Source organism: Rosa chinensis, chromosome 5, assembly GCF_002994745.2.
Source record: "Rosa chinensis cultivar Old Blush chromosome 5, RchiOBHm-V2, whole genome shotgun sequence".
Classification (NCBI taxonomy): domain Eukaryota; kingdom Viridiplantae; phylum Streptophyta; class Magnoliopsida; order Rosales; family Rosaceae; genus Rosa; species Rosa chinensis.
In genome coordinates, this window is record NC_037092.1 from 57,874,426 (window position 1) to 58,018,604 (window position 144,179).

Here is a 144,179-nt window from a genome sequence, read left to right on the forward strand (position 1 = left end):
ATTTGAGTGATATTTGAAAGATGTTTGAAACAAACTTTCAAGTATCAGTATTTTATTAATGTGTCTAAATACGAAATATCAAAATTTCTAGTGAAACCGAAATACCAAACTTTGATACTAATCACACAGATAAAAGTAAAGCAGTAGCCAGGTCTCACACAGTTGAATTCCCCGACCACAAACGGAATATTCCCACGAGGGCTCAGCCTCAAAGCTCCATCAAAATTCAAAACAGCCGTGGATCCAATATTTTAAACCTATTTTCCACCCAGACAAGAACCAGCATTTCATTTCAGATTAAAAAAAAAAAAAAAAATGTCCAAATGAGTAGAAAACGACGAGAACAAGCATTTACAATCTTATTCTATTTTGGCGGAAACCTCGATTTGGTCAGAAAAATACAACATTTTGGACAATGTCCTAGTCAACATTTAGGGGACGATAGCTCCCACCCCTCCAGTATAATACACCCACACCCAATCACCATACACCACAATTACCACCCGTCTGATCAACATTCCGACAATAACCGACGGTGGGGTCGCCTTCACACTTATAATAAAGGTGCGGGGCCTTCGTCGGTTCGCGTCTCCACGTTGATCCGCGTAAAATGAAGAAGTAGTCCCAATTTGACCAACGACCGTCCAACTCACGCCTTTTTTTTTTGAAGAAATTTTTTTTTTTTTCGGAAAGTAAAACAAAAAACAGATGGATAGAGATGGCGGACTCATTTTTTCTCTTATTTGTTTACTCCCTCCTTTTTTTTTTTGTTTTTTTTTTTCCTTCTACTTCGTCCTCAGTCTATATAAGGCTGAACCAAAGCTCCTCACACAAATATCTCTTCTCTCTTCTTCCTCTCTCTCTCTCACAATTTCTCATTCTTCACCAAAAGCGAAGTAAACAGTGTGAAGAAATTTGAGGACAGGAGGCACAAAAGTCAAATATAGGATCATCGTGATTGCGTTGAAGTTTTGGATCGTCAGAAATTTTGGAGTTTTGACTTTTAAGAGAGGTGTGATCGGGAGGAGGTAAAAATGGCGGCTGCAATGGCCGGAGAAGACCTGATGAGGCAGTCGAGTAGCCGGAGGAGCTGGCGGTCGACGAGCGTGCGGGAAATGTGGAACGCGCCGGACGTGTTTCAGAGGAGCGGGAGGCAGCAGGCGGTGGATGAGGAGGAGGAGCTCAAGTGGGCCGCCATAGAGCGGTTGCCGACTTACGATAGGATGAGGAGGGGGATGTTGACTCAGGTGATGAGCAATGGTAGGATTATGCATGACACGGTTGATGTGGCCAATCTTGGGGCTCAGGATAAGAAGCAGTTGATGGAGAGCATACTCAAGGTTGTTGAGGACGATAACGAGAAGTTCTTGCAGAGACTCAGAGCCAGAAACGATAGGTTTGCTTTGCTTCTCTTCTGTTTTGTTTGATTCATTCATTCATTTCTGGTGGTGGTTTCTACTATGGCATGACCGGTAGGAATGGAGGTTTTGAATCTGGAATTTTTTTTTTGTTACTTAATTGTTTTACTTACTTGGAAACAGGGTTGGTATTGAGGTTCCGAAAGTGGAGGTTCGATTCCAGAACTTAGAGATTGAGGGAGATGCATATGTCGGCACAAGAGCTCTTCCAACTCTACTCAACTCTACTTTGAACGCACTAGAGGTATTGTTTTCGAAGGTCTAATACGTTGACTAGAAAAGTTAATCTGTTTGAGTTCATAGTTTTCTAAAGTTTCTATACATGTGTGAATATAGGCATTAATTGGATTGGTTGGACTCTCACCGTCGAAGAAAAGAGTTGTTAAGATACTCCAAGATGTGAGCGGAATTGTGAAACCATCAAGGTATGCTTATGAATTCCCAGATCTATTTTCTTTGCTGGACTGGAATTAGTAGGAATATTCTTGCATGAATAAAACTCAACAGAATGGATTTGCCTGACATTAAAAGTGAACTAAACTCAGTATGCCTTCAAAAAGTAGATGAGAATATTGTATTGAAGTATAGTTTTGTCTCTGAACTTTGTTCCTGAGCTTGTTCTGTTGTTTGTCATCAGGGTTACACTTCTTCTTGGACCTCCTTCTTCAGGAAAAACAACACTGCTAAAAGCTCTTGCTGGCAAACTCGATAAAGATCTAAGGGTTTGTCATCTACTTTTTTTGCATACCTTTTTATCATGCAGTTCGTGTGTATTCTATTAGGAATGTTATAAACACTTAAATGGGAATTTTAGTGTACATGTTTAATTTTTCATACGTATTGACTAGTTGGGATTGTAAACAGGTAAATGGGAGTGTTACCTACTGTGGCCATGAATTTAAGGAGTTTGTACCTCAGAGAACTTCCGCTTACATTAGTCAGCATGATCTTCATTATGGTGAGATGACAGTTCGTGAAACCATGGATTTCTCCGGACGTTGCCTGGGAGTTGGAACCAGGTATGATATGCTGGTAGAGTTGTCTAGAAGGGAGAAAGATTCAGGTATCAAACCTGATCCTGAAATCGATGCATTCATGAAAGCCACATCTATGTCGGGCCAGGAAACCAGTTTGATCACAGATTATGTTCTCAAGGTGTGTTGATTGAGTCTTAAGGTTGTATTCTTGTTCTTTTATTGTTACCGTGCAAGCCTAACATGTTTAATTCTATTGACAGATACTTGGACTAGATATCTGTGCTGATATTATGGTGGGTGACGACATGAGAAGGGGTATCTCTGGAGGGCAAAAGAAGCGTGTAACTACTGGTATGTGACTATATGCCATATTAGTTATTACATAAAACAGCATTGGGTTTCATGATGTTATGCTTTCTATTTGCCCTTGAATGAGAGTAAGATACTGACCATGTTAATTTTGCATGTTTTACTTAAGAGTTTTACTATCAATTTAGGAATAATGTTAATGCGCAGACGTTTTCCCTAAATTTTATATGGTTGGTGTTTTTTTCTGAATGCAGGAGAAATGTTGGTTGGACCAGCAAAAGCATTTTTCATGGATGAAATATCAACAGGACTGGACAGTTCCACCACCTTTCAGATTGTCAAGTTTATGAGACAGATGGTTCATATCATGGATGTATCAATGGTCATCTCTCTCTTGCAGCCTGCACCTGAGACATATGAGCTTTTTGATGACATTATTCTTATTTCTGAGGGTCAAATTGTCTACCAAGGCCCACGTGAGAATGTTCTTGAGTTTTTTGAACATATGGGATTCAAATGCCCAGATAGAAAGGGTGTTGCTGACTTCTTGCAAGAAGTGACCTCAAAGAAGGATCAAGAACAGTACTGGTATAAGAAGAACCAACCTTACAGATATGTCTCTGTACCTGATTTCGTAAGGGCTTTCACCTCTTTCCATGTTGGTCAACGGCTTGTGGAGGAACTAAGAGTTCCTTATGATAAAAGAACTACACATCCTGCTGCTTTGGTGAAAGAAAGGTATGGAATATCCAACATGGAGCTCTTCAAGGCATGTATGTCAAGGGAATGGCTGCTGATGAAGCGTAACTCTTTTGTGTACATCTTCAAAACTACCCAGATCACAATCATGGCTACAATTGCTTTGACTGTATTCTTAAGAACGGAAATGAAAGCTGGGACAGTAGAAGATTCTGCCAAATTCTGGGGAGCTCTGTTTTTCAGTCTCATTAATGTCATGTTTAACGGAATGGCAGAGCTTGCAATGACAGGTTTCAGGCTTCCTGTCTACTTTAAACAAAGAGATGCCTTGTTCTACCCTGGCTGGGCTTTTGGCTTGCCAATTTGGCTAACCAGAATTCCAATTTCACTGTTGGAATCTGGCATATGGATCATTTTTACATACTACACCATCGGATTTGCTCCCGCAGCCAGTAGGTAAGTTTCAGTTTATCAGTGATATCTGTTCTTGGACACTTCAGATTGGTGATGGTAAAGAAATGATAAAACACAAAGCAACATAGTTATTTGGTGATCTAACACATGTCCAATATGTTTTTTAGGTTCTTTAAACAGTTCTTGGCTTTCTTCGGTATACATCAGATGGCACTCTCCCTCTTCCGTTTCATTGCTGCTCTTGGGAGATCAGAGGTTGTTTCAGGCACAATTGGTTCCTTTACTTTGCTAATGGTGTTTGTCCTAGGAGGTTTCATTGTTGCTAAAGGTTAGAAATCCTTCTGTTTTATGGTCAATATATGCTAATGCATATTAATAGTTTGATTAAGAACTGTATTGACTTTTAAGTTATTCAACTCATAGCCTGTTAGATGCCTTCATATGTATTAAAATATCCAAATATTCAATCTTTATGTGCAGATGACATTGAATCATGGATGATATGGGGCTACTATGTTTCACCTATGATGTACGGACAGAATGCAATTGCTATCAATGAATTTCTGGACAAAAGATGGAGTGCTGTAAGTTCTCCTAAATGTCAATTGAAACCTTGCTTTACATTAGTATTAATTTTTGAAGTCTTCTATATAGGTTGAGTTGTGTGACTAATGAATTTTTTGATCTCTTTGCTCAGCCTCTCGTCAACGCAAGTCAACCCACAGTAGGAAAGCTACTTCTCAAGCAAAGAGGCCTCTATACTGAAGAGTATTGGTATTGGATTTGTGTTGGAGCGCTCTTCGCATTTTCTCTTCTGTTTAACGTTCTTTTCATCGCATGCTTGACCTTCTTAGATCGTAAGTGGTTAATTTTCAGTTGCCATTAGTCATTGTTATGGTAAATGGATCAGATGCTGATCATTATTTTCTTTCTACATCAATTTCAGCTCTCGGTGAAACTAAAACTTTGATTGAGAATGATGACGCTGAAAGCAACAGGAAGCGACGATCCAATCCTGAAGGTAACATGGATTGTTCTGTTTTGTTATGTTGTTTCTGTGATCTTAACTTGGGTGTGTTCTGCTTCTGCAAGACGGCATGTTGCTAAAGATTTGGTGAAGTACAAATTCTACTGCACAGATGTTACATCTTGAAGTCTAACATATTGTGAACGATTACAGGTATTGACATGCAAGTGAGAAATGCACAAGGAGGTCAAGCCAAAAGAGGAATGGTCTTGCCTTTCCAGCCCCTTTCACTTGCTTTCAACCATGTGAATTACTATGTGGATATGCCTGCTGTAAGTAACTTGGCTTCTTTTAACATAGTTTTTAGTTAGAAAAGTATTTATGAGATAATGAGACGATATATGCCATCATTGTCTTTAAAGAAAAAAATATTCTCTTAAATGCATATTTTTTTCCTTTTTTTCTTAAAAGTTGTAGTTAAGAATTATCACCTCAATCATATGATGCCAAGGCAAACACATGTCGTGGTCTATGACAGTCTTCCTTGCTTCCTTAGTAACACCTTTTGTGTCCTTATCAGGAAATGAAAAGCCAAGGGATTGAAGAGACCCGACTGCAACTACTGAGAGATATTAGTGGTGCATTTAGGCCAGGTGTTTTGACTGCATTAGTTGGTGTTAGTGGTGCTGGAAAGACCACCTTGATGGATGTCTTGGCTGGAAGAAAGACAGGGGGGTACATTGAAGGAAGTATTACCATCTCGGGTTATCCAAAGAACCAAGAGACATTTGCTCGGGTCAGCGGTTACTGTGAGCAGAATGACATTCATTCTCCATTTATTACTGTTTATGAATCTCTCTTATACTCTGCATGGCTGCGTCTTGCTAAAGATGTCAAGACGGAGACACGAAAGGTATGACCACTTCAATCTTATAGCAATTGCAACATATAAACGCGGGTTGTAGGCAATGAAATCCATCTACAACTATCTTTTTACCTATAAAGGAGGTGGATACTGTGGTTGACTGATTTTTTGTTTGTGTTTGTGTTTTTTTTATTTTTATTGTTATTAGATGTTTGTTGATGAGGTTATGGACTTGGTCGAGCTTCATCCATTAAGGAATGCTTTAGTTGGACTTCCAGGAGTTGATGGACTTTCGACTGAGCAAAGGAAAAGGCTTACCATTGCTGTGGAATTGGTTGCAAATCCTTCTATCATCTTCATGGATGAGCCAACCTCAGGTCTTGATGCTAGAGCAGCTGCCATTGTTATGCGTACTGTAAGAAACACTGTGGATACAGGACGAACTGTTGTCTGCACAATTCATCAACCTAGCATTGACATTTTTGAAGCTTTTGATGAGGTATGATTTATTTCAAATCTGTTATCTGTAACAGAGATCACTATCTCAAGTGCCAAGTTTCATATTTCTTCATTTTTCCTTGCAGCTTTTCTTAATGAAAAGAGGAGGACAAGTGACTTATGCTGGACCTCTAGGTCGCCAATCTCACAAGCTTGTTGAATATTTTGAGGTAGGTTTAAACTGTACTTTAATATTCAATTTCCTTTCCAGTGAATTCCAAAAAACCATGTTCGAGGCAGAACTTCAATGAGAGAATTTATAGAAACATTAAAATAATATTGCAACATACATCTTTGTAGTTACAAGTTTGACCAATATCTAAAACATTTTGCAGGCTATACCAGGGGTTACCAAGATCAAAGACGGTTATAATCCTGCTACCTGGATGTTAGAGGTCAGCTCTTCAGCAATGGAAGCTCAACTTGACATTGACTTCGCAGAAGTATATGCGAACTCTGATCTCTATAGGTAAGCGGCATGTAACTATTTCCTTGTCTATTCTGTTATTTCCACCCATTTGTCTGTTTGTAACAAGTTTTCTCACCATTTTTGTTTTCACTCGCTCAGGAGAACTCAGGAACTGATCAAGGAGCTAAGCACACCGGAGCCTGGCTCTAAGGATCTTTACTTCCCCACCCAATACTCACAAAGCTATCTGACTCAATGCAAGGCTTGCTTCTGGAAACAACACTGGTCATACTGGAGAAACTCACGATACAATGCCATTAGGTTTTTCATGACGATTTGCATTGGTGGATTATTTGGTGTTATCTTCTGGAGCAAGGGAGACCAGATGTAAGTTTAGAACTTCATTATGAGCTAGAGTTATTTTATATATATATATTTTATCATTTTGAGTTTGTGCTCCAGCTGCATTCTTCCTCCAAACACTTACATTGTGAAACTGCATATTATCTTGTCAACAGCCACAAACAACAGGACTTGATTAATCTTTTGGGAGCTACCTATGCTGCTGTTCTTTTCCTTGGAGCTAGCAATGCTTCTGCTGTGCAATCCGTGGTTGCAGTTGAGAGAACAGTTTTCTACCGTGAAAGAGCAGCGGGAATGTATTCAGAGTTGCCTTACGCATTTGCTCAGGTAAGATATTTGAAGTTGCACTGGGTTACTTTTTGGTACAGTGTTAAAGTCTCATCTCCTTGTTTACTGATTCATGTTTTGGTGTTATAGGTGGCTATTGAGACAATTTATGTTGCAATCCAAACCTTTATATATTCCTGTATTCTGTATTCCATGATCGGGTACACTTGGAAGGTGGAGAAGTTTTTCTACTTCTACTACTTCATTTTCATGTGCTTTACCTACTTCTCAATGTATGGAATGATGGTGGTTGCCCTAACTCCTGGCCATCAAATTGCTGCAATTGTTATGTCTTTCTTCCTGAGTTTCTGGAACTTGTTCTCTGGTTTCCTCATCCCTAGACCGGTATGTCTTGCAGTTCAACTATTTTTATACATTATACTCATCCAATATTCTCTTACTTTATTAATTTGTCCAAGGAAATCATCTTTTTAACGCTTGATGCTCCATATTGCAGCTCATTCCCATCTGGTGGAGGTGGTACTACTGGGGTTCTCCAGTTGCTTGGACCATCTATGGTATCTTCGGATCTCAAGTTGGGGACATGACAGCTGAAATCGATATGCCGACTGGGGATAAAGTAGCAATTAACACATTCGTCAAGGCTTATTTAGGTTATGACTATGACTTCATGATCCCTGTTGTCATTGCTCATGTTGGTTGGGTCCTTCTCTTCTTCTTTGTCTTTGCCTATGGCATCAAGTTCCTCAACTTCCAAAGGAGATAAGCGCACTGTGCAGCAGTTTACCTTCAAAATGTGAAATAGATAGTTGAGTGTAAAACATTTTAGTTTAAGTTAGAGAGACAAAACTATGCCCTCTCTTTTTGTTTTTGATCTTTTTGTGTAGTTTTGATTGGTTTGGTTACCTTTTTCATTTTACTTCTGTATAGCTATTTTTATTCATGAAAAATTTAATAAATAAAGTTTGTCATCATTCCTCTTAAGATGAAATACTATAGTTATGCTCTCTTCAAGTTTGGCAGTGATGATACCACATTGAAGAACACCTAGAATAAACTAAAAAGGCAGTAAATTGTTGATTATGGTAGCTTATCAGTCATCATCTTCTTCCCTGTCCTTTATATTTCTTTGGGTCGTCCTTTCTTCCTTCCTTTATTCCCTCCCATCCACATATGTAGGTAGCAAAACTAAGCTATTTTGATATCCAAAACCAAGAACTAATCTCTATCAAAACGCCACACCTGAAAGACTTGCTAAAAAAATTATTCAAAAAGTAGTAGAACTGCAATGTTAGCACACACCTGTGACTCCACGCTAGTGCAACTTCAAAACAGATGAAACTAAATGAGAAATTTTATTCATACAATCTCTAAATACTTAATATACATCTCTTACTCAGCACACCCTTCATTTGATTTCTTATTTTATCATTTTATTAAATACACCACTCAAAGCTACCTAAACTATCCTCCAATCTCATAATACAAAATAATATCAAAATCACCGAGTTAAAATTTATTATAATCACGAAGTGCGTTTATATTACACACGGAGATCATAGTCGAATTATGTAACCTAACTCAATAGTTGAAATCGTTAAAATGATGTTACATAATAGTGAAAACTAGTAAAAGTATTCAAATTTTGAATTTGAAGATGTTCTCTCTAGAACGGGCCTCATAGTTAAAGAAACATATAGCATAAGATCAAATTTAGTTCAATCGATGCGTTATTAATATTCCAAATAATTATGTAATTTATGAGCGAGCATATTCCAAAGTACGACTCGTCATACACTTTTAGTGAAGGCACTTATTAAACTTACATAGTCAATTGATATAAAAAAAACAGAGGCACTTACTATCGTATATGTGTAGAAAGCTATAGCAACAATGTTCTTCCAAGAGATGGAAACAAAACCAAAGGAGCTGTTGGAGCTTGCATTGACAAGTCACGCCCTTGAAAAGCCCGAGTTATTTGAAGCTTGCATCGCTGACATTGAGGAGAAGATTATGGGAAAGGATAGAACAGCACGAGATGTTATGTACAACTTTTTGTTTCTCTGCTGTGTCTGAGGTACCTTTTAATTTCTTGCAAAACATTCCACAATCTATTGCCTACACGTTTTTTAATTTTTTATAATCCATAATTAATCCAGGATGAGCTGGAGCGTAAGAAAAATTACAACAGGTGATCAAAGACTCATGCGTATTATTAGAGTATTGGAGCAAGGTCGTAAAACACAGTTGCGAAAGAAATCAAAACATCAAGTAATAGTAAGTACCAAGCAGTCGTATAAACATGAATTGTTACTTTCTGCATGCTCACAATACAACTACGTACATACTTGATTAACACAATCACATTTGTTTCAGAAGATTGAGTGTCTCCCAATGAAGATGCAAGGAACATTGAGTCGCTGATCGATGAATGATATTGAAGGGGAGATGCAATCAAATTTAGGAAGCAGCAGCAAGCAAGGAGGGAAGAAAATCGTTCAGGCACAAAAGGCGTCGAAACAGAAGAAAAAGAAAAATAATGGAGGAAAACAGAAAGATCAAGATCCCAAACCTCTTCTTCATCAATCTTCTGGCAATGTATGTCTAGACTCTATACCATGCATCTACTTGGTCTATCTCACACATCCAACATAGTACAAAAAGTGTGCATTTGACTTTTTACTGTACATGTGTTTTTGCGCTCTTAATGTTTGTGCATTTATTATATATGTAGGGATCAAATGACTCCCTTCCACTCCCAGCAAGTAAGTTTGGAATGAGAGTGAGAACCCTGTTGATATATATAACCATATGGTTTTCATTAAGGACATATGTTGGTGGAGAAAATTGAGGTTTATTGTGGAGAATGACTGAGCATGGATTAGAGATGAGTTTTCCATACTTCATAAGATAATAATCAGGTTAGACTCAAAACCGATTTCCTGCAAACTAATCTCAAGAACTGTACTTAGTTTTCTAGTTGAGGACCTCTCATTTTTTAACTTGCATTTAATAGTGTATCTTTTCCTTTATAGGGATTTGATTAGCCAGATCTCCCGATTTGAGCGGGCAAACAAGAAGAATGGTCGCTTGACTCTGGATAATATAGAGATTGTTGACAACTGTACCAGGATTCTACCTCTTGAAGGCCTAGACATGCCAACTTATAGGATGCAAGTTCGAGATTTACTGCCCGCATTACTTGGATGTAGTCGAGATCAAGAATTGAATTTATCAACTTGCACTTATCTGGAGCTATGTCACTTTCGAGACATGTTTGACTATGACTTGCCCATATTCGAGTTTGAACAGCTGCGATACCATCCTTTTCTAATGCTCTCCTCTAAAGACAGAATGCGATTTATAGATAAAGCCATGTTGAGAGTGCAGTATGTTGGTTACGATAAGTGGGAGACCGACTACACAAACAACTGCAAAAACAGGTGTGGTACACTCAAAATGAGTGCTCAAAATTAACCATGCATCAGATAGTAGTATAGAATAAGTAAGGATATATCGTTCTAAGCCGGGGATTGGGGTATACTTCCTGTCAAAAACGTTAAACAAATTAGTATTATTCACAAAGTATAAAACAAAATATATATATATATATATATATATATATTTATGAAAATTACAAGATAAGGGGGAATTTATAAGAATTTGTATTCTAATCTAACTATTTAATCTAAATGATCAATCAAACCATGAATCAAGGTGTTATGAAATTGCCTTTAAATAGTTGTCCTGCTGGGACTAGGAAAAGTTAGTAATCAGTGTGTGCTGTGCACGTGAGTAGTTAATTATCGTTAAGTTAGGTTTATGCGTTAATCACATGCATTAGGGTTTAATAGTGCTGACCGCTACATGTTGGACACGTGTCCTTATCAGTTGGGATATATAAACCCATAAATGTAACCCTTATTCTCATCTTGAATATCAGAGTTGTTTAATTTCATTTTTCTTCTTTCGTTTCTCTTGTAATTTCTCGGTTACGGCTCCAACCCTAACGTAGAAGTAGGGGACGAAAAAGATGTAAGATGTAGTTATCAACCATTAACACGAAAACAGAATATCAAATCATAAATCACGAATCAAAATACGTAGATGAAAGATATCAATCAAAAACAGAGATGAACGCATACAAAGTCCTTATTACTTCCCTTAGTTAAATTTACTAGATGAATGCACCATAGTTAAGCCTATTAAGCATGCAATTACTAGTGGTAGCTAATCACTAACAAGAACACAATCAATCAGTGGCGGAACCAGGATTTGAAACTTGGGGGGGGGGGGGGGGGGGTCCAGACTTGAATATAAGTTTTTGACATGACAATTTTAACTTTTTATTTTTGATAAGATAGTATTATTATTTAGAAAATGGAGAAAGTATGTATCAAAAACAATATCTCCAGGCACAAATAATTAATTTTTTTTATTAACCTAGCTTACAAAAAGAAAGATATCAAATATATGTAACCGAAAGAAAGGAAAAAATCAATATATATCACTCACAAGATAATGAAGAAAGTAATTAACTCCTTGACTTCATTATTTCTAAAAAAAAAATAACAGTTTGCTGTTCTATTATGTTATTTATTTACTATAGCCAAGTTAAAGTTGTTTAATATGATTGGGTTGAGAATTGGGAGGGGGGGTCCAGCAGTTCATTTAAACACTTTCATATGTTAATTATACACTTTTTAGCTGCAAAACATGGCATCTACAACAATCAAAGGGGGGGGTCCGGACCCCTTCAAACCGTAACATCGGTCCGCCCCTGCAATCAATGCATTAAGCACATATGGAAGTTTGATCAATTTAAGCAAAGACAACAAGTTAGAACACTAATCTTATCATGCAAAGCTCATTGTTGATTTACCTAAGGAACTATAGATTTTACACTTAGCATTTAAGACCTAGAACGCTAGCATATCTTAATTTGGAATCAATTATATGCAAATCCTAATTGTTTCGAACCAACTAAGATAAACACATATAAGATGGGATTGAAGCACAAAATCAACAAACATATCATGAAATCGCAATTAACAATCTGAAAATCCTAAAACATTTTCATACTTCAAGGCTATTGAAAACTAAATATCAAAACATACTCTTTATTCTCATATATTTTTGAAACATCCATTTAAAATAAAAACTTAGAACGCTAGTGAATTTTTTTTTAATGTTACAAGGCAAAGAAACCAAAAACAAAATAGAAAATGACATGGTTACACTTTTGAAGAGCTTCAAGAACGCAAGAAAGACTTCAAGAGGATGGAAGACGTTGAAGATGACTACGGCAAGGATGTGGAGATGCTTTATGGCTTCAATGCTTGAACAATGGAGAGAGCCGAAATTTAGAGAATAAAGGGGAGGAATTACGAATTTGATTATGAGTTTTGATGATTTTTCAAAGTTTGTGGAATGGATGCAAGTATATGGAGGGAGAGAGATGGTATGAATAGGGTGAAGTAAGGTGTGTAGGACGTCCAGCATTGGTGAGTATATATAGAGGAAGCTTTAGATGTCAACCCTAGATCTCCTCCTTCAAATTTGATTCAATTTCCTTATCTGTGTTGATGTAGATTTCCTCTTGAATTTTCTCATCAATCCACGTCATCATGGCTGCAATATATCCTCAAAATCAAATCAAATATGGAGTGGAGACCTTCCAAAACTCATCCAAAAGATATTCACATCCAAAACTCTCCTTATTTGCGCAAAACAGATTCACTTGCAGATTGACCTTCGTGTTCTAAATCAGCCATAACTTCTTCTAGAAAATTGATATTGACGAACCATAAAATTTCTGGAAACTATACATCCGTAGCTTTCCAACCATATAAGGATCATCATCTGGTTCGTTCTGAGATGCTCTCAGGACTCTATCGAAGTTGACTGAATCTATTTAGGACTCTTATGTCGAAATATTCTTGAACCTTCCAGAATCTTCTCGAGTTCTCCTTGTTCAACAGGGACTCCTAGTCTTGTTAGGTTTCCTTTTCCTGCTACAACATTTATAGCAACGGCCTTTTTTCTCTCTGCCTTCTCTCTAGAAACTAGAGAGAGAAAGTAGATCGGCAAAACCTCCTCCCCCTTCTCTCTTGCCGAGATCTAGATCCAATCAGATCCTGATCTCCGGCTTGAGAGTCGGGGGAGCACACTCTTGTTCGGGCTTCTTGTCCCAGTTCCTTTGTTGTTTTTGTTAGCGGCTTGTTTTTCCCATCCCACCTCTTCTCAGGCTAGTGGCGGTCCGAGAGGGGATGGTGGCTCAGGCTAGTGGCGTGGCTCTAAGGCAGGGATGCGGTCCAGGGTTGGTGGATTCGTGCTCGATCTTAAACCGGGCAGATCGACCTCGATTTGCTCTTCTGGGATTGGGGGCGAGAGAATGGGGGAGGCCGCGTGGTCATATCCAGTGGCGGGTTCTGGCGTCTCTACTATTTCTGGGATCGGGGAGGTGGATGGGAGCTAGCTCTCATGGCAGAGTCGATCCGGGAAAGGATCTGTTCCCTTCTTCCGGGTTCCAGGGTGGTCGGCGATGTGGTGCGGGGGTGGTGCGGCGCTGGGCTACGGCACGGCGATGTGGGGCTATGGCACAGCGGCGTGGTGTCGGCGGCGTGCGCTGCCAACCGGTTTGGTGTGCCATAGTGCCTTGGAAAGAGTGGTGGTTAGGCCGTGCATCCTTTTCTAGGCCTTGCCGGTGGTTTGTTGTTCCTAGTTGCTTAGTATTTAGTAATTTCTTTGTGCTCGTTGTTTTATTGTTAACAAGTCTATATCCTTTTGGATGGAATTGGTCACTATGGATTCCAGATTTGCTTCGTTCTACACCACCCCTAAACGATCTAACGCCCGTTGGCGGTTTATTCGTTCCTCAAAAGCGTGTGGCTCGATTGCTCCGGCAAACACACACTGCTAAGTTACTCGGTGTTTCATGGGCGTTCTTGAGCCCTATGTATGTCCCAACCGGTGTCGAAGGAGGCAAGTTTGTGCTATGGTGGCTATTTCTCTTCCAGCAAGGATATGGAATCGGCGGCAGTAGGGTTCTGAGAAGGGAGATGTCTTCCTCTTGGGGTCTGATAGCTATTTCTGTAGGGTTTTCTTATTTCAATGTTTGCTGGGCCTGTGTGCCTCATTTGCTGGGCCTATGTGCCTCTTTATCTGGGCCTATGTGCCTCTTTAGCTGGGGTCTTATGTACCTCTTGTATTTTGCTTGATCCTTTGGATCTTCTAATACAATCATTGACCAAAAAAAAAAAAAAGTTTCCTTTTCCTGGCAGGATTAGGTTTCCTTATCCAATTGAGATTCTGTCATTTGTCATTTTTGTCATTTCCACAAGTTTGACTCCTAACTGACTAAGGATTCCTACTTCAACTGGGACTCCTTTTCCTAGTAGGATTGGGAAAATATCATTTCTCAAATTTTTTCCCATTCCTGCGTCATTTCCTCCTTAACTTCCTTTTTAGACTCAAAAGTACCTAAAACTAAGTTAGAAATGATAATGTTAAGAGAATAACTAAGTAAAATGTAGAGAGAATAACATTAAAAATGTCGCATATAATGCTCATATCAAGGTCCATTGACATGGAGCAGATTATCCAAAGAGGCATGGATGTAATAGCTCTTGATGACATTCAATAGGTCATACCCGGTGTTACTGAGTAGCAGATTCAGGACATGTGTGCTAGTTTTAAGAGGCTTTTTGATGACCAAGTCTTCCACGCTATTTCACCACCGTGGTCGGGGCACTTGATTTCTCCAGAAATGCATACAACCACATGGATCAACATATGCCTTGGGGAGTCAACGAATAAATGGTATGCACCTCTTTGCATTGTTGCCAACTATAAAAGCTTGTGTTTAATTATCTAATAGTAATTGATGATTACATTGAAACTATTGTAGACGCCGAAGCAATTGGATGGGATGCTCAGTTTCTTTTTCCCATGGAAATGGCTGGAGCTTTATGGTCTTCTAGTCGATCATGGAATCAACTTAAAATGAGGAGTTCTGTTTGTCAGGCCGGTTACGACCTCTTATCCATTATATTTTGTTGGCTTGTTTTGATATCTTATGTTAAAAGACATTGTGGGTAATGAATTTGTGAAAGTAGTAAAATATACTATACAACATGTATGCAAAAGGTGGATACTCGATGATAGTCTTACTTATGTGAAAAGATACTGTAGGCAAGTGAATTGGAGTAGTAAAATCGTCAATTAAAATACACGTATGAGAAAGGTACATGTACCAGTACCAGAACCTTTTTTTGATAAGCAACCACAAGTAGATCCGGAAAAATGGTTGGAGATAAGCACGGGTATACTGAACTAACAACAGCCTTACTCGAGCATGGTTGAAGCAACAGCCTTATCTGTAACTAGTGGAAAACTAAAAAAAATTGCTTCAACCATGCTTGAGCATTTTGCTTCAACACGTTAAGGTTACACTTCAACCTTATTTATAACTAGTGGAAAACTAAAAAAAAATTACTTCAACCATGCTTGAGCATTTTGCTTCAACACGTGAAGGTTACACTTCATGACTTCAACCTTATCTGTAACTAGTGGAAAACTAAAAAAAATTGCTTCAACCATGCTCGCATGATTGAAAATATCAATCACCACCTTGAACTATGTAAATTGTCACTACCTGAAAATTTTAGCTTAACACTTGGTTGGCTTGAGAGTTTTGCAAAGGGCAAAGGTAACAAATACTGAATTAAGGAAGCCAAGGTCTTTTGCAACTTGGCTAACTGAAGCAGCAATAACTTCCATGTTTACATAGTCTAGTTGTGGGAGCATAATTAAATATAAACATGATATGGAAAATGGACGGTAATCATAGCAACAATAGAGATAAACAACATTGTAATAATAGGTACCCAAAAGAATTATATACCATTCATTCCTTTATTTGACAATCAGGTGAATGTATTTTCTTGGGGAAAACAACCTGTGAACAGAAACTAATTAAGCAAGGAAACAATACTGCAAAGATATTTCATTCATACTGATTAATAATAGATAAGAACATAACAGATTTTGTAGATACATGGGATAAAGCAATTGAATTCTGGCACAAAATGGCATTGCGATCATAAAAATAATAGGGATTTTATCTGCAGGGATATGAACCTAATTTCCTTGTTAACATAACTTCAAGTTTCATTGTATGCTACTATCTAATCAAAAGATTGCTGGCATGTATGTAGTCAACCAGAGACTCTGATAACAGTTTAATGAACAGTAAGAAAAATAATGTTTACCAGAAAACAGAGATAGATATACAACAGCTTGCTTATATTATCTTACTGTGAATTACCTTTCTGACAATGTTACGAATTAGTTTAAACCGTTCAATAATCCTCCGAGGCTCCACAGTACCACAGGTAACACTTGGTAGTAAAGGGGTGAAGGCAAAGTAATTCCGAGGAGATACAACATGAACATCTTATGAGGAAATTTTCAGATTCCTTAAGAAAGTTGTTCCAGCCCACCTTCTTTCTTTCCACATCGGGTGCACTACTGATCAGGTTGGAGTCTGAGTTTGCTCGACCATAAGCCACATAGCCACCACCACTGCAACTCAAAGCAATAGACATAAGCCAAGAGATAATCATGACATGTATCACACATGAGTTATATTAAAATAAAAAGGGGTTTGCACTTTGCAGAAACTCTAGAATCTGAGCACGGTGACATGGCCACCATAAAAGTGGCAGATCATTGTAACTCTATATCGCACATAGATTTCTGTCTATGAATTCCAATTCCTTTCATTTAAAATTACGCATAAAATGTTCTATGAGCAACTGAGCATGAATTAAATCTGATAGAACAAACGCTTAAGATTGGATTCAAATATTCATTCATTTCAATTAAGAACTAATGTAAACATGAGCCAAGAATGCATGCAGCAACACTCTTGTATAAGAACAAAAGATGCAACCACTGAATATATTAGATATTCTTGTATTCCAATAGATTAGATATTCTTGCATTAATACATTAGATATCCATAGTTTGGGTAAGAAGGTTTTCCTTTGATGTATGTAATGCTCAAAGAACACAAAAAGGGGAAAAGAGGTAAGAAGTTCACTTTTTCTTCTTCTTTTTTCTACAAAAAATAGAATTGAAAAACACATGTTGCCATATCAGTTGGACGGGAGTATTCGGTTTTCTTCAAAGAGGATCCTCCAGGATTTAATTTAAAAGGGATGGCAATCCAGACTCACGTTCTTCCTGCAAAACAGATTAAATCCCAACAAACTATCAAATTCAATTTCAAACACCCAAAAAACAAAAGGGGTAACTTTCTTAGGGAAAAGATTAAAACTTGAGACTCTTTGTCAATTTAAACTTAAGTACTTATATATTTGTTAGTATTGCGTCATCAGGCAAGGGTGAATTTCCTCTAGGGTATAAAAAGCAGGCTTCTTTTCTCCTCCTTTGTTTTGCATCTGGTTCTGCACTTGAAACCCATTTACACTAATAAGCTCTGTACCTCCAAACTTTAACAAAACCCAGTTAGAGGAGTTGTAAATCACAAACGCAAACAAAAACAGAGCTTCGTACGTCAATTAATTTGTATTAATACTACGCTCTTCCTCCTTCAATTCCCAGAAGCTCTAGAGTTATCAGCAGGCACTCTCAAAATCAATAACACACTCAGAAAGGCCTTTATTTGATAACATTCATGGTTTTATTGAAGATGAAGAAAGAAGAAGGAAAACAAAGGAAAATAAACGCAGAGTCGAATGAACAACTAAATTGTGACTTTCTTATTAATCTCAACAGTACACCAATACCTATATATATGACTAGTAAGCTAATGACAAAAACACCCTTTCTAATATAATTACCAACACCCCCCCCCCCCCCCCCCCCCCCCCCCCCCCAAACGATATGCTTGGGTAATGGTGGGAACATATGATATAAGTCCCAAATGCACGCATGAAAATGTCACGCTGGTTTTGGTCCATATCACCATGGGTAGCAGAGATAGTATGGTCACGGCTTCGCATCTTATCTGTAAGCCAATCCATTCTGAGTGATTGCAAGGGTCTCATAGAGATCGCAAAGTGTCTCAAGCTTCCATTCTTCATTATCCACATTAACATAAAATTGATTGATTCCCTCATGGGTGAGCTCATCACACTTAACCAAAATCATAACATGTGTGTTCATAAACTTTCTGGTGATCTCAAGGGCTTCAGGTGCATAGTAGCAGAAAACACATCAACTTGAACTTTTAATGGCAGAAGCTGAAAAATGTCTTAATCTAATCTGATCCTTGAAACTCCTAGATAGCATTTCATCATCTTCATTCAATACAAACATCTTAATGTAATCTACATGAAGTGATTGCCTCCACAACATGTCAAACACATGTCCAGGAGTGCCAACCACCACATGCATACCAGCTTGAACAATTTGCTGATCCTTATGAACACTAGTCCCACCTTCATAAGCATGAACTTTCAAACCAAGATAGTCACCAAATGCACCAGAGCTGGTTTTTCTTCAATGATAATATCCCAAGCATCAATAATGAAAACCATCTCCCTCTGATATGGTATAGCAATAGTTGTAAACAACAATAGTAATGGATTAGATGACAACTATACCAAGTTAGGAAGAAAGATCTGTCGCAGAGCAGGTCATTGAAAGCAGCCTTGTTGAGTCAATTGTATAAGTAAACTGGAGCATCCATTGACAAATAAACTTCCATTTACATATTGGCTTTGTCACAATAGGATAGGTCATCCTAGTCATGATCAAGGTTCGAAAAATCGCTAGGCACTAGTCGGGCAGTGGGTTGGGGAGGAGCGCCCAGGCGGCTAGGCGGTTTTGTATTTTTTAATTTTAATTTTATTTTTATAGATTTTATTTATGTAATTAAAAATATATAAACTTATTAAGACTCAAAGAATAATAAAATTGTACCTAGAATATTCAAATTTTAAAAGAATCTTAAATTATGGGCCATTAAAAGAATCCTAACAGACCATTAACTAACACTAGCAGACCTATAATTATAGGCCTTTTAGCTGATGATCATTTTGTTTTTCTGTAGCCCAATAATCAAGTGGGCTTCATCAAAGCCTATAGAACCCAGCCCGCTTAAGGGCCAATTTGGTCTATTTAACTCAAAATTCCAAGTCAACCCTAATCTATGTAAATGACTACTTCTTCTCCATCAGTTCTCCTGCACGGCCGTACACACACCCCCTCCAGATTTATGTTTCTGCAGCAGCCAAACAACGAAATGGTCTCTCTCTCTCTCTCTCTCTCTCTCTCTCTCTCTCTCTCTCTCTCTCTCTCTCTCTCTCTCTCCCCCTTCCCTTTCCCTCTCTTTTTCTCTCTCTCTCAATTTCTAGCTTGATCATAAACACATATAAATTTGTAACTGTATTCTTGAAATCTGAATAGGGAAAAGGAACTGGTAGCTTTGGCAAGCACCGCAACAATACCCACACTTTCTGTGTCTGATGCCAACGCCGGAGCTTCCATCTCCAGAAGTCGATCTCGCTGATGTTGAGTTTAGGTTTCGGGAAAGAAAAAAAAACGCCTAGACTGCCTAGGCGGACGCCCAAGCCTCCTAAGCGGCCGCCTAAATCCTATCCGCCTAAGGCTTCCGATTTGCCATTAGTCGCCTCGGTCTCCTGCTGCTCAGCGCCTAGGCGGCCGTTTTTTAGAACACTGTCCTAGTAGCGTAGAGAGTTTCTGTGACAGTAATCAAGGTGCCATTTAGCAAGAGGAATTTGGGCCATTCCATGTCCTTGAACTAATCCTGATGGCCCAGCCATCGTAGTCATAGAGGAATGTGCTTAGAATTAAAATGGAGTCATAATGAAAAGAACTCGAAATGTTATTCATAAGCCAACGGTGTACATCATTGTTTCTTAACCAAAAAAAAAAATCTATTCTGAAACTAGCAATTGCAAAACAAAGATAGTCGTTTGACTTCTTTCGATAACTCCAAAATAAATATGACCAGGTAAGTAGAAAGATGTCAGTGGAGCAAAGCTCGCTTAAATACCACTTATCTCAAAACCTTCTTAGACATCATACTCACTTTGGATGAGCCTAGTTGAAGAAAAACTAAACCAATGACATTTAGTACAAAAGCATATGACAATTGCCTATTACATCTCTTGGAAAAATAAAGACTTATTCAAAAACGCTAGTCTCTTGATCTTGGCTTGATTTGAAGTCTTCAACCCTTAGTTCGAGATCTTCTTGATTTTCTTGTTCCACATATTGAGCTTCTCTTGCTTCACAATACACTTTGTAGGCGGTGACAATACTCTCACGAGCTCTACAAATGTGTTCCCAATGATCAGATGCTCTACATCGAGAACATACATCTATGTGCTCAGACTCCCTTGGCTCCCTTGATTGAGGTGCTTTGTCAACGTCATAAGGATGGCTCTTAGTGTTAGTGACGCCACCAACATGGCTAGAGGCGTTGCCTCCCTCTCTCTTTCCACGTTGACTATAATTAGACTCCGGAATAGGCTCTGTTCCCACAGGTCTCAAATTATAGTTCTTTACAAGGATGTTGTCATGCTTTTCAGCGATATTCATGGCTCCAATGAGCTCATGAAACCTTGTGATCCGTCCTGCAGTAACATCGATTCGATTGCTTTTAGAAACCATCAAAGCAGAGAAGGGGAATGTAGAGAGAGACCTCTCAATTGTCATCGCATCTGTGATATCTTTTCCACATAATTCTATTAAGGATTTAATGAGAAGTGCTTCCGAGTTGTAGTCAAGAATTGACCTGAAATCACAAAAGCAGAGATTATGTCATCTCACTTCTAAGTCAGGAAGCAGGGAGTCATGGACGTTGCCAAAGTGTTCTTCGAGTGAGACCCACAACCTTCTGGGGTCTTCTTCATTCAGATACTCGTACTGGAGCGAATCATCCATATGACGAGTCACTAGGATGACGGCTTTCACCTTATTTACCTCCGAGGCTGCTCTATTTGCTTCCAAAGCTTGAGCTTGCTCAACAGTTAGCACATCCTGGCTAGGCTCAAGAATCGTTTCCAGGACTCCTTGGGCCTTGAGATGCTGGCGGACATCACGAACCCACTTGTGATATCTAGAGCCAGTTGTTCCCAATGGAGCAAAGTCAGTTTGTTTAGGTTACTCATCCTAAAAGAGAACAAGAAAAAGTGTTAGTTTAAGAGCGAAAAAAGCTACCACGAAAACAATAGAAATTTCTAAGCGTAATCGCCCCCAATAAATTTAGTTCCAAGAAATCTTGGATTAGATCGAAACATTGATGTGTGTGATAGATCGTATATTCTCAACAAGCTCCAAGCTTGGAGATAGCACGAACCCCCACAATTCGTCTTAGGTCTCCCCACAAAAGAAGCAGTGGAGGGCAGAAGAAGGGAGGTTGAAAGTCCCTGAGAAAATAAAAGAATTAAAAGTACTTGAAAGTGGGAACTTTTAGTAAAAAATACCTCGAAATAGGGTCGCCAGAAAAGTCGTCGGAATCTGGCCGAAAAAAGTTGCTGGAGGTCTGCACTGGTTGGCCGAGGTTCCTGATGCGCACTAAGGCTACTTGCGTGTGTTGGATGTTGTGCGCCTTTGGGTGAGTGGGTGTTGTGCGCCTGCGCGTGCGTGCAGAAAATGCTAGCGAGGCTAGCGTGCAGGTAGAGAGCGAGGCTAATGCTCGCAGAAGGAAGTGAGGCCAATGGTGTGCTGGGCGAGGCTATCTGCTGCTGACAGGTGTGGACGAAGTGTTGGGGAGCTGAGGGGACAGAAGCTAGCGAGGCTAGCTAACGGCGCAGGGACGCGCAGGCTGTGTGAGGCTTAGAGCTGGGCAGAGGCAAGGCTAACTTGGCAGAAGAAAGGCTCTAGCATGGCTAACATGGGTGCAGGGGTGCACTGTGCTGGGCAGCAGAAAAGGCGAAACAAGGCTAACCAATCTAAAGCGAGGCTAATCCGGCCGGTTCGGTGATTTTCCGGCCGATTTTGGTGGTTCCGCCGCAGGTTTTGGACTCCTGGGATCAAGGACTTCAAGTTGTGTGGCAATGAAAGTTAGGGTTTGAAGGTTACGAAATTAGGGTTTCAAGGTTAGGGATAACGTGTTTTAGGAAATCAGAAATTGGGAGAGAATGTACTGTGCTTTCATTAATAATAGGGGTCTCTTTATATAAATGATTACAACCAAAGAATATGAGTCTTACATGGAAACTGAATCATACAATGAATATGATATCTTTGAGGATATCTATAAGACTAACCCTATTACAACTTGGACAAGTCAGTAGAGTTTGGGCCAGACACATAAATCAGATGTCCTTAAACAATTTCATAATTTTTGGTTGAGTTTAGGTATAGTTTTTAATTTTGTCTTTGTCTAGTGTCTATTTCAAGTTTTTAGAGTCTGTTTTGCAATTGTTGAGCCACAATCCTCTACGAGAGACACCCTCTTTCCTATACTACCATCGACAACCATTGAGATTGCAGGGATTTATTTATATGCCTATTTTAGGTGTATTAATCCCACCAATAAGCAGCAGTGTTCTTAAGCTTTCGAGACACCATCTTAACTTGCTTATTCGATATCTAGAACCTCCATAATTTCTAAGAACCTATCCACCTTAACCTCACAATCTAAAAATTCCTCCACGCTCACTTGACCGGAAAAGTAAGGAAGATGCCTTGATTCTGAAATCCTTGGAATCATAATCAACATCACCTCCACCACCATGTGGAGCCTTAGCACGTTGTCCTTCCCCGCCTTTGTTGATGTTGTTGTTGTTATTCCTTTCTTCCAACAACCCATGAAATTCTGCCATTTGAGCGTTCATGGCAGCGGTCAGCTGATCAATCATCTGAGTAGTAAGGGCATCCAAATCTGCTCTTGTAACTTGAGCACGTTCATCACCCATTGCTGCAAAGGTAAATAAAAGAGACAGGGAAGACCTGCTCTGATACACCCGATGCGGTCGGAAGTATCCTGGGTTTACAAGCAATAAACCCTAAAAATATAAATCTAGAGTCCACTAGAGAATTTGAGAAAAGCTCTCATTTTATTTAAATTTGATATGATAAAACTTATTCTAATACAAAGCATGATGATGCTTATATAGGCAACCAAAACCTAAAATCATAATCTAACAAGAAATCCTAAAGAATCCAAATTTAAAAGGAAACTAAGAACCTAAAAATAAAAGAATCCTAAAACAAATGTAAAACTAGCCTAAAAATATTAAATCCCGAATCGGGTAATTAAGACGACATATTTTGGCCTAAATCCGTTAAGGCTTACTAAAGTGAGTCTTGTAGATCTCGTTGTTTTCATTTCAGAAAGGTATCATGCGTCTCAAACGAACATTCTGGCAAAAAATTACTCCAATCTGATTCACAATCCAGAACTTGACTTTTCGCACGAGCAACTCGAAAAGTCCAAAACCAAATCTTCCTGAATATTCTAGCAGCTAGTAACCTCATTACATGTGAGTTATTTATTTTTCAGTCATTCTTCTTGATTCTACGCCGCTTCTTTACATTTATGATTTTTCGGCTAAACCAGGCCCATTCTCGTCTTACATCACAAAGCCTTTTAAAAAAAAAAAAATTATTTAATTTATTGAGGTGCGTCTTTAGATACACACACCCACTTCAATATATATACACACTTCCAATATTTTTGAAATTTTCCAACCCTGCTTAACTTATAAACTTGAGTTCCGAGCAGCTAGTTGACACAAGAAAGTAGCGTTGGCATTCTCATCATTGCAATAGAGACAAGGATGCTGCTCAATGCCTTGTTCTTTAAGAACTACTCTAGCCAGCGTCACGACCTCTCTATTGCTTAGCGGAGACTCGTGCTTCTTTAAAACCATTTCAATAGCATTGCTGAATGCTCCACATGCCTTTCCACCGGTAATAACCGGGGTCATCATGTCAGCCGATGTCTCATCGGCTTGACACCCACTCAGAAGAATTCCCTCATCATCCGGCTTCAACGACTCAAAGAAGTTGAGTTCGAGTAGAGGTAAGCGAAACTTGAGGCTGGCGTCGGCTGCAAACAACTCTAACAAGTGGGTTGCAATATCAGATGTGCTTATGCCAGTTAATGAGGTGAGGTGCTCCAATATGGACTCAAAAGGAATTGCCTTGGTCTTGCTATAGGAAACGGATAATGTGCCACTAATTTCAGTTGTGACATGAGAAGGTCCAATCTGCTCTTTCTCTCTGTCAATGAGACCTCCACTGTGGCATGAGTCCGACAGAATTGTAAAGCTTGCTCCCTTTGGTAAGCGGTTTACTAATTGTCTGAAATCCACATCTACACAAAGAAGTTACCAATTAAATTAAAAATGTTAACTTGGTAACAAGAATAAATTGATTAAACACACACCCACCAGTGATGAGATTGAAATCACAAGGCACAATTGCCTCATCCTGCCTGAAGGGTCTGCCTGGTTTCAATGATGGAATCCTTGTTCCATGCCCACTGTAGTGAAAGTAGAGCACATCCCCTGGTTCAGCCTGGTCAACCATTGCATCAAGTGCCTTCTTAATGTTTGCGCCTGTGGGCAACACTGATGCAGATCCATCATCAGTCAATAGCTCAATGCGGTTCGGATCGAACCCAAACCGATTCACCAGCGTGTCGCGCATGGTGAGTACATCATTTATGCAACCATGGAGCTCGTTTCGGGTGTTCGGGTAATTGCAGCCCACCAAAACAGCCAACCTCTTGTTTTCCTTCTCCATAATTTGCAAGCAATCTGAATGTGGAAAGGCCAAGTGTTTCAGAATTTTTTCAGTTTACAAGTATGAATGGATTGTGTCATTTGATCTCTGGCAAGTTGTGGTTTTATAGTTCCTTGAGTAGTGTCTGTTACATAACTTCGCTTGCAATTTGATTCAAGTTATGCTTTGAATTGTCTTTCAAGCGTGGGAATAATTGCATATACAACCAACCAAAACTATCGTACATTTCAATTGCTAAAGATTGCACGCAAAAGTATGTTATCTCATTTCATGTTGCTTTCCTTCAAGTTGTTTCTAGGCAGCAATACCTACTAAATGAGTAATCAAACACAACAAACTAGTTAGGCCTTTTCGTCCATCTCTATCGTCTTCACCGAGCACGCAGGTCGACCAGTGAGGTATATTTTATACCAAGCAATTAATGGCAGTCAGATTCCATGACATCGATCAACTCGGTTTCTGGATTGAAGAAATTGGATCAGTACTTTCTTTACTCGCAGTTACATCTCTGGGTATGTTCCGGCAATCAGGCTTCGAAGGATATGATCTCAGTGTGCATGCAGCTCTGTCCAAGCCTCCATCATCTGAATTTGTAAATGCATGCATCTTAGTGGTACAAATATTAGTCCCATTGCAGCTGATCTTCTTCGATTTCTGGAGAAGGCTGTGGTATCGAGCAATTACAGCACTTCCTGCAGGTCTGTGATTCAAATGCCTCTGCTGCTGAAGAAGTTCGAGGATAATGATGATGTGGATCGATCAATTTGATGAAGTGACCAAAGAGGAGAAGATTGTAGGCAGCTGAGAAAGTAATGACCAGTAAATTCTGGTGGGTGTGAAGCCATGGGATGATGAAACTGACATGAGAAAGCTTGAGGAAGAAGTAAGGAGTACTGGCCGGGGAGCATCCTAACTAGTACATTTGTATGGGATAAAGAAATTGACCTCGTCTTACATACGGTTGAACCTATGAATGAGTAACTGTTGGGAGCAGCCAAACTAGAACTTGTTACAGTACTGAACCGAACTATAAATGAGTATAGTCCAGAGCTGTAACATTGTGACATTCAAGTCTTCAACAACATATATTTGACGCACTGGAGAATATCTTGGAAATTTATTGACTGCTTTTTAATCTCAATTTTAAATGAATAAATCAGTCAGAGGTTTGGCTAAATAAAGAAAAATATTGTTTTAACAAAGACAGTGTGAATTGCAAACCCGTTGGCTGGTTTACTGAGTAATTATACACCAAAAAAAAAAAAAATTAGGTTTCAAAAGCTGTAAAGTGGTAACCTAATTCAATGGGATAGATGGGAGAAAATTTGGCTACCCTAGTTAGGACGGGGAACAAATTGGATTCTAAATTCAACAAGCATTTAGGCCCGTGTATATATTATGGGTCCAACATGGGTTTTACTTCTCAAAGTCCAACCATCTATCCTCTTTCTTTTCTCTTCTTCTTTTTTTAGGTAAAACACTAAAACCCCACCACTTGTCATTGTCATCCTAACGAGAAAGAGCTCTCATTGTAGTCACCCACTCCGGGATTTAACTTCAAGGATTATTTTAAGGATCTTTCTAAATATACCCGTAAAAATTTAAATGTATCCGGCTAATTATTTATATTCAATAATATCTAATTAAACACAGATAAAGTTTTCAAAATACCCTCATCTTACGAAACAATGCCACACAAAACAAACCCAGCAACTTCTTAGCCCCTTTCTCTTCTCATAAGTTAGAAACTGCATTCTAGGTTTTGAGATTCATGTTCCAATAGGAATGGGTAATTGGGAGCAAATCTAGAGTGGTAATTTAATATTATTAAAGGGAAGAGAAATTCTTCAAGAGTTGAGAAATGTGCGAATCATTTTCACAACTTTCCCTCTTTTTCAATAAGCAGAAGTCTCAATGGAATTGATTTGTTGTCTCCAACCCCAAAATCAAGAAATAATATTCATTGAATAATGGATTCCACTAGCGTATTGAGGCAAGAAGAAACTAATTAAGACTTACTCTCCCATAAATCATTCCTTTGTGATGTTGTTGCTAGGTATAGAATAGAAAATTCCAATATTTGTTGGGTGTTTAACGATGGAGACATAAATGGAAAAATTAATTGAGTTTATTATATATTTTTAGTTTAAATTAGTTTATGGGTATATTTAAATTTTTACTGGGTATATTTAGAAACACCCTATTTTAATCTTAATCTTTGATGTTAAATTTATGGGTACGGTGATTGATCAAAAAATCTTTAGCACCGGTGACCATATGAACATTATTGTTAGAAGATTTATCATAATAGATTTATATATATAAGTATAACCAACACTAGAGGGAAAAATGCACATTCAACCATATAAATACTTGAATTTTGGTAAAGTGTAACAAAATCACAGGTTAAGCATGTCATTTTCAAACCAGTGGGTTGACTCGCAACTGACACATTTATTAATTGTGTGAATCATTTTGAAATATCTTTAAATCCACCCTTTTGTTAATCGTGTTTTAGAGGATTGACCCACAAATAACAAATCTTTTTATCATGCGGGTTTTGAGCCGTGTTAGAATTGTGAGTCCTCCTAATGAGGTCATTAGAGAGAAAACCCTACACCTAATGGAGAAATGTGAACATATCAGCACTGTAATGTTGGCTAATCGTTTAAAAGTACCGAAGGTCTACAGAGTTTGACACTTGAATATGTAAGAGCAAGTTCACCCGTAGTCAAGAAATGTTAAGGTCGAATAGTCAAGAATTCGACCAGTCAAGTTACTGTTCACTGCCACTGGACATGGGTTAGCACCCGTTTTTTTTTCTTGACCGGTCAAGACTGTTCATTATTTTATTTTTTCACTGTTCATTGATTTTTTTACAGTTTTATTTCACTGTTCATTGTGTAACTATGAAATATAATTTTTTTTGGGTGAGATGTAAAATAAATGGAGGGTGTTTATAGAGAAATATTTCGAATTTTTAACAATATTTTCTCTTACCGTTTTGTTACCGCTACAACCCTATATATACATATAATTGCACCACCGTTGGATCTGAACATTAATTGAAAACAACGGCCCAGATTAAGGCCATGACGTCTCTCTCTTTAATTGGCCGCTGACGTCACCCATGTGGCCTGATGGGCTGAGCTAGCTTGCTTCTTCGCCTGGGCAAGCAATATGTCAAGGCCATGACATTTTTCTTGGCCTGGGTCAAAAAAGGCCATCTTTTGTCCAGTCAAAAAGGGACCGGTGCAAAGTGCTTTTTCAATATACCCAATCAACACATCATCAAAATGACTTTTGTTGCCCAATTAAGCGTACCGCTGCACTTGCTCTAATTGATCCAACTGGTCCAATCGATAATTTTTTTTTTCTCAAAATTTTTCTGTTGGTGACCCTAAACCCACACTGTAGATTGGTTTTCTCCACCCATGGCAAAGAGCCCTCTATGTCTGCGACTTGGGGCAACGACAACGCCCAGGGCACCAAACGCAGACGCAAACAGCATGCAAGGCAAAAGAAGCACTCAATTAAAAACCAATTCTTCCAAAATGTAATCGAATTCGAAAACCATGTATAATATCATGTACAGCATGGAGAGAGATCACCTTTTATATCTCATGCACGTCAAACCGTCGCCGGAGCCGCCGAAAATTACAAGGAAAGCAGTGGAGCTACCAAAACTTTCGGCATTCGATTCTCTCTACACGCTTGATGAACGGACAAATCGTGGCCAGTGGCCCTTCGGCGATGTCGAGGCGAACCGAATGCCACCGGTTCACTGATCGGAGGCGGTCTGACGACTGAGCTACAGCCGGGTCGTCTTCTCAGGTCGCCGGGTCGTCTTCTCAGGTCGCCGGGTCGAGGAATCGGGCCTCGAGCTCTGATGTGTTTGGGACGATCTGGATCATCCGAACCATCCAAGGGTATTTATATGCAAAACTTGGGATTAATCCGACTACCCAGATTAGGCGGTGAGTAATTGGATGGTCTAGATTGCATCGCTTCTATTTTTCTTTTCCCGAATATTCAGAAAATCATAATAAATAGCTCAGGTATTCAAAAAATTCTCCCAAAATTCTGACGGATTCATCGCGTCACGTATTTTATTATGGGAGTTTCTATTCATATCTCCAAAATTGGTATTTAGACCTCCTCACTTAATAGACCTCCAATTTACTTTTACAAATAACTAATTTGCTATCTACACCTCCCTAATTTTCCCACAATGCCTCTCGACAAAAAAAAAAAAAAACTTTTTTATTTTTATTTTTATTCATACCTCCAAAAATCAGTAGTTGGTCCTGCTTCAATCTTTAAAGATTTCACAATTCTATTTTGTCTTAATACAATTAAGCTGAAAAAAAAAATAAAAAATAAAAACTCCAATTGGTAGTCGTATCTCTCTCCTGGCTGCTTTTCTGTCTCTCTCTTTTACTGTCATTTGTATTTTTATAGAGGTTGTTAACAGCCTTGTATGCGTGAATTTTTTCCATGAAATTTCAATGTTTTATAATCTTATGGAGATATCTTATGTTTCTTTTTTGTTGAATTAATGAAATACAATGACTCTTTCCCCCCTTGTCAAATCTTTTTTCCACCATCATTCATGCTAAATGTTCGACAATTTTTTGCTTCCTTATTTTCTATCAGTTTCATAACTGAAACTCTTTTTTCATAAGAAACTTATTTCCATTGATGGATGATCGACAATAACATAAATAACGTTTGCTGATGTATATTTTAGGGTTTACATTCGAGGAGAAAGTTTTCTCCAATTAAAAACTACTACTGTACGTAGAGTGTGTGAGTAAAAGTTTTCGAGAATAGCTTTTGGGCACAACAAGGGAGAATCCCGCCAAGGGAGGAATATTGATTCGGGCGAAACACAATATATTCCCTCAAGGTGGGTTTAGGTGAGGTAAGCCACAATCCCCTCGAGGTGGATTTAGTTGAGGTGAGACACAATCCCCTCAAGGAGGATGGGATCCCCCCGAGGGGGATTTAGCTGAGGTGAGATGCAATCCCCACTAGGGGCATGGGATCCCCTCGAGGTGGATTTAGGTGAGGCGATCGAGATGCAATTTCCTCATGGTGGGTGTGGGTATAGTGGAATCAGTCAACGGATCTATTCAACTTATCCAAAGTCCCAAGTACTCGGAGGTATTCCCCCACGACGCCAAGAGAGTGGCGATGTGGATCCACTCGTGCGTGACTTGCGGATCAAACTTGCCACGACAGGCGCAAGTCGGAGTACTCGGTTGGGCTCGTTTATAAATACCAGGAGAATTAAACTTTCGAGGTAAGCAGCCACTTCCAAAATACACCTATCACACCTTGAGCTCTTACTAACTTAAGCATCGGAGTACCTTTTGCAGGTACCCCCACCCATTCCCTTTCAAAAGTAGAGAGCATCAAGTCAAAGCCCAGCCCTAAGGATCGTCACCCAGTTCTTGGAACACAAAGCTTCACTCCCGCTCCAGTTAGAAGAAGTAGGTGAGGAGACTTTTCGTGGAATTTTTCTGCACCAACATAGAGGTAAGAAAAGTTTTTTTTTTTCCTTTCATCTTTTGTGTCTTTATTGGTAATTTGACATGAGTTGACAAAGTCAACTATTATTTAAAAAACGAGGGAGGTCCAAATGACAATTTTGGATGTATGAATAGAAACTTTAAATTGAAGATTTCACCTAAAGAAAAATTCAGGAAAATATTCCCGAGCGCGTTGTTAATAACCGAGATCATAAAATAATTTCTGAATGATCTCACCTTAGCTCGTTGAATTTTATTGGGCCTCACATAAATTTATAGAATATTGAATGAACATTATCCTGACCTAGAGACTTGATTAACGGGTGGAAACAAACTTTAAAAAGTAATGAACAATATTTTGACCTAGATACTCAATAGGTGAACTATAGTAACCCTTACTGTCAGTGGCGGAACTTGAAGGATGTCTTTGAGGGGGGCGAAAAAAAAAATGTCTATAAACTATCTTTAATGATTTATTCTCCAAATTACATAAAATTAAAAAAAAATTCTTCTTTTTCAGATTTTCTATTAAAAAAAGATAGGATTTATTACATAAAATTAATATATTTACTGTTTAGCATTAATAGAAATATAGAATACGTATGTTAAGTTGACAAATAGAACAATCAATCAATGTAATACTATTAAAAGTTATTATAATTTACAAAATTAATGTATTTCATTTTCCACGTTTATCAAGCTTGGCCATAGAAGGAGAGAGTAATTGGGGAGGCCGACATTTATGTTCATGCATGTGATTAACAAACACAAACCAGCCAATTATGCATTTCCAAGTCAGCATCATTTTAACAAATTTAAGGAAAAAAAAAAAAATTTTGGGGGGGGGGGGGGGGGAGGGAGGGGAATGGCCCACTCTGGCCTCAACTATGTTCCGCCACTGCTTACTGTATTCCTGTCCCTATCTAGACTTCCAAAACGCTAAGACTAACCTGTTCCACATCCCCTTTATTCTTCAACATCTTCCGCAACAATCCTCTTAGGCAAACTTGCCTTCACCCACTACATCCAACTCTCATCATCTCTCGCATCTTTGTTTATTAATTTCCTTCAAAAACATTTCTTAGTTTGATTCAACCCACCTCCTTTTACAATCTAGATTCCTTATATGGACAACTCATATTATTGGATAATATAGGTACTCATTTTGGTTCTTATGTTCAATTTTAAGTATAAAAGTTAGAATTGACAAAGTGGTGTTAGGTCAGTGGTTAGAGCACCCATTACTTAAGATTCAGGTCATGAATTCATGTCACCATGAAGGTATGAGTAAAAACTTTTGCTCCTCTTTAAATAGAAATATATATATATATATATATATATATATATATATATATATATATAAAAGTTAGAATACGAAAGCTAGGTTGTACCGCCAATGATTTCTATCGAAGCTTTCTAACCAAAAAAGGATCAAGAAAAGAAAAGTTTGTTATATGATTGTTGCCAGCTTTGTCGTGAAAAAAGGGCAAAGTGCACCTGGAACAACCCAATCAACCCATTATCAACAATAAAACTATTTCCCTAGTGTGGAAATTGCGGTACCTGTGAGGCTGTGCCGGCGTGCCTACAGGTCCAATAGAAGCTTCTATTGTCGTTGGGTCAGCATGTTACAACACGTCAGTCTTCCGCGGTCAATTTCTATACACATTAATCAGCTTTTCAACGATGACGAAAAAACGAGGAATTTCCTCTTCACTGTACTGGTTAAGTTCACAGTACACGTACATCACCATTTTTCTACCTTAAAAAGAAGCATCAGATTCGTCGTCTTGTGTGTTTTCCACGTTATTATATTCAACGGTACCTATCTGCTCATATTCAATGAACTGGCAACAGTCCCATTTTGACTAGTGACTCCCTATCTGCTTCTGTTGCAACGTCAAGGAATTAAAATAGTTTTAAGAACAATAAATTTTATTCGCACATCTCTAAATGCTTAATACACCATCATTTTGATTTCTTATTTTATCATTTTATTAAATACACCATTCAAATTACTTGAATTATCCTTAAATCTCAAAATTTTATATGAAATCACTATATATAAATTAATATGAAAATCATCATCATGCCAATCTTTATCATAATCACAACATTTTATATATATCATAATGAATTTAAATACGTTTAATTATCAAAATCATCATAATAATTTTAATTTTCGTTCAATTATTATCATGACACCTGTACAATCTTAACAATTAAATATTTAAGGATGTGTTAATAAAATTTCTCTATAAAGAAAGTGAAATAAAAAAACGAGACATATAGAGTGAGAACGTGCTCTTCTCGCTTTCTTTTCCTATTGGAAAATCAGTCTCCTGTGACCTTCCTCCTATCTTCCATATATATATGGCTTCTTACTTCTCTAGTCTATATATAGAGCTCACCCAACTCATGTTTCCGCAATATCTCTCCCATTTTTTCTTCTTCGGTGAGAATACCATCACTCCAAGAGTGAAGATTTCATTTTTTCGAAAGACAACAGATTCATTCTTTAGTGGTTTATTTATATTCTTTTGACTTGAACGGTTCAAGTTCCGGCGACTATTGAGTTCAGTCGGTTTTCTATATTGGGTGGCAAAGATTTTGGTTGTAGTTAACAACCCAGTTTCTGAAGTTTTGAGATTTGGAGTGAGCTGATCGGTTTTCGGGTTGTTAAAAAATGGCGGCGGCATTGGCCGGAGAAGACTTAATGAGGCAGTCGAGCAGCAGAAGCAGCCGGAGCAGCTGGCGGTCGTCGAGTGTCCGGGAAATGTGGAACGCGCCGGACGTGTTCCAGCGGAGCGGGCGGCAGCAGACGGTGGATGAGGAGGAGGAGCTCAAGTGGGCCGCCATCGAGCGGTTGCCGACTTATGATAGGATGAGGAGAGGCATGTTGCGGAATGTTATGAGCAATGGGAGGGTTGTAAATGAAGAAGTTGATGTTGCGAATCTTGGGGATCAAGATAAGAGGCAGTTGATGGAGAGCATACTCAAGGTTGTTGAGGATGATAATGAGAGGTTCTTGCAGAGACTCAGAGCCAGAAATGACAGGTTTGTTGTTTGCTTTTCTCTTTGTAAGGGTTACTTTTCGGATGTTGATGAAGAATGTATATGGTTCTTGAATGTTTGGGCTAACTAGTTTGTTTGGTTTGCATTCGGAAACAGAGTTGGGATTGATATTCCTAGAGTTGAAGTTAGATACGAGAACATATCTATTGAGGGAGATGCGTTCGTAGGAACCAGAGCACTTCCAACGCTGTGGAATTCCACCTTAAACGCACTAGAGGTATTTTGGAAACATTTCTATTTCTTAGATAGCAAAACTTAGTTGTTAGTTTAGCCATCTGCTAGTGAATTCATAGATTTCTAATTTCGTTTCTATGCTTGTAATTAGGCTTTAATTGGATTGGTTGGACTCTCACCGTCGAAGAAAAGAGTTGTCAAGATACTTCAAGATGTGAGCGGTATTGTGAAACCATCGAGGTATGCTTATGAAGTTGCAGACACATTTAAAATCCTTGCTGCACTTGTATTAGTTTTGTATGACTTGTGTCCCTGAGCTTGGTGTTTAATTCTTAATAGGATGACACTACTTCTTGGACCTCCTGCATCCGGAAAAACAACACTGCTAAAAGCACTTGCTGGCAAACTTGATAAAGATCTAAGGGTTTGTCATCTGTCTCTTTACCTTTAATCAGTTATAATTTCTGCTGTATTAGTCCACATACATGTTTAGTTTTTCTGGTTTTCATTTGTATTGACAAGTTGGGTTAAAAAACAGGTAAATGGGAAAGTAACCTACTGTGGCCATGAATTTAAGGAATTTGTTCCTCAGAGGACCTCTGCTTACATTAGTCAGCATGATCTGCACTATGGTGAGATGACAGTTCGTGAAACATTGGACTTCTCCGGACGTTGCCTTGGAGTTGGAACCAGGTACGATATGCTGTTAGAGTTGTCCAGAAGGGAGAAAGATTCGGGTATCAAACCAGATGCTGAGATTGATGCATTCATGAAAGCCACATCCATGTCAGGCCAGGAAACTAGTTTGATCACAGATTACGTTCTCAAGGTTTGTTGATTTGTTCATATGAGTGTTATTGATCATTGCTTTCTTATTGTACAAGACTAACACTCTTTTGTTCTTCTGGTAGATACTTGGGTTAGATATCTGTGCTGATATAATGGTGGGAGATGACATGAGGAGAGGAATATCTGGTGGACAGAAGAAACGTGTAACTACCGGTGTGTAACTCTTTTATGTCATATTGCATTGAAAGCCCATTGATGATTATGTCTTCATATATGTGTCTGAGTATTTAAGCTCCCATGCAGCTTATGCCAACTGGTGGTTTGTTGTGGGTGTGTTATTATTTCTGTAAATTTAACTTGTGATGTTTATTCTGAATGCAGGAGAAATGTTGGTTGGACCAGCGAAAGCATTTTTCATGGACGAAATATCAACGGGGCTGGACAGTTCCACGACCTTCCAGATTGTCAAATTCATGAGGCAGATGGTTCATATTATGGATGTGACAATGGTCATCTCTCTCTTGCAGCCTGCACCTGAGACATATGACCTTTTCGATGACATTATCCTTCTCTCTGAGGGACAGATTGTCTACCAAGGCCCCCGTGAGAATGTTCTTGAATTCTTTGAGTACATGGGATTCAAATGCCCAGACAGAAAAGGTGTTGCAGATTTTTTGCAAGAAGTGACCTCAAAGAAGGACCAAGAACAGTACTGGTTTAAGAAGAACCAACCTTACAGATATGTTTCAGTACCTGATTTTGCACGAGCTTTCACCTCTTTCCATGTTGGCCAATGGCTCGTTGAAGAACTAAGAGTTCCGTATGACAAAAGAACTGCCCATCCGGCTGCCTTGGTGAAGGAAAAGTATGGAATATCCAATATGGAGCTCTTTAAGGCATGCTTTGCAAGGGAATGGCTGCTGATGAAGCGAAACTCTTTTGTGTACATCTTCAAGACTACTCAGATTACAATCATGGCTACCATTGCATTGACGGTATTCTTAAGAACTGAAATGAAAGCTGGGTCAGAAGCTGATTCAGCAAAATTTTGGGGGGCACTGTTTTTCAGTCTCATCAATGTCATGTTTAATGGAATGGCAGAACTTGCAATGACAGTATTCAGGCTTCCTGTGTACTTTAAACAAAGGGATGCCTTGTTCTACCCTGGCTGGGCTTTTGGATTGCCTATTTGGCTAACCAGAATTCCAATTTCATTGATGGAATCTGCAATCTGGATCATCTTTACATACTACACCATTGGATTTGCACCTGCTGCCAGTCGGTAAGCTTTAGTTTATGTATCATATAATTCTGGGAACCTTTGTCTTGCTAAATGAATTATGAAAGATAAAACAACCTAATTACTCTTTGATCTGACATACGACTATTTTGTTCAGGTTTTTCAAGCAGTTCTTGGCTTTCTTTGGTATACATCAGATGGCACTTTCCCTTTTCCGTTTTATTGCAGCACTTGGAAGAACAGAGGTTGTTGCAAACACCATTGGTTCATTTACATTGCTAATGGTGTTCGTCCTTGGAGGTTTTATTGTTGCTAAAGGTAAGAAGTTTGTAATTGCTAGAGTAAACAACTGCATATATAAGTTATTTGATGCCATGACTATTTACATCTTGAATAATAAGCTGTTAGATTGTTCAATCTGTTTTGAAAATGCTCAAATATTTACATCTTGGTGTACAGATGACATTGAGTCATGGATGATATGGGGCTACTATATTTCACCTATGATGTATGGCCAAAACGCCATTGCTATCAATGAATTTCTGGATAAAAGATGGAGCGCTGTAAGTTCTCTTAACTGTCAACTGAATTCTCCCTATAAATTACTAAATCAAATGCGAGCTTAACGACCTTACTAATGCCTTTACACAGCCTCTCGTCAATCAAAGTGAACCCACAGTCGGGAAGCTACTTCTCAAGCAAAGAGGCCTTTATACTGAAGAATATTGGTATTGGATTTGTATTGGAGCGCTTTTTGGCTTCTCTCTTCTCTTCAATGTTCTTTTCATCGCAGCACTGACCTTCTTGAATCGTAAGTGAATAATTTTCATTTGTTCTAAGTTATTGTTTTTGTCATGGATTCAAGTGTTCATTATTTAGTTTCCTTTTAATTCAATTGCAGCTCTTGGGGATACTAAAACTCTAATTGAAACTGATGACTCGCAAAGCAATAAGAAGCGACGATCCAATCCAGAAGGTACACTAATATACTTTTTGTGAAACCTCCCTTTGATGTTTGTACTATCTCTGGTAGTTATATTTGCTATCAAATTGTATTTTTGTCTAATATAAATTAATGAATACTGACAGGTACTGATATGCAAGTGAGAAATGGTCCAGCCAAAAAAGGAATGGTTTTGCCATTCCAGCCCTTGTCACTTGCTTTTAACCATGTGAACTACTACGTGGATATGCCTGCTGTAAGTAACTTCTACATTGCATCTTCATCTGAAATTATTATTCACAGCTCAGCTCGTATGATTCAAAATGAAAATATAAATGAAACAGTCTCTGCTCATGTGATTCAAGAACAAAAAATTCAGTTAATAGATTTGTCAAAGTGGTTTGAGTTTTGAAAAAAATTACATGAGTTAGTCTTGAAATTATAATGTAGCTCATATGGTGCCAACGGCATGTACTGGCTCTAGTGTTCTTGCTAACAGTAAATTGTGTGTCTTTACCAGGAAATGAAGACTCAAGGGGTTGAAGAGACCAGACTACAACTCCTACGTGATATTAGTGGTGCATTTAGGCCAGGTGTTTTGACTGCATTGGTTGGTGTCAGTGGTGCCGGAAAGACTACCCTAATGGATGTGTTAGCTGGAAGAAAGACAGGCGGGTACATTGAAGGAAGTATTACAATCTCTGGTTACCCAAAGAATCAAGCCACATTTGCTAGGGTCAGCGGTTACTGTGAACAAAATGACATTCATTCACCATATGTTACTGTTTATGAATCTCTCCTATACTCAGCCTGGCTGCGTCTTTCTAAAGATGTCAAGAAAGGAACACGGAAGGTATGTTATATATCAACCACTTCAATTTTTAGAAATTGCAACATATAATCAACCTGCGACTATCTTTTTACCTATAAAGAAACTAATCATGTGGATAATGTGGTTGACTGATATTTTGCGTTATTTTTAGATGTTTGTCGATGAGGTTATGGACTTGGTTGAGCTCAATCCTTTGAGGAATGCTTTAGTTGGACTTCCAGGAGTTGATGGGCTCTCAACTGAGCAAAGAAAGAGGCTCACCATTGCTGTGGAATTGGTTGCAAATCCTTCCATCATCTTTATGGATGAGCCAACCTCAGGTCTTGATGCTAGAGCAGCCGCAATTGTTATGCGTACTGTAAGAAACACAGTTGATACAGGACGAACCGTTGTTTGCACAATTCACCAACCTAGCATTGACATTTTTGAAGCTTTTGATGAGGTATGATTTGATTTCAAATACGTAAAACTATTTATTAAAATCTTAGGTGCTATTTTTCACCTTAATTCATTTTATTTTCCTTTGCAGCTTTTCTTAATGAAAAGAGGAGGACAAGTGACTTATGCTGGGCCTCTAGGTCGCCAATCTCACAAGCTTGTTGAATATTTTGAGGTAGGTTTATACTTTTACTTTTTATGCTCTATTTCCTTTCCAATATATCCAAAGAGTTTGTTTTCATGACATATAACTTTTAGAAGTATGAATGGTGTTGAAAGTAAAAACAGAGTCCTTTGTTTCAAGAAATAACCATTTGGTCACATATTGATGGTTCTGATAGTTACAAGTTTGACTAATATCTAACACATGTTGCAGGCTATTCCAGGGGTTCCCAAGATCAAAGAGGGTTACAATCCTGCTACATGGATGTTGGAGGTCAGCTCTGCTGCGGTTGAGACCCAATTAAACATCGACTTCGCAGAGATATATGCAAACTCAGAACTCTACAAGTAACTAGCCAAAAACCTTGTTCTTTTTAGTTATATATGTTATTGCTACCTATTTGTCTTTTGTACTTAACTTTTCTACATACTCCGTATTTTTTTCACTTGTTCAGGAGAAATCAGGACCTTATCAAGGAACTAAGCACGCCTCAACCAGGGACCAAGGACCTTTACTTCCCCACCCAGTACTCCCAAACCTTTTTAACTCAGTGCAAGGCTTGCTTCTGGAAACAGCACTGGTCATACTGGAGGAACTCACGGTACAACGCCATTAGGTTTTTCATGACGGTTTGCATTGGCATATTATTCGGTGTGATCTTCTGGAGCAAAGGAGACCAAATGTAAGTTTGAGGACTTTATTATGAGCTACATTTTTTTTATTGCTTTGTTGAATTTGTGAACCACTGGATTGATTTCTCCTTTTCCAGACATTTGTTTTTGAGTCGATGTAATTTGCTATCATTCTTAATTATGTGATGATTAAATGCATTTTATATTGTTAACAGAAACAAACAACAAGACCTGATCAATCTTTTGGGAGCTACCTATGCTGCTGTTCTTTTCCTCGGAGCTAGCAATGCCTCTGCCGTGCAATCTGTAGTGGCAGTTGAGCGAACAGTTTTCTACCGTGAAAGAGCTGCAGGAATGTACTCAGAGTTGCCTTATGCATTTGCTCAGGTAAGATATTAGAAATTAAGCTCAGTATATTTGATCTTTGTATCAAATTGAAATCGCATGGATCATCAATGTGTTTCTGGTGCTGCAGGTGGCTATTGAGACGATTTACGTTGCAATCCAAACCTTTGTGTATTCCTGTCTTCTGTATTCTATGATCGGGTACAACTGGAAGGTGGAGAAATTTTTGTACTTCTACTACTTCATTTTCATGTGCTTTACCTACTTCTCAATGTACGGGATGATGGTGGTTGCCCTAACTCCTGGCCATCAAATTGCTGCAATTGTCATGTCTTTCTTCATGAGCTTCTGGAACTTGTTCTCTGGTTTCCTCATCCCTAGACCGGTATGCCTTGCACTTTAACTTAATATACAGGACTCATTGCATGTGTTTTACTGCATTTGTTTTGTCCCAAAAACCATCTTTTAACACTTATGCTCAATACTGCAGCTTATCCCCATCTGGTGGAGGTGGTATTACTGGGGTTCTCCAGTTGCTTGGACCATCTATGGCATCTTCGGATCTCAAGTTGGTGACTTGAAGAAGGAGATCGACTTGCCTACCGGAGGAAAACAAGCAGTGAATGTTTTCCTCAAGGAGTATTTGGGTTATGACTATGACTTCCTCATTCCTGTAGTGGTTGCTCATGTTGGTTGGGTCCTCCTCTTCTTCTTTGTCTTTGCCTACGGTATCAAGTACCTTAACTTCCAAAGGAGATAAACAACTTCATTGTGCAGAAGTGAAACTTCAGAATGTAAAATATAGCTAGTTGAGTCTACGACATTATAGGGCAGTCAGTCTGATGTAAAATATAGCTAGTTGAGTCTACGACATTATAGGGCAGTCAGTCTGAACGAGAGAACAAAAAATTATATCTCTCATTTTGTGTTTCTAGTTTTGTTCTTAATCTTCTTGTATGTAATTTTGATTGCCTTCATCTGTGTAAAATTATTTGTTCTTGAAATATACTACAATGAAAGCTTCACATTGTTTTTGATAAATGATGTCTTCACAGGAATGCAAAACACACAATCTGAAACTGCTAACATATAGGGCAATGGTTTTACATTGCTTCAAAACCAAACAACAGAGTATACAAACAAAAACATATGCGGCAAAACAATACTCGACTCTGCATTTGGCATTTTCTATCGATCAAGGGAAAGCACTAACTTGTACGTACCTTTCAAATTGCTAGATAGATGATCATAGCAGTGCAGAATACCGGTCCTTTCACTTCTGAGTCACAGCAACACTTTTCTCTCTATCCCATTCTCATCTCTAATTTATATCACATCTTCCCTCCTTCTTTTTCAAACTTCGATTACGTCACGTACTGCATGTGTTTATTCTTCTAGTTAACATCAATATAGTAGCACGAATTTTTCTCAAAATTTTTCAACATCTCCTGCACAGACTATTCAACTCACTTTCTAGAATTTTGAAGAAGTCTGTGTCGAACTTTGAAGATTTGAAAAACTATGGCATCCCGGAACTGACCATATTCTTCACCTGCTAACCCTTTCACAAGGTCAATAAGGGGTGACGTTCATGTATTACAGTGCTATTCACGGTACTGTTAGTCTTCATTCAATAATAGAATGAACTAACTTTAAACAGTTGCAAGCGTTCAATCATGACTATAGACTATAGAATAAATTAGACGGGAATTAGGCTCAATCAGTTGAGTAAACCAGACTTCAATAAAGCCAAATCATACTACTGAACAAACCAAATGAATTTTCAAACTCACGTGTTACATTTTGGCCCCCTTTCCTGTATATATGGTTGTTATGCAACGGAATCTGTGTGACCCACTTCTATTATTATCACATTATACTCCCTTCTAAAACGATGAATACAGGTGGTTTAACCATTTTGCCCTTTATCTCAAGTCTCTATCATTGTTTTGCAACCGGCTCACCTTCTGTCGTTTTGGCACCGGTTAGAAGAGTGATGGAGATGGAGATATTTTGGGTCTTGTTTAGTGCTGGATGTATAGTAACAAGCCCAAGTGGTTTGATGATTTTGCCCCTTATCTAGAATCTCTATCACTGTTTTGCAACTGACTCACATTCTGTCATTTCGGGCATCGATCAGAAGAGTGATAGAGAGATAGAGGTTTTCTGGGTCTTGTAGTATCAATTAATATTCTTATTTTGTATTTGATTATCAATATTCTTAATTTGCATCGATTAGAGCATCTCCAACAATGGAGTCAAAAGCCAGTTATTTGTAAAATTTGGCTCTCATAGTGTCATCCATATTCATTCATATTTTGCATCTCCAACCATCTTTAGTCAAAAGCCAAAGTCATTTTATAAATTCATCACATGCTGCTGGGACCCACCTCAATTCATGCCTCGCCATATATGGCTATTGTTCTACAATGTGTAGTTATTTTGACTCCCCTTTTAGCTCAAAAGCCAAAATGACTATATCTTGGCTATTGTTGGAGATGGTAGATTTTGATTGGAGGAGCTATTTTGGCTTTTGACTCCATGGTTGGAGTTGCTCTTAGAAGAGTGATGGAGATGGAGATGGAGATGGAGATTTTTTGGGTCTTGTTTAGTGCAGGATGAATAGTAACAGGCCCAAGTGGTTTGACGATTTTGTCCCTTATCTCAAGTATCACTGTTTTGCAACTGACTCACATTTTGTCATTTTGACATCAATTAGAAGAGTGATAGAGAGAGAGAGGTTTTTTTGGATCTTGTAATATCAATATTCTTATTTTGTATTTATTATCTTGGCAACGACAAGAGTGAGAGTTTATTTTAGAAAGGTACTACTATATATATATATATATATATATATATTCAAGTAGTTGAATAGGATCAACTTTCAATTACAAATATTGCTCTGCTAGGGTTTGCTTTCTAGGGTTTTAGAAGGAGAGTTCACAATACCATTTTGATGGAAATTATTAGCTGGAATTGCAGAGGTATCTGCAACGACACTACCAAGAGAGCTTTGAAGGATCTAATCATCCAGAATAAGCCTCAAATCGTTTTCTTATGTGAAACCAAGATAAGCAGAATGGAAGACTTTCGCTCTTTGCATCTAGCTCTAGGGTTTTCGAATTCTAAAGAGGTTCTAAGTGATGGACAAGCTAGGGGTTTGGGACTATTCTGGAGTGAGGACGTGGATCTGAGGGTTGGAACGCGATCTGCGCATCATATTGATGCAGAGATCCATGGGGACCTGGAGAAGCTGGCTGGGGTTTAACGGGATTTTATGGTTATGCCCGAACTGTAGATCGTGATCTGTCATGGCATCTGTTGAAGGAGTTGGATGATATGGATTCGTTACCATGGGTTGTTATTAGGGACTTTAACTAGATTCTCAATAGCAATGAGAAGATAGGTGGGCTACCTAGGGCAGAACGGCAAATGAGGGGTTTTAGGGAGGCATTAGGCTACTGTGATCTATTAGATTTGGGTTTTCAGGGCTCTAGGGCTACATGCATGGTGGAACTCTGAAACTCATCTAAGGTTAGATCGAGCTGTGTGTACTCCATCTTGGTGTGATGTGTTTGGATTTGCAAGGGTTACTCATCTGCCACCTAGTGACTCTAACCATGTTCCTATATATTGCTCCAAGCAAGTGCAGTCCCTATACCTAAGAGACCAAAACATCATAGGTTCAAATTTGAATCGTTTTGGTTACAACATCCAGAGTGTGATCCATTGGTAAAGGGTGCTTGCAAACTGAATATACTGGGATTCCTATGTTTCAAGTGGTCAAGAAGCTAGCTCATACTCGAATTGTTTTAGACAAATGGCAAAGAGAAGCTTTTAGATATCGGCAATAGCAGATGCTTAGAGTTCGAACAAGACTGGAGGAATGAATGGATTCCACTTCTACGATGGCTATTCAGGAGGAAAAGAAATTGCTGATGGATAAACTTCAATTACTTTTGTCCCAAGATGAGTCTGTTTGGAGACAAAGAGCAAAGGTGCTGTGGTTGAAAGAAGGCAATAGAAATACTGGCTTCTTTCATCGAAAGGCTGCAAACAGAAACCGTAAGAATGTTATCCATGGGTTATTTGATAATCAGAATGTCTGGCGTGAGGATGATGTTGGAGTGGAACAAGTGGTCACAGAGTATTTCACTTCTCTGTTTACTGCAACTCCAATTGACATGGATGTAATGAATCAGAATCTTAATGCAATTATGCTGTGTGTGACACCGGCAATGAATGCCTATCTTTGTGCTCCATATTCTGAAGATGAAGTTAAAAGTGCTTTGTTCCAGATGTATCTTACAAAATCTCCCGAACCAGATGGTATGTCCCCATTATTCTTTCAACATTACTGGAAGATTGTGGGTAATGATGTAACAGCCGCAGTTTAGGACTTTCTACATAATAGAAAGCTACTTAAGGAGGTGAACTGTACACATATTTTTTTAATTCCAAAGGTTGATAACCCTATGACAATGTCGGATTTGAGACCTATAGCGCTTTGTAACGTTCTTTACAAGATCTGTTCGAAGGCTATTGCAAACAGACTCAAAGCCCTCCTGCCAGATATTATCTCGCCATTTCAAAGTGCATTTACACCTGGGAGGTTAATTACTGACAACATTCTGGTTGCGAATGAGGTTGCTCATTTTATTCATAATAAAAGGGAAGGGCAAGTTGGATATATGGCTCTAAAATTGGATTTAAGTAAAGCATATGACAGAATGGAATGGTTCTTTCTCAGGAAGGTGTTGGAGAGATTTGGATTCACAAGGATTTGGATTGATTTGGTCATGCAATGTGTTTGTATAGTTAAATTCTCTTTCTTAATTCGGGAAAAGCCTAGGGGACTTGTCACACCTAGTAGAGGTCTGCGACAGGGGGTCCCTTATCACCTTATCTTTTCTTGATTGGGGCAGAAGGTTTCTCTGCACTTCTACAATAAAAACAACGTCTCGGTCGTCTTCTAGGGGTTGAGGTCTGTTCTGATGCTCCATCTATTAATCATCTGCTTTTTGCAGATGATAGTATGTTATATGCTCAAGCTTCCCGTGAGCCTTGTTATGAAATTCAGGAAGTTATTGAGACATATGGAAGAGCATTTGGACAGCTGGTGAATTTTAACAAGAGCTCAGTGGTGTTCAGCAAAAATGTAGATACGGACTTACAGGATGATGTTGCCTCGGTGATGGGGGTGGAAATTGTGGAATCTCATGAAAGATATTTGGGTCTTCCAACATATGTAAGCCGCAAAAAAAACTGCTACTTTTCAGTACATCAAAGAAAGACTTGCCAAGAAGTTAAAAACATGGCAAGGGAAAATGCTTAGTGGAGCTGGAAAAGATATTTTAGTCCGGGTTGTTGCTCAAGCTCTTCTGACTTATGCTATGAGCGTCTTTCAATTAACGCATAATTTTTGTGAGGACTTGGAACAAATGTGCGCTAGGTATTGGTGGGGGAGTACGGATGACAAGAGGAAGATACACTGGAAAGCTTGGAATTTTCTTTGTCTCCCTAAGGAGGAAGGAGGCTTGGGTTTTCGGAACCTTAGTGAATTCAACTGAGCTATGCTTGCAAAACAAGCTTGGAGGATAGTATGTAATCCAGATTCACTTATTGCTAGAGTTTACAAGGCAAAATACTTTCCAGATGGTTCTTTTTGGGATGCTCCGAGCAATAGTGCCCCATCTTATTCTTGGAGAAGTATTTTTGGGACACGAGACTTACTGAGATTGGGGTCGTATTGGCAGATTGGTAATGGGAGCTCTGTTCATATTTGGCATGATGCTTGGGTACCAAGTTTACCAAACTTTGCTCCTACTTCGGGTCTATTATTGCATAATGCAAGCATGAGGGTCATGGAACTGATCAGTGTACCAGGATTATGGGATGAGCTAAAGGTACGTTCAATATTTAATGTGGTGGAGGCAGAAGCTATTTTAGCTATACCTTTGTCTCGATATCTGGTACAGGATAGACTTGCATGGAAGTGGGACAAAAAAGGCGAGTTTTCAGTGAAAACAGCTCATAAGCATGCTTTCTCATCAGTGGTGGAACGGCCTGCTATTTTGAATCAGACTTCTACTACTTTTTGGAAGAAAATATGGCAGGCTCAGATCCCTTGAACTGCTAAGGTGAACATGTGGAAGATTTGTAATGATATTCTTCCATCATTGGATCGTTTGGTAACCAAACATGTTAAGCTTGAGACCCAGCTGTGTGTGCTTTGCATTGGGAGGCAGGAAACTACATTACATTTATGTCGAGACTGTCCTTTTACTAGGGCAGTTTTCAACTCAAGTCAAACACTTGCTCATGTATGTTTCACGACTGAGACAGATTCTTTGAGTGTGCTGGACTAGATTAAGTTTTGTTCAGGTAATTTAACTACTCAACACTTTGATATGTTGATCTTTCTACTATGGGGGGTGTGGAAGGAAAGAAATAGTAGAGTATGGGAGGGGAAGACTAAGACTGTAGGTGATGAAGTGCTGTTTTCCACCTCTAGGCTCTAAGATTACATCTTCCATAGTTCTTGTAATCTTAGTTAAGGAAACAGGAATATTGGGGCAGTTTGTTGGAAATGTCCTCTTTTGGTTGTGTTAAGTTGAACATTGATGGGGCTTTTGATATAGCTTCTGGAACTGGTGGGATTTGTTTGGTTTGGTGTTAAGAGATCATTCAGGACAATTTTTGGTGGGGAAGGGCAGACCGGTCTTGGGATTGTTGTTTGCTGAACATTCTGAGCTTCTCGCGTGTAGGGAAGCCCTCGAAATCATTGTTGACCAGTCTTTGCAACCTACAATTGTGGAAATTGATTATTTAATCATCCAACAACAGTTGTGTTAGGCTGGTGTTAACTTTTCCAAATTGGGTCGGATTTATGATGATCTAGGAGTGCTTCTTGATGCTCTGCCCAATGTTCGAATTATGCACACAAGAAGGGAAGCCAACATTGCAGCTCACAGGATGGCTGCAGAAGCTGTTGCTACTGGCCAACCTCTCTTTTACTCTTCTGTACCTTCCTTTCTTTGTAATGTACGATAGATGCTAAACTTTGTAATCACTAGTATGTTTTCTTTGAATAAAGTTTGACTCCATTCCTCTGAAATATATATATATATATATATATATATACACACACAAATCCTATCTAGAGCGGAGCTCCGCTTTGAAAATTAACATGTGAAGTTCGAGTTTTGAGTCACTTTTCGGTCGCATATCCACATCTCGACCGTTCAGTTTTTAGGTATTAGTGTATAGATAGTCTCTGCAAATTTTCAGCCAAAATGATGATCGTTAAGGCATTGATAATTGCCTTAAAGCTAGTACGGTTCAGGTTGACAGATTCAGTCCGTCCATTGGTTTAAGCGAGTTAGATACCTTAACGATCATCAATTTGGCTGAAAATTTGCATAGATGATCTATACACTAGTATCTAAAACCTGAACGGTCGAGATGTGGATATGCGACCAAAAAGTGACCCAAAACTCAAACTTCACAAATTAATTTCAAAGCGGAGCTCCGCTCTGGATAGGATCTGTGTATATATATATATATATATATATATTTGTTTTTAGTAGTGCGGTAACTTTGAAAAGACAAATTTCATATATTTTCTTTAATCTCGCGCGAAATACGATGGGTCGGGGCTAGTTCAAACCCCTCATGTAAAATAAGAACAACCCCCACATTCAAAGCGTCTTTTCTTACCATTAGCAAGAACTTGTTTCACTTGCAGATCATAGTGAATTCAAACAACTGCTTCAAATATAGCATCCGAAAGTACAGCTTGTGGAATCCACTGGTTCATTAGCTAAATGGCAATTGGCACATACAATACGGCTCGTTGCTTCTAATGGGTTTTCATAATCCTGCTATGCTAAAATGGGAGAGGCATTTGAAATGGGTGCCTGAGTTATTACATATATCATGAGCGATAGGGAAATGGATCGAGTAATATCTTTCTTTACCAATAAAAAGGTTTTTTTTTTAGTTTGCATAGTCCAATCATTGATCTCCAAATTTTCTACAATAATTTAGGTAGGTCGCTAGGAGAGTTCCCTATCTATAATTTTGCTATTTATTGAAATATTTTTTCTGAAATATTGGAGAAATCCCTTAGCTAGGTAGAAACAATAAGTACAATTTTGAGTGTTTTGCTTATGGCCATTTTAAAGGATCCCTAATGGAACCCATTTTTTATATTGTATTTCGGCATCTTGATCATTCAATTTTTAGGTCCTAATGTATAGATCATTTATGCAAATTTTCAGCCAAATTGATAATCGTTAAGGTATCAAACTAGATTAAATCAATGGACGAACATAATATGTCCAACCTGAACCATTCATGTTCATAATTGTGAATCGCAGTTATGAATGTCTCAATGATTATCAATTAGGCTGAAAATTTGTAGAGATGATCTACTCATATATAACCTAAAAACCGAATGGTTAAGATGTGAATATATGATCGAAAAGTATGTCTAATGAGTGATTCCTTAAATGACCAAAAAAAAGGGATTCCTCACTAGAAGCACCCTGTACACACACACACACGACCCTTTCACTAAGACCATCTCCAATGGAGATGTCAAAGTGCTTGTGCCAGATTCTAATTTGAAGGCTGACGTGTTAGTTGCTATTTTGACAAATTTCTACTCCAATGGATATATTATTTTTAAATATTATTTTATTAATTTGCAGAATTTTTATAACAAAAAAAATCGCTTTTCTTCTTTCTTCTCTATCTCTCCTCTATCGTGGTTAGCTCTACTTCTTCCCTGTTTGGAAAACCATTCCACCAAAACCCTCATCTCCAATCCTCTCTTCCATCATGAGAGAGATTTCCTGCAGCCCAAGGCAAAACAAAAAGAAATTGATCATTATCCTCTCAGATGACCTACTCCTTAGTTGAACCAGACTTTGTGGCTCACTTTCTCATCCGAATTAGGAAGAGACATGCATCTAAGCCTGGGCATTTTAACTTGGAAACCCGAAAACCCGGATCGGACCGGTCCGGACAGTCGGGTTCGGGCCAGGCTTTGGAGAGAAAAAAAAATGCAGAAATTTAAGGCTCTGATCGTTTAAGAATAAAACGAGCCGGTCCCGGGCCTGAGAGTATACCATTGTGAAAGCCCGAATATAAAAGCCCGAATATGTTATATATGTCATTATGCCACATGTCTTTCTATTATAGGCTGTACATACAAGCCTAAAGTCTTAGTAGATCATCCAAAGTCTTCAACTCTTCATCAATCTACTTTTCTAATCCATAGTTGACCACTTGACCCCATTTTTCTCTAACTCAAATTCTCTCTATTCTTCGAAGAACAAGAAAGAAGAACCCTAAATTTCTCTAACCCCAAATTTCCAATCCCAGCCTAAATCCCATTAGACCCACCCTCTATTCCAAAATCCCAATCCACAGCATAATCAAGGATAGATGACTACCCACCTACTTCCATACCCATCCAGATTTCAATCAATTCGTCGAACCCAGCCTTCAATCCCTTTGTTGAACCCATATTTCAATCAGTTTATTGAACCTAGCCTTCAATCCCTCAGTCAAATCTAGATTGCAATCAATTTGTTGAACCCAGCCTTCAATCCCTCCGTCAAACCCAGGTTCCAATCAATTCGTCAAACCCATTCTTCAATCCCGTTGAATGCCTTCCTTGACTTCATCAAATATCTGATTTCCCAATCCTATCCTTAACCCCAAGCCTCTTTTTCGAAGAACGAAACCTCAGAACCCTAATTCCTAAATGGAAAACACAGCTTCGGTTTGTGGGAGTGAGATGGTGGTTGGTTCCCGTCATTCCAGTCAGTTTAAAGGGTTTGAATTTAAACTATGTGACTTTGAAGAAACTTTGAAGATTGGATGCTATTTTCTTCGTTTTGTAGTTAGTTTGTGATTTGTATGATGCGTTAGGCTGTGCTTTAAACCCAAAAAATCAGATCATGATGAAAAATTGTGGAGAACATGAAGCTAAGCCAAACTAAACTTTTGGGCCCGAAAAACTGGGAGGACCAACCGGTTCATTCAAGGTCCGGGCTTCTCGGTTCCTAAGACTGAAAAATGTGATTCAAGCCCGGCCCGTTCAATTCGGGCTCAGTCCCAGGCCTTGCAAATGTCACGTCGGGCTGGGACCATGCCCAGGCCTACATGCATCTGTGGTTTTCTCCCAAAACCAAAAAAAAAAAAACCATCTTTCTACTCCCTTAAAGCTTCAATCCATCCTTCAAAATCGAATCTCGGTGTTGCATTCCATCATGGCTTTGTATATGGACCCTTGACCAACATCAAGATTGGTTATGTTTGGATTTCTTCTACTCCTCTTTGTTTCTTCATCTGCTGAGATGTGGGTCAATAACCTGAGAAGATGCAAAACTGGAAAGAAAAAGAGAAAGAGAATGAAGCATTGTGGGGTCGGACAGGGGGGGGGGGGGGGGAGAAGGAAGAAAGATGACTTTGGCTCTGTTAAATTTGACAGCCCAAGTCAAAATGTAATTTGCATATCAGATATGACTTATGGGTTGAAGTAGTTTTACATGTCTTTTATTACTGTTGGAGGTCTCCACGTAGATTTGATCACTCCGTTAGAGATGCTCCAAGAGAATTTTTTTTTTGGGTCATTTTAAGGGATTTCTTGTGGGATCCACTTTTTTAAATCACATTTCGGCATCTCGACCTTCAGCCAAATTGATGATCGTTAAGGTACCAAATTATATCAAATCAATGGACAAACAAATCTATCCAATCTGAACTATTAATGTTTAGAAACATAAATCACGATTATACATACATACATAGGAAAGAACAAGAGAGGACCTCCTTAAATTTAAAATGTGAGTATGTTTTTATTTTTAACATGTAGTTTAATAATCTAAACCATTTATTCTCTTATTACATATACACATATGAATCCTACAAAAATTTAGCCAAATCATAAAATGTTTAACCATTTGATTAGCACAATGTTCTTTTTAATTTTAATATTTTATGTAACAGTCTACATTTGTTTATACAATTTTGAGTGATCAAATGATTATGGGTTTGGTTGATTTTTTATAGATACAATAGTTGCATAGAAATCTAAAGGATCGATGGTTGAAATCATTTGATTAGATCATATACTTGTGTAAAATAGTAAAAATCTTTAAATTCTTAAATTAAGGATATCCTCTCTTGATTAGCCCTGTGTGTGTGTTAAACTAAAGGGTTCATAGTATTAATATGACCATAAACATGGGTTAGAATAGTACATAAGAGACTACCTCATGATGATATTATGAGCATGAGTGGTACACCAAGCACGCAATTGTATTGTGGTACGATGAAACCAAACACTTCTGCAAAAGCTCCTAGAAGAGCTTTAGTTAGCGTAGACAAAACTAAAAACAAAATTAGACAACTACAAGCTTCTTTTCTTTAGGGTGGTCGGAGTTCTCAACATTGGAAGGAATAGTAACTTAAGGCAAACCACTAACAGCTAAGTTGAACCTATGTTTCTTGAGTGACAAGCTATCATCACCATCCCCCTTCCTCCGCACACTACTCACCGCCAGTATACTTAAGTGATCAAATAGTCACTGCTTGAGAAGGTCACGGTGTTAGAATCGGAAGTCCACCGTAGCCAAAGTCCACGAGAGAGTGGCCAGTACATGAGCATTGAATACCAGAGAAGGACATGCAGTTGGTGTCTTTCGAACCTAACTAGGGCTCGTTCCAGATTGCGCTGCATCGGGGCCATTATAGCCTGAACCGCTAAGGTAGCGGTCACCCAGCATAGGGCAGGCCCACATGAGTCAAAAGGCTGCAGTACGCAGTCACAACAGTGTTCGTGCAGATTTTCAAAACAGAAGTCAAGGTTCAGATCCAAATCGTCCTCCACCATAAAACTTCTGTGGAACCACAAGTTGCAGAAAGTCGATCACCACTCAAATACAGATCCAACCCGCAACAAATTCCACTGGGTCCTTTGTAATAATGTGGCCCAGCGCACTTCCAACCAGCTAATGGCCTAATGTTGGTGTCTGTGTGAAATGCCGGTGGTATTACCCCGAACAATGGCTCGTTTTTCAAGGTCAAATTTTTCTTTATGGTATATATATATATATATATATATATTTCACGTTACAATGGCTCGTTTTTCAAGGTCAAATTTTTCTTTATGGTATATATAAATATATATATATATATATATATATATATTTCACGTTACAATGGCTCGTTTTTCAAGGTCAAATTTTTCTTTTCCATATACTTAGTTTGTATCAAACTACACAACTCCAATAATCTCCACCGTGACGCATGATACATGATCTTTTCACTAACCAAATTAATATCTCCTTGATTGTCTCTTACAAGTCTACATTTGATGAAGAATTATCAAGATTTTTCTCGAGTCTAGCTCGCTTTACCTAGTCTTCAAGTCACTCTACTACACCGATCCTTCTCTCAATGAGTTTAGGACCCGCTCCCACTTAGGTAGCAATTTTTCTTGAAGTGGTTATTGCATCCTTTAGATGTCACATTGACCGTCTAGATTCTTGGTAGGAATCTGGGTGGCCCCTACTTTGACATTGACCGTCTACATTACTAATGTTCTCTTTGCTTAAAGCTCCTCTATAACAACAAAATGTATAGGGTTTTATCTCAAAAACCTTTGTGCTGTTAGAAATAAATCACCCACTCATCTTATGTTATTGTGTCTTGGACGTGAGATTTACTTTTTCATATCCATATATGGTAGCCAACAATGATCTTGTTTCTAATAAGAAAGAGGCTTGAAAATGACTTTGCTTTCCCTTTCCCATGTTCAGTAAGCATTGCGAAAATAATACTTGGCCACAAATTGAAAGGATATTTGCTTTTCTTTCCATTTGGAATTGCTTATCCTATCCAAATCAGGAATTAATTTCATCTTAACATTCAATTGTCAATAAATCTGATACTTAATTGAGACCCTAAGCATGGTATTTGGTACTATGATTGTTTCTTCAAATGAACGCTGACTTATTAGGAGGCTTCAAACCATGAAAACTCAACCTTCAAAGTGTTTTGATTATCAAAGGACGGAAAGATTCGAACATTTAATTATTTTTTATCGGATAAAAGAAATTCTTTTGACTAAACTACAGTTTCATTCGTCTTGTAATTACATTTGTAAGTAATAATTAGATATATTAGGTGGTTAAAAGAGGCAAAGAAAAACCAAAACCAATCCAATAATGTCGGATGAATTTTCTATTGCTGAGTGGAAATCCCACACTCATGGAATTCCACGTTGAAAGTAACGGTTTTTAAAACACATCTAGAAGACTTGATTTGTTCCCACGTGGTTCATTGAACCTCATTTGGCTAACGTTAGGCGGCTTATTTTATTTCTTTTATTCTTTTTTTTTTTTTTTCCAAACAAAATTCTCTTTGGAGGCCACCAACATACTGAAATTACCTACCCTTTTCCTTTGGCAGATTTTTCCCAGGCTAATGCACAGTCTGTAGTCTTTTGAAGACCAACCTTTTGCTTTTAATTTCTCTGCTGTCAGCAGACCATTCTCTCAGTTAAGGTTTTAAAGCAACATTCTCTATAATTTTTGTATTACAGAAAAGTAAAAATTAAAATTTTTCATAATTTTTATTCTCAAACTCCAACAACTTTAAAATATGAAGAAGTTGGTATTAGAGTTGCTCTTAATAACAAGTTTACATATCAAAAATCAATGTTTTCAAAGGTGAAAACGTAAGATTAGTAATTTTAATTGAGTGTGTCAAGATACAATTAAGTCGAAAAAGAAAAGAAAAAATTTAGTGCCCTTTTAAAGTCTAAATTTACGTGACTCTGAAAAATGATCACCCTTTGATTGGATGGAAGACTTGGTGTCTAAGTGTACCATCAATGAATGGGAACCTAGCTTTGGGATGATTATCCTAATTGGGTCATGGGTATTTACAGCTAGCTATTTTTGTACAGCCCACAGCGACCATCTAGAAGAGCTCAATTGTGCGACCATAATTGAGACAGTTCACAGATATTTTGTTGTGCTATCAATTAGTTGGGTGGTTACGTCATCCCTTGGAAAATTACGTTGTTAGTCTTCATGTGATACGTATTATCACATGTCACATATCCCATTCCGTTTTTATTTGAAACTTAATTATTATAGTACCGTAAGACTCTTCTCATGTCAACACTGATAGAGAAGGTTCCACAGTTCCACTATGGCTGGCTGCCCTTTTTTTTTCTTCTGAAATACTAGCCTTCGTTGGAAGAAGGTTTTCCCATAGATTGAGACGACAAACTTCATATTCTGCGTCAACGGTTCCTTCCTTCAATGTTGCTCAATGCTTTGGGAAGCTTATATTTACCGGTCACCTCTGTTGAGAATATATACATCCCACATGGGAAAAATGGGACCTTGCGTATGGGTTTATAAGGGTTTGGGCCACTCCATCCATTGCCAATTGGTTTTGGATGTGAACCCCAGATTACTTTATCATGGTATCAGAGCGGGTTACCCACGTGTGCATGCCAAACGGCCACACGGGCTCCATGTCACCCAAAAAGTTGTCCACGTGTATGGCTTGAAAATTCGCCACACGTGCGGGGGCGTGTTGAGAATATATACATCCCACATGGGAAAAATGGGACCTTGCGTATGGGTTTATAAGGGTTTGGGCCACTCCATCCATTGCCAATTGGTTTTGGATGTGAACCCCAGATTACTTTATCAACCTCGTGGTAGATTTTTTTTGTAATGTTACCAGTTTTGGTAATAAAGTTATCGGTCTAAAAAAAAAAAAAAACGTAGCTCAATCCAATATAGCACAATTGACAATTATAAAATTTAAATCAAGTTGTATCATTTGGTCTAGTAGCATTAATCTCTTATTTGTAAGTAAGAGGTTGTGAGTTTGACCCACGAAAGATAAGTTAAATAATTTAATTTTTTGTTGTCGAAAGAGAGGCTGGTACGGCTGCCACTCAAGCCTTGATTAATAAAACTGCAGAATACAAGAGGGTGACATACAGCCTAAACCCAAAATTACAATAAGCATCAAGTGAACATCCTGAAATAATACCAGGAGTTTCCACTAAATTTATGTATTCTAACATGCAACAATTAGCAAAAAGTGCTCGACTGGTTACTCCTTAAAAAAAAAAAAAATAACATAGTGGTGACATACCAGAAATATAATTTTATCACGAAGAAGCATAATTACAAATAGCACAGGTTTTCTACTATGTTGTCGCATGAAAACAAATCCGCCCTCCGTTTCATACCTGCCATTAGAAGGTTGCGTCCATTTGATCAAGCAAACAGCTCTTCATCTCACTAGACCATACAAGGCACACTAAGTATACATACCGGGACAAAACTCACGTCGCCCTACCAAAAAGTGGTAGGGATTTATTGCTGACATAGAGCCACGTCTTACGAAAAGTTAAAAATAATAAAACAAAAAAGAAAAGTAAAATGGGTCTAGGGCCAGAGCCCAGACCCAAGACCCAACAGGCCTAAGTCTAATTAGCATGTTGCAGAAACCACGACGCTCATCCACCAAGCCTCCCTTACTATCCCGCCACCGGCATCAACGCCAGCGCCACCTACTTCCTGCCATCTAGCCCCACTGCCCCTTCTCATTCTGGAATCAAACCACCAAGACTAGATCGGATCTAAATGATCTGATCTGAACCCTGCGGAACTCAACGGTGCCACTGCCCCGTCATCATCATCAAGTGATCTCCGATTTGGTGACACCATCTCGAAACACCCACCAAGCCATCCACGCTCCTCCCTAGGGCTAAGCGACCCCGGCCCAGCCTTCCACTATCAACTCTCCGCTGCCTATTGCCTTGAAATCTACAAGCGCCCTGGACGCCATCACCCTGTAGCCTGCTTTTCGACTGAACTGTCCATCATTGGACACAAGGTCTCTTTTGGCCCATCCGCCGCCGCCGCATGGGTGTGCCGTCGAATTGAGCATATAGTCTTGCTGGTAGACTTGTTGCGCCTCTTAGGTCCTTTGGAAAAAGTTGGTTGAATCTGCACTAATTTTTATTTCATGTAATTTGAGTTTGTTGATGTAATATAAAAAAAAAATAAAAAATAAGTTTAGACTGTGTTTAGATTAAGTATTTGGCACTTTGATTGAGTTTTTAAAAGATATATCATAACATAAATTAACAATTTCGATAAAAGTTCTCGACCAAAGTGAGGAAGGTTTCTATGTGTAACAATTTATTATAGACTTATAGCAACATGCTAAAGTTGGAATGATTTATGAGTACAATAAAAAAGTTTTTATTTTATCTAAACCCAATTTGATCTGAACCCAGTGAATCTCAGTGATGCCACCGCCCGATCATCACCATCAGGCAATCTCTGATTCGGCGACACCATCTCGAAACACCCACAGGCTGTCCGCACTCCACCCTAGGGCTAAGCGACCCCAACCCTACCTTCCGGCCATCAACCCTTTGTTGCTTGTTGCCGTAAAATCCTCTAAGCGCCCTAGACCCCATCACCTTGCAGCTTACTCTTCGATTGGACCATTCATCACCATATACAAAGTCCCTTCTAGCCCGTCTGCCAAGGTGTACCGTCTTATCGGGCATACACTCTTGTCAAAAGACCTGTCACGCCTCCTAGGGTCTCTTGAGAAAAATTGGTGAATCAACACTAATTTTTATTTTATGTAATTTGAATTTGTTGATGTAATAATAATAATAAAAAAAAATCCTTTGAATAATTCGCATCCATTTATCTTATAGCTTCAAGAGTTAAAACCTTATTAGTTCCTTCAACATATATTATTTCCATATGCAAGAATCTAAACATTTACAAGATTAACAGACTAGCGACGCTCTCCTCTCCTAGGATTTTGTCAAGTGCAGAGAGGACTTTAGTCAAGGGTTCGACGGTCTTCTAGCCTAGGCACGGTATTCTGGCGCTCGTGACCTGTGGATATTGAGTTTCGGTTTTGTACCAGCTGTTTTCTCGGTGCTCTTGGTGATCGGAATTTAGGTGGAGGTTTCCTGATTCTGATCGGTAGATGATCGGCGTTGTAGAATAAGCTAGCAACGTCCGGTCGTTGGGGAGGAGCCCGACACAGCATATCGGGTCTTTGGTGGTTCCGGCTTGGACGGGGCTTGATTATGGTGGTCTCGATTGTGGGCAGATCTAGAACTGGGCGGCGAATGATGTTGTGGAAAAGGACGCCCGCCGGAAGTCCTGACGGTGGCGACGGCATGGCAGGAGACGGCCTATCTTCCTGCTAGGGTTGTTTGTGTGTGTGTTTGGGCCTTTGGGCCTAGACTCACATATGGGCTACTTGAGCCTAATCCATGGGCTTTCCAGGAGGGTGTATTGCCACCCTCACTTATTACTTAGTGGATTGGGATGGCCTGGCCTGGGCTAAGAATTGGACCTTTTTAGGCTCAGGTCAATTTACGGTCTGCAAGTGCCTATCTGTTCATATCAGGGCTTCTATTGGAGTTGGTAAATATCTTGAATGGTAGGTGCACCCCAAGCTGCTTATGGACAAGGAGTTGCTTCTATTTGTTTGCTAGGAAGTGACATTCTGTTGGTACCGCAATATCGTGATTGGCTAATGGGAGGTTAGAAGATGATTTTGCCCTAAAAAACACGGAGTTGTTATTTGTACTATAAGCTCGTTGCTATAACGAGCTCAAAACAGATCTGTAATGAGTTTGCATTTGCTTGATAGAGTTCGGGATTTGTCTGTTTCCTATTTAAGTGCATGTTAGACTCTACCCCTTTACTTATGGCTATTGAATATAATGAAATCAATACCCTTTAAAAAAAAAAAAAACATTAGACTGGAAGGTTAAGTAATTGACACTTTAATCGAGTTTTCTGATATCATAAATTAATAATTTCGATAAAAGTTTTCGATCAGTGAGAAAGTTGCGCAAACAATTTATTATAGACTTAGAGCAAACGTGCTAAAGTTGGAATGATTTATGAGTATAATAATAAAATAAAAACCTTTATATTTTATCCTATTCGAGTCCATAAAATCTCCTTAACCAAAAAAGACCAAGTCCCACTTATTTGACCGAAGACTATCTCCTGCAGAGAAGAAGCTTTTTCTGTATGTATTCAATTTAAAAAATAAAAACCAAACCGATCCCCGCTTTCTGACCTGCCCTTCTTTTCATTTCTCTATATAATCCACACCCAAAACTCCTCACAAACAACAAACACGTCTCTTCCTCTTTCTTTCATATTCACGGTCTGAACAACTTTCAGACCACAAAACCTGATCACTTTCGTTTCCGGCAACTAGCTGTTGAGGTTTGATCATCACTTTCCCATTTTGGGTTGCACCAACTTCAGTGAGTTGATTTGCTTCCCGCCAAAAAATGGCGGCGGCAATGGCGGGAGAAGACTTAATGAGGCAGTCGAGCAGCCGGAGGAGCTGGCGGTCGACGAGTGTCCGAGAAATGTGGAACGCGCCGGACGTGTTCCAGCGGAGCGTCCGGCAGCCGGTGCTGGACGAGGAGGAGGAGCTCAAGTGGGCCGCCATAGAGCGGTTGCCGACTTATGATAGGATGAGGAGAGGCATGTTGAGGAATGTGATGAGCAATGGAAGGGTTGTGGCTGAAGAAGTTGACGTTGCGCATCTTGGGGATCAAGATAAGAAGCAGTTGATGGAAAGCATACTTAAGGTTATTGAGGAGGACAACGAGAAGTTCTTGAAGAAGCTCAGGGCCAGAAATGACAGGTTTATTTCTCTTTCCCATGATTCGGAATCTAAGGTTGCTTTGAATCTGAATGTTCTTAGTTTGTTAGCTTATTAGTTCAGAGATGTATTTTGCTTGGCTTTATTGCCAGCCAAGTTGTGATTTATATGTTTGCCTAAATTTTGTTTTATGACTTGGGGAACAGGGTTGGTATTGATATTCCTAAAGTTGAGGTTAGATTCCAGAATTTATCAATTGAGGGAGATGCGTTTGTAGGCACCAGAGCACTTCCGACTCTGTGGAATTCCACCTTGAACGCATTAGAGGTATTATTGCAAAAACATTTCCCAGTAGAAAAGTTTAATTCTTTGTGCGTTCTGTGAATCTATAGATCTCTAAACTACTGTTTATGTGATTAGGGAATACTGGGACTTGTTGGACTTTCACCATCGAAGAAAAGAGTTGTTAAGATACTACAAGATGTTAGTGGTATTATCAAACCAGCAAGGTATGCGCATGAATTTGGCAGATCTAAATCTCTTGGCTGCACTTGTACTGTTATATGAATAAACTTCACATATTAGTTTGTTAAAAAAATCTCAAATAATGATTGACATAAAGTTGCAGAGCTAGTCGGTTTACATATCCTAAAAAAAGTACTTTGATGTTACATGGTTTAGTTTCTGAGCTCCATCCATGAGCTTGTTGTTTTGTTTGTTTTCAGGATGACACTTCTTCTTGGGCCTCCGGGATCAGGAAAAACAACATTGCTAAAAGCAGTTTCTGGCAAACTAGATAGGGATCTTAGGGTAATTTGTCGTTCTCTCTGTCTCAGCTTTTGTCAGTTTATGTAACCTATGTGATTTGCCTACAAGTCTTGTTTTGCATCTGTATTAACAACTTGTCCTCCTAACCAGGTAAATGGGAAAGTGACTTACTGCGGCCATGAATTTAATGAATTTGTACCTCAGAGAACCTCTGCTTATATTAGCCAGCATGATCTTCATTATGGTGAGATGACAGTTCGTGAAACCTTTGATTTCTCCGGACGTTGCCTAGGAGTTGGAACAAGGTATGATATACTAGCAGAGTTGTCTAGACGGGAGAAAGATGCAGGTATCAAACCAGATCCTGCGATTGATGCATACATGAAAGCCACATCTGTGGCGGGCCAGGAAGCAAGTTTGATCACAGATTATGTCCTCAAGGTCTGTTGATTCAAACATAAGACTTCATTGTTTATTACTCTGGTGTATATTGTACAAGCTAACCTGATTGTATCTGATTCTTTTAACAGATACTTGGATTAGACATCTGTGCTGATATTATGGTGGGTGATGACATGAGAAGGGGAATATCCGGTGGACAAAAGAAGCGTGTCACGACTGGTATGTGACTTGTTCCATGATGATTATGCTTTCTTATCTTTCGCTGAATACATATTGACCATTTTTTGCTTGCATGGAAATTGTGGAATGATAACTAATGTCAAATATATTTCCAGTAATAACTTGAGGGGGTTTCACTGAATGCAGGAGAAATGTTGGTTGGACCAGCAAAAGCATTTTTCATGGATGAAATATCAACAGGGTTGGACAGTTCCACAACCTTTCAGATTATCAAATACATGAGACAGATGGTTCACATCATGGATGTGTCAATGGTCATCTCTCTCTTGCAGCCTGCACCTGAGACGTACGATCTTTTTGATGATATTATCCTTCTTTCCGAGGGTCAGATTGTTTATCAAGGCCCACGTGAGAATGTCCTCGAGTTCTTTGAATATATGGGATTCAAATGCCCTGACAGAAAAGGTGTTGCAGACTTCTTGCAAGAAGTGACCTCAAGGAAGGACCAGGAACAATACTGGTGTAAGAAGAACCAACCTTACAGATTAGTCACAGTATCTGATTTTGCTCGGGCATTCAGCTCCTTCCATGTTGGCCAACGGCTTGGGGAAGAACTAAGAGTTCCTTATGATAAAAGACATGCCCATCCTGCTGCTTTGGTCAAGGAAAAGTATGGAATATCCAATAAGGAGCTCTTCAAGGCATGCTTTGCAAGGGAATGGCTCCTAATGAAGCGGAACTCTTTTGTGTACATATTCAAAACTACACAGATTGCCATCATGGCTACAATTGCTTTGACCGTATTCTTAAGAACAGAAATGAAACCTGGGGATCTAAATGGTTCAGCAAAGTATTGGGGGGCAATGTTTTTCAGTCTCATTAACGTCATGTTTAATGGAGTGGCAGAGCTTGCAATGACAGTTTTCCGGCTTCCAGTGTTCTTTAAACAGAGGGATGCCTTGTTCTATCCAGCGTGGGCTTTTGCCTTGCCCATTTGGGTGACCAGAATTCCTGTTTCAGTGTTGGAATCTGTGATATGGATCATTTTTACCTATTACACCATAGGATTTGCACCTGATCCTAGTAGGTGAGTGTTACTCTATTACTACTTTACTAGTATCATTTGCAGATGTTTTATATATGGCTAGATGTGAGGTTTAAAATTAAAAATAGTGGTTGTTTTTCTGTCTGACGTATGTTCAATATGTTCAGGTTCTTCAAACAGTTACTGGCTTTCATTGGTATAAGTCAGATGGCACTCTCCCTCTTCCGTTTCATTGCAGCGCTTGGAAGATCAGATGTGGTTGCTAACACAATTGGTTCATTTACACTGCTATTGGTATTTATCCTAGGAGGTTATATTGTTGCTAAAGGTCAGTCTCCTTTTCTATTCAATGCTTGTATCAATTAGAATGCTATAATTTTTCAAATTGTTTAAACTATTCTCATCTTCTTGTGCAGATGACATCCAGTCATGGATGATTTGGGGCTACTATGTCTCACCTATGATGTATGGACAAAATGCAATTGCTATTAATGAATTTCTTGATAAAAGATGGGGCGGCGTAAGTCATCTTAAATCTCCGTTGATTTCATCCTATACATTACTAATAACAATTTAAGGTTCAATCTTCCATGATCTGGCTCAAGTTCTCAAGTTTAACAACAACTTTTTTTCTCCTTGGAACAGCCTGCCCCTAACTCCTCCACTCAGCCTACTCTCGGAAAAGCCCTTCTCAGAGAAAGAGGCTTGTACACTGAAGAATATTGGTATTGGATTTGTGTTGGAGCGCTTTTTGGGTTTTCTTTTCTTTTCAATGGGCTGTTCATAGCAGCACTCACCTACTTGAACCGTAAGTAAAAAAAAATTCATTTCATCATTTATCTTTTGTTATGATAATGGATTCAAGTGTTGACTATTTGTTCTATGTGTAACCCATTTTAGCCCTTGGCGACAACAAAGGGCTGATTGTGGAGGATGATTCTGAAACCAAGAGGAGGCCACAATTGACAGAAGGTTGGAATACTATATATCTTGTGTATAACTTGACATGGATCCATTTACTGGAAAGGATTCTTTTTGTATTTATAAATTATGAATTACCCCACAAATATAACCATGGCTACTTGCAAATTTCCTTCAGGTATTGATATGCAAGTGAGAACTGCAGAAGGAACTTCAAATGGACAAGCCAAGCGAGGAATGGTGTTGCCCTTCCAGCCCCTTTCACTCGCTTTCAGCCATGTGAACTACTATGTGGATATGCCTGCGGTAAGTCAGACTTATATCTCCACAAAGATTTCAATTTCTGGAAATCAGTGTGATAACTTGTATCGAAAGAGAAACAGAACTAAAAAGTTTAAAGGCTTCAAATTTGAGTTTAATAAATGCATCTTCAACATCAACTTTAGCAGCGACTCAAAATTGGCATTCTTGTATCTATTACTAGTAACAAATTTGCTTCATTATCAGGAGATGAAGACCCAAGGTATTGAAGAGAACCGACTGCAACTACTAAGAGATGTTAATGGGGCATTCAGGCCAGGAGTTCTCACTGCATTAGTTGGTGTTAGCGGTGCTGGAAAAACTACTTTGATGGATGTCTTGGCTGGAAGAAAGACTGGTGGATATATAGAAGGAAGTATTAGTATCTCAGGTTATCCAAAAAACCAAGCCACATTTGCTCGGGTTAGCGGTTATTGTGAACAGAACGACATTCATTCACCATATGTTACTGTTTATGAATCTCTGCTATACTCTGCCTGGCTACGTCTTTCTAAGGATGTCAACAAAAGCAAACGAAAGGTATATCATTTGGTGAACCATTAATTATTGTGATGGACTTGGTGGAGATTGCTACGTAGTTGACTCTGATTTTGTTGGCTATAGATGTTTGTTGATGAAGTTATGGACTTGGTGGAGCTTAACCCCTTGAGGAATGCTTTAGTTGGACTTCCAGGAGTTGATGGACTTTCAACTGAACAAAGAAAGAGGCTGACCATTGCTGTAGAATTGGTTGCAAATCCTTCCATTATCTTTATGGATGAGCCAACATCAGGGCTTGATGCTAGAGCAGCTGCCATTGTTATGCGTACTGTAAGAAACACCGTCGATACTGGACGAACTGTTGTCTGCACCATTCACCAACCTAGCATTGACATTTTTGAAGCTTTTGATGAGGTATTTTCATTTCTTAAGATATGTCAATCTCTAATATTGTTCACTATGTCATGTGCTATAGTTCACTTTGATTTTGTTATCCGTTGCAGCTTTTCTTAATGAAAAGAGGAGGACAAGTGATTTATGCTGGACCTCTTGGTGATCGGTCTCACAAACTTGTTGAATATTTTGAGGTAATTAACTTTATACATGCTTTACCTTTAGTGTTCAGTTCAATCCTAGTTCTTGACCATTATATTGTTGCTGCATTCTCGATAGTTTGGATGCCTCTTTATAATGATTGAATTGCTCTGAATGAAATTATAATGATTTGGAGCGAAGGAAATAGTTACTATATCAAAAACCTCTTGCAGGCCATTCCAGGAGTTCCCAAGATAAAAGACGGCTACAACCCTGCTACATGGATGTTAGAGGTCAGCTCTGCTGCAGTTGAGGCTCAAAATAACGTTGATTTTGCCGAAATATATGCGAACTCTGAGCTGTATAGGTATGTGCAGTGTATAAGTGTATTCTTTTCATTTTTATTTGTCCAAATCTCATATTAATTCTTAATTTTGTGGTCACTTGTCCAGGAGCGTTCAAGAGCTTATCAAGGAATTGAGCGCACCACTTCCAGGCTCCAAGGACCTTTACTTCCCCACCCAATACTCACAAAGCTTCCCAACTCAATGCAAGGCTTGCTTTTGGAAACAACACTGGTCATACTGGAGGAATTCGCAGTACAATGCCATCAGGTTTTTCAACACAATAATGATCGGCGTACTCTTTGGTATCATCTTCTGGAAGAAAGGAAACGTGTTGTAAGTTTAAGAACTTCAACTTATTATAATGCTCCATTTGTCAATTTCTTTTTTTGTGTTCTTTTAATATGCGACCCAGTTACAAATTTTCTCCAATTTGGGTTTAGACCTCCATAAAATTGTAGAGGATCCCACTCCTTTTTCTGTACATGTTGTCTCCTAGAGTTCTCACACATATGATTTGTCGACAGAGATAAACAACAAGATATTATTAACCTTCTGGGAGCAACCTATTCTGCTGTTCTTTTCCTTGGAGCGGGAAATGCTTCTGCTGTGCAATCTGTGGTTGCGATTGAGAGAACAGTTTTCTACCGAGAAAGAGCAGCAGGAATGTATTCAGAGTTGCCTTATGCATTTGCACAGGTAAGATATTCGAACAGAGACTCACTTTTGTATTCGTTTTTGCCAAACACCAAATTATACGTTCTGCTCTGTTATTTATTTATTAACTTTTTATGAACTATTGTGATGTAGGTGGCCATTGAGACGATTTATGTTGCTATACAAACATTCATTTATTCCCTTCTTCTATTTACCATGATCGGTTATGAATTTAAAGTTGAGAAATTTTTGTATTTCTACTACTTTATATTCATGTGTTTTACATACATGTCAATGTATGGAATGATGGTGGTTGCCTTAACTCCCGGCCATCAAATCGCTGCAATTGTCATGTCCTTCTTCATGAGTTTCTGGAATTTGTTCTCCGGTTTCCTCCTCGCTAGACCGGTATGTTTTAATTTCTTTTCTCTCTCTTTTTTTTAATTATTTTCATTGTCCTTACTCATACCCAGGAATGTTGAAGATATGTGATTTTCGAATATACCAAATTAGGTGGCATTCTTTATAATTTAAATAGATTTCTAGAAATATGAATATGTTCAAAAAAAGTTTGCTAATGTAGGAGTTTCTCTTATGCATGAAAGTCTAGGCGTTCAATTGGTAAACCAGGTAAAATTGAGTATGACAATATTCATTCTTAAATTTGCAGCTACTCCCGATCTGGTGGAGGTGGTACTACTGGGGTTCTCCAATTGCTTGGACAATTTACGGTGTCCAATCATCTCAATTCGGTGACCGGAAGGATAAGTTTGTCGAACTTTCTGATGGAAGCATAGAAAGATTAGATCTATTCCTTAAAAGGGTTTGGGGTTATGACCACGACTTCCTCATACCAGTTGTCGTTGCTCATGTTGGTTGGGTCCTCCTCTTCTTCTTTGTCTTTGCTTATGGTATCAAGTACCTTAACTTCCAGAGGAGATGATCAAGCAACCTCATTGTGCATCCAATCAGCCTTTCCAGGGATGTCATAGCAGCAAGTCAGAGTGAAAAGAACTCTGATGATCATTCTTTTTGTCTTATTTGTATCATAATATATGTTGTAGTTTTGATTGGCTTGGGCAACTTCTTTCCCAGTTAACTTTTATGGTCATATTTATTCGTCAATATTTAATAAAAGAAGCCTTGGCAATGGCCTTGTTCTTTCTATTTTCTTAGCAACTATGAGAATAGATCTCATGCATTGATGTGTAAACAATGGCCAGCTATCTTATCATTGTGTGTTGGCATTCATAACTGAAGCAAAAACCAAAAGAACACGCTAATTATTTACCTCCACTGATCCTATGATATTCCTTTTTTTGAAACAAGAGAACGAACTTTCTTTTAGCCAGAACAGCCCAGAACCTCCACTCGCTTAGCTGAGGCTACATGTTGAACAGAATAAGCAAATGCTACAACGAACTGCCCTGTTGAGTTTCCAAGCACTTCTCCCCTTTGTCAGTTGAGGCAAAAAAGCTCCATCCACATTGAGCTTCCTTCTGCAGGCCTCCACCACTTTTTTCTCCTGCATCACCGGTCTGCTCTCAGATGCTCTAGCTTTCTGAAACTCCTCTAACCACGCCAGGAGCTCAGCATGATGTCTTGAGCAGTTTGAGTAGAATCAGACCACGATATTGCAGTTTCTCCATAACGCCCAAATAATCATCATTAACCTTTCAAACACATCTGCCTTGAGATTCAAGGCAGGCTTTAACATCCATTCCTTGAAGTTAATAGAGGTCAATAAACTGTTCTAAAGATTAAAGGGAGGTGCAGATAATATTTCCAAGGCAGAAAGACACTTATAAAACACGTGTGCTGAGTCCTCGAACCTATGAGTGCATAAAAGGCAATCTGTGTCACCAGTGTAGCCTTTAGTGAGCAATCCCTCCCTTGTGGCTAGGCAGTAAGTTGTCGCAAGCTCTCCATAAACAAATGTGAACTTTGCCTGGAACTTTGGCCCTCTAAATCTGTTTCCATAACTCCTTAAAAGGATCACCACTTGACGTAGAGGTTAGAACATTTTCATGCACCTTTTCTCTTGCAATTCAGTACACCGCTTTTACATTGTAAATTAAAACCTAATTTTCCCAAACCACAATTTATTGTTGCATTCCAATCGGAATTTTCTAATGACAATATAAGGAACCCAAATTCGGCCACACATGACAATTGGAGACCCAATTGGAAGATACCATGTTAAATAACAAGTATTGTTCCAACTTAATTACCCAATAGGTGTTGGGTTTTAACACTACTTATAAGTAATATTTTTTTTTGTCACTTTTTTAATGTGAGATATTTCATTTCCAACACCAACATCCATTCCTTGAAGTTAATACAGGGCGGTAAACTATTCTAAAGATTAAAAGAAGGTGTAGACAATATTTCCATTGCAGAATGACACTTAATTAGAAAACACGTGTGCTGAGTCCTTGAACCTATGAGTGCATAATAGGCAATCTATGTCACCAGTGTAGCCTTTAGTGAGCAATCTCTCCCTTGTAGCTAGCAGTAAGTTGTTGCAAGCTCTCCAACAACAAATGTGAACTTTGCTCGGAGCTTTGGTTCTCTAAATCTGCTTCCGTAACTCCTAATTAAAAGATCACCACTTGACTTAGAGGTTAGAACATTTTCAAGCACCTTTTCAAGAAGTTGAAGTAAAATTGTGCGAAATTTAATTTGTAAGCTCGATAAGTGTTAAGGACATTCGGGAATTTTTTCTAAATTTTCAAGAAAGTGAAATCTTCAATTTAAGGGTTTGATTTTATAATTCATCATGTCATGTGCCTGTAAGAATTTTCGGAGAATTTTTCAAATATCCGATGTATTTATTATGATTTTTCGAAGTTTAGGAATTATAATGATTTAATGAAAAAGGAAATTTGCGGTGCAATTGAACTGTTGATTCTATCCGTTGATTTTAAGTATATAATGAGCTTATTTGATCGAACGAATCAGAAAGCTCCAGAGGTCTTGCCAACTCCGGGCGGTGCACTGGTGCCGATCGGTTGGACTTTCTGACGGTTTCGACGTGTTTTCCGGCGGCTCCGGCGACCGTTTGTCGTGCATGAGGTATGAATTGTGATCTAATCTTCGAGCTCTACGTGTCTGTATAATTTGTTTTCGGTTTCGGTTGGGTATTGATGGATTGATGATTTGTGTTTTTTGGTGTCATCGGGTGATTGGACTTCGTCGGAGTTCATTGTTCACGGCGGCGTTTCTTGTGCTTCTGGGTTCATTCCCAATGATGGCTGTCGTCCTAGAACTAGAATTGAAGCTCGGTTTCGCTCAATTCATTGAATGGTTTGGTCTGGAGTTTATTTTTTACATGATGCTTTCTTATAACTTCATGAGACGTAAAAATGTATAGATTTGTACTTCGACCCAGCACCATGTACACCTCGTAAATTTCAGACTCGTGTGTTTTTTTTATTCATTTTGGTGATCTTCCTATTCTTAACTTGTTTATGGGTTTTAGAATGTTATGATTTCTGATCTTAACTTGTTCGAGATTCCATCGTTATTTGATGTTGAGACTAAGAGATCTTATATCTTGTTGATGGATTTAGTTTTGGATCTTGGTGATCTTCCTTTTCTTGTTTTCCTCTTCATTGTGCAGAAGTGAAAGTTCAGAATGTAAAATAGCTACTTGAGTCTACGACATTATAGGGCAGTCAGTCTAAGAGAACAAAAAAACATGTTCTCACACTGTGTTTCTAGTTTTGTTCTTAATCTTCTTGTATGTAATTTTGATTGGCTTGAACGTGTTTTCCCCTCATCTGTGCAAAATTATTTATTCTTGAAATATACTGCAATAAAAGCTTCGCATTTTTCTTGATAAATGATGTCTTCACAGATAATAATGCAAAGCACACTATCTGAAACTGCTAGCATATAGGGCAATGGTTTTACATTGCTTCAAAGTTCAAAACCAAACAACAAAATATAAAAGCAAAAACATTTGCAGCAAAACAATACTCACCTCTGCATTTGGTATTTTCTATCAATCAAGGGAAAGCACTAACTTGTACCTTTCAAATTGCTGCACAACCATAGCAGTGTAGAATACCAGTTCTTTCACTTCTGTGTCATAGCAACACTTCTCTCTCAATCCCCATTCTCATCTTTTATATCACATCTTCTCCCCTTTTCAAACTTCAATTAGGTCACGCATAGCATGTAGTTATACTTCTAGTTAACATTAATAGTACTATGAATTTTTCTCACAACTTTTCAACGTCTTCTACATAGACAGTTAGACTCTTCAACTCACTTTCTAGAAATTCTGAACAAGTTTGTTTTGAATTTTGAAGATTTGAATAACTTTTTCTCACAACTTTTTTGTTTTTTTGTTTTAAAGATTTGAATGACTTTGCTACCGAACAAATTACAGTAGTGTAATAACAAATGAATTTTCTTACTCACGTGTTATATTTTGCATCTTGTACTACAGATGATTGTTAACAGAATCTATGTGACCCATTTATAATGGAACTCTTATTTTATAATTGATTATCTGGGCAACAATAAGAGAGATTTTTTACTTAGAAATTAAGGTACTATATATTAGAAAGAAATCACTCGAATATTTTATGTTATGGTGACGTACTCTTTTTTGAATATTTAATTTTTCTTTTCCACATCTTTGACTTGTATCTAACTACACAACCCCAGCAATCTTAACATTGGTGCAAGATACAAGATACAACAATCTCCATGATGATCTCTTGCAACTCAAACATCTGATGAAGATTTTTTCATTAACCAATTAATATCTCCTTGATTATTCCACTTCTGTGTGACTCTTCTCATGTAAATAATGACAAAGAAGCTTTCACTATGGCTGGCTTCCCATTATTTGGAATACGAGTCTTCGGAAGAAGGTTTTTCGAATAGACTAAAATGAAAAAGATTGTATGGTGTTTAACCACTTTTTTTTTGAAATACAGGTTATTTGTATTAGATGACCAGTCAAAAATCCAGAGTCTAACATACACTTAAAGACGGAGAAACTTCTATCTAAATAATGTAAACTCCATATAAGTCATTTTGAGTCTGATTTGTAAAGCGAACTCATGAACAAAGAAAAATTCCGTGTCTTTTGAAAAAGAAAAAAAAAACATCTTCTAGCCCTCCATCCGCTAGGCACGTAATTGTGGTATGAAAAAAAAGCTACTTCCCAACAAACAAATTCAAAAGCCGTTTTCTCCACTCCAACTTCAGATAATTACCAATTTCGTATAAACATTATCAGAATTACGACTGACACTTTAGAAATCTTAAAAGCCCCCCCATCACCTAAAGAGGTCAAATTCTCTGGCCAAGACCATCCCAATGCACTAAGTAATGAATGAGGGTGTCAAGATACCTTCCAACCTGGCCCAATTCGAAATAGAATCAGACACACTCAAATGGGTCCTTAAACTGAACCCACGTGGCCCAGGCCTAGAGCTAGAAGCCCAAGCCTAGGCAAGAAGGCTGCTAGGAGCTTCAGATCTTTGCCAGCCCGCTTGCAATGGCACCGCCGTCAACTCCGGCGACCTTCCCTTCCAGCACGGCATGGTCTGACGACCCAAGCCGGAAAAATAGGACCGCCGAACCTGCAGGTCAATCCGAATCCACCGACGAGAAGCAACGTCAGACCACGCGCTGCACTTTCAAGCCGGCAGCTACAGCTCGTCGCTCGACCAAGACCGGAAAGCCCAAGCCGGTGCGACCTTGTTTGCCTCCCTGGAATGCCGCTGCTCAGGGGGTTCAAATACGCTAAGCCCTTCCCACCTCCGGATTTTACTAGCCCTGGTTTGGGAAAGCGCCCGAGCTCCGATTCTTTGGACGCACCCTTGAAAAAGGGGAGGACTATAGATGAGGAATCCCCTCCTAATTTGGGAGTGGAGGATGTCTTACCTGGTTTGGATGGCATGCTGACTAGGGAGATTGTTCCTGCTATTGTTAAATCGGTTTCGGCAAGCTCCTTAACCAGAAAAGAAAGAAAGAACCGACTTATGCCTCGATATTGGGGAACGGGAAGGGGAAGGGGAAGGAATCACCCCTTAGAGCAAGTTCACCCGTTGGGTCACCAGGTCACCCACTATTCACTACTTTTTAGTGTTAATTTCACCCTCTGGGTCACGAGCACAGTGTATTTCGTGCCCTGGGTCACCATATACAGTGTTCTGGGTCACCATGGTGACCTGCACAGTGTATTTCGTGCCCTGGGTCACGAGCACAGTGTATTTCGTGACCCAGAGAATGCAAATATACACTAAAAAGCAGTGAATAGTAGGTGACCCGGTGACTCAACGGGTGAACTTGCTCTTACCGAGAAGGATATTGTTTTGACTCTTGACAACAGTTGTGAGTCACTTGCCCCATAAAGCTAAAAAATCAACTAGATATTTTGATGTAGTCAAGGTAATCGCCAGTCAGATGGGAGTATGAGGGTTTTAATTTTAATTTTATTATGTATTCTGTGATTTTTCTATGTATTTCAGGGAAAACATGCGTGTGTAAGTGTAACATTATGTGTATGAAACTTATATTTATCTTCGGCAGATTTCTTTGTAATGTTACCAGCTTGAGAATAAAGTTTTCGTTTCTACTCAAAAAAATAAAAAAATAAAAAAAAGACTCTTGAACTCACTTTCTAGAAGTTTGAATTAATTTGTTTTGAACTTTGAAGATTTGAATAACTTTAATTTCTACTGAACAAATTATGCTACTGGACAAACCAAGTGAATTTTCAAACTCGTGTGTTGTATTTTGCCTCTGTTGTTCTCCGTGACCCACTTCTAATGGTAAAGCGGCTGCTACTAATCTGAGCGGGGCTGCGGCGCTGGCAGGATATGTGATATTTTGATTCGATACTTGCTGTCTTGCTTGACCGAAGACTTTGTGTTACAGAGAAGAAACTTCTGTTTCTTTGAAATTTAAACCATTCGCGGAGAAAATGAACTCCCGCATTTCGACTTCTCCTTCTTCCCTTTCTCTATATAAACCACGCGTAAAACTCTTCACAACAACAACACGTCTCTTCCTCTTTCTTTCATATTCTCATTCTTCACCCAAAGTCTGAAGTACTTTCAGACGAAAAAACGATCACTTTCAACTTGGGAGTCCCCAAGTTCCGGCTACGTACTGTTGAGGTTTGATCACTTTCCCATTTTGGGTTGCACCAACACCAACTTCAGTGAGTTGATTTTCTTCCCGCCAAAAAAATGGCGGCGGCAGCAATGGCCGGAGAAGACTTAATAAGGCAGTCGAGCAGCCGGAGGAGCTCGCTGTCGAGCAGCCGGAGGAGCTGGCGGTCGACTAGTGTCCGAGAAATGTGGAACGCGCCGGACGTGTTCCAACGGAGCGTCCGGCAGCCGGCGCTGGACGAGGAGGAGGAGCTCAAGTGGGCCGCCATAGAGCGGTTGCCGACTTATGATAGGATGAGGAGAGGCATGTTGAGGAATGTGATGAGCAATGGAAGGGTTGTGGCTGAAGAAGTTGACGTTGCGCATCTTGGGGATCAAGATAAGAAGCAGTTGATGGAGAGCATACTCAAGGTTATTGAGGAGGATAATGAAAAGTTCTTGAAGAAGCTCAGGGCCAGAAATGACAGGTTTATTTCTCTTTCCCATAATTTGTATGCAAAGAAATAGTGTTGATTTTGGAATTTAAGTTTACTTTGAACTTGAATGTTTGTAGTTTGTTAGCTTAGTATACCTGAAGTTCAGAGATGTATTTTGCTTGGTTTTATTGCAAGCCAAGTTGAAAATTTTTTTGTTGCCTAAATTTTGCTTTATAACTTGGCGAACAGGGTTGGCATCGATATTCCTAAAGTTGAGGTTAGATTCCAGAATTTATCAATAGATGGAGATGCGTTTGTAGGCACCAGAGCACTTCCAACTCTATGGAATTCCACCTTGAACACAATAGAGGTATTGCAAAGACATTTCCCAGTACTTCTTTGTCTTGTGTGCCTACTTTGAGTACGTCTATGGATTTCTAAATTACCATTGATGTGATCAGGGACTGCTGGGACTTGTTGGTCTTTCACCATCCAAGAAAAGAGTTGTTAAGATACTACAAGATGTTAGTGGTATTGTCAAACCAGCAAGGTATGCACATTAATTTGGCAGCTAGAAATAATCTCTGGCCAGGACTTGTACTGCTATACCAATAAACTTCACATATTAGTTCGTTAAAAAAATATTATATAATGAATGATAAAAGTTGTAGAACTAGTCGGTTCACATATCCTAAACAAAGTAATTTGTTGTTTTGTCTGTTTTCAGGATGACACTTCTTCTTGGACCTCCGGGATCAGGAAAAACAACATTGCTAAAAGCACTTTCTGGCAAACTAGATAGGGATCTTAGGGTAATTTGTCATTCTGTTTGTCTCAGCTTTTGCCAGTTTATGTAAACTGTATTTGATGTGCCTAAACGTCTTTTTTGGTAATTTGTTGACAACTTGTGCTCTAAAACAGGTAACTGGGAAGGTGACTTACTGCGGCCATGAATTTAACGAATTTGTACCTCAGAGAACCTCTGCTTATATTAGCCAGCATGATCTTCATTATGGTGAGATGACAGTTCGTGAAACCTTCGATTTCTCCGGACGTTGCCTAGGAGTTGGAACAAGGTATGATATACTAACAGAGTTGTCTAGACGGGAGAAAGATGCAGGTATCAAACCAGATCCTGCGATTGATGCATACATGAAAGCCACATCTGTGGCGGGCCAGGAAGCAAGTTTGATCACAGATTATGTCCTCAAGGTCTGTTGATTCAAACATAAGACTTCATTGTTTATTGCTCTGGTGTATATTGTACAAGCTAGCCTGATTGTATCTGATTCTTTTAACAGATACTTGGATTAGACATCTGTGCTGATATTATGGTGGGTGATGACATGAGAAGGGGAATATCCGGTGGACAAAAGAAGCGTGTCACGACTGGTATGCGACTTGTTCCATGATGATTATGCTTTCTTATCTTTCGCTGAATACATATTGACCATTTTTTGCTTGCATGGAAATTGTGGAATGATAACTAATGTCAAATATATTTCCAGTAATAACTTGAGGGGGTTTCACTGAATGCAGGAGAAATGTTGGTTGGACCAGCAAAAGCATTTTTCATGGATGAAATATCAACAGGGTTGGACAGTTCCACAACCTTTCAGATTATCAAATACATGAGACAGATGGTTCACATCATGGATGTGTCAATGGTCATCTCTCTCTTGCAGCCTGCACCTGAGACGTACGATCTTTTTGATGATATTATCCTTCTTTCCGAGGGTCAGATTGTTTATCAAGGCCCACGTGAGAATGTCCTCGAGTTCTTTGAATATATGGGATTCAAATGCCCTGACAGAAAAGGTGTTGCAGACTTCTTGCAAGAAGTGACCTCAAGGAAGGACCAGGAACAATACTGGTGTAAGAAGAACCAACCTTACAGATTAGTCACAGTATCTGATTTTGCTCGGGCGTTCAGCTCCTTCCATGTTGGCCAACGGCTTGGGGAAGAACTAAGAGTTCCTTATGATAAAAGGCATGCCCATCCTGCTGCTTTGGTCAAGGAAAAGTATGGAATATCCAATAAGGAGCTCTTCAAAGCATGCTTTGCAAGGGAATGGCTCCTAATGAAGCGGAACTCTTTTGTGTACATATTCAAAACTACACAGATTGCCATCATGGCTACAATTGCTTTGACCGTATTCTTAAGAACAGAAATGAAACCTGGGGATCTAAATGGTTCAGCAAAGTATTGGGGGGCAATGTTTTTCAGTCTCATTAACGTCATGTTTAATGGAGTGGCAGAGCTTGCAATGACAGTTTTCCGGCTTCCAGTGTTCTTTAAACAGAGGGATGCCTTGTTCTATCCAGCGTGGGCTTTTGCCTTGCCCATTTGGGTGACCAGAATTCCTGTTTCAGTGTTGGAATCTGCGATATGGATCATTTTTACCTATTACACCATAGGATTTGCACCTGATCCTAGTAGGTGAGTGTTACTCTATTACTACTTTACTGGTATCATTTGCAGATGTTTTATATATGGCTAGATGTGAGGTTTAAAATTAAAAATAGTGGTTGTTTCTCTGTCTGACGTATGTTCAATATGTTTAGGTTCTTCAAACAGTTATTGGCTTTCATTGGTATAAGTCAGATGGCACTCTCCCTCTTCCGTTTCATTGCAGCGCTTGGAAGATCAGATGTGGTTGCTAACACAATTGGTTCATTTACACTGTTATTGGTATTTATCCTAGGAGGTTATATTGTTGCTAAAGGTCAGTCTCCTTTTCTATTCAATGCTTGTATCAATTAGACTGCTATAATTTTTCAAATTGTTTAAACTATTCTCATCTTCTTGTGCAGATGACATCCAGTCATGGATGATTTGGGGCTACTATGTCTCACCTATGATGTATGGACAAAATGCAATTGCTATTAATGAATTTCTTGATAAAAGATGGGGCGGCGTAAGTCATCTTAAATCTCAGTTGATTTCATCCTATACATTACTAATAACAATTTAAGGTTCAATCTTCCTTGATCTGGCTCAAGTTCTCAAGTTTAACAACAACTTTTTTTTTCTCCTTGGAACAGCTCCCCAGCAACACCTCCACTCAGCCTACTCTCGGAAAAGCCCTTCTCAGAGAAAGAGGCCTGTACACTGAAGAATATTGGTATTGGATTTGTGTTGGAGCGCTTTTTGGGTTTTCTTTTCTTTTCAATGGGCTGTTCATTGCAGCACTCACCTACTTGAACCGTAAGTAAAATAAATTTCATTTCATCATTTATCTATTGTTATGATAATGGATTCAAGTGTTGACTATTTGTTCTATGTATAACCCATTTTAGCCCTTGGCGACAACAAAGGTCTAATTCTGGAGGATGATTCTGAAACCAAGAGGAGGCCACAATTGACAGAAGGTTGGAATACCATGTGGTGTCTTTTGTATAACTTGACTTGGATCCTTTTACTTGAAAGGATTCTTTTTGTATTTATAAATTATGAATTACCCCACAAATATAAGCATGGCTACTTGCAAATTTCCTTCAGGTATTGATATGCAAGTGAGAAATGCAGAAGGAACTTCAAATGGACAAGCCAAGCGAGGAATGGTGTTGCCCTTCCAGCCCCTTTCACTCGCTTTCAGCCATGTGAACTACTATGTGGATATGCCTGCGGTAAAATGGTCCTTCTTATATCTCCACAAATTAAGCTTTCAATTTCTGGAAATCAGTGTGATAACTTGTATCAAAAGAGAAACAGAACTAAAAAGTGTAAAGGCTTCAAATTTGAGTTTAATAAATGCATCTTCAACATCCATCAACTTTAGCAGCGACTCAAAATTGGCATTCTTGTATCTATTACTAGTAACAAATTTGCTTCATTATCAGGAGATGAAGACCCAAGGTATTGAAGAGAACCGACTGCAACTACTAAGAGATGTTAATGGGGCATTCAGGCCAGGAGTTCTCACTGCATTAGTTGGTGTTAGTGGTGCTGGAAAAACTACTTTGATGGATGTCTTAGCTGGAAGAAAGACTGGTGGATATATAGAAGGAAGTATTAGTATCTCAGGTTATCCAAAAAACCAAGCCACATTTGCTCGGGTTAGCGGTTATTGTGAACAGAACGACATTCATTCACCATATGTTACTGTTTATGAATCTCTGCTATACTCTGCCTGGCTACGTCTTTCTAAGGATGTCAACAAAAGCAAACGAAAGGTATATCATTTGGTGAACCATTAATTTTTGTGATGGACTTGGTGGAGATTGCTACGTAGTTGACTCTGATTTTGTTGGCTATAGATGTTTGTTGATGAAGTTATGGACTTGGTGGAGCTTAACCCCTTGAGGAATGCTTTAGTTGGACTTCCAGGAGTTGATGGACTTTCAACTGAACAAAGAAAGAGGCTGACCATTGCTGTAGAATTGGTTGCAAATCCTTCCATTATCTTTATGGATGAGCCAACATCAGGGCTTGATGCTAGAGCAGCTGCCATTGTTATGCGTACTGTAAGAAACACCGTCGATACTGGACGAACTGTTGTCTGCACCATTCACCAACCTAGCATTGACATTTTCGAAGCTTTTGATGAGGTATTTTCATTTCTTAAGATATGTCAATCTCTAATATTGTTCACTATGTCATGTGCTATATTTCACTTTGATTTTGTTATCCGTTGCAGCTTTTCTTAATGAAAAGAGGAGGACAAGTGATTTATGCTGGACCTCTTGGTGATCGGTCTCACAAACTTGTTGAATATTTTGAGGTAACTTTATACATGCTTTACCTTTAGTGTTCAGTTCAATCCTAGTTCTTGACCATTATATTGTTGCTGCATTCTCGATAGTTTGGATGCCTCTTTATAATGATTGAATTGCTCTGAATGAAATTATAATGATTTGGAGCGAAGGAAATAGTTACTATATCGAAAACCTCTTGCAGGCCATTCCAGGAGTTCCCAAGATAAAAGACGGCTACAACCCTGCTACATGGATGTTAGAGGTCAGCTCTGCTGCAGTTGAGGCTCAAAATAACGTTGATTTTGCCGAAATATATGCGAACTCTGAGCTGTATAGGTATGTACAGTGTATTAGTATATCATTTTCATTTTTATTTGTCCAAATCTCATATTAATTCTTAATTTTGTGGTCACTTGTCCAGGAGCGTTCAAGAACTTATCAAGGAATTGAGCACACCACTCCCAGGCTCCAAGGACCTCTACTTCCCCACCCAATACTCGCAAAGCTTCCCAACTCAATGCAAGGCTTGCTTTTGGAAACAACACTGGTCATACTGGAGGAATTCGCAGTACAATGCGATCAGGTTTTTCAACACAATAGTCATCGGCGTACTTTTTGGCGTCATCTTCTGGAAGAAAGGAAACGTGTTGTAAGTTTAAGAACTTCAACTTATTATAATGCTCCATTTGTCAATTCTTTTTTTGTGTTCTTTTAATATGCGACCCAGTTACAAATTTTCTCCAATTTGGGTTTAGACCTCCATAAAATTGTTTTTGTTTTGAATAAAATTGTAGAGGATCCCACTCCTTTTTCTGTACATGTTGTCTCCTAGAGTTCTCACACATATGATTTGTCGACAGAGATAAACAACAAGATATTATTAACCTTCTGGGAGCAACCTATTCTGCTGTTCTTTTCCTTGGAGCGGGAAATGCTTCTGCTGTGCAATCTGTGGTTGCGATTGAGAGAACAGTTTTCTACCGAGAAAGAGCAGCAGGAATGTATTCAGAGTTGCCTTATGCATTTGCTCAGGTAAGATATTCGAACAGAGACTCACTTTTGTATTCGTTTTTGCCAAACACCAAATTATACGTTCTGCTCTGTTATTTATTTATTAACTTTTTATGAACTATTGTGATGTAGGTGGCCATTGAGACGATTTATGTTGCTATACAAACATTCATTTATTCCCTTCTTCTATTTACCATGATCGGCTATGAATTTAAAGTTGAGAAATTTTTGTATTTCTACTACTTTATATTCATGTGTTTTACGTACATGTCAATGTATGGAATGATGGTGGTTGCCCTAACTCCTGGCCATCAAATCGCTGCAATTGTCATGTCCTTCTTCATGAGTTTCTGGAATTTGTTCTCCGGTTTCCTCCTCGCTAGACCGGTATGTTTTAATTTCTTTTCTCTCTTTTTTTATTATTATTTTCATTGTGCTTACTCATACCCAGGATTGTTGAAGATATGTGATTTTCGAATATACCAAATTAGGTGGCATTCTTTATAATTTAAATAGATTTCTAGAAATATGAATATGTTCGAAAAAAGTTTGCTAATGTAGGAGTTTCTCTTATGCATGAAAGTCTAGGCGTTCAATTGGTAAACCAGGTAAAATTGAGTATGACAATATTCATTCTTAAATTTGCAGCTACTCCCGATATGGTGGAGGTGGTACTATTGGGGTTCTCCAATTGCTTGGACAATTTACGGTGTCCAATCATCTCAATTCGGTGACCGGAAGGATAAGTTTGTCGAACTTTCTGATGGAAGCATAGAAAGATTAGATCTATTCCTTAAAAGGGTTTGGGGTTATGACCACGACTTCCTCATACCAGTTGTCGTTGCTCATGTTGGTTGGGTCCTCCTCTTCTTCTTTGTCTTTGCTTATGGTATCAAGTACCTTAACTTCCAGAGGAGATGATCAAGCAACCTCATTGTGCATCAAATCAGCCTTTTCAGGGATGTTATAGCAGCAAGTCAGAGTGAAAAGAACTCTGATGATCATTCTTTTTGTCTTGTTTGTATCATAACATATGTTGTAATTTTGATTGGCTTGGGCAACGTCTTTCCCAGTTAACTGGTCATATTTATTCGTCAATATTCAATAAACAATGGCCTTGGCAATGGCATTGTTCTTTCTATCTTCTAACCACCCATGAGAAAAGATCTCATGCACTGATGTGTAAACAACGGAGCTATCTTATCTTTGTGTTCAGCATTCATAACTGAAGCAAAAACCTTTTTTCTGTGTCTTTAAAGAATTGGTGATTGGATTTTTTTTATCTGAATTCAAATGTCTCGATCTCTAACTGATTTTATTTTGTCATTCTTCTGTTGCAATTGTATATATTAATGAGACATTGTTGTAATACAGACTAATTTGAATTACATATTGCTGATTGGAAGACCTCTTGATAAGCCCTGTGGTTGCATTCTAGACTTGGCTGAATCTAATTACTGACTTGGTGAGCGGTTTTTCTAAATGCCATGTTCCAAGTTCCCTACAATGATTCTGAAGATTCTTGGTTGGCTATACTCTCTGATCTTGAGCCAACTTTTCTGATCATGATTACTGCATTCCCCCCGGGTCTGGCTGTATGGATTGTATCCTCAATGTGAGAATCCTACAGTATTTGGCCATATTGAGACTTTAGAAGATGTCACTAGCATCCAAGTAGCAACTGGTAATCCGGTATTGAGCTTGAATGAATTTACAGCCAAAGACTAACATTTCTATATTAGTAAATCAAATATTTGCATAGACAATTAGACATTATCTATTGTAGGAGAATAGAATTGTGTGTTTATTATTGATAATAGGAGCCCTTATATAGGGAGTTACAAGGTATACAAAAGGTAAGAGAATCCGAATACAATTGAATACCTATAACACTTTCCTATTACAATTCTAAACCCTAGTTTGTAGAGGCACACTATGTCGACATCCTTCAACACTCCCCCTTGTGCCGCTCAAACTTGGTGATGACGCTTTGATCGTTGCCTCGTTAAAAACCTTGTCAGGTAACAAAAACCATGTGGGACAAAAATAACACTGGTCGAAGGACAAAAAGAGCACAACACGTCCTTCACTCTTCGAGATCGAACATGTAGACATCATGCCTCCCCCTGATATCAATATCTCCCCCTGATTGCTATAATCATGGGAGTTCGGATAACTTTCTCAATCCGATGCTCTTCACATGTTTCTCGAAGGTGGATTTTGGTAACAACTTAGTAAATAAGTCATCTACATTATCCTCTGATCAGATTTGGTTCACTTCAATATTTAGAAATGCTTGTTGTCATTTTGATGGAGGGGACGAGGAGCACGGAAGGTGGCATTTGGCCTTGTGGGGTCTGATCCCACACTTCCGTCATCTCTTTTCTCTGTAGGGATAGAACAAGCCCATATCAATCGTACCTCTCAAATATCTAAAGATTGTCTTTATACCAATCTAATGGCGTTGCGTTGGCGCGGGGCTATGTTTAGCCAACAAGTTCATAATAATTGAGGTGTCCGGTCTTGTATTGTGCTAAGTACAATAATGCACCTATTGTACATAAGTAAGCACTTCTGCTATTAACACGTCTTCGTCATCATCCCTGGGGCGAAACGGATCCCTTTTAGGGCCAAGACTATGGACGACCATGGTGCATCTTTGACTTTATCAAAAATGTCTCTTGACACGGTATACAGGTTCTGAATTTAGACAAAACCGTGTTCTCCCAAGGTCATTCCTCTCAAACTCGGATTTCAGGTGTTCAGCGGTTTCCCTTAACTCTCAAGGGTTCCAATTATGTTTATCAACATAAACCGCGACAATTGCAAATCCGGAACTTGTCATGGAAACGCGTGGGCATAGTTCATCATATCCCTTCCCAATCAAGTAGTCATTTTAGTGAGCATTTCAACCTCGTTGCAAATGCGCTCCGTGGTCTAGAGCCACTTGACTTGGGTAAATAAAGTCCACAAGAACCTTCACTATATTCCATATCTAGATCCCCATAGAGATACGTAGTGACCACATTAGTAAGCTGCATGTTCAGTTATTTGGAAACTACCAAACTGACAAGGTAGTGGAGTGCAATGATATCCATTACGAGAGAATATGTCTTCTCATAGTCGATTCCAGGGCGTTGTGAGAAACCTTGCGCCATAAGGCAAGATTACCATCTCTTTTTCTCATCACGCTATCTAACGAAGACCTATTAATGTCAATAGGTTTTATGTTAGGAGGTGTTGGCATCTCAGGCCCGAAATCCTTCCTCTTCGTTAGTGAATCCAATTCAACCTGGATCACATCTTTCCATTTAAGCCAATTTTCTCTACGTTGGCATTCTTCAACGGAGTAAGGTTTGATGTCATTGGTCTCAATAATTCCACGTCCTCATGTACACTAGTGTAGTTCTTAGAGATCTCTATATTCTCAGGAATTGGTTCTAACATTGAGGCGTCCCCCAACGATGTCTCTTGGACATAACCACAATCCAAAATATTCTCATGAGACGGATTTTGAGTATCAATGATCAATGGATCAAGTTGTGCCAAACTCGCTCTCTTCTTAGGGCGAGAATCCATCAAACCTATGGGTCTCCTACTCTCTCTAGGGGAACCCATGGCCTATGACACCATTATGCCACCTTTGTGGCGTCACCATACTACCATCCATGGTAGTGGTGCAGTACCCATCTTCTCTGGGTGGCACCATGTCCTCTTGTGGGGACATCAATCCTTGCAGGCATGTCTGCAGCAGGTATATGTGATCTCGTCACTTTTAGGGGATCAAGATGAGACATAGTGGGGCAGACCACGACAATTCCTGTCGTTCTTGTTGAACATTGACGTTCTAATCTCCCCCTAACGACAGGAAGACTGTCTCATCAAAGTGACAATTCGCAAATCCAGCGAAATAGAGATCGCCTGTCAAAAGTTCTACATAGCGACTTATAGTTGGAGACTCATGTCCAACAAATATATATATATATATATATATATATGCATTCGTTGTAATGACTCCTGTTGATGCGCTGTGGCGGCGCAATTGGCACATGAACCGCACACTTAAATATGCATAAACACGAGATATTTATACTCGAACCCAGTCACTAGATGTAACGCAAATAAAAGTTGAGTGGCTGCTATGAGTCGTAGATGAATTAGCATAGCAGCATGCGATATTGCATAACCCAAGAGAAATATTGGTGCGCATTACCAATGTCCGGGCTACCATCGTAGTCGTTTAATGGTGGCTTTTCTGCGAGACCAATTGGGTGTGTACATGGGAATATGATACTTGATATCAATACCCAATGATATGCAATAGTCATCGAAAACTGTCGATGTAAACTCTCTAGCATTATCAAGTCAAATTGACTGAATGAGATGATCTGGGTAGTGAGCCCGTAGCCATATGTTATATGCTAGGAGTGTAGTATAAGCAGCATTAGGAGTGGATAATGGCACAACACGTGACCAGCGTGTTTACGTATCAACCAAAACCATAAAACATCTATATGGTTCGCAAGTTGGTTGATCAAATCCATAGAATTCCCTTAGATTCTTTGTGAGAATGGAATTATTTCCTCAATCTCCTTTGCATAGGATGGTCTCAATCCTAAATAAAAGGCTTTACAGAATGAAACATGGGCTTTATAATCAACTAATGAAGGTTTTGGTTAAGCCATAATGTCACAATAGACTTGAGAAGTAGAGAGAGGAATTTATGGCGTCAATGCCATGTATTTGCCGCAGGGGGTAGGCGGCGCCGGCCACGTATGGCCTGTCTTTGCACAATCACGGCGCCATGATGCGCATGTGCAGCTCCTTGAACCAATTCTTGGTTCTTACTTTTCTTCGTTCTGAAAATGGATATCCGTGTAAAGTCTTTAATACACGGATCATCATGTCAAAGCCTATATGTGCCAAAATCCCATAAGTCGTCTCTCATGACATAGTTGGATTCAATAACTCAAATAGTGGTTGCATACAACCCACTAGAGTGACACATAAGTTTCTCTAATACTCGTTTATGTCCGTAGTCATTAGAGGTGATGCAAAGGAACTCTGTCCATTCTCATAATGTGTTTCCACATGAAAACCATTGGCTCTTATATAATAAAGTTCGAATTAAGGTATGTCCAAGACATTAAGTAAAAGAATTGACACTTTATTAATAGCCAATGATTACATCAAAGTGTCCAAAATCTAATCCAAAATAAAATCAAAGTAAGACACATTGTAGTCACTCTATCCGTTGGGTAACTCCAATCAAATATGACCAGGAAAGTAGAGAGAGATGTTGGTGGAGCGAGGCTCTCTTAAGTACCAATAATCTCAATGACTTTCCTAGACATCACATTTTATTGGGTCCGCCACATAAGAAAGAGTTAATACAATTGTCATTTATTGACTAAGGCAAATTGCCATTACAAAAGTTTTTGGAAAAATAAAAGGACTAATCTAATCAAAGTCTGCTGCATCCTTGTGCACTTCACTTTCAGCTTTGAAGTCCTCTATGGTGAGATTGACATCTCCACCATCTTCTTCTTCTTCTGCAAGGTACACTTCTTGCTCTCTCAGGTCCCTATATGCCCTGTATCTTGCAGCTAGTTCCTCGCTTGCCTTGCATTGCTTGAACCAATGCTCAATTGATCCACATCGATGACACTCATCATTGTGGTTGCCTCCCTTTAATTGAGGTACACGTTGTGCACGTTGCGGGCTTTCCCTAGGAGGGTCGGTGCCACCACCACGACCCATGGAGCCTCCATTACGGCTAGGGATACCACGACCCCCTCTCCCACGTGTGGTATTACCACCACGTGTATCCACACCAAACTTGCAGTTTCCTTCCTGGTTAGGGCGGTTATATGGGCCCATACGTCCCTCATGTCCCCCATTCTTAGGGTACCGCTCCTTGCGCCGTCCTTTGGGTGCATTATAATTCGCCTCATAAATGCTCTTAGTTCCAATGGGTCTTGAATTATAATTCCTCACGAGTATGTTATCAAGTTTCTCAGCTACAGATATAACATTGATAAGCTGATGAAACCTCATGATCCATCTAGCATTGACTTCAGTACGGTATTGCTTTGATACCACAATGGCTGAAACAGGGAAGGTGGAGAGAGTTTTCTCAATTAGCTCTTGCTCTGTGACAGGTTGTCCACAAAACCTCAACATGGACTGTATGCGAAGAGCTTCTGAATTATATTCAGCAACAGACTTGAAATCAGCAAAGCGCAGGTTGTTCCATTGAACCTTCAAGTCAGGGAGGAGGGAATCTTGAACATTGCCAAAGCGCTCTTCTAGCGCTACCCATAGCTCTCTTGCATTCTTGATCGACATATACTCCAATCTGAGTGCCTTGTCCATATGGCGGCGCATCAAGATAACTGCTTGAGCATGCTTTGTAGGTGTTTGCACGAACACAAGATCCGGGTTAGGTGCCTGGATTATGGGTAATATTCCCTTTGAAGTGAGATGGTTCTCAACATCGGTTACCCAACTGTGGTAATCCGAGCCTGTTGAGTCAAGCATGGGAAAGTCGAGTCTAGGTTCATTCGACATCCTGAAAATAAGAAGAGAAAATATATTAGTTTCGGAGTTAAACTTCCACGAAAACTAAAACAATAAGATTTCCGAGCTATGCTACCAAGAAATTAATTTCCAAGAATCTCTTTTGGATTAGACCAAACAATAATGTTTTAATATGGTCACAATTTGATGCTTACGGACGCTCTTAGTCCAAGCATTGTGAACGCTCTTAGTTCACACGAACACTCTTAGTTCGTTTAATTATGAACACTCTTAGTTCGTTAATCGTGAATCCCCACAATTCCGCTTTGTTAAATATCAAAATCATTTGGCAACATATATTCCAATATTTGCAGAAAATAAAAGGAATTTAAATACAAGAAAACAGCAACCTTAATTATAATAACTTACGTGATTGTTCTTGGCTTGAAGACACGCGCGTGTTGATGCAGGCGTGTAGCTAAATTAGGATTGCTGGAATCTGGTCGGAAAATTGGCAGTTGGTGGGCTGCCCTTCTCCCTTCCCTTTTTTTCTTCCTCCTTTTTTTTTTCTTCTTCCTTTTTTTTTCTTTCTGGGCCCAGCCCTTCTTCCCCGTTTTTTTTGGGCCGGCCGGGTCCCCTTTTTTTTTTTTTTTTTTTTCTTCTTTTCGTCTTTTCTTCTTCTTCTTCTTTTTGTTTTCTGGTTTTTCTTTCTTTCTATCGCAAGGTAGGCAGGCGGGCTTTGCAGGGACATAGATAGGCAGGGAGGCAGGCTTGCAGGGACGCAGGCAGGCAGCTTCGACAGCAGGTGCGCAGGGCAGGCTTGCAGGGGACGGAGCTGGCTGGTGTGCAGGCAGCAGCACGGGCTGCGACGGTGGGCTGCAGAGAGGCTGGAGAGCTTGCGGCTAGGGTTGCAGGGGCGCGCGGTGAGGTAGTGTGCGGGTTGTTGTAGGTTGGCGGGCTGATGCGCGGGCTGCAGGGGGTAGTTGTGCGGTGGGGCTGGTGCACGGCAAGGGCAGCAGTAGGCTGCAGTGGCTTGCGGCAGGGAGGTTGGAGGCTGCGACAGGAGGTAGTCTTTGGTGTTGTTGGCTAGGGTTAGGGGCTGCAGCAATTTTAGGATTTTCTTTTTCTTTTGGGCTCGGGTTAGAACTCGTGCTGATAACGTGTTGTAGGAGAATAGAATTGTGTTTATTATTGATAATAGGAGCTCTTATATAGGGAGTTACAAGGTATACAAAAGGTAAGAGAATCCGAATACAATTGAATACCTATAACACTTTCCTATTACAATTCTAAACTCTAGTTTGTAGAGGCACACTATGTCGACATCCTTCAACATTATCAAGTTTCTCATGGTTTCTTTGTTGGAATATTATAATTAGAAGGAAGCGAAAAAGGAAAACTAAGCAAAGAACATATTATCACAAGGCTGGTTAATAAAAAGTTACCTCCGGATATTCAAAGTTCCTAAATTCCAATCTAAGGAACTATCAAGGCCAAACAAATGGTCTGCTGTTTCATGATCGTTATGAGGAAGAGGGCTAGTATTGTCATCCAGACTTCATATTGTCATCCAGAATTCTAAACAGAGTCTCGTCTCTCGTTTTTATTCCTTTAATCTATACCTCTTAACAAGAGCCAACTGAAAATTTTAGTCTATGGAGGTATAGTAAGACTCGCATCTATTTTCAAAGCTCAACCTGTTAAATGATTACTCAAGTTCTTAAATTGTAGCCAAGTTGCTGTTTTGATAAAAGATTTACCATTTGAAGCAGGACCCCAAACTAATTCTACATCCTGCTCATTAGCAGGGATATATATACCAGCTTTGTTCAAGGACCTGGAGAAGTTTTTGTTTATCCCAGCTTTTATCTTAACAATTTTTTTTTTCTCCCGATGACAAGCTAATCTTACCATGATGCTTTTCCCAATTGCCAATAATGCATCTCATTCGCTGAGTGAGTCCAAAACACCTTTCCAGGCCAAGGAGTAGGACTGTTTTATGTTAAACTTGGAAGAAAGAATTTTATCAAGATGTTCTCTTTTCATAATCTAAACCCTCCGGTTGTTTTTCTGACCAAAAAAAAAAAACCCACCCTCCGGTTGTTTGATTCAGTAGTAATTTTCCAACCCAACTTTGCAATGGCTGCATTATAAAGAAAGCAGCAGGTCCCATCCGTGGACCTCCAGAGTTACAAGCAGAGCCAAGCTAGAGGGGGAGATAAATGATCTGGCCTCTTTATCCCTAGACCAAAACCATATATACTAGTGACTACTTATCAGTCATAGCCATATGTTACTGAAGCAAAATTTGAATCAGGAATTTTGTGGAATAATCTAGTTGATGAGTTCCAAATAAAAAAGTGTTTATAATCACTACATAGAACCACCAATCCATTGCACGAAGCCATCACATTCGTTATATTCTCGTCAGATGGAATGGCGAGATTTCTGACCAAAGAATTACCTGGCAAAAAGTTTTAAGTAGCGTAGCCTCAAATTTTGTTTGAATCATAGGGGCTTAGAAACAGGAGTCCCCTACTGATGGTCCTCCACTCAGATGCAGGTTTGAAGTTGGCTTTTCCAAATTGCAGGTCTTAAATTGTTATACCACACTATCATTTTGATACACAATTGAAACAAATAAAGTTTTGGCTATCATTTTTACACTACACTATCATTTTGATACACAACTGAAACAAATCAAGTTTGGCCGGCAACCTAACACAGAATCTTCACAATTATATATTCAGGGAGGTCAAAGTTGAGGTAATCGTTGTTGGCCTCTCTCGTTTCCCTATAGATTAATGATACAGACTTCAAATTATGTGAAACGAGAACACTGAATATTACTTTCATGCCAACATGTTATTGCTACCCACTCAGATAGTGCACGCAAGAAATGAAACCTCCAACCAGTAAAGATTAAAAGAATGGGGTGAGGTGCTAGGATAACTAGACAGTCGTGGCAATTCACATCAAGCAAATACAAGCATGTTGAGAATCAAACCAATGCTTAAGACGCCTCAGACAAGAAGCTGAAAAAGCCTTGCATGAAAATGCAGTATTTATAACAAAACAGAAATTTAATAACAAACTTTTAAAAATAAGATAGAAAAACAAATCCACCTTTCATTGGTAGTAAAGAATCTGCTACTAAGCAATTATTAAGGAAGCAAACAAAGAAAACAAACACCACTACAGTCTGGAAGAACTTATATTTTGAAACTCCGATTTACAGCCAAGTGGTCATTTTCCAGTGCTGCCTCATTCCTTCTTCCCGATCCCATGTGACATGTTGTAGATACCTCGTCCCTGCATTAAATGACACAAGATATTACGATTCAATGGCAAGAAAAACAATGAAATTAAACTTTCTTCATAGATGGACTTTCATACTCTGAAAAAGAGAAGTATTAACTTACAATAAGAAACAAAGAAGTAGCAGCCAAAGCAGCTGGAATGGCGACAGAGGTGACCTTATCAAATGGTCCCTTTAGATATGTGTATTTGTGGACATTTTGGAAATATTTCTGCTTCTCCACCAGATGCTCACGTGGTCTAAATGGGGCTTCTGACATCCTGTGTTACGAATTAAACATTACATACAAAGACAAAAGAAAAAAATTCAATTTCTCAGAAGCATGTTCTTAAAGGGAAGGGGGGAAAAGACAAAAAAAAAGTGTGTGTGTGTGTGTATAACACGCTCCAGTTCCTAATTGATGAGGTCCAAATGAAAAGATCAACGGCTCTTATAAGCCGATAACCACGAAAGAGGCTATCTAATCCAAGTACCCCAAGCTACCCCAACACTCCAAAGCTTCCACTATTTTATTTTTATTTTTTATTACAAGTCCAAAACTTCCAATTATCCTTCCAAATTTACATTGAAAGGGAGATAAATAAGGACTCATCCATTAAACTAAGATATGAAACCTTCATTTTCCCATAATAAGTGATTTTCTTAATTGATATAAAAAGTGCAACCTAAACTGCAGAGGAAGAAGTCCACTGATAGGTAAGATTTAAACACAGGAATGAAGCTTCAAAAAAGAAGCAAGAACTTCTTCTCCAGGCTGTCAATATGGTATAATGTTATATTTACTAATGTGCTTATTTGATACACATGACTTCACATCAAGGTTCAAAAAAATTTAGACTTTGTACCGCAACAAAAATTTGATACCTTGAAGTTATAGACCTGTGGCATTTGTGAGTGAACTACAAGTCTACTTCACAGTCATTTTCAAACACTTACAAGGACGAACCCAAATTGAACTAGAACAATCACCATGCAGCCCAAATGTAATTCATTACAAAAAAAGAAAAAGAAAAAAATGACCAGCACACAATGACTCAATTCTAGAAACGATATATACACAAAAAATTATAAGGAAAAATAACAAGCATCTGACTAAATCATTCAGATTCACAACTCTTTTACTTCTTTGATATAAGAAAAAACACACAGTAAAGCACAGATATCAATCGTCATGGAGCAATTATCAGGTGCAGTTTTGTTCAACTAATGATGATAGTAAGCTATCAATGTTTTTCCTCCACCAACTCCATTCCATTTCAAGTGATATATGGTTTAAGAATATCATTACGAAACTTTAAGATTCAGATTGACTTCCAACCACTGTGACTACATTAATCTTTGGAAAGAACGATGGGAGCTACATGTTGGACAATGGTAGTTGAGGTCAATGAATGACAGCAAACACTCTTGTCAACAAAGTTCCTACATAATCCCAAGACTAAGCACAATAAAATTAAGTAGATTTTCAAAAAAAAAAAAAAATATTGAAATAGAAAGAAAAAGAATCAAAGTTTTCATGCTTCTCTTCCCATCACATGCTTTCATTTAATAGAAGTCTCGTTAATACACAAACAGAAAATCTTGCTTTGTTACGACTGCCACAAGGACGTCACATAGAAATAGAATAAATTAATAAATACCCAATTTCAGTAGGTATTGTAAGCTCAGAGACAAGATAAAAACCATAGACGAAGATGAATACTATACCGTTGTAGCAGGAATGCAACAACGATGCAATCCTAAGCTGATAGTCTGACATTAAACCCATTAATCTCTTTCCAATCAGTCAACTGGAAGAAAGAATCTCATAAACTGATAAACAATGCAAATCATATGCATGAGTTGATACAAAACTTTGATTAAACTAACTTAAGCCAATTTCTTAGACAATGAAGGAAATCCAAATATGATGGAATCAGGTTTAAACTGATGAACAATGCAATTCTCCAGATTCAGTATTTCCTCTATATATCACTCAGCCTAAAACGCCTCGAAATAGTCAAACCCAACTAAGCTCGAGCTCCAGTCCTTACCACTCAATCCACAATCAACAAACCAAAGATTGAATCAACCCAACCAAACCGAAAAACCCTGAACACCGCATCAAGATTGAATCAAAGAAATTACTTGCACACCACCACCGAGAATAAAGGACACCCTAACATCTAATCGATCCCAGAGAGTTATGAAAAATACAACTATCCCTTACGAAAATGAAATACCCAGCTTAATCAGGATGAACCAATTGGGACGAAAACGAAGACAACAGCCAATTAACCCTAGATCTGAGTGGCGGGTGTTTTCGGATTCGATAAACAAATTCGAGAAGAATCGGTGGAGAAGAAAGCTTACGTGAAATTGGGAGTAGCCGGGAATCGAGCAACCACGAATGGGAGACCTTGACGCCGCTGCGGACTGGAGGATATGAAAGTGAAAAGCAGATTTCTACTGTTAAAATGCCGTCTGAGCCCTTATATTGGTGATGGGAGTTTTCAAGATTTTCATTTTCGAAAAAAAAAAAAAAAACAAAAACAAGTGAAAATTATGTTTTGTTTTTCCATAGTTACGACATAATGAGCTAGAATTTATTATTATTATTATTATTATTATTTTTTATCGAGATCACACGGTTCCTAAGTTTTCTCAAAGGGTTAGTTGGTCATATAAGGGACGATTTTTTAAAGTAATGTAAATGTTAAGTGAATATGATGATTGAAAATAAATGCACAATTTTAAGTCGTTATAATTAATAAAACCCTAAACCCAAACCCTAGCCGACCCTGCCTTCACGGCGGAGGCATGGCGCTTCCTCAGCCTCCTCCAAAACCTACTTTTGCCTCCCTGCTTTCAGCGCCGCCCTCCCCTCCCCTTGACTTCAACATCGACGAACTGCCCCCACCCACTCTCGACAATGGCGTGGTCTCAGTTCAGATTTCTGAAGACCCCTATCTCCGTGGTTTGGAGCATTGTAAAAGCTACTTGGTTGGCCGGGTTGTCCTCCCACCGAAAACTCCACCTCTGAAATCCCATGAGTTGACGTCACAGCTTAAAGCTTTGTGGCCAAAGTTGAATAATTGGTCCGTCTCACCCTTGGGAAGAGGGTTCTACATGCTTCAATTTCAGTCCGTTGCAGATATGCAGAGAGTTTGGGCTTTTGGTACAACAACGCTGCAACAAGGGCTGCTGCGTTTGATAAAATGGACACCAAGTTTCTCTCCTTCTTCCTATAGAAATACATTCGCGCAAGTCTGGGTTCGACTTTGGGACCTGGGCTTCGCGTTTTGGGAGCAACAGCCGCTCTTTGAAATAGCAAGAGGAATAGGAATTCCCATGAAACTTGATCCTAGAACTATTGATCGTTCTGTCGGTCTCTATGCGCGGGTTTTGGTTGATGTAGATCTTTCTCAGCCTCTTCTTCAACAATTACGAATTACCCATGCAAATGGTGAGCATGTTTTAGTGGGTGTGGAATATGAAACTCTTCCAAGTGTATGTTCCAACTGTGGCCTTGTTGGCCATCTGGGCGACAAGTGCAGGGTGGTTGTTTATGCTAATAATGAAGTGACCATGGCTACTCAGCCTCCCTGTGGTCGTTCAACCACTCGTCACCGGCGGAGAAGGCATGCGGGAACTTCTGGTCCCCCTACTCATAGTCTACCTGCCCAGCCTTCTGTGGAAGTGGGGACATGCTTGGCTAATGAAGCTCCCACACAAGGGATTAAGTCGTGCGTGCTGGCTGACCAAGCATTTGCAGTTAATGACACTAATGTGGTGTTAGAAAGGTTTCAGGGTTGTCAGGATATTCAGCAAGTTTCCGACGAAGTCTCTTCATTTGATAGTGTCCCACCTGGCTTTTAGAGGCTAGCTCCAAACACTTTGATGCAGGCAGAGTCAGTTTATGTTCCTTCTACCGGTGTTTTTTTCACACCTATTGTTGAAAATGGCAGTAGTGTTGTTTTGGTTTCTTTTGGTGGTGACTTGGAGCCGGCAAACCTAGAAGAAGGTGAATTCACACCTGTTGTCTCCAAGAAAGTAAGAAACAGATAAAGAAGGCCAGTTTAAAAGTTCCGGCTAGAAAGTCTATTACAGGTCATGCTCTCATGCAGAAGGGGGCGAAGCACAAGCTATTTTAATGAAGGTTTTGTATTGGAATGCCCGAGGCATTGCCAATGATGACACTCGGATGGCGTTAATAGATTTGGTACGTCTGCATCGTCTGTATTTTGTAGCTTTATCTGAACCATTCATTCCTATTAGTTCTATTAATTGGTCTTACTGGAGGTCGTTGGGCCTGTTTCCTTTTGCTACGAATGATCGGGGTTTACAAGATCCCAATTTATGGATTCTTTGTCAGGAAGCTCTTCAGCCTACAGTTCTCTCATCCACTTCTTAGCAAGTCACTTTTTCTTGTATGTTAGATGGTTTGCTATGCGTTGTTACTGCAGTTTATGCTAAAACCACTACAGCGGGCAGAAGGTCTCTTTGGCAAGATCTTTCTCATATCTGCACAACTCATGTTCAGGGCCCATGGGTGGTTCTTGGGGATTTTAATTGTGTTTTAGGGGTGCATGAGAAGCAAGGTGGTAGTACTCCAAATCAGGCCTCTTGCTTAGACTTCCAACAAATGTGTACTGCTTGTGGACTCATGGATATCCCTACAACTGGCCCCTGCTTATACCTTGTCTAATCATAGGACAGATGTAGATTGGACAGAGCTCTAGGTAACTTTGCTTGGTTGGAGGCCTGGTAGGTTCTGAAGTGTCTAATTTTGACAAAGTCAACCTCAGATCATTGTTCGATTATAATTTCAGTCTCTAAGTTCCTGGTTTCTCACAGGTCCCCTTTCAGATTCCAAAATATGTGGCTGCAAGCTCCTAACTTTATCCAGCTTCTTAGAGATTTTTGGGACGGTCTTCACTTTTATGGTTGCCCGATTTTTATTTTAAGTTCCAAACTACGGGCTCTTAAAGGTATACTTAAGTATTGGAATAAATCCCATTTCGGTAACGTGCATGCTCGGGTTGACGTTGCTAGACAGAGTCTTGATTTTATCCAAGCTGAGCTTGCAAACTTGGGACCTTCAAAAGATAGATTTCTTAGCGAAGATGCAGCAATTTCCCGCTATCAGTTTGAGCTTTCATTGCAACACACTCTTCTGAAGGACAAGGCTCGTGTGAAATGGCTTAAAGATAGAGATCGCAATACTTCCTTTCTCCACAACATGGTTAAGGTGTGCCGTTTAAATAAATTGATCACTTCTTTGTTTGATGGGCAGGTCATTTTGGACGACCATGATTCTATTGCTAATCACATTGTGCAACACTACACGACTATGTTTACTAGAGATCAGGGTATCATTGACTCGGGTCTTGTGGAGAGAGTAATTCCTGAGTTGGTTACAGATGAAGAAAATTTGTCTCTTATTTCTATCCCTAGTGAAGAAGAGATTTCTTCAGCTGTCATGTCCATGGATGGTAGAAGTTCCCCAGGCCCGGATGGATTTGGGGGGGGGGGGGGGGGGGGGGGCTTTTTCAAAGCTTGTTGGTCTGTGGTTTCAAGTGACGTCATACTTGCTGTTCGAAGCTTCTTTGAGACAGGTTTCATTCCTCCTCACTTTAATTCTAATCTTCTTATTCTGATTCCAAAAGTTTTGGAAGCTGAGGGTATCTCGGACTACAGGCCTATTGCTCTAGCAAATTTTGTGTTCAAAGTAATAACCAAGTTGTTGGCAGATCGGTTAGGTCAGATTGCCCCAAGAATAATCTCAGAAAATCAGAGTGCCTTCATCCGCGGTAGGTCAATCACTGACCCTATTATTCTTACTTCTGAGTGCATGGATCTTTTGGACCGCAGGTGTGAGTTTAGGAATATTGCTGTCAAGCTTGACATTGCTAAAGCCTTTGATACCGTAGACTGGAACTTTCTTCTTCGGGCTTTCAGTTTTGCTAGTACCTTTGTGCGTTGGGTGCATTGTGTGCTACAGTCAGCGCAACTCTCTATTCTGGTTAATGGTCAGTCTTGTGGATTCTTTACTTGCTCACGGGGTGTGAGACAAGGTGACCCTCTATCGCCAATTCTTCTACTGCAGGCGAGGTTTTAGAGAATAACTTGGGAAAACATTAAATTTCACTTGTTCATTCGAAATTACTTATTTTACGTCCACTCACTCTAACGATTTTCAATTGTTTTTCCCCTGGGCCCTTCGGTTTCAAATGCCCAGTTTGCAGGCCAGTTTAGCTTGAGGTCGAGCGTACATGGAGTTGAGGCATAGTCAACAGCATGGCTTCCGCGTTTGCCTTTGAATTAGGTTTTCCTTGTTTTCCTTGTTTACCTTTCTATTAGAATTGCTCTGATTACCTGTGGGATTAATGTTATTCAAGTTGCGGTTTGTGTTATGTGAATTGGACGATGTTGTGATTTGGGGAGCAGGATGGCTCCAGGAGAATAAGGATGAGTGATTTAGAAGTGTAAATTTTTATTTCTACAGGTTTTGGGTAATCCATTTTAGGGGAAGTTTTGCCAAATTTTTGGAAGAATTTCTTCTAAGGTGGACCCCGCAGGGCCACTTCGGGATTTCACCTTGAAATCCGGGGCGAGTCCTATCAATTGGTATCAGAGCATTAGGTTGTCAAATTCTGTAGTCTTGTTTCTATCCTGTTACCTTACATGCTTGATGTTACACAGTACCTCCCGAGTGATGGCCCGACTGCAGCGGTTCCCCATCATTTACTCTTCAGTGCTGATGTACTCATCAAGTGTGTAAGGTACATGACTAGTGGGTTTTTCCTATGCCTCTTGTACACCGATCTCATAGGGATTCCTCTGCATATCAAATTGGTTGCATGTCTTGCACCTTTTCCTGGTGATGGTAGAGTTAGATTACTCTACAGATTTGAGTTATGCTATGAAATGTGATCCAAGGAAATGTTGTGATTATTTTTTCCTCGATGCCTATAAATTTGTTGGGGCAAGGTTTAAGGTGCAAGATTGGAGTTGATTTTGTGCTCGAGTGTTTGAGACAAGCGACCACAGCTTTGGACTATCTCTGGATGTTATAATTGTTTTGGAATCCGGATTGTTGACGAAAATGGAACTAATAGTCATGGTGGATAATATTTTGAACTCGGTTTTGGGAGATGTGTTACATGTCGTGATCAGTTATGTAGCGACATTTTGGACATCATTGATAGTTGTTGGAGATTACTTGGTAATCAAGATTGGTCATCTTGGGTATTTGACTTGACCATGACATTTGGATTTAGTTTTGTTCGGACTGAAAGAAATTGATTCTAGATAATTGATTTATAATTGGTCTTTTAAGTTTTGGATTGTAATGAGCAGGGAGATGAACAGAATTGAGTTCTTGAAATAGATGTATGTTGAAGCTTGAGTATTTAACTAGATGCTTAAAGTTTTACAATAGAGTTACAAGTTTGGTTAGTATCTAACTGGAAGGATTAGAAACAACTTTTGTATTTGAGATTGTATTGATGTGTCCTTGGTTATCCGTTTTTGGATGAAACAGATATATATAAGATCGGGGAGTAGTGGTAGTAACATTGTTGGGTGTCCATAGAAGTTCGATCAGAATTGCTATGTGATACAGAATATGATTCAAGTTCTGAATTATGGAGCCTTGAAGGTTGAATTGTGGTAGGCTCCTGGTGGAGGTTTTGCTAGACAGATGGGTTGTGATATGATATTAGTGGTTGGTAGAATAACTTTAAGGAAATGAGTTTCCAGTTGGCTCCGGAAATATTTCTAATTAAGGTTTGACCAGAATTCTTGTTACATGTTGGGTAAAACGTAATGCGGTTTGCCTACATAGTGACCTATTTCTACTGTAATTAACTTGAGGAAATTGGATCATTATGTGGTGGGACCACATTCGAATCCGGATATCGCTTGGTGTGATACAAGATATCGGGCGGATGTCTGTTTTATATCAAGGATATTATCGATGAAAGAACTTGTGAACTATATTTGCTGTCTCGGAGAACTGATCGTTGCTTGAATTGAATATAGGTAATGGATTTCTTTGGAGGAATTGAGTGAGTGTTACCACCTTGGTGTCGTTACTGGTGGTGTTGGGTTAAACGGTTATGCTATAAGTTCTCACCTTGATCGATCTTGCCATTGCATGGTGACCTTAATTGGAAAGGTATAGGAAGTCGTTTGTGCAAGTGATATCCATTACCACCACTTGTTTAACGGTAAGATGACGTGAAAATGAACTAGTAGTTGAGTTGGGATTGCTGTCACTGACCAGATTCCAGCTTGAGAATTGTTTATTTTAAGTGTTGGATTTCTTTTCCAGTTGGTCAACTTTAGATCAAATTTGGAGCAATTTCTAGTGTGTTGGATACATCATAGTCCATTAGAGGATTTGACACATACAGAATTTAGAACTTTTCTATAATGTCGTACTTGTAGTAGAATTGTCATGAGGTGATGTCGGACAGATGGTTGGAAATGTTCTGCTTGGGGCTGGTGGAGCAGTTATGATAGAGAGTTTTCCTAGTTATCTAAGAAAGCTATTTTATTTAAGTTTGATCTGAATTCCAGTCAAGTATCTAATAATACGGATAGTGGTGTTTCCGGTGGTGAGAATTCCATTGGCATATGAAGTAGAATTATCATTTGTGGCATTAGAGGCCAACGAGAATGACATGGGTTCAACTAGATGTTAGTCCTATGACTATTAAGGAAGTGTAGCCTTAGCTAAGAACAACTTTAGTGTGATGCATCTGCTCCTGAATTTGAGTTTTTGGGCTGGAGTAGGATGAGTAGTTACAGTTCTTACTTTGCACTGGGTGTCGAAAGGCGTGGAACATGATGTGGGCAGTTAAGTAAGCACCAACTAGTGAGGAATATTAGCAGTTTTGATTGGAGACATTGGTAGCTAGATAATAGATTTCTTGAGACACATTTGATTTAGAAAAGTTTTCCACATTATCTTACTTATAAAAAGTTTTTGAGGGAGGTGTTATATGTATGGCTAGCAAGGTAGCTATCAAATGAGTTTTCCTAGTCGACTCGGAACGTCATTTCAAGGCTGGACCAATGATTTTAGCCAGGTATTAGAGTAGCGCAACGGAAGTGTAGTGGCCCCATAACCTACTTGATTATGAACTTATAGGTTCATTCGAGGTTGACCTTTGTATGTTTGACAACTATGAGACCTTTACGTGAACGACCTTCGATTAGGAATTTAAGCACAAACAAACAAGGAAGGAAGTGCTGTCTTGTGGTAGCTAAGGATGTTATTTCTTTTGGAATTGTTGATTAGCAATGACCATCTTGTGGTTATCACAATATTAATGGTGAATGGGTTGGATCTTCACTAAGCGAGTTTTATGAGAAAGTTATGAATGCTATAATTTTAAAAGGGTGGTTTGTGACGTCAATACCATGTGTTATCTGAGCTAACCATTGAAATGAATTTTCTTTTACACTGGAATTCATGTACTTGCGAGTTTATGGTGCTACATGGTTCAACAAAACAAGTGATTTGACTTTGGACGTTGATAATTTTGGATTATAAGCATGTTTTCATTACTTTTGTAGTGGGGATCATAAGAGTTTCTATTGGTTGATGATTTGAGGTTGCGAAAAGGAAAGCTTAATCTGAGGAAGAGTTTGATAAGTTTTGAGATTGTGGTATTTTGAATCTATTGGTGTGCCTTTTCTTTTCTAACCGGCATGAAATTTCGGGGGTGAAATTTTTATAAGGAGGGGAGATTGTTACGTCCCGTACCTCAATTTACCAGTTTACTAGTCATTTGGACGGTAAACAACAATTACTTTCACTTTTTACTTTGTTTCGATACTTTTAGTGGCCCTAAAAGTTGAATTTTTGTTTGGATTAAAATTTGAGAAAATGTTCTTCATGAAAGTTGTAGAGGACGTTAAACCAAGCGCGTGCACATGTGGTACGTAAAAATCGGAGTTCGTATGCGAAAGTTATAGCTAAAATACCAAAGTTACTGTTTATGGTAATTTATCTATAAATAGCCGAGTTACTGTAGTAAGTTTCCATTTGTTTTTTCGGAAAGTTACCAAGCTCTCTCTCTTCTCTCTCCCCGATTCTCTCTTCCTCTCCAACCTCTTCACCTTCTTCCGGCCATAACTTCTTCATCCGGCTACGGATTTTGACGCATAAGCTATCATTGGAAAATTCTCTTCCTTCTCTTCATTTCTCGGTCTGTTTGGTAGCTTAATTTGAACTGTGGAAGGTGCAGCAACGAGAAGAAGAGGATGGTCACTGTAGCAGTTTTGAGTCAACGCCGATATCTCCAGATTCCGGCCACCTTCGGCGATAAATCTTAGTCCATTGGAAGCGCCTTGAGACGTAGATGATGCTCCCTGAACCTTTTACAGCGATTTGAAGCGAGAAGGAAGAATCGAAGGTTTGAAATTCTGGGTCACTATTCACAAATTGGGTTCAAACTTCTCCTTAATTGTTGAGGTACTTCTACTCATTTTCTGACTTTGACACAGTTGAGAAAGTTTTTGGGTTAGTTGATTAGGTGCTGCTGCCAAAATTTGGTGGCCATTAGAGATGGTGGCGGTGGCGGCGTGTAGGGCAGTTTTCTGGCTTCGATTTTTAGCCCATTAAATCCTATATTTGATATAGAGCTCGTAAAAGTGAATTTGGTTAGAATTGAAGAAAAGCTGTGTTGATTACGAAATTTCTGAAATTTAGAATTCCATTATCAATTTACGAGAATCCGACCGTCGGATATCTCTTTGTTCTGCCTCAGAACCTTTAAATTAATGGATTGGTATTAGAGGTAAAATTTGGGTTGAATCATAGAAGAAATGAAAATGTTGAATTATGAGGATATGACATGGGAATCGTGTTTAATTTCCAGATAGTTATTCACGAATTATAATTGTGTACAAGACGACGTACCGAGTTACAGCTCGATGAGGGAAACCGTTTGCATGGTCGCCTAAACAGTACTTTGAGTGGACATTTGATTTTAAATAATTATGCATGCAATATGTGATCTATTTTATTATGTTCCGGTTGAGATTTAATATATGATTTTATGATATAATGATTTCCTTTAATTGTTGATTTATCGGAACCTCCTAAATTATATTTAGTGGCATGCTGATAATATTTGAGTATTTGATTTAACGAGATTTATTGAAATATGCTTCCGGTGATTATTGAGGATTTACGGAATTTATATTGAGTTTTCTTTTTCGGAAGCATTTATTGATTTTTGAGTTATGAGAAGTATTGAGAAGTGGTTTTCGGAAAGTGATTGATTGAGGAAATATTGTGAGAATTAAGAATTTTCGAGTACGAATGATTTATCAAATATTAGATCACGATGGAATTATCGAGATTTCTTGAGTTTTGAGCTCCGCACTTATCAGCTTTGAAGTTTTATTGAGATTCTTTCCGAAAGCATTTATTGATTTACTGAGGATTTATACTTCCGAGGATTTATTGAGATATTGAGCCTTGAGTTATCGGGATATTCTTGAGTTATGCTTTCGGTGAATTATTGATGACTTATTAGATTAATAACGGGTTTATTTCCGAAAGCAATTATTTTGAAGAGATTGATTCCAGTTTATCGAGGAGGTAAATAAGTTAGCGCATGCATGCATTACTTGGTCGGCAGTCCCCTCCAGACAATATTCTGGTCAGCAGTCCCCTCCAGAATATTCCTATCGGTAGTCCCCTCTGATGCGTCATCTGGTCAACAGTCCCCTCCAGATGGCATGAAGTAGTTAGTCGGTAGTCCCCTCTAACTACCTATGGTTACTCGGTAGTCCCCTCTAACCATCACCTCCTCGTCCGGTAGGCAATCCCCTCCGATGCGTTATTGGTCGGCAGTCCCCTCCAGGTGGCATGAGATGACTAATCGACAGTCCCCTTTAGTCATCATCTATTTTGAGATATGATTTGAGATATGAGTAATTTAACGAGATGTTTGAAATATCATTATGTATTTGAGGGATTTGAGATTTTAAAGAGATTTCGAGATGATCAACATTGCATAATTGAGATTTCAATAAAGATGATAATTAAGAGTGTTTCTAAGATTTTTATTGCATGCGAGGTTTTAGAGAATAACTTGGGAAAACATTAAGTTTCACTTGTTCATTCGAAATTACTTATTTTTCGTTCACTCACTCTAACGATTTTCAAATGTTTTTCCCCTGGGCCCTTCGGTTTCAAATGCCCAGTTTGCAGGTCAGTTTAGCTTGAGGTTGAGCGTACATGGAGTTGAGGCATAGTCAACAGCATGGCTTCCGTGTTTGCCTCTGAATTAGGTTTTCCTTGTTTACCTTTCTATTAGAATTGCTCTGATTACCTGTGGGATTAATGTTATTCAAGTTGCGTTTTGTGTTACGTAAATTGGACGATGTTGTGATTTGGGGAGCAGGGTGACTCCAGGAGAATAAGGATGAGTGATTTAGAAGTGTAAATTTCATTTCTACAGGTTTTGGGTTGTCCATTTTAGGGGAAGTTTTGCCAAATTTTTGGAAGAATTTTTTCTAAGGTGGACCCCGCAGGGCCACTTTGGATTTCAGGGTGAAATCCGGGGCGGGTCCTGTCAAATCGTACTCACTGTTGGAGGTCGAAAGAAAAAGGATAGCCTGGGTATACGCCGTATGGAGTGAAGAAGAGAGAAGCTCGTATAGGTTCATTCGGTACTCCATACTAGATAAGTTAGGCATAGGAAGACTACCTGGTGAGGCTAGTTTTTTAGGTTTTTTTTTTTTTTTTTAAATTTTTTTTGTACTCCTGTGTTTGATTGACCTTTGAAATTGTTTGTAGTGAAAGTACCGAAGTGGAAACCCCGTAAAGGTAAGGAGGAGGACAAGATGAACTACAACAAGTTAATGGACATGCTCATTAGCCAAGGAGAGGATGTGCTTCATATTGACGTTGACCTGGGGTCGAAGGCTATGGGTCGCTCGATTGAAGAATTTCTTCTAGAGATTCTTGATGAAGGGTACGGTAACCCTGATCCTGACGCCCCAGTCACTCAGAGCGAGCAGCCTACTGTAGGGGACGTGGTTACTATTGCTGATCCTAGGAGAGAAAAGGCGCCGGTGTTTGGCTTTGTTTCTTCCTGTTCCGCTGGGTCAGCTGGAAGCGAGGAGGTCCTGCTTCCAGGGGAGAAGAGGAGGTTCCATAGGCATCACCATCGGAGTGGGGATAAGCAGGAGGTTAATTACGCCAGTCGAGATATTACAGGGACAGGACCCAAGAAGCAGAAGAAAAGTCATCCGGGACCGGAGCTATTGCCCTCCCTTGGGATGTTGTCGCTGGCCATACCACTAGTCCCCAAGAAGCCCATAAAGCAACTGCTGAGCGAGTATGGGGTTGCTGATGAGAAGTTCGTGCGGTCTATGCTTGCTGATCTGAAGGACATAGACCTGGACTGGGTACGGGCGAACGACAACTCTCCCTAAGAAAATTGGCGTATAGCCCGGGAATCAATGATGCGAGTACTGGTACTTCTATATTTCAAATTATTTACCAACTATTTGAACTATTCGTGTGTACTAACGGGGTGTTACAGGCATTATTCAATGTGTACGCGATTGACAGCCCATAATTTATCTTATACAGAACTGAATCTGGAAAAAGAATTTGTCGTCACAATTTGATGGAGAAGAGCAATCCACACCTTGTTCTCTCCCTGTGCAAGTCTAGCAAAAAAGCAGAACTGCAATTTTTAAGAAAAATAGTCAATCACCCACAAAACCAAAGCCATACGCACAAACCAAAACCAAAGATTCAATTTTGAAGAACCCAACAATCAATTACCAAGAATTGAAAAAGTTTACCTCAGAATTGGAAGTATTATCTGCGCCGGACCCTGATTTCGCAGACTTCAGAAGAACGAAAACATGCAAAAAAAACTCTGCTCCTCTCTCTCGATCGATAAATAACGACAACTGAAAAGAACAAAGTGGTGCCAAAGAGAATTCCATGGCAGACCCAGTATTTCAAGAAAGCACTTTTCTCTTTGTCGATCAAGATCTCTCTCACTCTCTCTCAAATCCACGTTTCCTATCTCTCTCTCTTTCTGTCTGACTCCCACTCTCACCGCAGAGGTAAAAGAAATAGAAGATGCACAGCTGTCACGGTTGGTGTTACGTCTCAAACCTAAATTTACCGGTTTACTAGACATTTAGAAGGTAAATGATAATTACTTTCACTTTTTATTTTATTCGATACTTTTAGTAGCCCTAAAAGTTGATTTTTTGTTTGGATAAGTTTTTGAGAAAATTTCCTTCATAAAAATCGTAGAGGATATTAAACCGAGTTCGTGCATATGTGGTGCGTAAAAATCAGAGTTTGTATGTGAAAGTTATAAGCGAAAAAGTAAAGTTACTGTTCATGGTAATTTTGTATAAAAAGAGAAGTTACTGTGGTAGGTTTTCAAATCCGAAAACCCAGCCCCTCAATTTACTCTCTCTCTCGGTTCATCTTCAGAACTCCGTTGTCCGACCACCTCACGATGCGCCACTAGTCTTGATCAACGTTTCTCCTCCTCCTCGACACACTTGTGGTGGTAGATCATCGCATCGTGGCCAGAGAAGAGAGAATTGAGGCTTGGAAGTCCACTGTAGCAGTGGGAGGTCAACGTCGATTTCTCCTGGTTCCGGCCACCTCCGGAGACAAAACCAATCTTGCCCAACGCGCCTTGAGACATACTTGAAACCCTCCGAGCCTTTTGCAACAAATTAAAGCGTGGAGGAAGAATTGACGGTTTGAATTTTTCTTCACCGTAGCAAATTGGGGTTTTATTGTTGGGCTTGATTTCCAGCCATTCTAGATGTTTTCTGACTTTGTGGTAATTGAGAAAAATGTTTGGATTGCTAAGTTGTTCGTGCTAGTAAAATTTGGTGGCCCGATTTGAAGTTGGCTAGCGGCACGTGGGCCGCCACTCACTACTAGAATTATGCCATCAGACATCACCACTATTCAATCAATTGGGATTGCATGCGATGTAAAAAGCCATGCTAACATCAGTTTATGAAATTTCCGATTTCTATTGTTATTATTAACATCGGTCGTCAAATTAACCGATGTCTAAACTTTTGTTCAAAAATTTTTCAAAAATGCAAAGGGACTAAGTTAAAAATTTTAGAAACGCGGGGGACTAAACTTTCATTCCCTCCAACACTTAGACTTTTTTCACTTTGTCTGAAACTTTCGAACCCTAGTTATTAAATCTCACTTTGACTCCAGCGCGTGCCTCCTTCCAAACCCTACTCTCTCCCTCTCTCTCCCTCCCCTCCCCCGACTCTCACTTTCATAGTCTATAAACTATGGAGAATATGATGAACAAGATCCAGAATTTGGTCGCGTACCTCGAAATCAACAAAGATTTCTACAGCTGTACCCTCTCCGGCGGCATCATCACTCTCGCCTCCTCCATCGTTATGCTCCTGCTCTTCTCCAAGGTTGTACTCTTTCCTTTTGCTATTTCTCTTTGTTATTTGATTGGAATTTGTGTTTTCATTGAAGATCTGTCAGATTCTAGTGTTTGGAATTATGAAGTATTGTCAATTTTGTATTTCAAGTGGGTGGTATAGTCTTATCAGGTCCAACCATATTCTCTCAGAGCCATATCTACGAGTATCGGAGAATCTCACTGTTTTTTTGCTTCCTTCATTGGTCAATTCGACCAGGTAATGATTTCCGTTCTTGATTTGGGTTCAAAATATTGGTGTTTGGTGATTGGGTTTAGGGATTTTCTTTGTGTCCTGCAAGTATAGGAACTTTTGATGGGGAAAAATTGGTCTTTTTTTTTTTTTTTTGGTGGTTTTCGTCGTATGAACTAGTATGCTGTTCTCAATGGTTTCTTACTGTTTATTGGTGGTTTAGGATGGGAGAGGTTGATAATCATTTTAGTTTTATTTTCCTTTACAGGTATAAGAAAGTTGGGTACTTGGATACTGATGTTAGGCAACCTGAGTTCAGTCCTCATGGGTTTCTATCTCTCCTTGTGCTACATGAAGTCACGCCAGGTAATTGTTTGGTTTCTGCAATTTTTTTTTTTGGTGTGGTTGCTTCATAGAACATTAAGCTTTTTGTTGTTTATGCTTCAATCTGATAGTATTTATTAATTCAGGAGTTTTGGTTGGAGTTTAAACTTTTTGGTGATCAACTGGTCATAGAGTGCTGATCAACATGATTAGGCCTTTCACAAAGGATGATATGTGCCATTGTTTTGGTTGCCTGTTTCTCACGGGGTTTGATAATTACTTTCAGCATTTATATTAACAATTTGCTCTGTCAGAACAATAAATCCCTGAGAAACAAACTAATTGAAATGCAAATATAAGTGTTAAGCTCTCAATTTTACTGGACCAAAAATTCAGCATATATATGTCTGTAAAATATTATGGAATGTCAAATTCTGCAGTGACAGAATTCATCAATCAATTCACTCATCTCATGCTGATCAAATTACAAAACACTTATGGTTATTTAATCATAACCAGGATAATGTATGCTTCCGGGAACAAATTAAATTCTCATATTGCTAATTAATTAGGATCTACGAGTTCTGGAATAATCCTTCACTACAACAGAAAGTTTTTTTAGCGACCAAGTTTTTTTGCGAGGAATTTATTTTCCTCACTAAATATCACTTTTTACGAGGAATATTTCAATTTCTCACTAAATGTCATTAGGTTTTTAGCGAGAAACATATTTTCCTCACTATACAGTACTTTCTACGACGAATGTTTCGGTTCATCACTGAAGGTGACATAATTTGGTCTTCTAAATCATCATGTTATTAGCGATGAAATATGAGACTTAGGTGAGGAATTTTTTCATTGCGAAAACGACATTCAACGAGAAAATAACAATTTCGAGAAATTATGTAAAACCCGCCAAATTCAATAGTGACAAAACTATAGTTTCCTCGCTAAAAGTATGTGTTTTACGAGAAATTATTTCCTCGTCAAAAATAAGCAATTAGCGAGGAAATAAAGATTTCGTCGTTATTTATTTGGCGGAAAATTATGTAAAAGCCACCAAATTCAATGGCGACAAAAGTATAGTTTCCTCGCTAAAAGTCTATGTTTTACGAGAAGCTATTTCCTCGTCAAAATAAGCAATTTGCAAGGAAATAACGATTTCAACGTTATTTGTTTAGCAGAAAATTATGTAAAACCCGCCAAAATCAATAGAGACAAAACTATGGTTTCCTCGCTAAAGTCTGTGTTTTACGAGGAACTGTTTTCTCGTCAAAAGAAGCATTTAAGGAGGAAATAATGATTTCATCGTTATTTGTTTGGCGGGAAATTTTGTAAAACCCTCCGAATTCAATAGCGACAAAAGAATGATTCCTCACTAAAAGTCCATTTTTTATGAGGAACTATTAATTCCTCGTCAAAATAAGCAACTAGTGAGGAAATAATGATTTCGTCATTATTTGTTTGGTAGAAATTTATGTAAAACCTGTCAAATTCAATGGCGACAATTATGGTTTCCACGCTAAAAGTCTATGTTTTATGAGGAACTATTTTCTCGTCAAAAGAAGCAGTTAGGGAGGAAATAACAATTTTGTCGTTATTTGTTTGGCAAAAAATTATGTAAAACCGGCCAAACTCAATGGCGACAAAAGATGGTTTCCTCATTAAAAGTATGTGTTTTACGAGGAACTACTTTCTCGTCAAAAGAAGCATTTAGCTAGTGAGAAAATAATGATTTCGTCATTATCTGTTTGGCAAAAAATTATGTAAAGCCCGTCAAATTCAATGGCAACAAAACTATGGTTTCCTCACTAAAAGTTTGTGTTCTGTGAGGAACAATTTCCTCATGAACAGAAACATTTTGATCGAGAGTAAATTTCTTTTTGTTGATTTAAAATATGCTTTTGCCACAATTGATATAGATTTATAGAAACTTACCCAAAAATAAATAAATAACATAAAACAAAGCCAGACAAAAAAGACAAAAAAAAAATAGAATAGAAAAAAAAAACAGGTAAAAGAAATTAAAAACTGCACTGTTTTATATTAAGATGTATGAATGAAATATTATCAAAAGAAAAGGAAAGACATAGAAAAAGTCAACCAAGACAGAAAAGAAAACAAAATAGAGAATGAAAAAAAAAAGGAAGGTCTCCTCGGTGATTCAAAGTGCAGCGGTCTTACTAACTGAACTAGGAAGGCATTCATTATACGTACCTTCTAATATATATATATATATATATATTTGAATCACCGGTCTTACTAACTGAACTAGGAAGGCATTCATTATACGTACCTTCTAATATATATATATATATATATATTTGAATCACCGGTCTTACTAACTGAACTAGGAAGGCATTCATTATACGCAGGGCCGGCCTTGCCCAAGGGCGGGCTTGGCGACGGCCCAGGGCCCAAGTGAGAGGGGGGCACAAATTTTTTTTTAAAATAAGGTTATATATATATATAAAAAATTATATATAGTATATGTCGACGGTAAACAAAAAAAAAATTGCTTTGTTCCCAAACGCAGTGTCTTCTCTTCTCCTCTCCTCACTTCGAAATGGTTTTCTCTTCTCCTCACTTTGAGAATTGTACACACAATTATAGCAGACGAATTTCAAGAGTCTCTTAACTCTCTCTAAAACTTTAAAAACAAACAAATTTCTCTTGAAATATTGGGGTTTCAATGGTTATTCAATCAAGCAATTTATTTTCATCATCTGTCACTTCCTCTCAATCTTTCTCTCCTATATTTTTCTCTTCTTCTACGGTGATCAGACACAATTTTTGGCATTCCATCGATTCAGGCTGCAATAGAGATCGATCAAAATAGGTATAGTTAAATTGGGTGTTCTTTAAATTTTTTTTATTTTTTATGGTGGGTGTTCTTCAATTTTTAAATTCGTTGAAATTTTGGACATTATAAGTTCTATTACTGGCATTTTGTGGTATTTGTTGATTATTCTAACAACTATTATAAATTTTTTATGCCTGTAATATCAAAATCTCGACTATACTGTCATCGCTGATGTTCAATTTGCAGCTTTCAACATCCTTAATCAGTTAATTACAGGTTCAATCTATACTGAACACTAGAAGATCGACTTTTTTTCCCCTACAATGGATTTTTTTTTTTTTTTTTGCTCTCTTTCTCTACAAACATAGCATCTTTAGATGCATTAATTGGAAGTCAGAAGTTGCAGGTTGATATGTTGATGCATACGTCTTTACAATTGCTACATCGCAATCCTAGTTTTATTGTTCTGTGCTCGAATGTTTATCTTTTAAAGTTGTATTGTTTTACATATGAATATATATATATATATATATATATATATATGGGTAGTTAGGCACCAAATTTTTTTTTGCCCGGGGCATCAAAAACCTCAAGACCGGCCCTGATTATACGTACCTTCTAATATATATATATATATATATATATATATATATATATAGAGGGCCCTTCCACTAAGAGATCTTTTTTTTGGTCTTTTATAGGGATATGACATTAGACCAACTTTTCGATCACATTTTGGCATCTCAACCGTTCAGTTTTTAGGTCATAATGTGTAGATCACTTCTAAAAATTTTCAGCCAAATCGGTGATTGTTAAGGTATCAAACTAGAATAAATTAATGAACGAACCAAATCTGTCAAACTTGAACCGTTCATACTTATAATCTTAAGTCGCCATTTTGAATGCCATAACGATAATCAATTTAGCTGAAAATAAGTGATCTACACATTTGGACCTAAAATCTTAACGGTTAAGATGTTAAAATATGATCAAAAAGTTGGTCTAATGCCCTATTCCTAGAAAAGACTAAAAAATGGATCCCTCACTAGAAGGGCCCTGTGTGTGTTAGTGTGTGTGTATTAAGGCCCTTTTAGTGAGGGATTCCTTTTTGTGGCTATTTTAAGGGATAGCTTATTATACCCACTTTTCAATTACATATTCACATCTCAACTGTTCAGTTTTTAGGTCTATATAAGTAGATCACCTCTATAAATTAGTGAGATATTCCTTTTTGCTATTTTAAGGGATAGCTTATTAGACCCACTTTTAAATCACATATTCACATCTCAACGGTTCAGTTTTTAGGTCTATATGAGTAGATCACATTTGTAAATTTTCAGCCAAATTGATAATTGTTAAGTCATTCATAACTGCGATTTACAATTATAAATATGAACGGTTCACGTTGAACAGATTTGGCTCGTCCATTTATTTAATCTAATTCGATATCTTAACAATCATCAATTTTGCTGTAATTCTGCATAAGTAATCTATACATTAGGACCTAAAACCTGAACGGTCAATATGTGAAAATGCGATCGAAAAGTGGATATCATAAGAGATCCCTTAAAATGACAAAAAAAATAAAAAATAAAAAAAGGATCATTTAGTGGAAGGGCCCTATATGTACACACGCACACATACACACCCCCTTGTTTGCAGGCCCTATTTGTAGATGGGTCTCGAACCCAAGATATCTAATAACTCGCTAACCGATTCTACCTCATTCGGATCCACTCCAGAGAATTCTTCTTTGAAGGGATTGTGCCTCTAATAGATTGTATCTCAAAGGGATATCGATTGCACCTCATTCAGATTTTTCCTTGAGCAAATCTCTCTTCACTCAGATCCTCCTTGAAGGGTTTCATCCTATCGAGATCTGCCTCAACCAGATATTTCCACCTCGATTAGATGTTCCCGCCTCGACATGTATTTTCACATTGACCAAATATTCCCTCATTGACTAGATATCTCCACCTTAACAGGATATCTTCTCCTAGATAAGAAATCTCCTTATTGAGTGACTAAAATTATTCTCGAAATTTTTCACCCCCACACCCCAAAATTTTGAATATGTTTCTCTTAATATAAATCGGGGTCCTCTAATACTAGAGTCAATCATCACTTATGGGGTATTAGCATCTAAGCCATTGAGCCATCAATCAGCCTATTAGCATTGTATTCAGAAACTAGTACAAATGAGCCATTGTAGTTAACCACAATCCCATATGGCATACAATAATCTTATTTTTGCATGATTGCTAGCCTCTACCTCAAGCAAATCCCTATAACATATAACATATAACATGCCTATTCTTATTATTTGAAGGAGCTTTCACTGCTTCACATCGATGATCAAATTAGAATTTTCTATTCCCATTAGATTAAGGAGTTTTCACATTCCTAATAGATTAAGGGAAATGCTCTATAAGAGGTACACAGACATGTACTACAATACATTACCAATGAATTATATGTGTTAGGTGTTTATATTTGTTTTTTATTTTTTATGACAAGTGTCTATATTTGTTGAAGTCATTTTTTCTTTATTTTTAAGTGTGCAATGCATACTGACGTAGCTGATTATATAATCATTATTCATTTTTAAGTGTTCATTGGTTGTGCTTGTGAATTGTATGTGTTGACTTGATTTACATGTTGTAGATTTGTTCCGATGCATTGCATGTGCGGTTGTGGATGTGATCTGCTTGGTAGTTTTTATTTGATTGAGTTTCTTCTTTGCTTGTTATTCTGTCTCCGTTTTCCTGATTTTTTTGGCTGATGATTATGATTTAATTTTGTTGTTGATGATGATGATGAATAGAGAAGTTTATGTAATTTCTGAAAGCAGTTTAGTTTGACGCATCAATTTAGTTTCGAATGATAGTTTGTCGTAAATAGTTTGGCTGCTTGTGTATTTTTTTGAATTTCGTTTAAGCAGCCAACCTGCTAACTTTCGGTTGAGCTCAAGTCTGTAGTGTGATCTCGTGTTGAAGTTTTAGAAGTAACTATTGGAGCACTTTAAATAGATGGAAGCTCTGGAGATCCTGAATGCTGCATTGCAGTTATTGTTTGGGTTCTTATAGAACTATTTGTTTTGATGAATCCTCCTCTTGGAGAAATGCTGATTCGAGCTGATCAACCTTGGTTGGATTTTGTTGTTGCTTCTTGCAATGGTCTTCAGCAGTATAGAAGCAAGCTATATATGGCAGAAACTTATAGTCTAGCTTATTATATTAATTTTGAATAGATTGGATTGAAACTTGTTGCTTAGATTAAATTATTGATGCTTAATCCTCAATTAATGAAAACCTTTAACAGAAGTAAAGGAAGCAAATTAGAAATAGAGAATAAAAAAAGAATAGTCTTCTTGATTGCAAGGTGTTGAGGGGTTTTGTTAGTTCTTTTGTACTGTCATGTTTTTTTCTTAGTCTACTGGAGAAGCGTCGTGAGCAATGGAGGGTACGTCAAGGGTGGTGTTAGATACTTGATTATGGATAACTTGGTAGTGAAGCCTATGTCTACCGTATCAATTGTAGATGTGCTTAAAGAGTTGAATGTTATGGAGGTTGGTGTCCTTGAACAGAAGTTGGTTGGTCTTGGCACGGAAGAGGTTTGATATAGTCCCTTCATAATTCTCTTAATTTAATTTCATATACGTGTATATATGATATTAATTATTGGCGTTTGTTTTTACCCTTAGGGGCTAAAGTTGGTGAAGGCATCTTTGGAGTCAAATCCAGTTCTCAGCAATATATTCCTTGGTAATGAACTGCATAAATTACGTTTCAACTCTGGTGCTTAGTAATGCAGATTGCCTCTTGGTGGTTCTTTGTATTTCCTGGATTGAAATGTAATAATTAATTTGGGCACACAAGGAGCGATCTAGGTTTGATTGTCAAGTATGCGTGTCTACAAATGCATTTAGATTCCAGTATCGTTATTAGAGTTCCTACCAGTAAGGTTACTAGAGTTTTGATTCATGGGCGTGAACTCTTATTCCATATGTCTTTTATTTCTTTGTATTGGTAGCCTAGTGTAATTAAAGATACATTAAATGGTTTATATGCTTCATGATTTAGTATTGTGATCTATTCCTGGATATGAAAGATTTGTTTATTGATAGTTTGGATTTGTTAGATGTGTTGGATTTATTGAATGTGGTGTTGAAGTTTTGGTTTTGCTCATAGTCTGTTGGTTGATATCGATTTATCTTATTTGCACTCAAACCAAATATCAAACATTTTCACGCTTTGTTGAGATTTGGCACTCCAATCAGATCTTTGCCAATGAGTCACTTGAATATATATTACAAAAATTGTGCAGGCATGCTATAAAGGTAATTTATGACAATTGTATATTAATAAGCACTATATGACAATTATATGTGAACCACTATATGTTAAGTATTTTTTCTTGCCCTTACTTATGCTAACCTCTACTAAACATTGCAAGTACAGGATATGAAGTTTAATTTTCCATTTTGAAGACCCTTGTGAATAATGTGAAGGATGTGTGAGGCTTGTCTTGTTAAGCTTTCTTGAATAAGAGCTAAAGCTGCTAGTATGTACTTTTTCCTTTGAAATATAGGTTTGGATCTTTTCCTTCAAGTCTGTGAGAATAATGAACTACAGAGAGTTTTGTACTGTAAACCATATGTAACCATGTTTGCTGCAATATAAGTTTCTCCTGTTCCAAAATTCTTGTTATGTTATTTTATTTCCTTTATTTTTTTGTTTATTGTTTAACTAATTTTGAATAAGAATCCTCTGTAGAATAAAACAGTAAGCATCGCCCACAGACGATCGATATTGTAATAAGTACACAACCGCAACAAAAAGAATATTTCTTCGCTATAGACTAAAACTAATAACGACAAAAATAAATTTTCTCACTATAGATGTTAGATCCTACATTGACAGAAAAAACATTCCTCATTATTAAGTATCTTTAGTGAGAAAACTTTTTCTCGCTGAAAGGATATATATTGCGATGAAACAAAATTTCCCTCTCTCAAAATGGCTTATAGCGAGGAAAAGCTTCCTCGCCTAAAGCTATTTATAACGACGAAGATATATTCGTCCCAAAAGCCAGACTTTAATTAATTAATTTATTTATAATTTTATAATTATTAATTATCATTAGTGAGGAAATAAATAATTTAGCGATGAAACTTAGTTTGTCGGAAAATATATTTAACGACTATTTTATAATTCTCGGACTTTTCTAATGAGAAAAAAGTATGAGTTTGGGTGAGGAAAAATGTTGTCGCTAAAGAATAACAACGAGAAAAATTAATTTCAACGCGAAAGGATTTGGCGAGGAAATAGTTTTTTCGTCGTTGAAACTTTTCTTAATGAGCTTTCTCCGACGAAATGAAGAGGAAAAAATTTTCCTCGCCAAAATACTACATCGACGAAATGTCAGTTTTCAGCGAGGAACTTGTTCATCGCAAATCAGATTTTTTGTTGTAGTGCTTCTTTGTGCACACCTCAGGAGTCAGGCTCATGTATGACAATTATGAGGGGGAACCTGTTCATTGTTATCACTCCCAAATATTACAAAAACATTAAGTCAGAAATATATATCATTAGACTAATAAACAAATTATTAATTAATATCACGTGCGGTTGATATACTCCTCTGCCTTTTTTAAAAAAATATGGCAACTAAGAAAATAGTAGGGCACAGAAGCCCTAGACAAATTGGTATCCTAGCTTAATGATCTAAAACAATTAAGGATTTTTAAACAAGGCATGATTTGCAAGCTGAAGACAATTAATCAAAGAGAGTTATCTTGTGGCGGTGCACTGCCATGCATGCATGCATGATGAAACAATGTGCATGATAGATTAGGTTGTTGGTAAATGGAAGTCTGAGAGATTTGGGGACAGGAGAGACGTGGTAGATGGAAGTCTACGCCGAAAGAAGAGAAGGAGCTTCCGAGCTAGCTAGGTTAGCGGGTTGAAGATTAAAGGACGCAATCCAAATTGAAGATTAACAGTCAAATATGAGGACACCTGGCAAAATTCAAATGGTTGAGCTTTCTACCACTCTTCTACTAAAAAAAAGGGTGTGGCTGTTGCTAGTTTGCTACCATACGATTTTCTTTGTTCATCCTACTTGCTCATTACACTCAACATTTTAATTTCAATTATTAAATTTACTTATTTAATCCATTTCTCTTTCCAACAATATCCTTATATGACATATTCAATTATGTTGTTAACGAAAATATCTTATTTAATTTATACTCATAAAAAGATTAAAAGTTTATTAAAATTTCCTAATAAAATCATAATCTGATTTATTCTCATTTAAAAAAAATTTTCTCTCATTTTTAAAATTTTTTCTTTCAATTTCAATGTTCTCTATTTCAATCCATGTAAAAAAATTAATAAATTTACAACTATGATCAATGAAGAATAAATTGATTTTTTTTTCGTGTTTTAAATTTTTACTTTTGGTGTTCACAAAGAATATTGCAAAGATTTTGATGAAGTTAAAAGTAATGGTTTTGTGAATTGAATAACGAATTAACGATGAAGAAACAACAAAAGACAAAAAGAAGTAATAAATTTAAATTTTGGTGGAGAAGATAAAAATTAATGTTATCCAATAAGAAATGAAGTAGTCTTTGTATTTAATTAATTACTTATATATTTATCTTTCTTACATATTTAAATTTTAGAAAATTAGTGTACTTATCAGTCATTTTGAACTTGGATAATATAGTCTTTCAATAATTCAAATGTTTGTATGGTGAACTAAGAAAATGGTAGGGTGGCAATAGTCACACCCAAAAAAAATGGGTGAGTCTACTTAGATCTCCCAATTTGCTATTTGAACCTCCTCTAATTTTTGTAAAAATTTAATCACTGTTTTACCCCTCTTATAGAAAATACAAGCTTTTGGCCCTCATATATCCAAAAAAAATAAAAAATTACAAGTGAATATTGTAGCCGCGTGCAATCCCAACAGAGAAGTTCCGATGTGATATGTTTACACTATTTATTTGCATATCCAATATGTTTTCTCCGTCTTCTCTCTCTATCAAACTTAAGAAACTATAAATTAATTTATATTTAATCTTTTATTTAGCAACTATAACAAAGGCAATCCAATGGGTTATTTATGAATAAATCTAATGAGCAACAGAGGTAGTGAAAATCAGTATTCTACAATCCTTTATTAAAGAAATATAATTTCTATTCTCATTATCAACATGCAAGCTTTGGTATGCAACCAAACAATTAACTCAAACTAATCCCTCTCTTTTTCTTTCTTTTCTCTGTGAATATTTGTTTTTGGGCTTGCGCTGCCGATCAAGTCGCGGAAGCTTTGCTGTGAACCTTGGTACCGGGCAACCAACTCTAGCTGAAGATATAAATGGATGGAATAGGAGGTTGATAAAATGGTATTCAAATATCTAAAATAAAAATAGGGGTAAGTTAGGAAATTTTGTGGAAAAAAATAAAGAAGGAGGTATAAAAAGTAAATTAGGAGGTTTGAATAGAACCACCCAAGAAAACTATATAGACAAAAAAAACACTGCAAAAGGAGGCCTGAAATTCCACTGAAGGAACGTTCGGCCCGAGCAAGCCCAAATGACTAGGTTAGTCCGCAACCAAAACCCAGACTTTAGCCCAATCATGAAGCCACTAGTTTCCACCACGGAGCCAAACTCTTGCATATGCCCGGATACCACTAGACATCTGAACGGAAAGCAAGGGTGGCAAAGAAGATCCCACCTTCAACCACTGAGATGGTACCCCCCCATGCGGCCATGCACACTCCAACCAGTACCACGTACCCAACCAACCTGCTCCAGACATCAGACCAAAAACCTATCTAGGGTTTCATTTCTGTGGTTTCAGAACCTGATACGCCTTCCAGTTACATATGCTATATATTTGTGTGCGTGGCATCCCCATATCCATTTCTGAACCTCTGGAACTAATTCTACGTGCTTCAGAGAATTAATCACATGCAGAGGCAGTGGGGTGCCCTTAATTCTAAGGGCCACAGAAAATGACAAGCAGAGGCGACTGGGTGCCATTATTTATACAAATTGGTATTTATATATATACAGAAATAAGCAACATTAATATTATTCATTCATGTCCCTATTCCTAAAAACAAATTAATTTCTCTACTCCTAGATTTCGTCTATTTCTGGTTATGGAAATCAATGTATGTATCCTTGGCTGGGTCTCAGTCAAAATGCACTTGTCCCTGTCTTGCTAATCAAATCTACGCCTTTCATTTTCTTTCTTTACATTAGTTTTGTATGTCTTAAGGATGTAGCAGGTGATCACTAGCTTTCCATCTTTCTCAGTTTATGTTCCTGCTTTGTCTTTGTTCTACCTCCGATCTCACTTTCTAGTATATATTCACTACAGGAGAAAACCCCTTTAGTGACAAACCTATTTTGTCTCCCATTCAAACAAATTTGTCACCCATTGGTATGGGTGACAAAATCATTTTGTCCCTAATAGTGGGTGACAGATTCTTATTAGTGACAAAAGCTAAATTTTGTCACCCAAAAATAAAGGGGACAAAATATTTTTCGTCTCCTATACGCCTATATTTTGTCACCTAAAACATTTCACAATTGGGCAGAAATTCAATAAATGGCGGGTAATTTGAATAAGATGGCGGGATTGTTGGGAATGGGTGACAAACTGTTCGGAATGGGTGACAAACTAAGTTTGTCACCCATACTTTGAATATTTTGAAATTAATTAAATTTTTATTTTCATATTTAATTGATTATATATTATTTGTGACAAAATGTCACCTTGTCACCCATTCTTGGCGACATAATATCTAATTATCAATTTCATATAACAAATTTCAGCACTGAATAAAACTTAATAAAAATGTATTTAATTGCATTGAATAAATGAAAGATCGTATAACTAAGAAAGGGAGTTTTGCGTTTCTACACTTCTACATAGACAATAGCTAGCGAAATCAAGTTTTCTAGTTTAATGATATAAAACTAAAGTTCCATCAGAAAACAACATTAAGGTCCTAATAGCTAGTCTGCACCCTCTTCTTCATCCCCATAGATATTCACATCATCATCATCTCCATCATCATAATCACCATCATCCCCATCATCATCATCATCACTGGAATGATGAATAGTATACCCTTCAACAGTAGCAAGTTGCTCTTCTATGTGATTGATCTGCCTCAAAAGCTTTTCCACCGTGGCTGTCAGCTCAATCACCTTTTGTTTTGTCACGGAAGCATTTGCAGATTTTTCACTCTCAGAATAATGGACGGGTTCCTTCCGTGGACCATAGCCCAGACCGCGAATGCCTCTACCCTTTGCAACCCCAATGCCATTTGCCAAGATATCCAACTGCATAGAGACGGGAACTTCTATTTCATCAAGTGAGGCAGCCCCAAGGACTTCAGCTAACTTCTCCTTTGTTTGATTCAATTCTGCTAACATTTTCTTCTACATAATTGAAGAAGAAAAAATTAACTAATTAAAAAGTGATAAAAATAAGATTACCAATTGAAAATCTTTATAACAAAAGCTAACCCCAGTTTGTTCAGCTGCTTCGTTGATCCACTGACCTTCATGATGTTGATGCATAGTGCTCCAATTCTCAACAAAAGACACATTTTTACCTTTCTGTTTGTGCTCAAAATAAAAAGTTATATGATTAGTATGCATAGTGTACATGTTATAAATATTCAATTATAAGCACTAGACCTCAAACTTGCAGATTTATGCCAATAAAGACCATAAACACATGAGCAGATTAATAATTAAACAGACTGCAAGAGCAAGGGCACATGCAGATTTCGGGCTCAAGTAAGATTATGACCAAGCAGAAAACCACTCAGACAGTGAGAATATATAACTTATTAGTGATTCGTAAAAGTAAATCACAATAAAACCTAACATGACTGAAGCGTACTAACAATTAATTTTCCAACCAAAACATCAAAATAAGGACCAAGGACATGCCCCTTCTTTTTGCTGATAGTTCATGTTACAATATATTTTCATGTCAACATCTTTAGCCCCTTGAACAATTGGGAAGGCATCATTCAAAATATTCTGAATGACAACATTGGGTTCAAGATCATCTTGAACAATTGGAGGAGGTGGAGCATCTAATTTCTCACCATGTTTATGCCATATCTCATATGTCTCTAACATACCATCTTTGGCTAAATGCATCCGGATAACAGGTATGATTTGGTCTTTTTTATTTTGACACTTAACACACGGACATACTGTCTTGTTTTGTTCATTCACGTGTTGTGTAGCAACTTCAATGTATGATTCAATACCATCTATGTATTCCTGACGGTGTCTAATATGTCTATTACGAATCCAATTTCTATCCATCTGTATCCTGTTAAGCAACGACTAGACAACCTTAAGATAAGCAGTAGACAACCAAATGAAATCACTTCCAACTTAAAATAGCTAGCAAAGAATTATAACAGTGGTGTGTGCTTGCTTCTTGATCCATGTAGCAAAATAATTCTTATTCAACTAACAAAGATGCAATTTAATGAAGACTTTGTATATCCACAATCATATCATGTTTTGCTTATTATATATACATGTCTATTACATACACTACTAGTCTTAAAACCATGCATCAACAAGAGAAAAGAAAAAGGAAGAAATAATAGACTCTATGTGGAACTTTAGAGCATACCTGGACACTTTTTCAGTACTACTTAAGCAATTCTGGTTGAAGTGTGGCGATGAACACAACCTGGAAACAAATGAAGACAAAAGCAAAATAACATTCAGCTTGTTGTTAAATGAAAAAGACCAAAACCTGAAAATGAAGTGTTATTGACTCATCTGCTGCTGTGTGACAAAAGGGAAAAAAAAAGACAAAAGAAAAAGGAAAAAGAAGAAGAAGATGGAGTGAGTATTAACCAGTATATTATGTTACCGAATATATATATATACACACACACACACACACACACATATACATATATATACTATATGTGGAGCTTTAGAGTATAACTAGACACCTTTTTTATGATACTAGAGCAATTTCCAAGTAGAAGTTTAGAGATCAACAAAACCTGAAATTAAAATAGTCAAACATCTAGTTTAAAGGTTATCCAAGTGAACCTCGAAACATCATTATAATGCCACCGACCTTTCAAAATAAGATTGAAGAAAAAGTATAAAAAGAATATACTATATGTGGAGGTTTAGAGTATACCTGGACACCTTTTTAATGATACTAGAGCAATTTCTGGGTTGAAGTCTGGAGATCAACAAAACCTGAAATTAAAATAGTCAAACATCCAGTTTAAAGGTTATCTAAATGAACCTGGAAACATCGTTATAATGCTACAGACCCTACCAAAATAAAATTGAAGAAGAAGTTAGAAGTCATCTGAGAAGAGCTAGAAAAAGAAAAAGTTACAGATGTAGTAGAATAGACAACAACAAAAAGGATTAAAGCCTTGTTTGTTAGCTGTGGAAGAGATTAAAAGTGTTTTGGTTCAAGTATAGCTTATATATAGACATGTACAGATCACATTATTCTCTTCCCATCAAAATGTATCGATGTACCTATGTAAATACATCATGAACTTATACATGTATAAGTAGGTATGAGTATCTGGTATAATTTTTTTGCAAAGAATTATAACAGTGACGTGTGTGTGCTTGCCTCTTGATCCATATTACCAAAATAATCCTTATTCAACCAACAAATATGCAATTTAACAAACACTTTATACATCCAAAATCATATAATGTCTTTCCTTATTTTTCTATTATATACGTCCATTACCATCGTGTTTCAAGAGTGGTCTTAGCTCACATAAACCATAGAAAAATAAAAATGAGAGAGGAAGATATTAATAGACTACGTGGAACTTTAGAGCATACCTCGACACCTTTTGGGTAATACTAAAGCAACTTTGGATTGAAGTGAGCTCAACAAAACCTAAAAACAAATCAAGACAAAAGCTAAATAAAATTTCAGCTTATCAAGGCCAAAAGATATGGTCTGTAGAAAATTAGTAAAGATATAAGTGAGCTGTGATTAAAGGTTGTTAACGCTTTCTCACACAACAAAAATATATAAGATGCCAAAAGAAATGTGAACATAGTATGTTCACTTGCGGCTAAGCAACAGCAAATCAATCATACACTTAAAATAAGTTAGAGGTATAAAAGAACTAACTTTGAACAATAAGATCAAAACACAACAACCCAAACAAAAAAAAAATGATTAAGAAAACATTCCTATGTGGTGAACATACTATAGAATTCATATATTCAAAATGGAGTTTAAGAAAACATTCCTATGTGGTGAACATACTATAGAATTCATATATAAGTATCACAATGGAGTTTCAAAAAAGGGCAACAGCTTTGAAAAGCATATGATTATCCACATTATGGATCAAATTCCATAAGAGAAAAGAATTCTATCAAAAACATTAGGCATACAAAATATCCATATTCAACTGCTATAAGCACCCTACCCATCGCTGTTACCACATTCAGTTCTCAACTGGTAGTGTTAAAATCCCAAGCCCCCTACCCCCAAATATATTAAAGTTATATGTGCTCTCCCTTCAGAAGGACATACGTACTGCTATATTCAAACAACAAAGAAAACAATATGCTACTTGTTTCGCGATGATCATGAACTAATAACCATATCAAACATACAAAAATATTTGATCCATTTAATCAAATCTCATCAAAATTGACAAAAATTGATTCTTCAAAGTTAGCCAAACAGTAGATAAAGCATAAGCTTAATTAGTCCCAGATACAAAAACAAACCGTTTAAATTTGTAATAAGTCCAATTTCTCTATTGGTTATGAATTAAGATTAACTGTCAAATAGAATTCAAAGACAGCAAATTGATTTCTAAATCAGTAATAAAACATGGATCTGTTGGACCTCCAAATGTTTTTTTATTTTATTTTTAAAGAAGCGGTGTAAGGACTAACTCCAATAATCACCAAATTCATACGCTGCAGGTCTTTCTCTATTTCAATTCTTCTATATAAATCAGTTTCCAAAGATTAGCATAACTCAGAAAATCAAATCAAGAATGAGTATCAGTATACACTTCTTAAGCACATGGTCGCGGTTGTGAAGATCTATACATTGCAGCACAGAATTTAGACAAACAAACACAGATGGAGTCATCAAGTTACAGATTCATTTGTAGTCAATGTATTTTAATGGAAACTGAACAAAACAAAGGTGTAGTAAGCTTCAAAGCTTCTATGAATTGGGTGAGAAAACAAAAACAAAAACTCAATTAATATAAAACCAAAATCAGAGAGATGATATCATAAAAAATTAACAACACTGAAATTGAAAAGTCAACAGAAATCAAGAATTCATATCTCAAACAATTATCCATTGTTTTCTTACCAGTATAAGAACCCATCGTCTCAACAATGGATAATTGAGAACCAATGAATAAGAAAACACAATTACAATTGAAAATTGAGAATACCCATTGAAACAAATCAAATTATAAAAAGAAAAGAAGAGAAAAATTAAAACTTTACCTGATCGATTGAAAACCCAAGATGAAGGAGTTTGGTGCTGGTAATTTAGGATGATTTTGAGACTGGGCTGCTGGGGTAGAGAAGTGAAAAGAAGAGATTAGAGAGATGATGATGTAGTAGTTTGAGGTTTGAGGAGATGAAGTAGTTGTCGATCGAAGGTGGAGTTCATGTTGCTGGCAGTTTGAGGTTTGAGGTTGTGTAGGGAAACTATGAATTTCACGGTGGATAGGATGAAAGAAAGAAAAAAAAAAAAGGTATTTATACCTCATCCTCTTTTTCTTAATACTACGCCGTTTTGGAAATTTTAAGCCTTAGTGTTTTTTCCTCTCAATTAAAATTTTGATTTCCCGCTGGCGGAATGAAGGCCAACTGCCTAAATTATAAAAAAGAATAGGAGGCAAAATTATATTTTGTCTCTAATAAAAAGTTGAGACAAAAAGATTTTGTCTCCTCTGTCTATTATTTTGTCACGCAAACATTAATGCAAATTTAATTTAAGATGACAATTTATAGGTGACAAACTAAAAAATTGTGCCACCCATAATAGTTATTAGTGACGCAAATGACTTGTGTCACCTATACTTTTGTCTCTAAAGGGGTTTTCCCTTGTAGTGATTTTTCACGTCATTTTTTTGAAGTAAAGATGAAATTGTATTAATGATTTATACGATTACAATCGTACTGTAGGGCATCCAGAACAAGCTCTGGAACTTGAAAAAACCAATCCATATGAATGTCAGAATCAAAACCAAAACCTGCTCTATGAGCAACATGGTTAGCGGTTCTATAAGTATGATGAACACCTGTAGAATGCAATTCACCCAACAAACCTCTAATTTCTTCAACAATAATTCCCAAAGGAGAAAAATCTTAGTCGTCTGCTGTCACAGCCTTTACAGCCTCTAAACAATCACTCATTAAAGCAACATTTGTTATACCAAGTGCCTGGATGATCTCCAACCCAAATTTAATAGCAAGCAACTCAATATGATAAGCAGAAGACACATTAGGCACCCTATAAGCAAAGCCAGCAATAAACTCACCCTTCTCATTACGCAGAACACCTCTAATGCCTCCAAGCTGTAATGAAGGAACATAAGCACCATCAACATTCAAACACAACATACCAACCATAGGAGGGGACCAAGATGCAGTAGCTTTCATCCTCTTGCAGGTTACTGGTGTCATGCTTCTATTAGCTTGAAGAAACTCTTCATACCAAGCCATAGTACAAGCAACAATTACTGGTGCTTGTTTAGCGTTATCATTCCACAATTTATCATTTCTATTCTTCCAAAGCCCCCATAGGATCATTAGCAGCTTAGAAAAAATGTCAGATGAGAGACTGGATGCCTGTTCCAATAACCATTCCTTGAAAATAAAAGGAGTAATGGGAACCTGAATAGAGAAAGGAGGAGCTGCAAGGATTTCCTGCGCAGTAGGACAACCACATAGCACATGTCCAACACTCTCTACCTAGTGTGAGCAAAGCAGACAACCCATATCACCAGTATAGCCCTTCTTACTTAAACTCTCTCTTGTTGGTAGCACGTTATGACATGCTCTCCAGACACAGATAGAAACCTTCCCGAGGATATTAGCTTTCCATAATGTCTTCCAAAGAGTACTGAAAGGGTCACGAAGAGAGGAAGAAGCAAAGAAATCCCCCATCACCAAAGCCCTAGCTGCAAAATAGGCTGATTTAGTAGAAAACTTGCCTTTCTTCTCAAACTTCCAACTCAAGCAATCTCTCCTATTTCTGCTACTGAGAGGAATATACATAATAGCACCAACAACTTCCTGAGAAAAAAGAAGGTGCAAAATATCCACCCTCCAACTCCTAGTATTTGCATCAATCAAAGAAGAGACAGACTCAATTTCACAAGCAGGCGGTCTGCGCAATTGATGATGAGTGATATTTGGAATCCACTTATCATTCCAAATATTGATTGAGGTGCCAGTGGCAACCTGCCAACGTAAACTAGCTTGAAGCACAGTTCTAGCTTCCATAATGCTTCTCTATGCAAAGGAAGGGGAATCCCCCATACACTACAACAAAACTGCTTATTCATAGCACTTAATGATAGCGTTTTTTAAGTAAGTGCTATAGATTGCATATATCGTGTTCTTTGATAGCGTTTGATAAATTTTAAATGCTGTTAAAAAATGGAGCGGGAGTAAGCGGGTAATGAAAACTCAAAATCATAGGCGGGCTTAATTTTAATTGGGCGACACTTTAAATGAAAAGCAATGACTAAGACCCCAAAAGCCTCTCCTCTTTCGGTGGCCGCCCTCTGTCTTCATCCCCACCGAGCTTCTCTCTCTCTCTCTCTCTTAATCCCCATGGCTTCTTCAATTCACTACGATATTCGCTGCGTGCTTCTTCTTCACTTGGCCACGTCATCGTTATCGTCATCATCGTCACCTTCGACGTCGTTCCGCTTCAGAGCTTTCTCCAATGATGAAGCGAAAGAGGCCGTGAAGCTTCAGGAGAAGCCATCGATATGCACCGCCGACAAGCTCCACTACGTCTCCGTGCCCAACTCCTATTAGAGGCTAGTCCTCTGATACCTCCTTTGCCCCACGGTATTAGATTTCCTATGATTTTGATTCATTTTATAAATGAGTATATCTAATTATGTATGAGTAAAATTGAGTTGTACGAAATGGGTTTGAATGTTGAAAAATTGAATAGGCCCCTCAGAGGAATCACCCATTGCTGCTATTGTTTGAGTATAGGCTGCTACTATTGTCTGAGTATAGGCTGCTGCATTCCTTTCGTTGGGTATAGCTGCTGCAAGGTGCTGCGTTCTTTTCTCTTCCTCTCTCAGAGTCTCAGAGATCGAAGGCTTCTACTCTTCGTCTTCAATTTGGGGTAATCAACTGAATGTAATTTTGTTATGTTTATTCAATTCAATTTGGGGAAATTTTTAGGGTTTAGAATTGATGTTGATTTCAATTTCGTGGGTTTTTATTTAGGCATTTAGCAATGGTTTCGGATGTGAGGAACTGAGGACTGAGGAACAATGGTTTCAGATTTATTGGTATAATTGTGGTGGTTTCAGATTTGTTTTTGTATGATTGTGAAATTGTCAAAGAACACTTCTTCTGACTTAGCAGCAAGTTCTCTTATTTTATCTCTCTTTGTGTCTGTATATGTTCTTGTTCTTCAGTTTAACCCAGAAATGCAGAAACTGTTCGTCAGTTTTTTTATTGTTTTAGGCTCAAAGCTTGTTCTCTGGTTTTCTGATATGATTGGGTGATTGTTTTGATAAATGAAATGCTTTACTTTAGTAGCTTTTTCAATGAGGTGGGTTCGTTTATTTCTGGCATGAACGGTTATTAAGGTGGAAAGTTGGAAGCTGCTTGTTCTGGTTTTGTATTTTAGTATAAGGAATAAAATGGATTGAACCGTTGGTTATGACATTAACGCATTAAGGCTATGTTGAAATGACAGCTTTGTATGGTTGTCAGGTTGTGTACTTGTGTGGTTGTTTATATCATGCAATGGTGAAAAGTTGCAGCTTTTTAATGAGGTGGGGTTTTGGAGGGTTATTAAGCTACAAAATTGGAAACTTTTTTGATAAAGTCATAAAGGGTCCAAATTCTAGTATTAGGGATGAAATGGATTGGATCATTCATTTATGGCATGTTTAATATTGATCTTCTTTGAATTTATGCATATCAATTGTCAATCGAGACGAAGCTAGTAATATTGATTTTTAAGAATTGTGCTTGTTGCTGCTTATCAAAGCTATCCACTCAAAATAAAATTTTAGGTTATGGAAGGGACATCTGAAACTCCCAATTCCACTCCTATGCATACTCCAACTAATGGTTCCAGCACTGGAATCACTCCAACACCCACACCCACTCCTACTTAGATGGTGGATCAAGGTCATCAACAAAGAAGCTGCAGGACTGCCTAGTTGGTAAGATTATCCAATGAGTTTTTTTTTTTTGGTAAGAGGCAGAGAGCTATAGCTATATTGATGATGTTGTCGAAGCCTATTTGGAGAGAATTGTCTTGCACGTTGAGATTTTTCACAATTTTTTTTTTCTATTAAGAAACTCAAGCTGCTCAGGGAAGACATTGTTGTTGACTACTATTCTTACTTGTTAATTGCTTACATTGAGGATAGACCAATATATTTCATTCTCTTGTTGCTTGTCACCTTTCTCCTAGTATTGATTTTTTTTTTTTGGGTAATTGCAGGTTTATATTTTTTATTTGGTTCTTCGAGCTGTAGACACTGTGGGTACGTATCTATTTTCTTGGGTCTTATGCTTTCTAAATGCTTTACTGTTGATTATGTCTGAAAGATTCAATTTGGCTTGTTTAAGCTTAAGATTCAATCAGCCTTGGGCATGTGCTGTTGTTTGTTGGGCGTCTTTCTTTCTCATTCACTACTCATGCATTATGAGTCACCATTTGATAATCATACAATCAACTTCAATTATGATGTCTAACACTTGATTAGAGTTTTGTCCTACTTTCAAATCTGGAATAATATTCTTTGAGTTGCTCGATAGGAAAGAGAAACTACACTATCGCTGGACTCTCATGTCCTGCATCTATTGTTTAGCTTAATCTTATCTGGCAATGTGTTGCTTATGCTTCTTTTCTTTGGTTTCTTTGAGCTTTGTTTGTTTTCTTCCTCTTGCATTGTACTTGTTGCCTATTGGCTTTGATGAAGTTTATTCATTAATCCCGGAAAAAAAAAAGTACACTATTACTAATGAGGAACCATTTGCTAGCTCCAAAGTTATCTGCACTTGACAAGAAAAGGGGACTTCATGTTTTCAATGCTGCATTTGCAACCATGTCTACGTGCTCATGTTTTTGGTCATTCTCACAAAAAGTATGTCATACTCGCTTTCATTCTTCTGTGCTATTTCTTTTACCAAATTTTACAATAATAAAGACTTATTTTCTTATGCACAATGTTCCGTTTTGGTGATTAATGAGTTAAATGACATGCTAGACCAAGACGTAGAGCTAACTTCTACAACGATGTATGTATTTTCTATCTCATACACCTGGGCATCCCCCATTTCTTTATTCACAAGTGGCAGGTAATATGTCACACATGCATTTAAAATCTGCATGTCATAATTCCTATTGATTATGTATTCCCTTTGCCATGGCTTTGGAAGGATCATACATTTTGCAGCATTTTGTTAGCCAGACAAGAAAATAACTTATTTGTAAGCTTACCATGATAAACTTTTCTCTTGCAGGATGAACAGACTAATACTTAATAGGACATGCTAAGTCGGAAGCTATAGACAAGCTCTTTGAAGTACACTAGCATAGCTGTGGTTTGCAAATGAGTCAAAAGACTTATGAATGAGAAAATTTATCTCCTTCAAATTGTGACTAAAATATGTAAGTTTCATCAACTTACGTGTGCTCCTGTAGACCGCTTGAGCTTTGAAATGGTTGCTCAAAGATAATGCAAGTGTTGATGCTGCTTTGGAGAAGTAATAGATATAGTTTCTGGATGTTTTGGAGAAGTAATAGGTTTGTAGGGTTTGTAATACTAGCACACAAGTACATAACCTTGTTAGTTGACAATGTATTACTTGTGCAATTTTGCAATATATTACAAACATTGCTTGTATTTATGCTTGTTCTTGTATTACTTTTGCGAGCAGCTAAAAGATGAAGGAACATATTGTTACATTCCTGAAATGCTATAAGAAAATGTATACTAGCATTATGAAATGCTATTAAATAGTATATAAGAACATTTGAGAAACGCTATATTCTATAGAATCAGCAATTTATAAACGTTATTGAATGAGTAAAGATAGCATTTCATATATGCTATTGAAGCATAAACAATAGCATTTTGTAAATGCTATTGAATTATAGATGATAGCGCTTCATAAACGCTATGGATGTGATTTTTTAATAGCGTTTTCTGAAATGCTATGAAAAGCCCTGAACCTATTATAGCTAGGGCAGACATAGCGTTTACTAAAACGCTATGATATCCTACCATAGCGTTTTTCGAATGCTATGAATGAAAGTTTATGGTGTAGTGATATCCGCATCCAAAAAAGAAACATTTTGAAAGTATCTAGCTTTAAGCAATTTAGACAATAATGAGTTAGGATTAGTAATCAGCCTCCACCCCTGTTTTGCAAGCATAGATAAATTATGGGCATGCAGATTCTTGAAGCCTAGGCCTCCCTCACATTTAGACAGACACATCCTTTCCCAAGACCTCCAATGAATTTTGCGATTAGAATTTGAACCTCCCCAAAAGAATTGAGCACATAGTTGATGCATGTCATCACAAAGACCTTTAGGAAGCATATAACAACTCATAACATAATTTGGAATAACTTGTGCCACAACCTTATTTAGAATCTCCTTACCAGCATAACTCAAGATTTTGGTGCGCCAGCTGATCAACTTCTTTGTCAGTCATTCCTTTAAGTAAGAGAAAATTGCCGTTTTGGATTTCCCAACATGAGGGAGATTCCCAACCTTAGAATCTCCTTACCCTCATTTTGTAATATGTTCTCGTTCTAAATTGAATACTATACAGACCTCTTCTTCATCATTTTCTTTTTTTTTTTTTGCTCGGAAAATATACAAAGCTTTCATGATATCAGAGCCAGGTTCATCTGTGACCTAGGGTTTGCTCATGCTCATTGTTGTTCTCAAATTCAATATCCGATTCAATTTCCTACAAAGACTCAGATAAGTTTCTTGTTTTGAGGAAGAAGTTTAATTCTACAAGATGATGAAGATTGTTGCTGAAATTTACTGTGATTGTTAGCTTCGAAGCTTTGACTTTACATACTCGGTGTTCGATTGTGATTTTCTACAAGTAATTGCGGTTGATTCTTGAAGTTTTGTTATAGTTATTTCGTCGAACACTTGGTTTGTGTTCCTGACCTTCGCTCAGCTTGACTATTTCTCTTTTGATTTTGTTCCTCGAGTGCAAGGGTTTACTTCTTCTATGCATTTCTGGAAATTCTACATAGAAATCTCGAGCCGTAGCGCTTGCGCCGTATAGATTCTGTCTACTTCTTCAATTTTGGGTTCTTTGCGATTGGTTCTTGATCACGGCTTCTGGCTTATGATTGGAATACTGGTATTCACTCGGTTATGGTTCTGCATTGGTATTACTATGACATAGTCTAATTTGGTCTACAATTTATCAATTGGTGATATTTGATCTATTTGCACAGTGGAGAGTTAGTTGGAATTTTGGATTGTGGTTTTGATTGTTCTTAATAGCGTTACTTTGCTGGCATTGTATGAGAACAGTAGATCAAGGAAAATAGAAAGGCAATTGAAAAGGAGAATTTAAGATGCTAGAGATTCGTTAAATACATGCTGTCTACGTCTACATTTGGTTTGGTTTCATGTGAAGAACTTCCAGTATTACTGTTGATTTGATTACTGTTGGTTTGGAATCACATTACTGTTGATATTACTCAACCTCATTCTCATCATGAACAGAGAGACATAATTTCCCATCATTTATGTTCTTTCCAGTATGCAGAATTTGATGACTCTAAGGCTTGATCACAATACTTACATTCCATGGTTCTTTCAAATGGAAAATTTGCTCCAAAGTCTTGATTTAATGGGATACATTGATGGTTCATGTCCATCTCCGCCTCAGTTCCTACTTACTTACGATAGGATAACTACTGAAGTTACTAGGGAATTTATGGAATGGAACAAAAATGATAAGGCAGTGCTAAGTTTTATATCTACCACTATATCTAGTGAAGCATTGTCCTCTTTAGTTGGCAGTAGGAATTCAAGAAAGGATTGGCTTAATTTGAGAAACAAATATTGTGCAGTTTCAAGATTTGATGTCATGCAACTCAAGATTAATCTACATACATTACAGAAAATAATGATTCTATAGACAAGTATCTTCAACGTGTCAAATCTATTATATTAGAGATGAGTTGGCGTTTATAGGTGTGCATTTTCCTAATGAAGACATTATCATTTTAACTCTCAATGGTTTGCCTCCTGAGTATAACACCATCAAAGTGGTTATTAAAGCCATGGACAAATTTTTCTCTATGGAAGAGTTGTGATCTCAATTGTTGGCTATTAACAGAGATTTTGAGAAAACAATGGTGCTTCAAACTCAAAATACCATGTCTTCCAATGCTGACATTTACAGTAACAATTCCTCTCGAAGTGTGAAATATGGAATGTCAAGTCCTGGAATGCCATCTCATGCAATCTTGTCATCTCAGTATACTAGTAATTGTTCTATGGCACCTGCTTTAGATAATACTGCATCAAATGCTGGTTTCTTGCCTAATGTTACCAATAATAGTGTGCTATCTGGTATACCTGCATATAATCATTTCAACATATCATCTTCTGGTTCCAATATTGTCCATCATTATTATGCACCATCACCTGTTTCCAGTTCAGTTCTTAATGTGCCTATTGCTGCCTTAAACTATCAAGCAATGGTTCCATTCACCCCAAATATTGGTATTCCACAGTCTGCACCGAATTCTAGATATTTGTTGAGTAACAGTGTTGGAAATGAAAATTTCACACTAATTCACAGTGGGGCTTCTCTTAACTCTGGCAACCTTGCATCTGATCATCCCAAGTCTATAAACTCCTTTGAAGAAGCAGTCAACAATGGTTCAACTGTGCAGGTTCCATCTGCCTCAGCCACAGTCCAAGCATCTGCAAGTATTATGGAAAAAGATACTAACGAGACTGTAACTGATGGTGAGACCGGAAATGTTGAGAAGACTGAAAATGAAGAGAATAGAGATAAGAAAGATGAAACTGCGGACCCAAGTACTGAAGGTGTCACTTTGAACTCATTTCAGAAGCTTTCGAGTAGTCAAAATGCCTTCACAAATCTTTCTGGAACTAGGTTTTCCACTTCCACCATTTCTTTTGGGCTTATTTTCAAGGATGGGTCTGCATTGAGGACAAGTTCAGGCTCACTTTTTGAGTCAAAAAATGCTCTGCCTTCTGGTCTTGGTCTATCTAATAATGGAAGTTCTTCACTCTTTGCCACAGCAGGGCCTTCAATTGTGTCTAAGAGTTGACATGCTAAAAGTAGCACGCAATTTAACACTGCAAAATGTAGTTGTCAGTATAGAATAAGTAGGGATCGTTCAAGTCGGGGATTGAAGGTACAACTGTAATTGCATAAACAAATAAAGAATCAATAAAAAGTATGAATTATTATTTACAAAAATAAACAAAATTACATGAGATCGAAATTAGGGGGGTTTTAGGATTATAAAATTAAAACAAATAAAATAAAGAAATTGTAAAAACACATATACAAGGGTGGAACACAAGGAACAAAGATCAAAACCACATCCATATGAATGAAATCCAATCACAAATCCTATTGTTGATCTTCTATATCATGAGAAAGAAGTTGACCATGTGAAACGTTAATAAGCAAACAATTTTCCATTTTTTACTTTCCTTGAATATTTAATCTAAGTGAAAGCACCTAAGTTAAACCTATTGAATATGCAATCATAGTCTAGAAAGCTAGCTACTCAAGAACACATTCAATGCATAAAGAACAAAGAAAAGATGACAACCAAAGTGCACAACCAAGTATGAAAAAGTTCATCTATTTGCAATCCTCCTTAATTGATTTCGACGTTTGTCCAAAACCTTTACTACTTATGAATTAGGTTCACAAAACTATTAGGTGAATTGTTTATCTAAATCTAGCCCCAATGGCATGCTGTACATACTAGCTGGTATGCCACTAGGTTTTGGCACCATCAGATGGGGCTCGTAGGAATACCTAAGCACTATACTATGGGTCGGGTGCACGACCCACCATGCCTGTATTCATTAGAGCCAACGCTTCGAACACCAAGGGCCCAGGACGTGATCAGCATAGCCCATCTAATTACACACCAGAAGGCTGATATAACTATAGAGGGACAACCTGCATCCCACATCAGAAAGATGGGAAACTCATTTCCCATGCTGAAGTATTAAGGGATCAGCACAACAACCTTTGAGCGGGTAATTACTCCTTTCTGATACTATTACTGTTTGTATATTAGATATCTCACTCTAGCATCAGAGAGGTATAAACCGTCCGGTACAGTTTATCCCTCTAACGTTGTGTTACTGGCACATGAATCAGGAGTTGGATTGGTACCCTGGTGGTATAGCATTTTGCGTGAGGTACCCGGAGAAAGCCACCAGAAACATTGGCCCGCCATATAGGGGAGTGAATCAAAAGTGAACCATGCTTGAACAGGAAGAAATGGCAAGAGGCAGAAATGTCGCTCGGGAGTTGATATTCACTCTTGGCACTTCATCAAAGGGTACGCCAAGCGTCGGGGCTGAGACGCATGGCTTGGGAGTCTTGAACCTACAGGGAGCAAATAACCCACAAGTCCCAGACCAGTTGGCCCCAATCTCTGAGCTGGAGGCAATGTGAGCTGAGATCGCAGCTTTTCGAGAGCAAGCCAGGATCGACCGGGACAGCAAAGGATCGACACAGAGACAAACCTCCTCTCACAACAGAGATTACAGGAGCTGGAGGACGAGAACACAGCTCTCGCCCTAGCACTAGACCGACGACACCGTCATAATGAAACACTCACCTAAGCCCTCGCCAGAGCTTCACAGGTAACGACTACAGAGGCAAATGCTGCCCTGGTTACAGGAGTGACCGACATTGGACCAACCACATCTGTTGGTGCTGGCCAATGGGTCATCCACAAACCAATAGATTTGTACCCAGAAAGTCTGAGGCACATGCCACCACCATCTTTGCCCCGGCCCCCTCAAATAGAGCCACCAGTAACTAACCCAAACACGGCTCTGCTCTTGCAGATGAGCAACTCCCTGCATGCCCTTCAAGCAAGAGTAGAGGCCGTGGAAAACCGGGACACCTGGCGTCCTCTGACAATGTTCGAGGACCGGTCGGGTCCTTTCACCCAGGAAGTTAGAGGTGCGATACGCTCGAATGCATCAAAACCACTAAAGATCTACCACACGAGAATTGGAGACCCGTACCAACATCTGCAAGCTTTCCGTTTGCAAACAAGTGCTAAGGGGTACACGGATGAGGTGTGTTGAAACATGTTCCAGGAGACCTTATCCGATGAGGCTTTGAGCTGGTTCTATGAGCTACCGGCTGATTCTGTAGGGAACTTCAAGGAACTCGCAGACAAATTCGTAACTCGATTCATCCTGCGTACCGATGGGATAAATACCCCAAAGGGACTGTTAAAGGTGCAGCAGGGAGAAAACGAAACATTCAAATCTTTTGTCAACCGGTGGCAAGCGGCTACCGCTAAGTGCCGGGACTTTAACAAAGAACTGGCTGAGTTGGCTTTCAGGAAAGGCTTAAGGCCCAGGGACTTCCTCTATGGGATCAATCATCATCCACTGGCTAGCTACGATGAGTTGATGGCCACAGCCATCAGACATGCCCAGGCCGAATACGAAACATATGGGGATAACGTCAGACCAAAAAGCAGGGCCAACCCTGGCGGTTAGGAATGAGCCAATGGGTCCAGGAAGGATGACGATCACCCCATAATTCAAGCAAGAGGACCAGGGAGTCCTCATCCAGGTCTGGGGGGGTACTCCAGTACTTAGTTCCACCGGGAAGACCGAACACAACAGAACCCTAAAACACCACCTCCTCCCCGGTATGAGGTATTCACTCTCCTAAACGCTTCGTATGAGACTATTTGGAACGAGAACAAAGATGAAATACCGGGACCGCCACCCCGGAAATTCCCAAAGAGCAAGCTTACATAACAAGATACCGGTAGGTTCTGTATGTACCATGAAGATGCCGGGCACAATACCAACCTTTGCTTGGCTCTAAAGAACACGATCGAGTTGCTTATTCAAAAAGGCAAGCTTCAGCAGTACCTACCCGCTAAGGATATATGAGCCATCGATGTATACTGCCGAATCCTCACAATCCATGGTGGGGGTCCGAAGGATTTACCTCCCCGGACGAGGAAGCGAAGCTCCAGTTTCAGTCACCCTGAGGATTTTAACTTCCACAGCACCCCGCAGCAGGGAGGTGCGGCTGAATGGAAGTCAATCACCTTCTTGGAAGAGGAGGAACCCAACCTTAAAATGCCCCCTGATGACCCCTTTCTGATCACACTCCAAATAGACCACTACATTACCTCTTGGGTACTCGTGGACACTGGGGCTTCTGTTAGTGTGTTATTTCGCGATGCGTACAAGGCATTAAATAGGGGACGGTCCAAGTTGTCACAGGACAACAAACCTCTTATCAGTTTCTCTGGGGATATCGTCCAGCCACTCGGGTCAGATTACTTATCGATCACTGTGGGAGAAAGTCCAAACTGCTCCACCATCAAGACAGAGTTCATTGTAGTCGACTGTGCCTCATCCTACAACGCAATCTTGGGCCGACCGACACTTTGGCGTTTAAAGATATTTATTGCTAGCCACATGCTCATGATGAAGATCCCCACCGACGTTGGGATAGCAACTCTCCAGGGTGATCAAGCCGCAGCAAGGCATTGCTATTCTTTAACGGTGTCCCGGGGAAAGGGAAAATCAGAAATGTTGCCGGTTGTTACCGATCCTCCCCTCACAAACCAGTATGAAGATCCCAGAGACAAGACGGACTCTGATGAAGAGCGGACCGGTGCCGTCGAAGACATAGAGGAGGTTGTACTGTTCGAGGAATTCCCGAACAGAACGGTAAAGATAGGTACCAAACTGACCCCGGTGGTCAGGGAAAGTTTGATCTCGTTCCTACGTATACATCAGCTTTCGCTTGGTCATACGAAGACATGCCTAGGATATCAACTGATATAGCCATGCACAACCTCAGCATTGTTCCTTTCTCGGAACCGGTAAGGCAAAAGTGCCGGGCTTTCACCCATGATAAGTATAGGGCTATCCAAGCAGAGGTAAAGAAACTCATGGCCATCGACTTCGTCCGGGAGGTGACATATCTCCGGTGGTTGGCAAATGTGGTCATGGTACCAAATAAGGTGCCTGGATCGTGGCGCATGTGTGTAGACTACACAAATCTCAACCGGGCATGCCCTAAGGACAACTTCCCGCTTTCACGAATTGACCAACTAATTGACTCCACCGCTGGGTACCAGTTACTCAGTTTCATGGACGCTTTCAGCGGGTACAATCAAATAAGAATGAATCCCATGGATGAGGAACACACAGCTTTCACCACCGACAAGGGTCTCTATTGTTACCAGGTCATGCCCTTCGGATTGAAGAATGTAGGTGCCACTTACCAATGACTCGTCAACTCCATGTTTGCTGATGTCATCGGTACCATCATGGAAGTATACGTGGACGATATGTTAGTCAAAAGTCTAACCTCTGAAGACCACGTGACCAACCTATTAATTGTCTTCACCATCATATTATGAAACGGTATGCGGCTGAACCCACAAAAGTGTATCTTCGGGGTTGAAATAAGGAAGTTCCTAGGGTACATCATTAGTCACCGAGGTATAGAGGAAAATCCAGAGAAGGTCTAGCCTATATTAGATATGACATCCCCCACCTACCGAAATGAGGTCCAGTCCCTTACAGGTAAGGTGGCCGCTCTGTCAAGATTCATATCAAGACTCACTAACAAGTACCCCTTTCTTCAAGTTATTGAAAACCCAACACATTGAGATGATAACCTGGACCGCTGAGCACTGATAGCTAAATTTATAAGCTTTTGATTTTTCTTATTCACACTTAAGATTGTCAATTGTAGCAAGGGCAAACAAGGGTCTTTCCTGCAGAGGACTAAGGTTATAACTACTCAAAACAATGTCACAAAAGTGACCACTGTTCCTAGAGAACAGCAGTCAAAAACCTAACTAAAAACCTAATCTAAACTATTCAGAAAATTACGAAAATTTACAGAGAAGTACTAGATACACAGGAGGTCGAGCATGCAAAATTTGGTGATTTTTGGAATTGATTTACTATTCTAAACAAATACGATAACATAGAGTACAGAAACTGAAAATAACAAAAACTGGTTTTAAGATGGTTTGAAAACAATATGATGAAGATAGTTAGGGAAGATGCATCCACCCTGGACAATGACACACGAGATAATTTGTTCAATCCTAATTCAATTAATCTAGATGAAGATACTCAGATTGGCTCGGTACGCTTGAACACAACCTATTACCCTTTCTTACTTCATACGCTAGGCAGGAAGTGCTCTACACCTAGACCATTCCCAAGCAATGCAACCTAAAGGTACGCTTATTAGATTAAACATGCAAAGATCATTAAGGTCTAAAAGAGTTTGAGACATCACTAGGCATCGCAATAAACTTATCGCCTTGCTAAACCTAGGACTTAGTTTACTTGATAGTGAAAACTAACAATTGCTTCTCTAGAAGGTTTAAGGAGTCCAACTATTAACACAGGCATCAAACAATCAAAGCGGTAGAATCCTAACAAGCATACTAAGCGTGCACTCAAAGCATACAAGCATTCATCAATGGAAAAGTAGTAAACAACAGTCTCATCTTGGATTAAAAGAAAATAAAATCAAAAGTCAAATCATCTTGTAGTTCATGTCTAGGGGCTTCAAGCAGCCCCCTAACTAATAAAAACTAGCAAAATATAGAACAAACAAAATTAACTAAAGAAGGGGAGGAAGAGAGAGAGAGGGAGAGCTGCTGCAAATTGATCTCCTTTTATATGCTTAGAGGTTGCCTTCATCTTTCTTATTGTGTAGGAAATCCAAAACCTAAAAGAATTAGGTTCACGTGCTTAGGTGGAGTTTTCCTATTGGCTCTTGAACTTGTTGACTTGTTCCAACCATTCACATTGTGCCATTTGTCCATCATAAGTTGGAATATGAAGCACAAACTCGTCCTCGGGCTTCTTGGTGTGATTTGGGCTTCGAAACATAAATTCCCGTCCAACCTCAGATTCACGCGTAGCCTGACCTTTTTGTACTAAATCGGCCATAACTTCTTGTAGAAAAATGATATTGACAAGCCGTAAAAATATCTGGAAAATAGACATCTGAGACTTTCCATCAATGTAAAGATCATCCTTTGGATCATTGTGAGCTGGTCTCAGTGATCTGTCGAAATTGACTGATCTACACAGGCAGATTTGCTAATGTGGCCTTTCAATCCCTCTTTTACTTCTTTTCTCCTTCTTTGCTCCAAGATACCTATAAAACAAATAAACAACGTAAACAACGAGAAAATACACTAAACTAACAAAGAAAGTATAGAGATTAACGTTATTAATATCGCATAATTATGCTCCTATCAAACACGAGGCGGCGTTTCTCGGCCTGAAATCATACTTGGCGGCTGTATCCCCATTGTCAAAACCTATTCCGGGGAGATGCTGTACATATATCTCGCAGCATCTTCAACCACCGTAAGCTCGGCACTGATCAGACGGGACTCTGATAGCAAGTACCCGGTGTACTACGCATGGAAATGTTATATCGGAGCAGAGTCACGGTACCCGGACATAGAGAAGGTGCCACTGGCCCTCCTTGTGTCTGCCAGGAAGCTCCAACATTACTTCCAAGCACACTCGATCACCATTTTCACAAACCAACCGTCGAGGCATGTACTTCAAAAGCCAGAGACCCTAGGAAGACTAATAAAATGGGCCATTGAACTGGGAGAATTTGACATCCATTACAAGCCCCCCAGATGGCTATAAAGGGCCAGGCTACGACAGATTTCATTTCTGAGCACATCCCCTCTCATCTCCAGCCGACGGGTACAGAGGAACCACCAACCCCATCCCCACATCCACCAAGCGCTTGGCAATTGTATGTTGATGGCGCTTCCAACAAGAAGACAAGCGAGGCTGGCATCTTGCTAGTCTTCCCGGAAGGTCAAGTCTACGAGTACGCCCTTAAATTTGCCTTCAAAGCATCCAATAACGCCGCAGAGTATGAGGCACTCATCGCGGGTCTACATGTGGCCCGGGAGCTGGACATACAGCACCTCCAGATCTTCATCGACTCCCTGTTGGTAGTAAACCAGGTCAACGGTGACTTCGAGGCTAAAGAACCCCAAATGTCATCCTACCAAGCTCTCGCTCGGGCACTGATACAGCGATTCACCTCCTTCATCATTACTCAAATACCAAGAGCAAAGAATGATAAAGCAGATACCCTCGCCAAGCTTGCAGCAGCCTTCCCAAGCTCTGCTTATGGGGCCACAAAGGTGGAAATATTAGAAAAGCCAAGCACTTCTAAAATGGTGTCCGAAATATTCATGGTTGACCACACCGCTTCCTAGATGGATCCAATCTTAAAGTACATAATCGACGGTCTGGCACAGGAAGACAAGGTCGAGGCCAGGAGGCTTCAGCTGAGATCAACTCGTTACACAATAATGGATGGCAAACTGTACAGAAAAGGTCATTGCTTTCCCAGCCTCAAGTGTGTCACACCCGAGGACGGCTACAAGATAATGAAAGACATACACGCTGGTGTATGCGGCAACCACGCAGGAGCCCGGTCCCTCGCACACAAGGCCCTACGAGCCGGGTATTTCTGGCCAACAATGTCAGCCCTAGCTCAAACAATATCAAGTTCTTGCTACAAGTGCCAAATGTATGCAAACATCCCGAGGGCACTGCCTATTGCTCTATCCATCCTCCTCGCACCATGGCCCTTTTGCCAGTGGGGCCTGGACTTGATCGGTAAGCTTCCTACCACAATTGGACAATTCAAATACGTCATTGTAGCCGTTGACTACCAAACAAAGTGGGTAGAAGCGGAACTTCTCGTGGCTATCACTACAGAAAAAGTGAAGAATTTTCTATGGAAGAATATTTACTGTAGATTTGGAGTCCCGGACACCATAGTCTTGACAACGGGACCCAGTTTGACAATGATGAGTTGAGGGCATACATCGAGAACATGGGCACTAGGATCCTATACGCCTCCCCAGCACACCCACAAACCAACGGCCAAGTTGAAGCTGTCAACAAAATAATCATGAAAATACTCAAAAAGAAGCTCGACGACGCCAAGGGCCTTTGGGCTTCTAAGATCCCTGAAGTATTATGGGCCATCAGGACTACGGCCACAAAGGCTACTGGAGAAACTCCCTTTTGCATGGCTTTTGGGTCAGAGGTTGTCCTCTCTATCGAAAAGCAAATCCCAAGTGCAAGGATCGAGTACTTTGACGTGGGTACTAACGCAGAGGGCCTCCAGCTCGATGCTGATTTACTTGAGGAACGAAGAGATGTAGCTCACATGCATAATCTCGTAAATAAGCGGAGAATTGCTCACTACTATGATGCCAAGGTACAGTCCCAGACTAACTTCTAGTGAGGGATCCCTTTTTTGGTCTTTTATAGGAATAGGCATTAGACTAACTTTTTTATCATATTTTCACATCTTAACCGTTCAGTTTTTAGGTCCTAATGTATAGATCACTTATGCAAATTTTCAGCCAATTTGATGATCGTTAAGGCATCCAAAACTGCAATTTACCATTATAAACACGAACGGTTCCGGTTCGACAGATTCGGTCCATTCGTGTAAATTACAGTTTTGGATGCCTTAATGATCACCAATTTGGCTGAAAATTTGCAGAAGTGATCTATACATTAGGACCTAAAAACTGAATGGTTAAGATGTGAAAATATGATCTAAAAGTTGGTCTAATGCCTATCCCTATAAAAGACCAAAAAGAGGGATCCCTTAATGGAAGCCCTATATATATATATACACACACACACACACGGACGCGTTCCAAAGAGGACGTCCGCACTTTCGCTAAAGTGCAGACGACGGCACTGCAGCCCAACTCAGGCCACGACGGCGCGGCGCGGCTTGCCGGAGGGAGGCCAGGGGTCATGCGGAGGGGTCTGCGGTCGAGTGGAGTCGCTGGCGACGGGTTTTCCGGTGCTGCACAGAACCTGTAGTTGCAGGTGAGGTGGCTGCCCAGAAACCGGCAACCCCGACCTCCTCCGACCTCGAACGGTGCCCAAAAGCCATCTGGGATGCTTCCGGCCTCCTTCCGGCCCGATTCGCGCCGCCGTCGACGCCTGAGCTGGGCTGCAGCGCCGGCGTCCGCACTTTAGAGAAGTCGAACGTCTGCTTCAGAACCCGCCTGTGTGTGTGTGTGTGTGTATATATATATATATATATATATATATATATATATATATAAAGCACACCCTTTCAGACCCTTTATCTCACCAGGAACCCTCCTCGGCCATCTTCAACCTCTCCAGGATGGAGTACCGGATGAACCTGTATGAGTTTCTTTCCTCCTCATTCCCCCATATATTGTACACTCTTGCAATCCTTTTCCTTTCAGGGGCAGAAAGATTGTAAGATTGGTCCCCAATGGCTTGGTATGTACCCGTTAACCACCACTTCTTATTTTTAATCTGCCACTGGCCACCCGCAAAGAACACCTTGTTCCTCCACTTCTTGCTCTGCGAGGTAGGTAGGTCGGTCACCAGAGGTTCGTAGTCCCGGGCCGCAAAGGACACCATCCCTCCGTATAGTACCTTCTTCGAGTAGGCAACCCGGTACACTGCCCGGAATTCATTGATGGACGCCGAGCCTTGCTGGCAAAGATCCTACATGGCTACCATGGATAGTATTTGCCTCCATGCATTTGGTGTCAGCTGCCCCTGTGACAAATTCAGTATCCTCAACAGGTACTGCAGGCACCGAGGCAGCGGAAGCGACATCCCTTGGTGCAACTGATTCTCATGTAGGGTAACCCACCCTTGAGGAGGATTGGCCGCTGACTCACCGGGTTGCAACGGCCTTAGTTCTACTTGGTTCGGTATCCCCCAACGCTACCTTAGGGAGTTAATCTCTTTTATCGTCATACTCCTTACTGGCTCCCCACACACGGTCCCGTCTACCAATGTGTACCTGGGCTTTGGTATCCCTTCCGGAATAGCCACTGTCACCTTTTCCCCAGATCCCGAACCCCCTTCCTCGGAACTCATCCCTCCACTCTCGAAACCATCTACACTCCCGGTGTTCTCGGAGACTACTCCCGTTGAAGACCCAATCTCCTCAGTCTTAGATTCTCCCCGGGTACTGCTGCTTGCTAGATACCTATCAATTTCTGCCTCTGCTTCTCTCGCAGAGGCTTGGCGAGACGATCCCACTCCCTCAGCTACTGCTTTTGCCCCTGATTCCATACTAGGCCTACAAATACACTAGCCTCGCCCAAATCTGCTATCTGGAATCACAAACGACAGTCATCCTAGAATTCCAGATCTAGGATCGACTTCGTTCGAAGTATGGATCACTCCACCCACGAACTACAAACAAAAATTCCAGAAAGAAAAACCTCCCAAAATCACTACTGCAAATTCTACCCATTTTTAACACTTGGTTCGTACTATGGCAGGTTCAAAACAACAAGTAAAATACCCAGAATAGTGCAAACACAAACCCACAACATTAACAAAAGTATTTCCAGAAATTAGAAAGCTAAAACAACTCACCTCTTCAACCAGTCGCTCGCCTGCCCCCTCCCCCCTCCCAACACAAGTATTCACCCCACGCGCGTTTCTCTTTCCTCCAAGCCTCGCCGAGAGAAGCACATCAAAATCTCAGTCTTTCAGACGGCGAGAGAATTTTAGAGCTTTCTAGGGTTTTGAGAGAGAATTGCAGAAAATTGAGGAGGAATACATGGTTTCCCTCTTAAATTCAACTAACGTGCAATCGCAGCCGTTGGAAATGAAGGGTGGCCAACCGGCAGATCACACCACGTGTCCCACTATTCCCATTATCTTCTCGGATACGCAAACCATCGAGTAGAAGCGACGGGCATTTAATGCCCTCCCCGAAATCCACGCGCCACATGCCTGGCATGCACAACTCACCCCACTGGGTACCAGAGGCCCAAGCCCTCTCCTAGACCCCACCGGGTACCAGAGGCTCAAGCCCTCTCCTGGACCCCACCGGGTACCAGAGGCTCAAGCCTTTACTTACACCCCACTGGGTACAAGAGGCCCAAGCCCTTAACCAACCCCACCGAGTTACAGCGGGTGCCCTGTAGAGTAGCTACCTATAGAGCAACCCGCTCAAGACATCTCTTGCACGCGAACTTAGGGGACTCCCTACGGGCACATCTGTGCCAAACCTTGTGCCTAAATTTATCAAGTCCCCACTCAAGACATCTCTTGAACGGGAACTTGGGGGACTTGTACATACTAGCTGGTATGCCACTAGGTTTTGGCACCATTAGATGGGGCTCGTAGGAATACCTAAGCACCATACCATGGGCCGAGTGCATGACCCACCATGCCTGTATTCATCAGGGGCAACGCTTCGAACACTAAGGGCCCAGGACTAGATCAGCACAGCCCATCTAATTACACACCAGAAGGCTGATATAACTACAAAGGGACAACCTGTGTCCCACATCGGAAAGATGGGAAACTCCTTTCCCATGCTGAAGTATTAAAGGATCAGCACAACAACCTTTGAGGGGGGTAATTACTCCTTTCTGATACTATTACTGTTTGTATATTAGATATCTAACTCTAGCATCAGAGAGGTATAAACCGTCTGGTACGGTTTATCCCTCTAACGTTGTGTTATTAGCACAAGAATCAGGAGTTGGATCGGTACCCCAGTGGTATAGCATTCTGCGTGAGGTATCCAGAGAAAGCCACCAGAAACACATGCATATATCCTAAGTTGGCCACCAAAGAACATAAACATGTAAAAGTTTTCTGTAATCCAAAATTGATCAAGCAATCTCACATAAGCAACATAGAAATCACAACATTATTTCAAAACATATAAACCGGCTTTAAACTTTGCCCTTAATGTTATGTTAACTAGAATTCATAGTTTACAAAATCAAACAAAGGAAACAAAAGAAAAGGATGAAATACACCAGGAAAGATGAATGACAAAGCCTTGAGACGAAGAACTTGAAGATCCTTGAAAGCAAGCAATCTTCTAGGGACGACACAAGAGTGGATGGCGGCTAGGATCTTGATGTATTGCATAACTTCTTCTCCTCTTTGGTTGATAACGCAGACTATGAAGACTAGAGAATGGAATTCTAAATTTGTGAGTGAAAAGAATGAAAGAATTGTGGAATGAAAACGTCCCAATGATGCATCTATATATAGGGGATGTCCAAGCTTTTGGATTCTTCTTTTAATTTCTAGGAATTATCTTATTGATCCACACAGCTCCAACCAATCAGATAAATCCATGTTAGCATTCTTGTGTCATCCAACTAATGAGAAGCCTTCAAAATTGCACCTTAATTCTAGGAAGATAATCTTTGCTAATTTAAAATGAATATTTTCTGATTTTATCTCCTAAAATTCACCCAAATAGGGGTGTGAACGTATCTGGGACTTTGTTTCCATCATTTCTGCATGTTGTAATCCCTTAAAACTCTCCAAGGATGATGCCAAACTCTTCTGGAAGCCTCTAGGACATCACATGTGTAATATTATCTGAAATATGAATCATAAATTCGGCCATGGGCTTCCCGATGTGATTTGGGTCTCAAAACAAAAATTCTCGTCAAAAGTGTGATCCACAGTTTGACATTCCTGTACTAAATCGGCCATAACTTCTTCTAGAAAAATGATATTAATAAGCCGTAAAAATCTCTGGAAACTAGACATTTGAGGCTTTCCAAATATAAAGATCATCATCTAGGTCGTCTTAAGCTGCTCTCAATGCTCTGTTGAAGTTGACTGACTTGCACAGGCAGATTTCTGATTTGGCCTTTCATGCGTCTTTTCTCCTAGTGCTCCCAGGTTTCGTAGCCCCATCGGGACTCCTCATGTCTTCAGGATTCCTAGTCAAACAAGGACTCTTCACATGAAGTATTCTTAAACCTTCCAGAATATTCTTTTGCTCTCCTAGTTCAACTGGGACTCCTTGTGTCATTAGGATTCCTTTTCCTGGTCGGAGTAGGTTTCCTAGTCCAACTAGGACTCTGCATATTTCACCATTTTTCGTCATTTCTCCGAACATGTGTTCCTAGTTGACCAAAGATTTCTACTTTGACTGGGATTCCTAGTCGGACCAGGAAAACTCCATTTCTTCATTTCAGCTCATTTCAGCATCCCCTATGCATTCTACTTGTCATTTCCAGCGTCTTACATCCTTCTCAGGTGCCTTTAAGCTCATTTCCGTGTCATTTATTCCAATATACCTAGAAAATAGAAACTAAGTTAAAAACGGATTAAGTTAAGGAAATAATGAAGCAAAATATGAGGAATTGGCTATTAAAACATCGCATTAAAATGCTCCTATCAGAAGTGACACCCCTTCAATTATGTCTAAAGAACAAGAATTTAGAAGATTGTCTACAAGGCATCAACCCACCAAGCAGCTCATGTCTACTTCTTCAAATAAAACTACACTGTATTGTAGGCAAGCCTCTCATCTAGTGAAGCTATGTCCATCTCTGCCACTTATTCCTCCTGGTTGACCTTTGAAACAAGCATTCTTGGTTGTTCTCTTCTTACTTCTTTCATATGCTGCAATCTGATGCTAGGTTATGATACACCTAAAATAGGCATAATAATTTAACCCTGCAATCACAAATATTAGTCAATCATAGTATAGGAAAGAAGGGGTCTCCCGTAGAGAATTGTGTCTAAATCACTAATCTATGACTCGATTTAAAACTAAAAACCTTATCTATCCAATCTAAAAGAACTAACTGGAAGATGACTCTAAACTACTCTAAATGCAACGAAAATTTACAGAGACTACCTTGACATACTAAACTAAAGGCTGACAAGGTTTCACAATTTTTGGAGTTTATTTGGTATGTCAAATAAATAAAAGAAAACGAAGAACAGAAAGGTGACGAAAATAAAAGAACTGTTTTTGGGTTTTTATTTTAGGGTTTTGAAATAAATGATAAAAGGCTAGCTAGGAACTACTTCTCACCACTAGACCATGATTACACCTATGATACGTTTACCAACTTGTTTCAATTCATTCGGATATCCTTACTCAAGCTAAGCCAATGATGTGTTGATCTTAATATAACCTATCAATCTTTCTTACTTGGTATGTTAAGAGAATGATGTCTTCAACTTAACTTAGCTTCTAGAATGGAACCTAGAGTGATGTTCTCGCACAGCTCTCACCTAGAAGTCATTAAAGTAAAAATGATTATGAATAAGGCTAGGCAATTTCGGTATTGATGTTGTCCTAATCTACCTAGATATTGGTTCATAAGAATGGGTCTCAAGTCATTCAATCGCTACTCTAGAATGCATATAGACATGGATGATCATACACACATTCATAGAAATATAGCCTAGCATGCTTACTAATGTTGGCCACCACTAACAAACATACAAGATTAATCAATGATAAACCAATGAACCAATAAACAACCAAAATTCAAGAAACAATTAATAAATACCAATATCATAAATTACATCATGTCTAGGGCTGAAAGCAGCCCCTAACTATGGAAAACTATTAGCAAGACATAAAAGAAATAAAATAAAACAAGAAAAGAGAGGAAGGAGAGGATGGCGGCAATGGACTGATGTTGCACGTCCAAAGATCTCCCCAGTGATGCCCTAGACTCCTTTTTATATAGTTATTGCGTCAAGAGTTCTTCTCCTCCAAGAACTAAGGAATTTGATCTCTAATTAAAGAAGGACTTTTAATTCTTCTTCCCTTATAACCAAGGTTCTAAAAAACGCTAGGCGCTAGTCGGGCGGTGACCCAGGGACTAGCGCCTAGGGGCCTAGGCGGGAGCCTAGGCGGGGACTAGGCGGTTTTTATTTTTTTTAATTTTTTAATTATTTTATGACATATACTTAATAAATAATCATTTTTAATCACTTAATATAGTAATATGCATGAATTATCTCATGCTTTCTCATATTAATTAATAATGAAACTTAAAAAAAGTGGACAATTAATAATTTAATATGAAGCTCTAGCTAGCTGTCACCATTACATCACTTCTTTAAAAAAAGAATAAAAACTAACCACCCCACCCCCACCCCACACGTCTCATCTTCTTCATCTCTCTTCTGGTCTTCTTTCTCATCTCCAGCATCTCTCTTGATCTCTTAGTTCTACTTCATCTTCCCAGAAGCCACATCTCACCCCTTCTTCACCCACTTCTCAAAATCCAAACCCCCAACAAAGCTAAATCCATATTCATCTCCACGCTCTTCTCCTCCCCCAAATCCTCTCTCTCAATCTCAGAGCCCATCCCATCTCGCCTCTCGAAGAGCGATACCCAACTTGAAATCCCGGTCAAGAAGCTCTTCGTGCCACCACAGATGCAATCTGATCGCGAATCGAATTGTCAAGTTTGGTTGATTTGGTTCATGATTGAATTTGATATCTTTGTTATGATGTATTTGTCAATTAGTGGAATTAATCTGTTGGGGTAGGTTTGTTTTTGAATCATGGTCATCGATTCTGGATTCGAGTTTCATGATGGAGAACGAAGCGAGTTGCTTACAGAGTTACAGCATACACCAGAGGAGGAAAATTCCAGAATCTAGCGAGGAAAAAAAAATTCCAGAATCTAGCGCCTAGCGCCCAGCCCTGGCGCCTAGACCGCCTAACCTCCGCCTAGACCGACTAGGCGGCCGCCGAGAAACCAAACGCCCAACTCAATCGACTAGCCTGAAATCGGATCGGACACCCTGCGCCTAGCGCCTAGACGCCGCCTAGCCCGTTTTTTAGAACCTTGCTTATAACTCTAGGAGACAATCTTTCCTTCTTTGAACTCAGATTAGCGTGCAGCCTGACCTTCTTGTACTAAATCGGTCATAACTTCTTCTAGAAAAATCATATTCACGAACCGTAAAAACTTTGGAAACTAGACATCCGAGGCTTTCCATCAATATAAAGATAATTATCTGGATCGTCCTGAAGTTCTCTCAGTACTCTGTTGAAGTTGACTGATCTGCACATGCAGATTTGCTGATTTTGGCTTTCAATCCCTCTTTTGCTTCTTTTCTTCTACTTTGCTCTAAAATACCTACAAAATATATAGACAAAGTAAATAACTAGAAAATATCAAGAACTAATAATGAAAATATAAAGGAATTTGATATAAATAATGTACAATTACTAAGAATGAGGGTTGGTGTTAAGGGTAAAAGTGTATTTTGCCATCTACTTGATACTCTTGTATAAGTAGTTGACTAGTACCCTCATTTTGTAATATGTCCTCGTTCTGAATTGAATACTATACAGACCTCTTCTTCTTCATTTTCTTTCTTTTTGCTCAAGAAAATATACAAAGC

General features: G+C 38.8%; 8 protein-coding genes, 3 long non-coding RNA genes and 1 pseudogene across 11 annotated transcripts; 6 read left to right on the top strand and 6 right to left on the bottom strand.

The window, feature by feature from the left end:
• Window positions 1-822: 822 nt before the first annotated feature.
• LOC112167489 (pleiotropic drug resistance protein 2) lies at window positions 823-8,181 on the top strand. The gene is made up of 20 exons (XM_024304514.2): window positions 823-1,396; window positions 1,542-1,662; window positions 1,755-1,843; window positions 2,056-2,140; window positions 2,283-2,573; window positions 2,656-2,746; window positions 2,959-3,859; window positions 3,985-4,145; window positions 4,298-4,401; window positions 4,515-4,674; window positions 4,764-4,838; window positions 4,998-5,116; window positions 5,365-5,697; window positions 5,858-6,148; window positions 6,234-6,317; window positions 6,483-6,616; window positions 6,716-6,943; window positions 7,075-7,246; window positions 7,337-7,591; window positions 7,704-8,181. The coding sequence occupies exons 1-20, from the start codon at window positions 1,035-1,037 to the stop codon at window positions 7,971-7,973; spliced, it is 4,326 nt and encodes a 1,441-aa protein (XP_024160282.1). The 5' UTR covers window positions 823-1,034; the 3' UTR covers window positions 7,974-8,181.
• A 1,408-nt stretch (window positions 8,182-9,589) lies between these two features.
• On the top strand, window positions 9,590-12,874 carry LOC112167490. The gene is made up of 5 exons (XR_005810612.1): window positions 9,590-9,805; window positions 9,942-10,128; window positions 10,243-10,650; window positions 12,456-12,711; window positions 12,799-12,874. It is a non-coding gene; the product is annotated as an uncharacterized LOC112167490 (long non-coding RNA).
• A 3,241-nt stretch (window positions 12,875-16,115) lies between these two features.
• LOC112163734 lies at window positions 16,116-23,127 on the bottom strand (annotated as a pseudogene).
• Window positions 23,128-23,799: 672 nt separating this feature from the next.
• Window positions 23,800-25,063, bottom strand: LOC112166596 (metacaspase-9). Its single transcript, XM_024303475.2, has 2 exons — window positions 24,607-25,063; window positions 23,800-24,530 (listed from the first exon to the last, which is right to left on the bottom strand). The coding sequence occupies exons 1-2, from the start codon at window positions 24,959-24,961 to the stop codon at window positions 23,914-23,916; spliced, it is 972 nt and encodes a 323-aa protein (XP_024159243.1). The 5' UTR covers window positions 24,962-25,063; the 3' UTR covers window positions 23,800-23,913.
• Window positions 25,064-32,886: 7,823 nt separating this feature from the next.
• On the top strand, window positions 32,887-40,167 carry LOC112164589 (pleiotropic drug resistance protein 2). The gene is made up of 20 exons (XM_024300827.2): window positions 32,887-33,552; window positions 33,667-33,787; window positions 33,896-33,984; window positions 34,084-34,168; window positions 34,283-34,573; window positions 34,656-34,746; window positions 34,915-35,815; window positions 35,931-36,091; window positions 36,233-36,336; window positions 36,425-36,584; window positions 36,675-36,749; window positions 36,863-36,972; window positions 37,237-37,569; window positions 37,700-37,990; window positions 38,078-38,161; window positions 38,363-38,496; window positions 38,604-38,831; window positions 38,997-39,168; window positions 39,257-39,511; window positions 39,617-40,167. The coding sequence occupies exons 1-20, from the start codon at window positions 33,182-33,184 to the stop codon at window positions 39,884-39,886; spliced, it is 4,326 nt and encodes a 1,441-aa protein (XP_024156595.1). The 5' UTR covers window positions 32,887-33,181; the 3' UTR covers window positions 39,887-40,167.
• LOC121049384 lies at window positions 38,769-40,427 on the bottom strand. The gene is made up of 2 exons (XR_005799862.1): window positions 40,350-40,427; window positions 38,769-39,870 (listed from the first exon to the last, which is right to left on the bottom strand). It is a non-coding gene; the product is annotated as an uncharacterized LOC121049384 (long non-coding RNA).
• A 16,855-nt stretch (window positions 40,428-57,282) lies between these two features.
• On the top strand, window positions 57,283-64,668 carry LOC112201711 (pleiotropic drug resistance protein 2). The gene is made up of 20 exons (XM_024342621.2): window positions 57,283-57,891; window positions 58,056-58,176; window positions 58,270-58,358; window positions 58,575-58,659; window positions 58,768-59,058; window positions 59,148-59,238; window positions 59,386-60,286; window positions 60,412-60,572; window positions 60,661-60,764; window positions 60,890-61,052; window positions 61,145-61,216; window positions 61,344-61,471; window positions 61,673-62,005; window positions 62,090-62,380; window positions 62,470-62,553; window positions 62,734-62,867; window positions 62,953-63,180; window positions 63,372-63,543; window positions 63,655-63,909; window positions 64,172-64,668. The coding sequence occupies exons 1-20, from the start codon at window positions 57,530-57,532 to the stop codon at window positions 64,442-64,444; spliced, it is 4,338 nt and encodes a 1,445-aa protein (XP_024198389.1). The 5' UTR covers window positions 57,283-57,529; the 3' UTR covers window positions 64,445-64,668.
• Window positions 64,669-70,520: 5,852 nt separating this feature from the next.
• On the top strand, window positions 70,521-78,053 carry LOC112201710 (pleiotropic drug resistance protein 2). The gene is made up of 20 exons (XM_024342619.2): window positions 70,521-71,107; window positions 71,306-71,426; window positions 71,518-71,606; window positions 71,784-71,868; window positions 71,978-72,268; window positions 72,358-72,448; window positions 72,596-73,496; window positions 73,622-73,782; window positions 73,871-73,974; window positions 74,102-74,264; window positions 74,357-74,428; window positions 74,559-74,686; window positions 74,900-75,232; window positions 75,317-75,607; window positions 75,697-75,780; window positions 75,957-76,090; window positions 76,176-76,403; window positions 76,615-76,786; window positions 76,898-77,152; window positions 77,414-78,053. The coding sequence occupies exons 1-20, from the start codon at window positions 70,719-70,721 to the stop codon at window positions 77,684-77,686; spliced, it is 4,365 nt and encodes a 1,454-aa protein (XP_024198387.1). The 5' UTR covers window positions 70,521-70,718; the 3' UTR covers window positions 77,687-78,053.
• Window positions 78,054-86,259: 8,206 nt separating this feature from the next.
• Window positions 86,260-89,111, bottom strand: LOC112201712. The gene is made up of 3 exons (XM_024342622.2): window positions 88,956-89,111; window positions 86,707-86,863; window positions 86,260-86,596 (listed from the first exon to the last, which is right to left on the bottom strand). The coding sequence occupies exons 2-3, from the start codon at window positions 86,860-86,862 to the stop codon at window positions 86,549-86,551; spliced, it is 204 nt and encodes a 67-aa protein (XP_024198390.1). The 5' UTR covers window position 86,863; window positions 88,956-89,111; the 3' UTR covers window positions 86,260-86,548.
• Window positions 89,112-114,424: 25,313 nt separating this feature from the next.
• On the bottom strand, window positions 114,425-115,049 carry LOC112202588. Its single transcript, XM_024343587.2, has 2 exons — window positions 114,941-115,049; window positions 114,425-114,853 (listed from the first exon to the last, which is right to left on the bottom strand). Exons 1-2 carry the CDS (start codon window positions 114,992-114,994, stop codon window positions 114,425-114,427), a joined length of 483 nt encoding a protein of 160 aa, XP_024199355.1. The 5' UTR covers window positions 114,995-115,049.
• Window positions 115,050-116,076: 1,027 nt separating this feature from the next.
• LOC112165107 lies at window positions 116,077-119,127 on the bottom strand. Its single transcript, XR_002922639.2, has 4 exons — window positions 118,937-119,127; window positions 117,284-117,341; window positions 116,607-116,668; window positions 116,077-116,138 (listed from the first exon to the last, which is right to left on the bottom strand). It is a non-coding gene; the product is annotated as an uncharacterized LOC112165107 (long non-coding RNA).
• A 15,484-nt stretch (window positions 119,128-134,611) lies between these two features.
• Window positions 134,612-135,208, top strand: LOC112163735 (uncharacterized protein Mb2253c-like). Its single transcript, XM_024300009.1, has one exon. The coding sequence runs from the start codon at window positions 134,612-134,614 to the stop codon at window positions 135,206-135,208; it is 597 nt and encodes a 198-aa protein (XP_024155777.1).
• The last annotated feature ends 8,971 nt before the right edge of the window (window positions 135,209-144,179 follow it).

Excerpts from the sequence above, each read along its gene's own strand:
- LOC112167489 (XM_024304514.2), top strand. The coding sequence starts at position 1,035 with ATGGCGGCTGCAATGGCCGGAGAAGACCTGATGAGGCAGTCGAGTAGC. Across the intron at positions 6,149-6,233 it reads TTTTTGAAGCTTTTGATGAG|CTTTTCTTAATGAAAAGAGG; the intron begins GTATGATTTATT and ends TTTTCCTTGCAG. Across the intron at positions 7,592-7,703 it reads GTTTCCTCATCCCTAGACCG|CTCATTCCCATCTGGTGGAG; the intron begins GTATGTCTTGCA and ends TCCATATTGCAG.
- LOC112166596 (XM_024303475.2), bottom strand. The coding sequence starts at position 24,961 with ATGGAGAAGGAAAACAAGAGGTTGGCTGTTTTGGTGGGCTGCAATTAC. Across the intron at positions 24,531-24,606 it reads TGATTTCAATCTCATCACTG|ATGTGGATTTCAGACAATTA; the intron begins GTGGGTGTGTGT and ends TTCTTTGTGTAG.
- LOC112164589 (XM_024300827.2), top strand. The coding sequence starts at position 33,182 with ATGGCGGCGGCATTGGCCGGAGAAGACTTAATGAGGCAGTCGAGCAGC. Across the intron at positions 36,092-36,232 it reads AGGTTTTATTGTTGCTAAAG|ATGACATTGAGTCATGGATG; the intron begins GTAAGAAGTTTG and ends CTTGGTGTACAG. Across the intron at positions 38,497-38,603 it reads GCAAACTCAGAACTCTACAA|GAGAAATCAGGACCTTATCA; the intron begins GTAACTAGCCAA and ends TCACTTGTTCAG.
- LOC112201711 (XM_024342621.2), top strand. The coding sequence starts at position 57,530 with ATGGCGGCGGCAATGGCGGGAGAAGACTTAATGAGGCAGTCGAGCAGC. Across the intron at positions 60,287-60,411 it reads TTTGCACCTGATCCTAGTAG|GTTCTTCAAACAGTTACTGG; the intron begins GTGAGTGTTACT and ends CAATATGTTCAG. Across the intron at positions 62,868-62,952 it reads GCGAACTCTGAGCTGTATAG|GAGCGTTCAAGAGCTTATCA; the intron begins GTATGTGCAGTG and ends TCACTTGTCCAG.
- LOC112201710 (XM_024342619.2), top strand. The coding sequence starts at position 70,719 with ATGGCGGCGGCAGCAATGGCCGGAGAAGACTTAATAAGGCAGTCGAGC. Across the intron at positions 74,429-74,558 it reads GAGGCCACAATTGACAGAAG|GTATTGATATGCAAGTGAGA; the intron begins GTTGGAATACCA and ends AATTTCCTTCAG. Across the intron at positions 74,687-74,899 it reads ACTATGTGGATATGCCTGCG|GAGATGAAGACCCAAGGTAT; the intron begins GTAAAATGGTCC and ends CTTCATTATCAG.
- LOC112201712 (XM_024342622.2), bottom strand. The coding sequence starts at position 86,862 with ATGTCAGAAGCCCCATTTAGACCACGTGAGCATCTGGTGGAGAAGCAG. Across the intron at positions 86,597-86,706 it reads CTACTTCTTTGTTTCTTATT|GGACGAGGTATCTACAACAT; the intron begins GTAAGTTAATAC and ends CATTTAATGCAG.
- LOC112202588 (XM_024343587.2), bottom strand. The coding sequence starts at position 114,994 with ATGCATCAACATCATGAAGGTCAGTGGATCAACGAAGCAGCTGAACAA. Across the intron at positions 114,854-114,940 it reads AAGCAGCTGAACAAACTGGG|AAGAAAATGTTAGCAGAATT; the intron begins GTTAGCTTTTGT and ends TCAATTATGTAG.
- LOC112163735 (XM_024300009.1), top strand. The coding sequence starts at position 134,612 with ATGGCTATAAAGGGCCAGGCTACGACAGATTTCATTTCTGAGCACATC.